Source organism: Anomaloglossus baeobatrachus, chromosome 6 (genome assembly GCF_048569485.1).
Source record: "Anomaloglossus baeobatrachus isolate aAnoBae1 chromosome 6, aAnoBae1.hap1, whole genome shotgun sequence".
NCBI classification, from domain to species: domain Eukaryota; kingdom Metazoa; phylum Chordata; class Amphibia; order Anura; family Aromobatidae; genus Anomaloglossus; species Anomaloglossus baeobatrachus.
In genome coordinates, this window is record NC_134358.1 from 236812685 (window position 1) to 236956863 (window position 144179).

At 47.3% G+C, this 144179-nt stretch overlaps 1 protein-coding gene across 1 annotated transcript; it reads right to left on the reverse strand.

Annotated features, from left to right (window-relative positions):
- Positions 1–3632: 3632 nt before the first annotated feature.
- Positions 3633–69798, reverse strand: TMEM170B (transmembrane protein 170B). The gene is made up of 3 exons (XM_075314754.1): positions 69295–69798; positions 49858–50028; positions 3633–18739 (listed from the first exon to the last, which is right to left on the reverse strand). The coding sequence occupies exons 1-3, from the start codon at positions 69389–69391 to the stop codon at positions 18609–18611; spliced, it is 399 nt and encodes a 132-aa protein (XP_075170869.1). The 5' UTR covers positions 69392–69798; the 3' UTR covers positions 3633–18608.
- Positions 69799–144179: the final 74381 nt, after the last annotated feature.

Below are 144179 nucleotides of genomic sequence, written 5' to 3' on the forward strand. Positions count from 1 at the left end.
GAGACCGTCACAGGTGGTAAAGATGATCCGGCCAGCCTGGAAGTGCCTGGGGGTGATATCCTTGGCCAGTTGAGTATGAGGCCTACTCCCTGATCTTTCTTTTCTTCTACAGGACCCTGCACTCTGAATTTAGCAATGGCCCTCTTGCTGCTGGGACCGGTGGTTCGTCCCTTTTTCTCTGTGGTAGGCTGCGCAGGCCCTCTCTGGTGCTTCTCTGCTGGAGTCCACACCGGGCCCTTGGAATGCGGCTGTACCTTCAGATTGCTGATGGGCCAGGGGGCTTGCAGCACTCCTGCCCTTCGGATCCGGCCACCAGGGAAGGATTTTATACCCTGGCAACCACAGACTCCGATGTCTGAGTCTCTTCTGTGCCTCTCTGCAAATCTTGCTTCACTGGGCCAAGCTATTCCAGCTCCAGTTCCACAAGACAGCACACTCTGCGTCTGCTTTCTCTGCTTTCTCTCTACAGACTGAACACTAACTCCTCCCTCAGGTCAGACTTAAGGAATGCTCCCTGGAACTCCAGGTTCAGAGCTCCCCCTGCTGGCCTGAGGGAGAAACTGCGTTGGATGTTGAACTTACTGGCCAATGATTTCCCCAATTACCTCCAGGCTCAGCATTAACCCTTTGGAGGGGCAATGCTGTTGTGGCGACCAGGTCCTGGGGCGCCATACATGCGGTTTTTGCCACTGCGCATGCTCAGTAGCATGCCGCAAGCGGCAAAAACCGGACGGGCCGCATGTAAAAAACTTATGCAAAGGATGCGGTGTTTTCACCGCATCCGTTGCATAGGTTTCACAGCCGGATTGAGCCGCACGGCTCAAACCGAATGTGTGAAAGCAGCCTAGGTCACAAAGATGCACCAAAATGCATGCATTTCCTTCTCCCAGCAAAGTCTATGAGATTTTGATGTCCACACTGGGCATCTTTAGTTGGCTGCACCTTGGTTTTTTTTTGGGATGCACCCAAGATGCAGCATGTCAATTCTTTTTGCATTTTTCCAGTGTTTTTGAGCCATTCCAGTCAATAGATTTGACTTTAAAAATGCATTGAGCAAAACGCGGTAAAACGCGTCAAAAACACATTGAGTTTTTTGTGATTTTGCCGCGGTGCTAAGATGCTGCATGTGAACATACCCTTGATGGAGAATTTATGGTCTGCCTGATCATGTCATCTGTCATGAGATTTTCTTGTATAATTACTGTGGAGGAAAAGGAGTTTAGCAGATTTTTCTTTCACTCATTCTCTTCCACCATTGCACCCAGACTATTTTTGAGAGGATCAACACTATCATTTTTAACTTTCTTACTGAAAAATATTTTTGGATTATTTTTATTTTCTCTGGCAATGAGTCTCTCAAACATTGCTACTTTGATTTGCTTTTTGCAGGATTTATTATTTATTTTTTGATAATTATTTAACATCTCATAACTGCCCTCTCAATTAATTCTCAAAACTCTTTCTTTTTGTCATGTATTGTGTCCCTTAAGGCCCTCTTTATCCGATGCTATAATGGTTGATTTACTATAAAAGTTCAAGGAGGATCTGGATGAAATAAAATATTACAGGTCATGAGTACTAGATTCTGTAGAGAAACTTTCAATCAGAGAACTAGTCTGATTGTGTGTGGAGTTGGGAAGGAATTTTTCCCTTAATATGGAGCTATGTCATGGGAATTTTGCCTTCATCTCGAACAACGTATTACGTAATAGGTTGAACTTGATGGAGTTGTGTCTACCTTCCACCTTTTAAAACTATGTGTATTTTTTCCAGACATGTTTTTTACAAACCTCTTGACTATTTACAACCAGACTTTTTTTTTACCCATTTTGCCTGAGGAAAACAAGCTGCCTAATCATTTTGCACACATTGATAAAGGGTGTTGACATCGTTAGGCCACACTCTCCCTAATTACACAAATCCACATCACCTGATATGCATCCAATAAGTGTTGAAAAATCTGCAAAAAAATTATATGGTCAAAATATTCACTAACCTAAAAGTAAGCCTTAATCCAAAAATAAGCCCTAGTTACAGTTCATAAAAGTTAATTTAAATAGTGTCCAAGCAGCTATACATGTAAAAAGTAAAAACAATTGGCAATACAAAGTTGCAAGACAGACACATCCTTCATCAAGGAAAGTAGACACCCCAAAAGAATAGCACTCAAAAGACCCCATGAGACCCAAAATAAGGGTTGGCAAGTACCAGGCTCTTACACATAGATCGGGTAGATCAACTAGTGTCCCTCCATTCCCAAGCCCATTGTATTAGAGCATTGTGACAGCTTTTTGTTCACCAAGGGGAGCCAAAAAAATTACATTTGGCTTCAGTAGAACTCAGAAGAAAGCTGCTGGAACACCAAGGAACCTGACAGCACGTAATGCACCTGTGACATGCGTGATGCTAGCAGGACAACCTGATCTATGTGTGAGAGCTCAGCACTTGCCAACCCGTATTGCGTTGGGTCTTGTGGGGGATTTTTTTGGTGAATTGTCAATCCACCATATACTATGATACAATACCATATGTAAACAGATGAACAGGAAATATACCATACTAGTATTTTGACCCTCAGACAACAGAGGTAGACAAATAAAGAGCTATTCCGTTGAGTACAAGAAAGGAATCATGGAGGATGCTAAAGGCAAAAATCTTACTACTTTCTGCAAAGAGAAGATGTTGGATATCCGAGTGGTCCGAAAATAGTTACCAGAGCACGATAACCTCAGTCAACAGGTTAAAAGGGAAATGCTAGGAAGCACAAATGTGAATCAGGTCAGCAACTCTAATTTCCTGAGATAGGAGACATGATCTGTGAATGGGTTGCTAACAAGAGCAAAGGTCTTGGTCATGGCTATGTGATGGTGGAACGTGGGGGGTTGTGTAAAATTTTGCATAGGTTCGTATTTTATGCGTGGTGCTCTTTCCATTCTGTGTATACCTTATGTGTACATTGTCCTGTTTGCAGGGTAATCACCCCCTGCTGGGCTTTTGTTCCTACGTCTGGGGGAGGGGGGCATGAGATCCACCCAAACGCTCTGCTTACCTGGGAGATTATTCAGTCTGCCTGAGAACTTCAAGAGAGAAGCAGGAAGATTCATCCTTTGGGGGAGAAGCTGAGGCTCCCCAGAGAGACCTGGACATTTATCGCTTACTGGGCTATATCTGTGTTTCTGGACTATTTTACGCGCTGTATGGTGGATGTTCTTTGGATTTTTCACTCATCTCTTGTTCTGTGGATTGTGTGATACTGGAGAAGTACCCGTTACAGGCTATATTTAAATAAATGTTGATTTTTGTTTTTGTTCAATAATAAATCTAGACTGTTTGTGTTAAAATAGGACATCCCCTGAAAATAAGCCCTAACACTTTTTGTATAAGACCTTGTCTCATTTTTAGGGAAACATAGTTTTTACTGATTGGCGATTGTATTATTATAAACACTGTTTTTTAGGCCATCTTTCTTCATCAAATCTTTATCTGCCAACAGGCCAGTGAATGTCATATTACCAGATTATCTATAAATATACAGATGTAAGTATGTATCTAATTATGAGGAACTGCACCTACACAATTGACAAACTATTATTTGAAACAAAACATTTTATTTTTTATTTCCATTTCGATCATGATTTTTGTACACTAATGCGAAAAATAAAAAATCTTATAAAATTAAAAATTAATAATGTACAATATTTACAAATTTATATTTAATTCTCAATAATTTTGATTATATACAGTGATTAGCCATCAAATTCTGTAAATTGCATGCAATACTAATCAAAGTGAACTGATTAATTGACAAAATAACCAGAGAAATATTTTACGTTACAACATTTTCACCAGGATAGTTAACTCAAAACAACAATCAGAAATTAGCTGTTTTAGAATTATTTTGAAGACTATGTCCACCTTTGCAACCAAGTTTTTTGTTGTTACTTCAATGCATCTAAAAATGGTAAATGACACTAACCAGTTAAACATTTGCTATTTTTTAGTGTTTAACACTCCACAAATTTCATTTGTAGTCTGCTAATGTGTAGATACATAGGTCTGCTTCAGAACTGTAGACACATAATGGAAAGACAATTTTATTCACGCAAAAATGCTTTGCTGTCATGTTGGCGTGACGGGTTGGGAGAGTGAATGGATGCCGTTTACCCTCAAGATAGGGAGGTACCCTGGGCTGACCCTCAACCCAGAATGACGCTTGAAGGTAGTGACGTCTGAGCCCCCAACCTCTCCCTGTGTCCTCTCCTGACCCTGCTGTTAATGTCCCTCCACCCCACCACTCAAGGGAACAGACAGGGACGGAGATCCCAAAAACCCCACCAACGTATAACAATGAACAGGCGATATAACCTGAAACACAAGCACACCCAAAAACCCACAGAAGGAAACTACAAAAAGGAGGGGCAATCAAAACTGAGGAAAGATAACAACAAAGGGTAGTTGCACACAACGCAGCACAAGGTAACACCAGCAACAAAAATAGACTTTTGACCACTCCATGCCTAGCATCAGAATGAACTGAACAACCAGCACCCTCTACAGGAAAGTAGAGGGCTCTTATCCAGGCCGGAAGTGGTAAACAGCAAACAGCTGAGAGGAACAGAGAAGTCTGTTACTGGAACAGAGAAGGGAGTTAACCCCTATTGTGCCTAAGGGAAAAAAACATGTTTAATGGCAGAGAGGACTGTGACATTTGTTTTTTTTTTGCCAAATATATTGTTACAATTAAGTACATCAGTTGTGACAGCGGACATGGCCTTCAAAGAGAATCTGTCAACAGGTTTTTTCTATGTAATCTGAGAGCAGAAACACTTATGTGTCAATTACCGTGCTGTTATTGAATAAAAACAGGTGTCTCATGCCTCCTAGTTAACAGCACTGTAACCCGCACCCAACACTGATTAGCAGCTTTCTGACAATGTACACAAAAAGTTGTCAATCAGTGGTTTGGGCAGAGTTGTACAGAGCTCTGCATTTTGAAGTCTGCTAGATCTAGATCAGAGAATACATTGATTGTATCACAAATGCTGCACCCAGTAAAATAAGAGATAAATGACTGGGAATCAAGGTCTTTGCCTCTACATTATACAGGTCTCAGATGGGGTAGAAAAAAAACTGCTGACAGATTCCCTTTAAATAATGAATAAAAAAATAAGATATAAATTTGTCACATAATCATTTTCCATTCAAAGCAATGTAGATATAGCTCACTAAATTTACTTGAGATTTTATCGAACAATACAGATATTGCATTGTCATATTACCATGAGTGGTACTAAATGACAAATTCAGCTTTATCTTGCTAAACTCAACAAGTCTTTATGTATAAAAGTAGACTACTTAAAGCTTCTAGTAATATTTACATTGCTATTAAGCCTTTCCAACAAAAAGTGAAAATCATAAGTAATTTTAGTAGTATTATTATTGTTTTCCATCGATGAAATAAGAATGTACCCATGGAAAAAATTTAAAAGGGGAACCCATCATGTTAAAAAATGTACCTGGTCAGCAGGCAGGAACTTATAGATCAGAAGGAGCTGATCAGTGTGATTATATATTTTTGTGGGAAAAGTTTCAATAAGGGCAGGGGTGGATTTTCGGTGTGAGTGTGATCCGACAAAACATCAGATTGCACTCGGAACAATGTTAATCTATGGCACATGACAAATTTTTTACTCACACAGTGTTTCTCCGAGCAAAACAAATTGCTGCATGTCCGAATTTGATCCAATATTCGGATCACACTTAACTATGCAAGTCAATAAGTGCGTGTAAATCATCGGGCTGCACTCGGGCTACACATCTGAGTGCAGTCCGATTTCTGTGGACACATGGAGAAGATGGAGAAATCTTGTTCTCCATCTTCTCCTCACTATATGAGCACAGTATGCTGACACTCAGATCAAGCTAGGATCTTTGATCAGAGTGTCATTCGGATAATCATCCCGATTCTTTCATGAGAGAATCTACGGCTGAACTACTACAGAGATAGCTGTCAGAGTAGGGCAAGCCCCCAGACTCAGAAGCATACAAACACCAGAGAGACAGGTTATACTGAAATGTTTCCAACAAACCTATATATCATTCTGCTCAGCTTCTCTGTCTGCAGAGCGAACTGCATGTACAACGTTTCTTCTGTTTAATATATAGACTCCATTATGACATTGTTACTAGCCCTGGAGTTTTGGCACCTGTATCAATGTAATCACTCTTCTTTACTCCAGTTTTCTCATGCCACAGCTTAACATTGCCTGGTAATGCACTGAAAAAGATTTTTTTTTTTAAATAAATAAGAAACCCGTGCCGTGCAGTCATATAGGTTGCATATTGGGTACAAGTCCTCTAGTAAATGATGCCCCCCCCCCGAACATAATCGGTAGTATATCATATGGTAGCCATTAACACTTGTGGTGGACGTATACCAGCTTGTTTGCTTGTGCTACTTTTAATCAATTCAATATACAGTTATCGCTTGGCAATGGATTCCAGGACAATAATGCAGTACTACTTGGCAACTGGTCAAAAAAAACCCGTCCATGAGTCTGCCATTATGAGAGCCTCTCCGCTTGACTTCCTGAGCGGGCATCTTGCCTCTACAATATCAATAAATGGCACAAAGAATATAGACAAGAAGTATATAGTGTATACAGAGCTGCAAACAATTCCCTTGTAGAAAGACAAAAGCCATCAAGTGAAAATCCAATACTAAGATAAATAAAAAAAGGTGACAGTGTTACTCAACTATTCATAAGACAATCACTACAACACAAACAAGCCACAGTCATCACTTAGTAATATCAACACTACACAGTAGCCAGTGCCACCGATAATAGCCTCATTTAATCATAGCAACTCACTAAACACCGTGAATTTGGTTTTGTACAATACTGGAACCTCTGCATTCTCAGTCACATACACATTCAAGAAATTCACAGAACATATTTGTAAAAAATAAAAGCCCTGTCCGTGGCCATTCTCTTTAGATAGTTTGCTCTTTTATGATGTTAATAAAATCATAGAGAATCAAGCAAGATCATGCTTATGAAATAGCTAGCTGAATGCATGCAAGCAAACCAAAGTATCTGACTTTTTCTGGCCGTTGGAGCATATTGTTTAAGCACGCCATGCAGATAGCCAAAACAGGCATAACCTATGTCTTCTATCTCCATTACACTTATGCAGTAAACTTTCAAGTTGCTGTGCTGTATATGTACAAGGAATAACACTATGACCATTTTACCCGGGATTTTCACCAGGTTTTCCCTTTGCAGGCTCTATCTTTAATTTGCAGTCAACTCTAAACTGATGAAAGAAAAGTACCTAGTGTGATTTCTCCCATACATAGAGAAGGATTCCTGCTCTTCTTTCATTTTTAACAACCAGGGACAAGCAACAGCAGCATGCAGATTATTATACAGCAGTTCTGAATAGTATAGATGTGAACCAAGCTTTTGGGGTGAGGTAAAAGGCTTGTTAGATAGCTCAGCACAATCTTTCTGTGCCTCCCTCTGCCGGTTTCACTTTTTCACTTCCCTCTATAGAGCACAATGGACTATGTGAAAATGACATCACAGGGTGCTGTCTGAAAAATCAGGCCAAATCTGTCTTGCTCAGAGTGGACAAGTTCAGGAGACGGGGAGAGACAAAGAAATGTTTTATAAGTGGGGAAGAAAACAGATACATTACAAAGTTCCTTATATTTGCTGGTACTATTGATTTATGTAAAGTGTGATGGGAGTACAGTTACCATTTATCTTTTAGTACCACAACCTACTATGGTAATGTATCAAAATAAATTGATCATGCTGTATCATGTAAAAATCCTTCTAAAATAGCTGAAGTTGAACTACATACAATAGTCTATAGCTTTAAATATGATGTAAAAATTCTAGAAGCTTTACAGCTTATCTCAAATGTTATGGTATTTGAAAAGATAAAAGATACAGCTTGTAATTAGACGAAGCAATAAACAGAACCTGAAGCAATATTTACCATTCTAAGCATTTTATCAGCTTCCCAATACCGTTTTTAGGTATCCCTATATTAAATGCTGCCGCTCACAGTACTGCTAAAGATGACGTTTAATGCACAAGTGTGTGTACATAGACTGGTCTGAGACAGCTGTCAATCATTTCAACAGCACACTGGTGTCATGTCTTCAATGGTATGACTGACATCCAGTTTTCCAAATTTCCAATATAGACATTTATTTAAATAACATGTTAGTACCTGCTGCAGCCAGAGGAGTAACATGGGAGCTTTGTGCACAATGCCTTATCATTCATATCAATATTTAACAGTTTGCAGTTATATCCTAATCTACTTGTTTTTGTCCCATAACACAAAATGGTACATCTATATATATGAGCCATTGTGATTACTCGCTAATCCCGCCCCCCGCACATTACCATACGCTGCTCCGCCCTCCACGCTCATTACCACACGTGGCTCTGCCCCCCACGCCCATTACCACATGCAGCCACGCCTATTACCACACACGGCTCCACCCCCCACCCTTTATCACACGCGGATCCGCACATTACACACACAGCTCTGCAACATCCACACTCTAAACCCCTCCTGACCCCACACATAAACTTCATCTCATCCAGCATCATGACAACCAGCACAGCAGTCCTGCATACGCTGAGGAACTGATCATGTGACCTCCTGACTCCTCCCCTTCATGTGCAGTGTAGTGTCACAGTGATTAACCTGTCACAATGATTAACCCTTACACCGCCAGCCCACCGAGACCAATATTCATGGCTGCAGTGTAGTGCCACGGTGATTAACTCTTACACCCCCAGCTGTATACAGCTAGCTGTATACAGATAGGTTGCTGTATACCCTTGGGGGGAGCTGTATACCCTTTAGGGGGAAGGACAGCTGTATACCATTGGGGGGAGGGGAGCTGTATACCCTTGGGGGGAGAGCTGTATACCAGGGAGGTGAGCGTATACCCTTAGGCGGGAAGAGAGCTGTATATCCTTGGTGAGAGAGCTCTGTACCCTTGGGGAGGAGAGCTGTATACCCTTGGAGAGGAGAGCTGTATACCCTTGGGGAGGAGAGCTGTATACCTTTGGGAGGGAGGGGGCGAGCTGTATACCCTTGGGGGGAAAGCTGTATACCTTTAGAGGGAGGGGAGCTGTATACCCTTGGGGAGGAGAGCTGTATACCTTTGGGGAGAAGAGCAGTATACACTTGGGGTGAAGAGCTGTATACCCTTGTGGGGCAGGACAGCTGTATACCTTTGGGGGAACTATATACCAGGGAGGTGAGATGTATACTTTTGCAGGGAGGAGAGCTGTATACCCTTGAGGGGGACAGCTGTATACCCACAGCAGAGTCCTGCATACACTGAGGAGCTGATCATAATGGGCGTGCCGAGCGTAAGACGGCTGGAAACAGCTAGTGTATGTCATATGGATGCTGTAGATATATGTAGATCATTAAGTTCACTGTAACACTGGGGAATAAATGTTTTAAAGGGAACTTTTATATTGATGGCCTATCCTTAGGGTAGATAATCAATAAGAGATCGCTGGGGGGTGCTACATTTGGTACCCCACCAATCAGATATTCACGATGCCACTCAGATGTTATAAGTTGTAGTGGAACAGCACAGCTCTGTAAACTGTATAGTGGGAGTAGAAGGGTACTGTAGATCCATTCAAATAGAGGCGGATGTGCGGTACCTGTTGGCGGCCACTACACAGTTGACAAAGATGTGCTGTTCTACTCTGCAACTGATCACATCTGACCGCTGCTGTCACCGGTAACAGCTGATTGGCAGGGGGAGCTAGGTGCTGCACCCCCAAGGATCTGATAATTATAAGCTATCCCAAGGACAGGCAATCAATATAAGAGCACTGGACAATCACTTTAGATACAACTCCAGTCCTCACTAACTTCTTAGATGATGCCGTCAATGACACATGCTATTGACATAAAACAAACGATTTTGTTTAAAATAAAAAGTCGTAAAACTATACATATTTGATTTCACTGTTTACTGATTCAAACAATTAAAGGGAATCTATCAACAGGTTTTTGCTACCTCATCTGAAAGCAGCATGATGAAGACACAGAGATCCTGAATCCAGTGATGTATCACTTAGATTACTGACTGCAGCCGTTCTGACATGATCAGAATTTTTAGATTTAGTCATGTAGCAGAGCTGAGAGAGTTGTCTCGCCCACACCAGGCTCTCAATAGAGATTGATACCTCACCGTCAAGGCTCAATCAGAGGATGGGGCATGCCGTAATGCTGTGCGCGTAACACTTTAGTCCCAGCAATAATAAGTCCTGCTGCTTAAAAAATACCTAGCAAATAAACAACAGATCGGACTTTGACAAGTAAAGCATCTCTGAATTCTCGGTGTTAACCCTTGCAGCATGTTGTCTTCAGCTTACGTAGCAAAAACCTGCTGACACGTTCCCTTTAAGTTAATGCTTGTTATTTATGTTTTATGCTCCCCAAAATGGTGCCACTAAAACTATAACTTAACTCACACAAAAAATACAATCCATAGTATAGCTACCCTGGAAAATAAAAAAAGGTTACGGCTCTTAAAACTGATAATAAACAAAGCTTAATAAGTCTCTGTCCTTAACGGGAAGCTATCATCATATAATGACCATTGTTTAAATCAAGTTTTTGATTAACATTTATATATTTTTTTAAATATTGGTAATTTTTTTTGTAACAAGATATTTAGTAATAAAAATTAAAATTGTAGGAAATATGCCAATGAATTGCACTTCCAAGAGATCGAGGAACAATAAAAAAATGTTTTATTTAAAATGGTTAAAATCGTATTTATATTATTGTTCCTGGACCCCTTGGATCCGCAATTCATTGGCATATTTCTTACAATTTTGTATCTCCTGTGCACACATTTCAGCACCAAATTTGTACCTCTGGCAGAAAACCGCACCACAACGGCTTCAAATCTTCTTTTGTGCATTTTTTGGCCGGGATATCCAGATTTGGTGCTGAAATTATTATACCATATTCCTCCACCCAATCTACACCTCCTGGCAAAAAAATATCACATCACTATCACATGAAAACCATATCGTGTTTTGATGCATTTTTTTTTTTTGCCAGGAGGTGTAGCTAGGGTGCAGAAATATGGTGTAGAAATTTCAGCAGCAAATCTGCATCTATTGGCAAACAACCCCCCACGGATTTCTGCCAGGAGATGCAGGTCTGTGAACTCAGTGACCTCACCTGAAGTCACTCAGTTCAATGAGGTCATCTGATGTCAGATTACCTGCGGTCACAGGTAGAGGACCGTGGGAACCTCCAGCTGTGACCGCAAATAACCTGAGTGACGTCACCACTCATCATTGAGGCTCAGTCTCTGCATGAAGCCCACAGCGAGTGGTCATGTTCTATACCTGTTCGCTGTGCCTTCAGTAATGTAGCAGAGCTGGAATCGTTGTGTGGCCTAGTGTGGATTACATTGGACCTGGGTGTTTTGGGGGTTAATAAAGAGGGTGATTTTTGTATTTTATTTCAAATAAAGGATTGCAACCACATCAGGGCAATCGGGATGAGCCGGGTAAAGGGCCAGGATTGTCGCATCTAATGGATGCAACAATCATGGATGCCTGCAGGCTAGTATTTTTAGGATGGGGGGGCCCAATAAGCATGGGTCTCCCCAGCCTGAGAATACTAGCTCCCAGCTGTTGGCTTTATAATGGCTGGGTATCAAAATTGGAGGGGACCGCACGCCATTTTTTAAATTATTTAGAAAAAAAAAGAAAAGCTTGCGGTCTCTTTTATTTTGATACACAGCCATGATAAGTACATAGCTGGGGGCTGCAGTCTCTAGCTGTCTGCTTTATCTGTGCTGGGTATCATAATATGGAGGGACACTACGCCAATTTTTTTATTAATGTATTTATTCTTACACTATAGACATTGACACAGCGTCACTGGTTAAAAGCAGACAGAAACGCTGTCACACAGGTTGGGGGCCACACAGACAACGGCCGTTTCACGCTTATAAAACTGCGCTTCCATAGGTCCCGAACTGTTCAGGACCTGTTGAAGCGTGGTTTTACACATGCGAAACGGCCATCGTCCGGTCGTTCCTCGCCCCTTCCCCCCTCCTGCATTGTCTGTCATGGTTTTATGGACTGTAAAAATAAAAAACTACTTTTTAATTGCAGTGAGTACCGTACATTTCATATCTTTTCTATTTGAGATTATCTATGTTAGCCTTTACCTTCTCACCGTTTCCATATAATGTTAAAAGACTGTTATGTATCTCAGAAATCGAAATTTAATTACTGAATACAGATTTTTACCTGTGAATTGAGAGTGAGAGATCAATGCAGCAGGAGAAAGAAGAAAATGAAATTGTTACTTTTTAAGCTTTGTGAATTGCCATCCCCTTAAGGGTACATGCCCACGATGAGGCTTTCTCGCATTCTGAATGCATCGGGTTCTCTTTTGGAGGAGTTAGTATCCTGTGCGGGAAAATGCACTGTATATGCCCACGATCAGGGTTACTGACACAGCATATTTTCACTGTGTTCTCCCACTCAGAACACTAGCATCTCTGCAAGAATAAATTGATATGCTGCGTCTCGGACACCCTCGCCGCAGGTCAGTTTCCGGAGCATCTATAGGAAGCACAGTGGGCATGGGATTTCTATAAATCCATCCACTGTGCTTGTACTGTACAAAGCAGCATTTTGGATGCAGGAAAAACACGCTGCATCCAATACGCTGATATTGCTATTTGACCACGTTGCTTTTGTATGTGCTTCTTCTCTGCACACAAAAAAGAATGTTTTGGCAGGAAAAATGCAGCAGAAAAAAATGCGCATTTTTATTGCCTTTGGGAATTTTTTCATATGCATCTTTTCCTGCTTCTTTTTGTGCTTTTTTTTTAGTTATGGCGATCTTTGGGACTTCAGGCGCTGTACCCTCGTGATCACCGCTGGCTCTCTGACTGATATTACACCTGGGACCTGGCTCTCATTATCCGGAACAGTGCCTGCACCGCTCCCGGCAGATTAACCCCCTAAATGCTGCGATGAATGCGATCGCCGCATTCAGGAGACAGGGAGAGGAATCACTTACATCTCTCTGGCGATCTGGTTCCTGTAGTGCGATCACAGGGACTCAATCGCTGCCAAGGTAACCCTAGGTCTTCACCATGATGACCCCAGGTTACTGAACTACGGAGAGCCTCGCACACCATGCTGTATGCACGGTGTGTGAGGCAAAGTGTTGCGATATAATCCCCTGTAGTGATAAATCATTGCAGTGGATTATAGAAATGCAGAAAAAAAAACACTGAAACAATTGACATGCTCCTTCTATTTTCAGCAACAAAATCTGCAAGGAAAAAAGAAGCAGCGTGTGCACAGCAAGTCACGGTTCTCATAGACTTTGCTGGGATGCTTTTTTTTTTTTTTTAGCCTTTATAGTAGATTAAAATGAGAAAGGAAAAACGTATGAAAATTCGCAAAAACAACCCCAGACACGTGTGCCTATAGCCTAACACTGATCGTGGGCACGTATCCTTGGACTTTTTTCTTCATGATCAATTTACATTTTTGGTATTCATTATGTGAATTTGCATGGGCACAAATGACATGGCACAAAAACATCTGACACTGACCTTACATGTAACAAATGAGTGCTAATAGCTTTCTCTCCGGACTCCCTCCATAAACATGCACACACAGGCACACTACATAAAGTTGAACGGTTTACATTAGATTTTACTTGTGTATCCTTGTATCATTCTACTAAAAAACTATATTTACAACGCTACTTAATTGTCTGTCAACAAAGAGTTTAGATGATCCCATACACTGCAGTGGGACAGTGATGTCCTACATTAGAGTACTACATGGGGACTGAATTAGTGACTACATCAGATGGCCTTATCAAGCATGGAGAGGTGAGATCTTTCTGTCCCATAGCCTCCGGTCTATAATAATAAGAGTGTTATAGATCAGGATCACTACGAGATGTCATGCAATGCAGAAAACTTGATACTCTACGTATTAAACTGCATTATACATTATATCAACACTAAGTGCACAATTATACATGAACATACACTTTACTTCAGTATGTAATGTGCGCCTTTATATTAAGGTCATCTTTTTTGGAATAAATACTGAGAGTATTGGCATAGAAAATAGGCATTTTTTACCATGCATTAGATAACCTCAGAGAGGATAGTCAGAATGGCAAATATCATTGTGATATATTAATAGTGCACAATGCAGCAATTTTTCCTCACGTTCCTCTAATTCACGAGCTGGATTTTTATTATTGCTCCAGGAGAGGCATAGCTGGAGATATCATCTCACCAAACAAGAAGAATGTCAGCGCAATGTTTGTTGTGTTCAGCCTTTTATAACAATGAAATAAAGTCTAAAACATAGTCATACTTTTATGGACTGAACACTTGAGACTACTATTCTCTATAATTATCATATAACGCTGTTTGCTATGAGGAGAGCAAACTGAATTTTTTATGTCAATACACAGATTTCGAAGAGCCATGTTTCATGTAAAGTTTGGGGCCCTCAGGAGAAAAAAGTTGTTCTAGATGCAAAAGAAGCTCTGCTACATCTGTATAATATATAAAGCAACATTTATAGGTTCATAACTGTGCTATTATGGCTCTGCACATGTTCCCTCCCTGTAATGACTATGGACACGGACATTCAGAATTCATACATCCATTGTGGCACTGCACTTCATACAGTTTGGTCAGAATCCTTGTGTTCGGTTTTGTACATTTTTGCTTAGCTGCAGTAGATCAAGTTATGAGTTTTGGATATGACGCCCATGTTTTTTTTCTATAGTTGTAGCACACTGCATATAACATGGCCCCTCAGAAATCTATGAGCTAATACTGTACCGCTATATGCCTTCAATTTCTCTGTAGAACATACAGAATCCAATAGAAATATAATTGTGCAATGCATCAACAGATGTGTTATGGAGAGATTCTCCCCTTAAAAACATCTTTTTTTAGGGAAGGATAGCTTTGTGTTATGAAGCACCAAACAGGGGACATGACGTGCATCTCCACACTGCAGAAACATAGGGACTCTGTGCCTTTGTGCAGGCTCCATGTGCACAGATCTACCATGTATATTAAGCCACGTGCATACGTTCAGTATTTGGAGAGTTTTTTACCTCAGTATATGTAAGACGCACATGTTCAGAATTAGGAGAGTTTTTACCTCAGTATTTGTAAGGCAAAACCAGGAGTGGGCAAGAAATACAGAAGTGGTGACGTGTTTCTATTAGGCAAAGTTCACACATTGAGCATTTGGTGACTTTTTTACCTCAGTATTTGTAAGCCAAAACTAGGAGTGGGTAAAATATATACAGAAGTCATGACATGTTTCTATTAGGCCATGTTCACATATTGAGTATGTAAGCCAGAACCAGGAGTGGGTAAAAAATGCAGAAGTGGTGCCGTGTTTCTATTAAGCCATGTGCACACTTTTAGTATGTGGTGAGTTTTTTACCTCAGTATTTGTCAGAGAAACCCAGGAGTGGTACAATCAGAGGGAAAATATAAGGCTGGAGTCACACTTGCGAGAGACTTGCGCAAGTCTCGCATTGCATCACCCGGCACGGCCAGACACGAGCGTCTCAGCTGCATAGAAATACATGCAGCTGACCCACTCCTGTCAGGAGAGGGTGAGACACGTGCACCACTTCTGCAATTTTTGTCCACTCTGGATTTTGGCTTACAAATGCTGAGGTTAAAAGTCACCAAATAATCAACATGTGCATGTGGCCTTACATTTTTCCTCTGATTGCACCACTTCTGGTTTTGGTATACAAATACTGAGGTAAAAAACTCACCACATAATGTGTGCATGTGGCCTGGCACCTACAAATGTTTGAAAAACCATCAGTAATTGCTCCTATGATATCTGTACTTAACCGTCTTTAGAATTCTCATCTTACAATATACAATATATATTACAGCATGTGTATCAGGCTAAGGCTCAGTTCTCATACTCTTTGCAAACTATACGCTGTATATGGCAAGGTAAGTGCCAGATCATAGGGCTCCATGTTAGGGTTTTCATTTTTTTTTTTTTTACGCAGTAGACTATACTGTTATTTACAGTGGATCACGATAAACATGTATCCTGCAAGGTATACATTTTATTAAAAACTATACAGTGGCATACACTAACGAGCAAAAGTTTTGAACTTTAGAATTTCAGGTTCCATATCTCACCATTCAGTACAGGTTTGAGTGTGAGACTACCTTCATTTTACAGACAATCATCTTGGCTATCTCATACATAAATTTAACTTTCAACTATTTAGCATATGATTAGTTATACAGATTTTTGGCATGTCACTCCATTGTTACTGTTTTGCTCCTGGTGGTGGAAAAAATTTTTTTTCACGTATACTACAAATTATAAACTGTTCTCACAATTCCTAAAAGCCTTGTGTGTCATTGGGTCGATTCCGTAAATCGAGGAGCATGAAATTAAGATTTCTCAAGCAAAAAGAAACAGCATCATCCAGCTCATCGATACGAGTCTTCCGGCCACTAATATTGCCAAACTGCATCATGTGAGTGCCACAATAGATGGAAGAATACAAAATCAAATCCATTCAAAAGCCAAGAGGTGTACGTTCAGGAAAAATATCGGACTCAACAAGTTGGCTTACCACAATGTCTATCAGTTCTGGCGTGACAAACACGGCAGTGGAGGTGGCTCGTATGCTTCATAATAGTGAGCCCCAGACGTCCATGCAAACACCATGTGAGGCACGTTACACAAGCTGGAATGGTGGGCAGAAAAAAGGTGACAAAGCCTTGACTTCAATATCATCGAAAGAAGTGTTGGATCAAGTTTGCAAAAAAAGTGGACAATAGAAGATTGGAAATGGGTGATTTGGAGCGATGAGACAAAAGTCAATAGACTAGGCTCTGATAGGTGCAAATGGGTCTGGAAGAAACAAGGGAAAAGGGGGCTAACGGATGAAGAAATTGAAGGAATTATCACATTTGGTGGAGGAAGACTGATGATATCGGGTTGTTTCACAGCCAAGGCATTGGATACTTGACCAGAATCAAAGGTGATCTCAATGCTGACCTATACGTGAGTATCCTATAAGACGAGTTAGTTCGTACATTCAAGTATTCTAGGTATGAAAAGGACGACTGTGTCCCAGCAGAACAATGACCCAAAGCATTGGCGAAGAAGTGGTTCAATGACAATGAAGTAGAGCTTCTGGATTGGCCCCCACAGTCCACTGACCTCAACCCAATCAAACACTTCTGGGAAACGTTGAAGAAAAAGCTGTAGATACCCAAGTGAGCCGACCAATATGAACCAACATTGGGAACGTGTAGAAGAGACCTGAGATCAGATTTTGGTCGAGACATGCTTGAATCTAATCGAGAGAATGCCTTGAAGGATTCAGGCAGTGTTGACTGACAAAAAGTAGATTTAAAAAATACTAACAAAATAATAAAAAAAAATTAAAACTTAGATTTTGCAGAGAAAAACCATGACAATGCAGTGACATAACAATAATCTGCTTAATTAATCATATGCTAAATAACTACAAGTCCAATTTATGTATTAGATAGCCAAGATGATTGAGATTACCTTCATTTTATAAACAAATTCAAAGCTGTAGTGGGTGGTGAGATATGGAGCCTGAAAGTCAAAAGTTCAAAACATTGTAACCCTTTTGCTCATCAGTGTATGTGCAACATTGCATCAAGATATACATTGGGAAATATTCCTGACACACACATATCTTGGGCAGACAGTTAACAGAGCCTCAGTTAGTCGTACAGTTCAAAATAAATATCCTATTAGACTATTACAGCTAAAGCTATGAAACATTTGGACTTACTGGCCAGTAGACAAGTTTCAACATTCGAAACGAAATTTGAAACACTTCTAAATATATGTCATCAATATTCAGCATGTCATCATCTAGGACTAAAATCATAAAAAAATGACATACAAAAACAATTTGGCACATATAAACTTTCCACCATTGCCTTTTATCCACAGCAGTGGTACAGTGTTCTTGGGTCAGCAGTATCAGTACCTGCCACCTTGGAAGATCCTCCTGTACTCAGTATCTGATTATCAGATTAACCCCCCAAAAATCCTGTTACTTTTTAGTATCCTGATCCAAAATCGCATCTGTAGTGATGTAATGAAATCATTAGAACAACACTGTACACCACTGCCATGCTCACATCACTAGAGGACTAGATGGCCAGACTAGGTGCTCCTTTCCTACCGCACTGTAGGAAATGTACTGCTCCTTGCCTGTGACTGAGGCACGTGAGGTGCTGGACAATTTATTAGTGCAACAGTTTAGCAATCGGAAGCCACTTTTTCTGAAGAGATCATCTTCCCTTTAAATGTAAAGTTCTGCTGAGGTTCACTCTTCAAGATAACGTTCTTCATTACTACACAATGTGTAGTTTTCCGAACTACAACATTATGTATGTAATAAAATATGTGCATTTACTTTCCTTCTGAACACACCCATATGGAGCTATTTCTTCACGTATTTCCACTTGCAATGTCTCATAGTGTGGCAAGAACACGGGAAAAAGAAATGATTATAGTCAACACTGTCTGCCCAACTCCAAACACCAAAGCTTCTAGAGGTGCCATGTTCTTCCCTGCAACTTGATAAATGCCCGCAACTGCTGCACCTGTAAAAGGATACAGATTACATGTTATCAACAACGGATCAAATATTGAAACTTTATCATTCTCATTTGTCAGAAGGGCCAACTGAAAATAGTATGTAGACCACTTTACATAAGGGACTCAATCCACTAGCCCTAATACAGGGTCTTACCATTGCTCTAGTTTAACCTATTAGCACAAAATTAAAGAGGTTGTCCATTACAAGGACAACCCCTTCTGATTCCACGTTTCCCAGAGGTAAAATAATGAAGCCTATACTCACCTACCGTACCGTCAGTGTTCCAATGGTCCCACCAATTGCATTCCTGGGGCTCACATGACACTGTGACATCACACGAGCCCCACATCCAGTCAGCGCCGGCTTCTGTCCAACAGCCTTCAAACCAAAATAGTTAATTAACAAGAAGGGAGCGCTGCTGCTGGTTGGACGCAGGACTCGAGTGACGACACAATGTCATTTCATGTCAATAAAATGTGATAAAAAAAATAAACTAAACACAATACAATTAAAAACTACAGCTCATCACACAAAAAACAAGCCATCATACAGTTTTGTACACAGAAAAATTTAAAAGTTAAAACATGAAGACCAAAAACAAAAAGCAATAAAAAAAAAATAAAATTAAAAGATTTTTCTTGTAATTTTTCTTGTAATAAAGTAGTAGAACATTAAAAAGGTTTTTTGAGTATCAACTCCACATAGTAATTATTATTATATCTGCAGACTAAAATTAACACACGGGTGTACAGCAATGATGTTACTGACATATACCCGTCATATACCTTTCATTGGGGGACACAGACAGTGGGTTATATGTTGTCTCCAGGGGAGGCTTGACACTAGGTTTAAAAAAGAGTTAGCTCCTCCTCCCACAGCATATAACCCCAGCTAGGCGGGAACTAGCTCAGTTTGGTGTAAAAGCAGTAGGAAAAGGATAACCAAAACCACAAGGGCGGGAGCTGTGTCCCCCAATGAAAGGCTCCAAGAAAGACATTTTACGGTGAGTACACAAAAATGTCCTTTCCTTTCTCGCCTTTTCATTGGGGGACACAGACAGTGGGACGTCCCAAAGCAGTCCCTGGGTGGGAACTGAACTATTAACAGTGTATAACATCAGACTAAGAGCTGACTAACAACTGCAACTGCAGTGAACTCATATCAAAACACTGTCAAGAACCAAGCAGTGGCCACTTATAAATGGGCCACTGCCGCCTGAAGGACTTGTCTTCCAAGAGCAGCATCCGAGGAGGCATGCATATGCACTCTGTAGAATTTTGTGAACGTGTGCACACTGGACCAGGTAGCGGCCTTGCAAAGTTGGGCCGCCGAAGCCTGATGGCGGATAGCCCAGGAGGCACCCACTGCTCGTGTAGAGTGGGCCCGCACAGATTGAGGGGGAATGGCACCTTGTGCTTTGTATGCCTCACAGATGGCGGTCCTGATCCATCGAGAAATCGTGAATTTAGACGCCGGGTTGCCCTTTTTGTGTCCTACTGGGAGGACGAAGAGGGCATCGGACTTGCGCAACGGCGCTGTTCTGGAAATGTAGGTCCGCAGAGCCCTGACAAGATCGAGAGTGTGAAGGGCTTTCTCAAAGGAGTGGACCGGGCAGAATGACGGCAACACAATGTCCTTGTTCAGGTGGAAAGAGGATACGACCTTCGGAAGGAAGGCGGGGGAAGGCCGAAGGACCACCTTATCATGATGGAATATCAGATAAGGTGAGCGACAGGAAAGAGCTGCCAGTTCGGACACTCGCCTGATAGGGGTAATAGCGACTAAAAAGGCCACTTTCCAAGACAGTCGTTGAAGAGAGATTTCTCTCAGAGGTTCGAAAGGAGGAAGCTGAAGAGCTCCCAGAACCAGATTCAGATCCCAGGGATCTAAGGGGTGGCGATAAGGAGGGACCAAATGTGCTACCCCTTGAAGAAAGGTATGGACCTGAGGGCGAGAAGCCAGCTGCTTCTGGAAAAAAATCGACAAGGCAGAAACTTGTCCTTTAAGGGTACTGAGAGCAAGACCCGAGTCCAGACCGTCTTGCAGAAAAGCAAGAACAGTAGGGATTGAAAAGGTCAGGGGCGACCGATTATGACGGTCACACCAGGAAAGATAGGTCTTCCAGGTCCTGTGATAAATGCTGGTGGAGGAAGGCATCCGAGCATTAAGCATGGTATGAACTACCCTGGAAGAAAGACCCGATTTGGCTAGAATCAGAGACTCAAGCGCCACGCCGTCAAATGCAGCTGTGCTGTATTCTGGTGGAATATTGGACCTTGCGACAGAAGATCCAGGCGGTCGGGAAGACGCCAAGGAGTGTCGCTGAGAAGTTGGAGGAGCTCTGGGTACCAGGCTCTCCTGGGCCAGTCCGGGGCCACGAGGATCACCGGGATTCCCTCCGCTTTGACTTTCTTGATTACTCTCGGAATGAGAGGAAACGGAGGGAAGATGTAGGGCAGGCGAAACTGCGACCATGGAAAGACTAGGGCGTCGGAGCCGAGCGCTAGCAGGTCTCTCGACCTAGATATGATGGGACGTATTTTGGCATTCATTCGAGACGCCATGAGGTCCACATCCGGGAGTCCCTAGCGAAGAGTGATCTGATGGAACACTTCGTCGTGGAGGGACCATTCCCCTGCCACTAGCCCTTGCCTGCTGAGAAAGTCTGCGGCCCAGTTGTCTACCCCTGGGATATGGATGGCTGAAATAATGGGGATGTGCTTCTCTGCCCAAAGAAGAATCCTGGATACCTCCTTCATCGCTGCCTTGCTGCGAGTTCCTCCCTGACGGTTGATTTAAGCCACGGCTGTGGCATTGTGTGACTGGATCCGAACGGGGAGGCCCAATAGTAAGGGTTGAAAATTCTGAACGGCCAAAAATATGGCTCTGATCTCCAGAACATTGATGTGCAGGGAGCGCTCGGAAGGAAACCAGCGTTCGTGAACAGTGTGGTGGAGAAACACCGCCCCCCAGCCTATCAGGCTGGCATCCGTCGTGACTACTTGCCAGTGGATCGGGCAGAAGGACTTCCCTTGAGATAGGGATGATGCTTGAGTCCACCAGACGAGGGAGCTGAGCGCAGACCGAGATAGGCGGACTGACCGGTCCAGGGAAGCTTGATTCTTGTCCCAGGAGGATAGAAGATCCAGTTGTAGAGGGCGCAGATGGAATTGGGCAAAGGACACGGCTTCTTTGACCGCCACCATCTTGCCTAACACTCTCATTCCATTCCGAAGGGATGTGTGACGGCGAGAGCAGAGGGATTGGGCGGCCCGGATCAGGGAAGACCTCTTGTCTTCTGGAAGAAAAACCCGGGACTGAGCCGTGTCTATCAGCATACCTAGAAAGGTGATGCACTGATGAGGAATTAGGGATGACTTGTTGAAGTTGATAAGCCACCCTAGCCTTGACAGCGTGTCTAGGCAAATCTGCACGCTTTCTGAGCAAACGTGAGGAGAGCTCCCTTTGACAAGAAGGTCGTCCAAATAGGGAACGACAAGGATGCCTCTGGGGTGTAAAATGGACATGACGGCCACCATGACCTTTGTGAAGACCCGAGGCGCAGTGGCCAGCCCAAAGGGGAGGGCCCTGAATTGGAAATGACGGTGTCCTACGGCAAAGCGAAGGAACCGTTGATGAGAAACGCATATGGGAATGTGTAAATAAGCATCTTGAACGTCTATGGAAGCTAGGAATTCTCCAGGTTCCATGGCGGCTAGTACTGCTCTCAATGATTCCATTCGGAAAGTTCGAATCCATACGAATTTGTTTAGCCATTTGAGGTCCAAGATAGGGCGGACAGAGCCATCTTTTTTGGGAACGACAAAAAGGTTTGAATAGACACCTTTGCCGCGCTGTTCCAGGGGCACTGGAATGATAACGTTTGCTTTCTGTAAAGAGGCTATGGCCTGAAATAAGGCCTGGCTTTGCGTTTTGGACTTTGGAAGACGAGAACGCAGAAACCTGTTGGCCGGCAGGGAATGGAAATTGATCTTGTAACCTGAGGAAATAATTAGAGGCGAAAGAGAACAAATCAAGAATCTCAAGAGCCTCCAGAGGAATATTGCAAGGGCGAAGCAACTTGCGCAGGTTCCTACTCCACATGCTCATAGCTCTTGCCACCCATGTCATGGCAAACAGGGGGCGCAGAGAGGAGCCCGAAGCCTGGAAAATAGATTTGACCGCAGCCTCAACTGCGCGGTCGGACGAGTCCTTGAGAGACGCGTTGTCTGAAACAGACATAACCGTGTGTTTAGCCAGTCTGGATACTGGCGGATCCGCAACGGAGGTACCAAACAGGGCTTAACTATTTCTGGAGGAAAGGGATAAGCGAATGAAGAGGAGGATTTTTTGTTAAACCTCCTAGCAGGGTGATCCCACCGTTTAGATATGATTTGATGAAAAATCGGATCCTGGGCAAAGGACTTAGGAGGCTTCTTGGCTCGCTTGATTGCCGACTGAGAAGTCGGGTCTGAGGGCTGATCAGAAATCCACAGAGAGTGATTGACAGCCGCTATTAAAGTGTCTTCCATATGCCTAGACTCAGAAGGGACATCTGAATCAGAGTCAGAGTCTCGGAATCGTGACTACTAAAGGTCACGGAGCCTGAGTCAGACATCGTGTGAGTCAGACGAGGCGGAGCGGTCACAATGGCGCCTTTTGGAGACAGCCTTTTTACGTACTGGGGATGATACCCCAGACGAAGGCGGGCTCCTGTGAGGGAGCTGAGCCAGGGGGAGGCTGTGGGAGCCTGTGGAAGGCTGGGATATCTGAGCGGCCAGGTCATCTAACCTTTTAGACATCAGAAGAGCCCATGCAGGGATAACCTCATCAGAAGGGGGTGCTACCTGAATGGCGGCCGGGGCCGAACCCACAGATTGCACGACCTCCTGGTCCGGCAACGCCTGTTGTGACATTGTAGTAGGGGCATCGCAGCCCCGGCATAGTGGATAGTTTCGACCATTGGGAAACGAGCTTCCACAGGTGGTACAAGCATAGTACAGGTCCATAGAGGATGCATGGGAAGCTTTATCACCCTTGCGGTTTTTACGCATGTCAGCAACAAACGTACAATTATACTGTGAGCCTCTAGCAGTATTACACTACTGTGGGTGAGGAGGTAGTAGCAGTATTAGAAAGGGACTGCTATACAGAGCTGGTATATACCAATAGTAAAGCGGCATACACTGCCAAACAGTCAGTATATACCTGCAGGCACAGTCAGTATATACCGCTAAAAGCTGATATACACCGCCAGCCAGCAGGCACACACCGCTAGAAAGACAGCGATATACCGCTGAACAGAGCGGTATATAGTGCTGCAGAGTTGCAGAGCCAGGAGGCGATCTCACCCGTGTCTGCTCCCCACGTGTAATGGCGTCCAGTATTCTCTGGCAGCATGGAGGGGAGAGACGGCCCACTAGAGGGAGCGGCTTCTAGAGCAGTGGAGGGGGCGTTGCTAAGAATGCATCACGGCCTGCATCGCCCCACCGGCGCCTCCTCCGGCGGCGGTTGGATGCAGGGGACGGGTACACGTCGTCTCCCTACCTGCTCTTCCTCCGTCTGAAGACGCGTCGGTCCTGGGATGCGGAGGTCTCGGGGACGCATCTTTGGCTCAAGGCTAGCAGGTGCTCGGTTCTGCCTAGCCCTCTGGAGCTACCTCTGTGAGGTGCTTCCAGGGAGCCTGGAGGGGTACGCAGACCCGACCACTTGGGCGCGAGGGAAGACTGACGGCTTTTGCACGCCAGGTTTCCTCTGCCCGTAAGCGGGGGGAACGAGGGTGAGCACACCGTGGTATTGCCCCATAGTCAAAAATAGAATAAAATCACAAAGAAAAGAAATAAACAAAAAAACATGAGCTGGCCTGGGGCTCAGGCCAGACGTGTCAGCCTCCCTGCTGACACTAAAAGAAACTGAGCTAGTTCCCGCCTAGCTGGGGTTATATGCTGTGGGAGGTGTCACGTCTCCCCTGGAGACAACATATAACCCACTGTCTGTGTCCCCCAATGAAAAGGCGAGAAAGGAATAATCTGTAATACAGTTACATCTACATGTTATCCTATATCTATAAACATATTATACATTAATTTATTATATAAGCTTATTCATTTTATGAAAAGTTTTAGTGTAGAATTGTGATATTTCAAACTTTTAAAAGGTCAGAAGACAATCAGGAAATCATTACTGCTGAAATCATATTTTTAGAATAGCGTTGGGGAAAGGAGATTTTTTTTAGCTGTGAGTCACTGAGCTAAAGTTGAAGATTTCAGTGGTAAAAAGACCATTATGCGTACAATTCTCCAACTGTAAGTGGAATATTATTGTATGTACACAAAAGAAAATAGAGGATTATATAAACATGATTTTATTTGCCTGGAAATTTACCCCTGAAAAAAGAATAAAGAACCCAACAATTTCAGTGACCAATGTATAAAATCTTTCTAATCCCTAAAAATTGTTTTCAGGAGATTAATCTACCAAAAACTACCATCCCTTAATATTATGAGCTAAAAAAACCCATACATGCAAAAATAAACACTTAATTAGTACAAAAATTAGAGGAAAACAACACGAAAAACACATGGACAAAAATAATTTAAAAAACATGCCCAGAGTTTGAGGACAGTAGAAAGAAGAGCCTAAATTACATTTTGATTATAAATAAATAGTGCATTTGAATGTCACATATTTAACAGTACTTATAACAAAAAATATAAGGTAGGTAACATAGGCTGAAGGGTAAGAAAATATACAACTAATCCGGGGGCTGTAAATGGGAAATTCCAACTATAACAATATAAAAAATGACAGAACACTACTGTTAATTTTTGTGGTGTTACACGGTTCTTCTGAGTCCAATTAACTTCATTCTGTTCTGTCATATATGGGAATGGGAGGTTCAGATTATGGAGGATATCTTCTATCAGTAACAGAGTGTAAAGAATGGGCATGGTGGAGGACAAAAGTGAGGAAAATAGGTCCATGCAGCAATGTGGAGAAATTTATGACTGATTCTGATTAGTTTTGTCTTGCATTCTGCAGCAGATGGGGAACCACTGCAATGGCTGGCACAGGGTGGAGGCATCAGTGTAGTAGATGGACAGAAATATGAGTCTGGCTGCTGTGCTCAGTATGAATTAAAGAAGGAACAGTTTAGTGAAAGACAGAGTGTCTAGTAGAGAACTACAGTAGATAAGATGAGAAATGAGAATGAATCAGAGCGACAGTAAGTTTTTGCAATTTCAAAGGTAAGAAAAGTTCAGACTTTGGAGATATTTTGGGATGAAAGTGACAAGAGCAAGTGAGTGATTGGCTGTATGGAGTAAAGGAAAGGTCTGACTCAAATATAATACCAAAACATCAGGCATTCTGCCTGGGAGTTATGATAGGGAATGGCTTGGGAATGGCAATATCAGGTTTAGTTGGGTTACTAGAGGGAGAAAATGCAAGAAGTTCAGTTTTGGAAACATTCAGTTTCAGGACGAGAGACGGCATAATGTTAGACAAAGCGAACAGACAATCCCAGGTAATTGGCAGTAGGGTGGGGATGATGTCTGGAAAATGAATGTATTATTGAGTGTCATTAGCATAGAGATGGTACTGAAGACCCAAAAACAGCTGCTGTGTAGAGATAAAATAGAACCCATGAATGAACCCTAAGAAACCTAACAAAAAGAGGAAAAGAAGAGTAAAACTATGTTCACACATAGCATTATTGCTGCATTTTTTATGCAACCCAAAAATGCTCTCTAGGCAGCTAAAATGCTGCCTTCAAAATGCTCATTATGCAGCATTACGGTTTCATTTTTTGCTGCGGTCCTGGGTGCGGAATACATGTGTGCTTTGTCTTCAGTATATGTGTAATAAAATTAAAGTTAAATTCACGAAAAACATTTTAAAAATTCAGCGAAAAATGCTGTCACTTTTTTACAGCGTTTATTCACTTTCTCGTTGCTTTCTATGATAGAAAAATGCTGCAAAAATGCTGAAAGATTTGAAATGCTGCAGAATTAAGAAAAGAGCTGCAATTCTCAAACTAAAGGGAACCTGTCATGTGCAATATCCACCCAAAACCAAGAGAAGTTCTGTGTGCATATTACTAATCCCGGCCTAACAATCTCTGTATACACTAGCATAGATAAAGAGATCTTTAGAAAAAGTATTTGTGATATGCTTATGAGGCCAGGGACTAGTCGCAAGGGTGTGCTTTCCCCCGACTGGTCCGCTCTCTTAGCATGTTAGCCTGCCCACAGGGGCATGCTAACATGCTATTCAATGCCCATTGCCCTGCGTCATCAGCGGTGACTCACGTAACTGTGTCCGTTGTCACTGCATCAGACAACGGGTAGTGCACATGATCAGAATGCCCCACACTTCGGTTATGTGCACTATAAAGCTGGGTGTACACGTCCCAGGCTTCAGAGAGGTCTAGTGCACATGACAGGAATGATCATGCGCACTGTCCGGCGTCTGATGCAGTGATAACGGACACAGGTACACGTGTCACCGCTGAGGTCGGCGCTGTGCATGACGTCACCAGTGCCATGCTTGTACCCGCCCATAATCTCGCGCGTGCACATTTAGCACATCGGCGCGAGCGAGGGTAGCTGTTTTCTGCTTTGCCCACGATATAGCAGAGCAAACTGCGCCTGCGCGAGCCGAAATAACTGCACAGGCGCGAGATTTGAAAATGTGACGAGGAGGATGACGGAGGGCGTCATCCTGTCAATCAAGGAAGGAGGACGGCGATCAGTGGCAGGAGGGGGGATAAAGGAGCAGAAAATCAGCCCGCCCATCTGGCCAACCAAGGTAATTAGCATACCTAAGGGCTAAGTTTTCTAAAGTTATTTTTGGAGTCTGGAAGGGGAGTCAGGGCCAAGGTGCACCTTCATAGAATGCAGCCCAGGTGCTGCAGAAGGTGATTCTTTTAATTTAATAGGGAAAATATGGTGACAGGTTCCCTTTAACCCCTTCAGCCCCCGGGCACTTTCCGTTTTTGCGTTTTTTGCTCTCCTTCTACCGAGAGCCGTAACTTTTTTATTTTTCCGGCAATCTTGCCATATGAGGGCTTTATTTTTTTTGTGGGACAAGTTGTACTTTTAAATGAAACCATAAGTTTTACCATATCGTGTACTGGAAAACAGCAAAAAAATTCCAAGTGTGGAAAAACTGCAAAAAAAGTGTGATTGCACAATAGTTTTTGGGATGTTTTATTCACCGTGTTCACTATATGGTAAAACTGACGTGTGGGTGTGATGCCTGAGGTCGGTGCGAGTTTGTAGACACCAAACATGTATAGGTTTACTTGTATCTAAGGGGTTAAAAAAAATTCAGCTTGAACCACAAATAAATATAGAACCGAGGTATGGTATCAGCATAAGACCACAGAAAAAAACAATACCTCTAAAAATATTTAAGTTTTATTTAGAAAATTATAAAAAATGACAAACAGTGTCTCTCTAAAATTACATAAAGGACAACACAGTGCCAGTGAGATGTTCGGAGGAGATAGTTTCAGCGTGAAAAGGATAGCGATAGATAGATATTCACAGAGTCGTCAGATTACTGATCTCATAGCCTTTATTGACCCTTCCTGACGACGGAGGGTGTCCTAAGTTACTGGACACTCCCCGTTCCGGGTGGCTGTCCCTCCCTGTCCCTATCTCTAGCCAAGGGGTGTCCACCACCAACCCAGGTGATTAGTGCAAAACCATAAATATACACATAAACACAAATGCGTTAAATTTGGTTCCTGACTCAATAAGATACTTCAGTCAGATGAATTTAAATTTTGTTAGGTGGAGCTGTAGGGGACCCGCTGCAGTAGCTGTCACCCCACGCTCTCCCGACGCGTTTCTCCCCCACCTAACGCAATGCTGGGGGATCATCAGGGGTAAAAAAAGTCATACATAACGGTAATAGTTATAGAGCTGGATATGAACGGTCCAACCCAAAAGCCTCTTGATAATATACCAGAAAAACTTGGTTTTAATCACATGATATGCTGGCAGATATTCTTATTCAGAAGAACTTATAATGAACACTTCTTTCACCGATACTTGGTCCGAAGAAAAGCTCAACCTGCAAGGACAAAGTGTCCCGAGCGCCGAAGCACATCTAACCGCAGGGAGCCAGCGCTGTGTCCTGTCCTGTGCCCAGATGATATGTCGTATCATCTGGGCACAGGACAGGACACAGCGCTGGCTCCCTGCGGTTAGATGTGCTTCGGCGCTCGGGACACTTTGTGAAAGAAGTGTTCATTATAACACTTGGTCACTATACTGGAACACTGTGTAAAGGAGCTTTTCTTTGCAGGATTATATAGATTCCGATGCTGCGTATTGATACAGCACCCCCTACCTAAGTGACCAAGAAATTACAGGACTGGACACACTAACAGTGTAGATATTGGTGTAACACCATCAACTAAAGAAATTGGACTCTTTGTATGTATAGATGTCCCTGCTGCCCTAATGTGACCTAGACATGGTTAGGATGTGATCCATAAGCCTTTTAAACACAAGGATAGGAAGACTCATGTGATACCTTAGGAGTTTTTTTGATTTACTAAACTCCTAGCATCCCATTGGCTATTCATCCATTTTTGGAGTTATAACGAGAGACAAGTTCTTCTGAATAAGAATATCTGCCAGCATATCATGTGATTAAAACCAAGTTTTTCTGGTATATTATCAAGAGGCTTTTGGGTTGGACCGTTCATATCCAGCTCTATAACTATTACCGTTATGTATGACTTTTTTTACCCCTGATGATCCCCCAGCATTGCGTTAGGTGGGGGAGAAACGCGTCGGGAGAGCGTGGGGTGACAGCTACTGCAGCGGGTCCCCTACAGCTCCACCTAACAAAATTTAAATTCATCTGACTGAAGTATCTTATTGAGTCAGGAACCAAATTTAACGCATTTGTGTTTATGTGTATATTTATGGTTTTGCACTAATCACCTGGGTTGGTGGTGGACACCCCTTGGCTAGAGATAGGGACAGGGAGGGACAGCCACCCGGAACGGGGAGTGTCCAGTAACTTAGGACACCCTCCGTCGTCAGGAAGGGTCAATAAAGGCTATGAGATCAGTAATCTGACGACTCTGTGAATATCTATCTATCGCTATCCTTTTCACGCTGAAACTATCTCCTCCCAACATCTCACTGGCACTGTGTTGTCCTTTATGTAATTTTAGAGAGACACTGTTTGTCATTTTTTATAATTTTCTAAATAAAACTTAAATATTTTTAGAGGTATTGTTTTTTTCTGTGGTCTTATGTTAAAAAAAATTCACAAGCTTGTCCAATAAAAGTGGCGTACGTTTTGCGCCATTTCCGAAACCCGTAGTGTTCTCATTTTTTTGGGATCTATGGCTCAACGATGGCTTATTTTTTGCGTCTCGAGCTGACATTTTTAATGGTACCATTTTTGCGCAGAGGCTACGTTTTGATCGCCTGTTATTGCATTTTGCATTGCATTGCGCGGATCGCCGCATCCTGCCCGCGGCAGGGGGCTGGGCTTAACGTCACACGCTCCATGACAGATATATCCATCAAAGGTCGTGAAGGGGTTAAGTCAGGCAAAGAAAATACCCTTGTGTTTGAGATCTTTGAAATCTCAACGCTTTTGCTGGTACTGTAAAAAGCAGCCTTTAATTTGCATGAAAAAAAACAGCAAAATTCTGCATTTGAACGGAGCCTAAGAAGAGTCAGTAAAAGAGACATTGAAAGAGTAGGTAAAGGGGTGGTTCACACATTTTTTTCTTTTCTCTATCAGTGTAGCTTACTATTTCAGTTGTCTTCTTAATTGCCTTCTTTTTCCAGTTCTAGCACTGAGCGGCGCTATCTTGCTCTCTCAGTGCTAGTCACATGACCCCGGGTACTGTGGCCTTTGGCATCCGCTGATGTCACGTCAACTTCTGGGCAGAAGATAGCCGCTTTGGGGCTGATATGAGCGCTCTCTTTTTCTCTCTCTGTGATTCAATAATATGCAGCATTGCAGACACAGGAAAGATAACAGGGAGGAGTTGGATGGAGTTCTGAGTGGGTGTGAGATACAAGCCATTGCAAAGGATCATGGGAGTTGTAGGAACTGAACCCAGTGAGTAAGGAGAGAGATTAACCCCATCAGAGCTGGAGCCAGCAATGAGGAGATGTTATTTCAGCAATATTACCTTTTATCGTGATAAAAGGTAATATTGCTGAAATAACATAATAGATGTGTAGAGAGGCACATATTAGCAAGATTTAGAAGAAAAAAAAAATCAGTTTTGGTAACTGGACAACTTCTGGGGGAAGGTAAGAGGAAAACCAAGAGGGAGCAGGGTCCTACAGGCCAATAGCATGGAGCAGAGTGAGAAGATGTTGGTGTTCTATGGTATCAAATGCTGCAGAGAGATCCAGAAGACTCAGTAGAGAGTAGTGGCTATTAGATTTAGCTGTTAGCAGATCATTTGAGATTTTAGTAAGAGCAGTTTCTGTAGACTATAAAGAGCAGAAACCAGACTGTAGAAGATGAAAAAGTCTGAAAGACAGTGGATTAGACAAGAATAGACCAAGTGCTCCAGGAGTTTAGAGATGAAGGGGAGATTAGATACAGGTCTGTAGTTGGTAGAGCCGTTCTGGTCAAGGGATGTTTGTAATGAGGTAATGACAGCTTGTATGAAAGAGGAACAGTGACATATCATTGAAAGAGAAAGGAAATATATCAAAAGAAAGAGAGAGGTTAAATATTTTAAAAGTAGGTGAGAAGTGGGAGTTGGGGAGAGGGACTGGAGCTGTGAGACAAAAGGGTCACTGGTGCAGACAGTACGGTGAGAAGAAGATAGGGTGAGAAGAAGAGAGGAGTTTGGTAACTTCTATGGCTGGTTAAAATTCTGAAAGTGAACAAGGTGAAGTAAGGGATGAAAAGGAATCCTTGCTATTATGGGTTTGAGAGTCAATTTCCTGTTGGATATTGTGTTGTTTTTTTTTTATTTGAAATAAGTGGACAGCTGGACAATGCTGAAATTGCACTTTCGAACTGAGGAAAGAGTAAAAATTGTTTGAGTAATTTCGGATTATAGCATAGTGAGGGGATGAAGGTGGTGAAGTAAGTTTTAAGAATAAACTTAAAGTGGATGAAGTCTTTAGATAAGTGTAAATTGCTTTAATTTTATTAAAGAGGTGGTTCACTACTTAGTTTTCCAAGCCACATTGATAAAACCTTGAGAAACAATCCTTCTCTCAAATACCTTGTGTTGGCAATAGTGCCTGTGAGGGGTGCTATTGCGGTCCCCTCATCCCAATCGCGTGACCTCTGATGTCTGGTGATGTCACATTAACTTCCAGTTGACCTGACATCACCGAGGCGGGACCCAGTCTCCGTGAGTGACTGGACTGTGGGCGGCATTTCACCTCTCGTCACAGCCCAGTATCGCCCCTGGTTGTGGCGCTCTGCATTGAAGGAGAGAGCAGGGAGATGCTGGGCTGTGATGCTGGGCAGTCATGAGTGGTGAAATACCGCCCACAGCCCAGTCACTCATGGAGACTGAGGCCGGGCTCGGTGGTGTCAGGTCAACTAGAAGTTGACGTAACATCACCGGACATCAGAGATCACGGAGCCCAGGGGGGTCACGCGATCGGGATGAGCAGACCGCAATAGCGCCGCTCACAGACCAGCAATGCTACCTACTCAACAACCCCTTTAATTACTTGGATAAATTTATGTACCAATAAAGTATTTATTTTTGCATATTTTTTACTTCTATTACATTAAAGGGTGTGAACATAGTTTGATAGAATTAAGACATGGGAGCTTTCAGCCGTAAGACCCATTACTTGAGATGAGGCTGCCCAAAGTTGCTCAAAACACTGGACATTGAATGCTATGATATGCTACCAAGTGGTTCTGTGGCATGAGAATGTAAACTATGAACCATTAAGTAGAAGTTTCCATGTTTTCATCATGTTTACATGAATTTATTTTTTACCTCTATTTCCTCCAACATTTCCATCACATTTTATTGGCTTCCTAGTAACCCTGGCCATACACATTGAGAGCACTTGATATGCTTTACAAATGTAAGATTCAAATAAATATACCCCAACTAAGCTTTTTTATATCTTTTCTGTTCTGTACACCAAATATAGATACAGAAAGCGGTAATCACAGAAGTATGCTTAGTGCGTCACCACCTAGCAAGCCTACAATTACATCTGGCCTACATTCTTAATCATTCACTGTAGCGACAAAACCAGCAATAAGCTCCTCTTATATTAGTCCTTTCTCAAAGAGGTTTAATTCATTCTGAAAATACACTATTTCAAAGGATGGAGAGGTTTTACTGCCAGGAAAAATATTTTGAAAACAGCTTGCAATGTTCTAAAATAACAAAAGAAACCATACTCTCCTTGGCTGATCCCCTACAACTCTGCCTCCAACGCATCCCAGCTGCCCATCCAGCCTTACTGCTCCAATCTTGGTGTTCCAACACTGACATGAAACTACTGCAGCCAGTGATTGGCCACAGCAGTTGCATGGCTGCTGCTGATGGATGGAGAGACACTAGAATTTGAGCAGTGGGGATCGTTACGGTATATAGCTTCTTTTGGGATAACGTTAAACAGAATTAATATGATAACAGTTAAGCGGGCTTTATACGCTACAATTTATCTAACGATGTGTCAGCGGGGTCACGTCGTAAGTGACGCACATCCGGCATCGTTAGTAATATTGTAGCGTGTAAAACCTACGTGCGATTGCGATTGAACAAATAAACATTGATCGCACTCACGTCGTTCAAAACCTAAAACTTGGACGTCAGGTTGTTCAATGTTCCCGAGGTAGCACACATCGCAGTGTGTGACACCCTGGGAACAATGAACTGCAGCTTACCTGCGTCCCGCGGCTCCCGCCGGCAATGCGGAAGGAAGGAGGTGGGCGGGATGTTTACGTCCCGCTCATCTCCGCCCCTCCGCTTCTATTGGCCGGCTGCCGTGTGACGTCGCTGTGACGCCGAACGTCCCTCCCACTCCAGGAAGTGGATGTTCGCCGCCCACATCGAGGTCGTATGGAAGGGTAAGTACGTGTGACGGGAAATAATCGTTTGTGCGACACGGTCAACAAATTGAACGTGCCGCACATACGATGGGGGCGGGTCACATCGCATACGATATCGTATGTGATATCGTAAGGTGTAAAGCAGGCTTTATGTATGTAAATTGGATACAAAAATCAGAGCAGTCTATTGAGAGGCGTTTTATTATCAGTGGGTAGTACAGAATTAGTTAATGTCTGGGCGTTCTGATTTTGATAAATTACTGCATAAAGAAGGGAATTTTGTTTACTTACCGTAAATTCCTTTTCTTCTAGCTCCTATTGGGAGACCCAGACAATTGGGGTGTATAGCTTCTGCCTCCGGAGGCCACACAAAGTATTACACTGAAAAGTGTAACCCCTCCCCTCTGCCTATACACCCTCCCGTGGATCACGGGCTCCTCAGTTTTGGTGCAAAAGCAGGAAGGAGGAAACTTATAAATTGGTCTGGGGTAAATTCAATCCGAAGGATGTTCGGAGAACTGAAAACCATGAACCAAAAGAACAATTCAACATGAACAACATGTGTACACAAAAGAACAACCAGCCCGAAGGGTACAGGGGCGGGTGCTGGGTCTCCCAATAGGAGCTAGAAGAAAAGGAATTTACGGTAAGTAAACAAAATTCCCTTCTTCTTTGTCGCTCCATTGGGAGACCCAGACAATTGGGACGTCCAAAAGCAGTCCCTGGGTGGGTAAAAGAATACCTCAATAATATAGAGCCGAAAACGGCCTCTTCCTACAGGTGGGCAATCGCCGCCTGAAGGACTCGCCTACCTAGACTGGCATCTGCCGAAGCATAGGTATGCACTTGATAGTGTTTTGTGAAGGTGTGCAGACTAGACCAGGTAGCTGCCTGACACACCTGCTGAGCCGTAGCCCGGTGTCGCAATGCTCAGGACGCACCCACGGCTCTGGTAGAATGGGCTTTCAGCCCCGAAGGAAGAGGAAGCCCCGAAGAACGGTAGGCTTCAAGAATCGGTTCCTTGATCCACCGAGCCAAAGTTGACTTGGAAGCCTGCGAACCCTTACACTGGCCAGCGACCAGGACAAAGAGCGCATCTGATCGGCGCAGGGGCGCCGTGCGAGACACGTAGAGCCGGAGTGCTCTCACTAGATCTAATGAATGCAAATCCTTTTCACATTGGTGAACTGGATGAGGGCAAAATGACGGTAAGGAGATATCCTGATTGAGATGAAAACGAGATACCACCTTAGGGAGAAATTCCGGGACAGGACGCAGAACCACCTTATCCTGGTGAAAAACCAGGAAGGGGGCTTTGCATGACAGCGCTGCAAGCTCCGACACTCTTCGGAGTGAGGTAATTGCCACAAGAAATGCCACCTTCTGCGAAAGACGTGATAAAGAGACATCCCTCAGCGGCTCGAAAGGTGGTTCTTGAAGAGCCATTAGCACCCTGTTAAGGTCCCAGGGTTCCAGCTGACGCTTGTAAGGTGGGACTATGTGGCAAACTCCCTGCAGGAACGTGCGGACCTGCGGAAGCCTTGCCAGGCGCTTTTGAAAAAATACTGAGAGCGCCGATACTTGTCCCTTGAGAGAGCCCAGTGACAAACCCTTGTCCATTCCGGATTGAAGGAATGAAAGAAAAATGGGTAAGGCAAAAGGCCAGGGAGTAAAACCCTTATCAGAGCACCAGGACAAGAAGATCCGCCACGACCTGTAATAGATCTTGGCGGACGTTGGTTTCCTGGCCTGTCTCATAGTGGCAATGACATCCTGAGATAACCCCGCCGACGCTAGGAGCCAGGACTCAATGGCCACACAGTCAGGTTGAGGGCCGCAGAATTCAGATGGAAAAACGGCCCTTGTGACAGCAGGTCTGTATGGTCTGGAAGCGCCCACGGCTGACCCACCGTGAGATGCCACAGATCCGGGTACCACGACCGCCTCGGCCAATCTGGAGCGACGAGAATGGCGCGACGGCAGTCGGATCTGATCTTGCGTAACACTCTGGGCAACATCGCCAGAGGAGGAAACACATAAGGGAGTCGAAACTGCGACCAATCCTGAACTAACGCGTCCACCGCCAGAGCTCTGTGATCTTGAGACCGTGCCATGAAGGCCGGGACCTTGTTGTTGTGCCGTGACGCCATGAGATCGACGTCCGGCGTTCCCCAGCGGCGACTCGTGACCACCGCCCAGGATGGGGGCAGGAAGGATTTTCCCTGCGATAGAGAAGTGGGAAGAAGCCACCACTGAAGAGAGGTTTTGGCTGCAAGGGAAAGAGAGACGTTCCTGTCGAGGGACGTCGACCTCCTGTCCCATTTGCGGAGAATGTCCCATTGGAGTGGGCGCAGATGGAACTGCGCGAAGGGCACTGCCTCCATTGCTGCCACCATCTTCCCCAGGAAGTGCATGAGGCGCCTCAAGGGGTGTGACTGACCCCGAAGAAGAGATTGCACCCCTGTCTGCAGCGAAAGCTGTTTGTCCAGCGGTAGCTTGACTACCGCTGACTGTGTATGAAACTCCATCCCGAGGTAAGTCAGTGATTGGGTCGGTGTCAACTTGGACTTTGGGAAGTTGATGAGCCACCCGAACTGCTGGAGAGTCGCCAGAGCGACGGTCAGGCTGTGTTGACACGCCACCCGAGAAGGTGCCCTGACTAGGAGATCGTCTAAGTAGGGAATCACCGAGTGGCCCTGAGAGTGCAGGACCGCCACAACGGATGCCATGACTTTGGTGAAGACCCGTGGGGCTGTCGCCAGGCCGAAAGGCAGTGCCACGAACTGAAGGTGTTCGTCCCCGATGGCGAAACGCAGGAAGCGTTGATGTTCGGGTGCGATCGGCACATGGAGATAAGCATCCTTGATGTCGATTGATGCTAGGAAGTCTCCTTGTGACATCGAAGCGATGACCGAGCGGAGAGATTCCATCCGAAACCTTCTGGTGCTCACATGCCTGTTGAGCAGTTTGAGGTCCAGAACGGGACGGAATGATCCGTCCTTCTTTGGCACCACGAACAAGTTGGAGTAGAAGCCGTGACCATGTTCCTGAGGGGGAACGGGAATCACCACTCCTTCTGTCTTCAGAACGCCCACAGCCTGAAAAAGTGCGCCGGCCCGAGAGGGGGGCGGAGATGTTCTGAAGAAACGAGTCGGAGGACGAGAGCTGAACTCTATCCTGTAACCGTGAGACAGAATGTCTCTCACCCATCGGTCTTGGACATGTGGCCACCAGGCGTCGCAAAAGCGGGAGAGCCTGCCACCGACCGAGGATGCGGTTCGGGGAGGCCGAAAGTCATGAGGAGGCCGCCTTGGAGGCAGTGCCTCCGGCGGTTTTTTGGGGGCGTGACTTAGACCGCCACGCATAGGAGTTCCTCTGGCCTTTCTCTGGCCTGTTGGACGAAGAGGATTGGGACTTGGCTGAGGGCCGAAAGGACCGAAACCTCGGTTGTATTTTCCGTTGCTGAGGTCTCTTCGGTTTGGATTGGGGTAAGGACGAGTCCTTTCCCTTGGATTCCTTAATAATTTCATCCAATCGTTCGCCAAACAATCGGTCGCCAGAAAACGGCAAACCGGTTAAGAACTTCTTGGAAGCAGAGTCTGCCTTCCATTCGCGTAGCCACATGGCTCTGCGGACTGCCACAGAATTAGCGGATGCCACCGCTGTACGGCTAGCAGAGTCCAGGACGGCGTTCATGGCGTAGGACGAAAAGGCCGACGCCTGAGAAGTCAAAGACGCAACCTGCGGAGCAGAGGTACGTGTGACCGCATTAATCTCAGACAGACAAGCTGAGATAGCTTGGAGTGCCCACACGGCTGCAAAGGCCGGGGCAAAAGACGCGCCTGTGGCTTCATAGATGGATTTCACCAGGAGCTCTATCTGCCTGTCAGTGGCATCCTTGAGCGATGAGCCATCTGCAACTGATACTACAGATCTAGCCGCCAGTCTAGAGACTGGAGGATCCACCTTGGGACATTGAGCCCAACCCTTAACTACGTCAGAGGGGAAGGGGTAACGTGTGTCATTAAGGCGCTTAGTAAAGCGCTTGTCCGGAAATGCTCTGTGCTTCTGGACAGCATCTCTGAAGTTAGAGTGATCAAAAAACGCACTCCGTGTACGTTTGGGAAACCTAAACTGGTGTTTCTCCTGCTGTGAAGCCGACTCCTCTATAGTGGAGGTGGGGGAGAAAGATCTAGCACCTGGTTGATGGACGATATAAGATCATTTACTAAGGCGTCCCCCTCAGGTGTATCAAGATTGAGGGCAACGTCAGGGTCAGAGCCCTGAGCTGCGACGTCCGCCTCGTCCTCCAAAGAGTTCTCAAGCTGAGACCCCGAGCAGCGTGAGGAAGTCGGGGAAGATTCCCAGCGAGCCCGCTTAGCCGGTCTGGGACTGTGGTCCGTGCAGGAGTCCTCCACGTGAGACCTAGGGGCCACCCCGGTAGCACGCTGCGGCGCAGACCGAAAGGGGCCTGTGTAAGGACCGGTCTGGACTGCAAGGCTTCTAGTAGCTTGGCAGACCATTTGTCCATAGACTGAGCCATGGACTGTGAAAGTGACTCAGAGAGTTTCTCAGCAAAAGCTGCAAACTCTGTCCCTGCCGCCTGTACAGTGGAAGCAGGAGGGTCTGCCTGAGCCGAGGGGCCCACTAGTGACCGAGGCTCCGGCTGAGCAAGTGAAACAGGGGTCGAGCATTGCTCACAGTGAGGGTAGGTGGAACCCGCAGGTAACATAGCCCCACAAGAGGTACAGGTTGCAAAAAAACCCTTTGCCTTAGTGCCCTTGCTCCTTGTGGACGACATGCTGTTGTCTCCTAGGAGAGTGATCACTGAGGGTATATAGCCAAAGGTAAACAACCTGGCCGAACAGAAAAAATATATACACATATATATATATACTCCGGCACCCTAGGGGGACCAGCACCGGGTGACCGGTGTGGCTTACCGACCGCCCAAAGCGGAGTGTGTGTCCACCAGATTCCCTGCCTTAGGTCTCCCAGAGCTGCAGAGCTCGTTCTGAAAATCCTCCACCGGCAGAATGTTCTCAGGGGAGGAGGGAGCCGTGGGCGGCGACTAGAAAAGTGCGGGAATCTGGGGCCCCACAGTGATCAGTGAGGGGGGGGGGAGTAAACATATAGTATGCTCCAGCCCTCACTGCCGACGTCAGGTCGGCCGTCCCGCCCTTACCCCTGACTGGCAGGCCCGGGGGAGGGAGTTATGGTACTAGGCCGCAATGAAGCCGGGGACTAAATTTAATACCGCGGCCGACAAACAGGCTCGGTCGGCGCGGAAGTCCCGGTCTTCACAAACCAGCAGCTGCTGCAGCGTCCGTGTAAACAAGCGCTCCATGCACAGTCCCCATGGGGACACAGAGTACCTTATAGATGCAGGGCCCTGTCCCTGAGGATACATAGACTCCTGTCCGGCAGATTCCCACAGGGGCTGCGGAGGGAGCCCGGTCCCAGTAAATGGATGACCGGTCAGGATCCCACTTCTCCCAGAGCCTCTAAGGGATGGTGAAGGAAAACGGCATGTGGCTCCAGCCTCTGTACCCGCAATGGGTACCTCAACCTTAACAGCACCGCCGACGTAGTGGGGTGAGAAGGGAGCATGCCGGGGGCCCTGTGGGGGCCCTCTTTTCTTCCAACCGATAAAATCAGCAGCTGCTGCTGACTAAAATGGGAATGCATGAGTGGATGTGTGCCTCCTTCCACACAAAGCATAAAACTGAGAAGCCCGTGATCCACGGGAGGGTGTATAGGCAGAGGGGAGGGGTTACACTTTTCAGTGTAATACTTTGTGTGGCCTCCGGAGGCAGAAGCTATACACCCCAATTGTCTGGGTCTCCCAATGGAGCGACAAAGAAAAAGCAGCTGCACGACATTGTGTGACTGTGGGAGTGGGCAGTCGGCTGTCAGGCACAGCCAGACTCCTCAAAGAGGGGGTTTCCAACTATCTCAAAGTTAGATTTTATATGGTTCCTGTCCAAAAAAATTCTGTTTAGTCTATTGTAGATTTGAGGAAAAGGTGCAGACACAGAAAGGTGTGAATTAACCGTAGGGGCAGGCAGAGACAACGGCTCTTATTTGGTCAGGGCAGATTATTTATTTACTATATATTACTACTTATCCATGTAGTTTTTGAAATAAATATCAAATATTCATAGTCAAGTTTCCTAAATGTGGGCTAAATTCACTTGATATATAAACAGACGAAAAGAGTTCTTGCGCACAATAATGAATGTAAAAACAATCCAAGTTTTCTTGAACAAAAATGTAAAAAATATATATATTTTTTACATTCAAAGCACAGATCAAAAAGCAAAATGGTGTGATTATATACAAACAGTGGTATCTATTATATTATATCATTATTATCAGGTCTTAACCATTTTAAGTAGCAATATCAACAAATCATAATGTTCTCCTGACTATTACAAGTGTTCATGTGCATAGAATTTGTGTTGAGGCAAATATTTAATAACTACTGAGTTTTTATATACTCACCAGTCCAGTGTTGGCTTAACATCATTTATTTGCCCTCCACAACTATACATACGCACAACTGAATTGCTTGTACATGGAAGACATTTAGATTTGTCCATCTATCATCCATGCTTGTGTATTTGATTTTTATGCACCACTTTGTTACATCCTATTATTTTTGCACTGTCATATCTTTGATCTGCTGTTGATAATACTTTATGCACATCCACACTTGTAATTGTAAGAACATTGTGATATTTGGATACTGGAACTACCCATGGTTGATATCTGAAATCATATAACTAGATACCACTGTTGGCGTATAGTCGCACCATTTTGCCTTTTGACCTGTACGCTGAATGTCAAAAAATATTGTGTGAAAGGACTATTTCCCTGTATGTTTATCCATGTATTTTGCAGCAAATAAAATGATTAATTTACATTTACTATTGCATTGTGTGCAATATTTGTACATCTTCATTCTGAATAAAGCGGTTAAGGGGGAAATAATCAGCTTTGCTAACATGCCTGTTTAAGTAATTCTCCATTAAGAAACAATTCAGAAGCTTGTTTGTTAGAGTTGAAAACGGTGCAGTTCCACTAGGGAATCTGTCAGTAGGTTATTGCTATGTAAGCTGAGGACAGCATGCTGTAAGAGTTAAAAAACAAAAAGCAACTGTGCTTCTCTTATCTGTGTGTGTGCAATTGTTTACGGATTCTATAGGGGTTATTACCCTGTGATTCACATTACAGGACTAGAAACTTGCATGGCAGTCTGAAAAAAACCCTACTGTGATTGACACTACACAGTCAATGTACAATCTCTATTGAGAGCCTGGTGTGCACAGGACAGGTCCCTGGGCTCTGCTACATGCTTAAAACTCAATTCTTTGATTGTGACAGAACGGCTGAAGCCAGTAATCTATGTGATACACTCTTGGATTCAGGATCTCTTTGCCTACATTATGTTGTTGTCAAATGACAATAACCTGCTGACAGATTCCCTTTAATCTCTATGAAAGTAAAGGACAAATTGCAACTTGTCAAGGGGTTTCTCTAAACAGTTTGACTTTGTCAGCACTGACTGAAAGGAGACAGGGCTCATAGGCTCGTGCCTCATTGACAACTGCCAAGTCAAACGTTCCAGGAAAAATAAGATCAATATTACAATAAAGAGTTCAAAGAAAATTTATATTGATATTTTATGGGGAAGGCAAAACAAAGTACAAAAACAGACATGTCAGGAGAGTTTATAAATTCTCTTTAATGCCAATATATTCAGTGGTTCTGCACACTCGGCCCAACGTTATACAATAGGACAGGTGGAGATCTGCAATTTTTTTTTCTCATGCTGATATAGTATATGAAAACAATGGCAGCATGCTGCAAGTGCCTCTGCAATCAGAACACTGGCACCCATACAAGTCCGGGTGAAGTCCGATATACGCAGAGATATGCAATGTAGAAGATGGAGAGATGAATCTCTCCATCTTCTCTGCACTTGTGATCAGTTTCTTGCATGCGAGAGAATCAGATCACAGGGTATGACACTCGACTCACAGTTGAGATTGAGCTGAGTGTCATTAGCATCTTGCATCAGATGCTATACCCCGGCCTAATACTTAAAATCCTTTTATCTAAAGGCTAATTCCATATAGACAGACAAAATAAATTGTGTCTTTTCTCAAACGTTCACAAATGTAACAATTAGTTACATGGTAACCAAACCAATTGAACATATAATCACCTATTTTATCTTTATTTTTTAGCACTAATGACATTGAATGTTCTTAGTATTTATGATAATGAGTCATTTTACAAAGAAGTGAAGATTGTTTACAGACTGTTGCAGCAGCTGAAATTCCCCCAATTTTGGAAAACAGTAGGTTTCATTGCTGAAGTGACACAAGTGCTCTCAGCAGATGACTTGCATAATTCTTTCTGATATCGATAGAGGTAAGCAAATGTGCAAGACTACCTCCCTATTTATGGGGTTATCTGGTCATAGACTACAAATCTGCAGTCACTCTATGGGGTACTTTGCACGCTGCGACATCGCAAGCCGATGCTGCGATGCCGAGCGCGATAGTCCCCGCCCCCGTCGCAGCTGCGATATCCTTGTGATAGCTGCCATAGCGAACATTATCGCTACGGCAGCTTCACATGGACTCACCTGTCCTGGGACGTCGCTCTGGCCGGCGACCCGCCTCCTTATTAAGGGGGCGGGTCGTGCGGCATCACAGCGATGTCACACGGCAGGCGGCCAATAGGAGCGGAGGGGCGGAGATGAGCGGGATGTAAACATCCCACCCACCTCTTTCCTTCCGCATATCCTACGGAAGCCGCGGTGACGCCGGTAGGAGATGTTCCTCGCTCCTGCGACTTCACACACAGCGATGTGTGCTGCCGCAGGAGCGAGGAACAACATCGGACCGTCGCATCAGCGTAATTATGGATTACGCCGACGCTGCACCGATGATACGATTACGACGCTTTTGCGCTCGTTAATCGTATCATCGAGCCTTTACACACTACGATGTCGCATGCGATGCCGGAAGTACGTCATTTTCAATTTGACCCCACCGACATCGCACCTGCGATGTCGTAGTGTGCAAAGCCCGCCTATGTGTCACTCTATGTGACTGCAGACGTGTGAATCCTAACATCGTACACTCTGAGGATTCTCCGGTGAAGGTGCCAAAAGCGGCGGGAGTGTGACCACAAGTATGTGATTTATGTGATTTGCTTACATGAGGTCATGTGCCGTCTAGACCAGGGGTCTCAAACTCGGCTGGGTGTATGGGCCGCAAAGAGGAAAAAAATAATTTGGGGGGCCACATTCTTTGAAGGACAAAGTGACATTTTTATTGGTACCATATATAATATATATATATTTTATTTTAGTTTTTTTACACACCTTGGGATCACTGATTTTGAACATTTTCACTTGTTTATTATAGCAAACGTGCACATTCTTTGTTTAAAAATAACATTTTTTTTTACATTTTATTCCTTTCTTGTAACTAATAGTGTTACAATTAGCACTATATAGAAATTTTGACCAACATCTTTTAGTAATGCTCCCCATATTGTTGTAACGTGCCCATCCTTGTCCCTTTGTAGTATTGTACCCCATCCTAGTCCCCATCTCACAGTAATGTGCTCATCCTTGTCCCCATTTTGTAGTAATGTGTTAATCCTTGTCCCCATCCTATAGTAATGTCCCCAATCTATAGTAATGTGTCCATCCTTGTCCCCCATCTTATAGTAATGTTCCCCATCCTTGTCCCCTTGTAGCAATGTCCCCATCCTATAGTACTGTCCCCATCCTATAGTAATGTGCCCATCCTTTAGTAATGTGCCAACCTTGTCCCCACCCTATAGTAATGTCCCCAGCATTATCCCTATTCTATAGTAATATTTCCCATCCTTGTCCCCTTGTAGTAATGTCCCTATCCTACAGTAATGTGCCCACCTTGTCCCCATCCTATAGTAATGTCCCCATCCTATAGTACTGTGCCCACCTTGTTCCCATCCTATAGTACTGTGCCCACCTTGTCCCCATCCTATAGTACTGTGCCCACCTTGTCCCCATCCTATAGTAATGTCCCCATCCTATAGTACTGTGCCCACCTTGTCCACATCCTATAGTACTGTGCCCACCTTGTCCCCATTCTATAGTAATGTCCCCATCCTATAGTACTGTGCCTACCTTGTCCCCATCCTATAGTAATGTCCCCATCCTACAGTACTGTGCCCACCTTGTCCCCATCCTATAGTAATGTCCCCATCCTATAGTACTGTGCCCACCTTGTCCCCATCCTATAGTAATGTCCCCAGCCTTGTCCCCATTCTATAGTCATGTGCCCATCCTAGTCCCTATCCTATAGTAATGTGCCCATCCTAGTCCCTATCCTATAGTAATGTTTCCCATCCTTGTCCCCTTGTAGTAATGTCCCTATCCTACAGTAATGTGCCCACCTTGTCCCCATCCTGTAGTAATGTGCCCATCCTATAGTAATGTCCCCAGCCTTGTCCCCATTCTATAGTAATGTGCCCATCCTAGTCCCTATCCTATAGTAATGTCCCCATACTATAGTAATAATGTCCCCATCCAATAGTATTGTGCCCATCCTTGTAACGTCCCAATCCTATAGTAATGTCCCCAGCCTTATCCCCATCTCATAGTAATGTGCGCACTTTGTCCCCATCCTGTACTAATGGGTCAGCAGCTCCCATCACCTTCCACAGACGCCGGAGTGAAGCTGAGGGGAGTGGTCAGCGGCCCTAGATCCAAAGTGATTGGAGAGATTGGTCACAAGGCCGGTCTCTCCAATCAGAGCTGGAGGCGGGTAAAACACAGGTCCCCCAGCTCCAGCCAATGATCAGTGCTACAGCTGCCCTGATCTTGGCTGGATTTCAATGTTTCAGCGATTTTCAATGGCTGAAACATTAGTGGCTGTGATTGGCTGACGAACGCCGCTCAGCCAATCACAGCCTCCGTAGTTCCGGGGAGGAGACACCACTCCTCCTGAGGTCCCCTCCTCCCCGAATCTAAAGTATTTGCAGCGATCGTAGCCACCGGGGCTGCGATTTCGCCATGACGTACCCAGTACGTCATAGGTCGCTAAGGGGTTAACATCCAAAACACACACACACACACACACACACAAACCATTCTTCTCACCTGTCCCGCGCTCCCTCCGCTGCCTCATCTCTGCTTCGTGCGGCCCCCTGGCCCGTGCCCTTGTTCACTATCGCGGCAGCTGCAGTGTCACTGTCAGTGATTTATGTCAGATGATTGTATTGCCGGCGCTAGAGCGGAGCGCCAGCAACATATTCATCTGACATTAAGTGCAGACAGTGGCTGCAGCCCCTGCACCTGCCGCGATAGTGGACAGGGGCACGGATCTGGGGGCCGCACAAACTACCCTGAGGGGCCGCATGCGGCCCGCGGGCCGCGTGTTTGAGACCCCTGGTCTAGACGGTATCCAGCTTCATTCAGCGCAAGTGAACTGATGATAGGTCGGACACAATCTAGTCGGAATATGGTCGGATATATGCAAATCACATACTTGCGGTCAAGTGCCCACCGCGCAGTGCGTACCATGTGAGAATTTACAAGTGTGCAATCAAACAGAGTGACTGCAGACTTGTAGTTTAGGGTATGTACACATGTTGAATATTTGGTTGCAGAAATTTCTGCACCATTTAGGCATTCCTTGGCAGGAAAAAGGCAGTGGCAAAAACACACATTTTTGCCGCCATTTAAAGGTTTTTCAAATTGAAGTCAATGAGTGAAAAAAACGCTGCAAAAACGTTGAAAGAATTGACACGCTGCAGATTACTTTCTGCACCAAATCTGCAAGGAGAAAATACTCTATGTACGCACTACACTTCAGGATTCTCCCTGACTTTGCAGGCATCAGGATTTGCTTGCAGTTTTGTGACAAATCTGCACTCAAAAATGCATCAAAAAATGCAATAAAAACCAACGCATGAACACAACCTAAGGCTCACTTCACACATCTGTGTCTCCGGTACGTGTGACATCCGTTTTTACACGCACCGCAGACACGGACACACGCAGGCCCATTACAATCAATGGGTCTGCGCACATCTGCGTGTTTTCACATGGACCATATGTCTATGGGGAGCATACGTGTGTCTGTGTGCTCCACAAGTAGACATGTCCATTTTTCTGCAGCAGCACGGGTGTCATGTGGACAGCACACTGATGTGATCTGTGTGACCTCAGTGTGACATGTACCAGAGAAAACCATGTGTCTGTGAAATAAAATTATTTTCTATACTCACCTGTACCTGTGACACCCCTGGACTAGTCAGGTCGTCACAGGGTACTGCATGCTCTTTACTCTTAGTGCAGGACTCAACTCCTCATGGTTCTGTGTTTTCATGTGCAGTACTGCCTCCATCAGCATCTACAAATCCTACTAACACCTCGCACCACACCCTGTCAGGCACACCAGTGGGCTGCTAAGCTGGAATAAGGCCGCCCACCTAGGGGTCAGGCAGCGAGGTGGGAGGTGACAAGTGAGTCGGCTCCAGGGGAGCAAAGTGAGAGGAAGTCGAGTGGTAGCCCTCAAGCTGTGAGGAGCTCGAGGAAGCTAGGAGTTGGAGCTCCCAGCGGAGAAACAGCCTAGGTCACAGACGGTGGTCTGGACTCGGAGGAGTCGGAGACCCGGTCGCGCGAGATTGGGATTGGGTGCTTGGCTAGTCTTGGAGGATAGCCAGCAGCCGCAGTTCAATAGCCGGGCTGGGACCGAAGACACGTCGGGGTACATGGATCCTAGGTCGGGGAGAAGCTTCAAGCAACCCGGCAATTAACCTGCGGAGGACAGGGCCTATATGGACTGTTCCCACGAACCTCAGAGATTGGGGGCACTAGCGCAATGAGGGGGATAGGGCTTTCCCAAACAAGCGGCCCACTGAAATCCCAAGCGTGAGCTCCTGAGAGCAAGCTCCTCTGCTACTCCTAGTAGGGAGCGGGGCCCGGAAAGCTCCAAGCTGATGGGCCACCTGAACACTCTAAAACTTTGTGCCAGAAGGCAGGTCACAGACCACCAGGCAGTGCCGCAGGGGACGGGATCCGGAAGAGCTCCACCAAGAGGGCAGCGGCATCCAGAGACTTGGTTTACCACGTTGTCAGTGTCTGTTTCTGTGCTGAGCACTCGATTAACCCCTGCAACCAGCTAGCCTGCGCTCCACTGCACCCCTCCATCCAGAGTCCCGGGGCCTTCCCTACCCGTGGAGGGTTACGTCATCTGGCTGCCCCCGTTCCATCACCCCGGGTACTTCCAACGGCAGCGGCGGTACTCCCTATTACCGCACACCACGGGTGGCGTCACAAACTATATCTCCCCTGTAAATAACCCACCTTTTACATTTAAGAGTGGCCCCAAGCCCCCGGGTCCGGAGACTCTCAAGCCACGAGTAATCAACCCCGGATCCGAGCGGTTCGATCGCTGAAGGGGCGGCACATACCCACTTCTGGCCCCCGCTCATTATGCTCATTGCATATGCACTCTGCACCTCGGACCGGAAGCAGCAGCAGCGCTGGACACAACAGCACCATTGACAGGTGTAAGTATAGAAATTCATGCTGTCCGTGTGCTATGCAAAGGTCACACGGATAGCACACTGACAGTACACGCTGAGCAGACACACGGACGCATTTACACACATACACACCTATACACGGACCGTGCAAAACGTGTGTGTTTTGCATGGACGTGTGAAAGAGGCCTAAAACTGGAGAATGTCTTTAATGACAAGGACCTAGTCCATAAGCTGCATGAATATCACGCTGTCTCAGGCTATGTGCGCACGTTGTGTTTTTTCCCGCGTTAACGCTGCGTTTAGAACTGCAGCATTTTAGTGCCAAATTGCATGCGTTCAGCTTCCCCAGCAAAGAGAAGTCCAAAAATTCAATGCACACGCTGCGTTTTTAAACGCAGCGTTTTGGATGCCAAAAATCGCTGCGGAAAAAAAGCAGCATGTCACTTCTTTTGTGCGTTGTAGCTGCGTTCTCCGCCCATTGAAATCAATGATGTGGGTCAAAACGCAACCAAAATGCACTTGGACTGTATTTTTGTTGCGTTCTGCATGCTTTTTTGACAAACAAAACGCAGGTCTTTTCAGTCTCTCTCATACTGATGGACTTAATTTTGATTTGAACACCTCTTTAAGTCTTTCCTACAGATTGTGGCTGATTACACATGGTTCCAGCAATAGGACATTTCGTGATTAGTTTATCTCAAAGGAGGTAAGGGGTGCTTCACACACAGCGAGCTCGCTGCCGAGATCACTGCTGAGTCACGGTTTTTGTGACGCAGCAGTGACCTCATTAGCGATCTCGCTGTGTGTGACACTGAGCAGCGATCTGGCCCCTGCTGCGAGATCGCTGCTCGTTACACACAGCCCTGGTTCGTTTTCTTCAAAGCCGCTCTCCTGCTGTGACACACAGATCGCTGTGTGTGACAGCAAGAGAGCGACAAATGAAGCGAGCAGGGGAGCAGGAGCCGGCATCTGACAGCTGAGGTAAGCTGTATCCAAGATAAACATCGGGTAACCAAGGTGGTTACCCGATATTTACCTTAGTTACCAGCATCTGCAGCTCTCACGCTGCCTGTGCTGCCGGCTCCGGCTCTCTGCACATGTAGCTGCTGTACACATCGGGTTAATTAACCCGATGTGTACAGCAGCTAGGAGAGCAAGGAGCCAGCGCTAAGCAGTGTGCGCGGCTCCCTGCTCTCTGCACATGTAGCTGCATTACACATCGGGTTAATTAACCCGATGTGTACTGTAGCTATGGTAGGAGAGCAAGGAGCCAGCGCTCAGTGTGCGCGGCTCCCTGCTCCCTGCACACACAGCTGTGCGCTGGTAACTAATGTAAACATCGGGTAACCATACCCGATGTTTACCTTAGTTACCAGTCTCCGCAGCTTCCAGACGGCAGCTCCGTGCAAGCGCAGCGTCGCTTGCACGTCGCTGCTGGCTGGGGGCTGTTCACTGGTCGCTGGTGAGATCTGCCTGTTTGACAGCTCACCAGCGACCATGTAGCGATGCAGCAGCGATCCTGACCAGGTCAGATCGCTGGTCGGATCGCTGCTGCATCGCTAAGTGTGAAGGTACCCTAAGTGAAATGGACAGTGTAAAGATATTAATCCCTGCAAGAACAATAAGGGGTACTTCTCACATAGCGAGATCGCTGCTGAGTCACGGTTTTTGTGACGCAGCAGTGACCTCATTAGCGATCTCGCTGTGTGTGACACTGAGCAGCGATCTGACCCCTGGTGTGAAATCGCTGCTCGTTATACACAGTGCTGGTTCATTTTTTTGGACGTTGCTCTCCCGCTGTGAAGCACACATCGCTGTGTTTGACAGCGAGAGAGCAACGATCTGAATGTGCAAGGAGAAGAGAGCCGGCGTCTGGCAGTCTGCGGTAAGCTGTAACCAAGGTATAAATCAGGTAAATAAGCAAAGCGCTTTGCTTGGTTACCCGATATTTACCTTGGTTACTACCGTCCGCCGCTTTCAGGCTGCAAGTGCCTGCTCCCTGCACACGTAGCCAGAGTACACATCGGGTAAATAAGCAAAGCAGTTTGCTTATTAACCCGATGTGTGCTCTGGCTAGGAGTGCAGGCAGCCAGCGCTAAGCGGTGTGCGCTGGTAACCAAGGTAAATATCGGGTAACCAAGCGAAGTGCTTTGCTTGGTTACCTGATATTTACCTTAGTTACCAAGCGCAGCATCGCTTCCACATGTCGCTGCTGGCTGGGGGCTGGTCACTGGACACTGGTCAGATCTGCCTGATTGACAGCTCACCAGCGACCATGTAGCGATGCACCAGCGATCCTGACCAGGTCAGATCTCTGGTGGGATCGCTGGAGCGTCGCTAAAGTGTGACGGTACCCTAAGCTAGACAATCTTGTTATGCCCTTACCTAGGTGAGAGAGCCTGATCTTGGGCATGATTCTTTTTAAACCTACAAGACTATAAGCAAATACACTACAGAAGAATTCACCCATTCCCAATAGTATCCTATACTGGGAAGTGTCTACAATAAATCACTTACTAGTTATCATTGCTCCGGTGACAGAAGCCAGGAACCCAATGCTGACCATGACCACACATATCAGCCTCCCCTGTTTGTGCCTCTGTAGCATGACAAACATCAGCACTCCCGCTGCTCCATGGACAAAGAGAGAAGAGAAGAGGGCCCACAGGAAAACCCAATACCACATCTCTGAAAGAAAAGCAAGAAGTAAGTCAGCAACAGAGTGAAGACTTTTTATAAGACATTCTCTGGTTTCAACAGGAGTACAAAAGTGAGGACAGATTTTATATACATATATATTACAATCTACCACCAAAAACTAGCTGTCACTCCAATTACATAGAGAATATACAGTAACAGAGAAGTATTATTTCATGCAAGTGACTCATCTTCATGAGTCAGGAAATTCTTCCTACTCTACACATATTTGCCTTGGTTTCTACGTAGGTGAAGAAAATCGAACAAAAAAAAATGCATGAAAAAAACTGTAGAATCCATGAAGCCGTGCTTCCTTCAGCATCCCATAGAAGCTAGAAAAATGCTCCTCAGCCAAATCTGGACATCTGTTGAATATAAACAAGAAAAAAACATTGTTGTTCAGGTTTTAGAACGAAAGAAAAAAAAGGAAGTAAAAAAAACATGGAAAGTCTGTGAGAAAGGTCAAAAACTCTTCTACTTGAGTTAGCAGAATTCAGACAGAAGAGAAAACCTAGCACATTCTCCTTGTCCTTCTTGAGGGACTAAGCATTTGAGCTACATCAGTTGAGTGCCTAGCATATTAAGGCTACGTTCCCACAATGAGCTATTAGTGAGTTTTTTATGTTGCAGGTTTTCTGCTGTATTTCTGCACCCATTAAATAAATCAGGTTCCATCTTGTTTTTGAGTGCATTTTTCACATGGGTTTCTATTGCATTTTTGATGCTGTGGATTTTGTCTCTTTTTGGTACGTCATGCTTTAAATTAAGCTGCTTTGTTTTTTATACTTCTGGGTATTTGGCTTACAGAAAACTTTTTTAATTGTCATGTGCAGATTACATGCATTTTTTACCTACAGATTTTTCCCCTATGGGTAAAGTCCATACATAAAACTCAGCGTACTCACTAGATAAATGAACATGTGGATGTCAAAACTCACAAAGAATGTCAGCTTACGCTGTATAGAAAAAAGCATAGTGGGCATAAGATTTCTATAAATCTGATCCACTGTGCTAGAACGGTAAGATGCTGCATATTTTGCTTAGCGAAAATTTGCAGCATCAAAAACTCATTAATAACATCGTGAGAACCTAACCTAAAGTGTTTAAAGGGATCAGTTCTGGGTGCATATTGCTAATCTCTGCCTAAGGGGCACTTTGCATACTACGACATAGCAAGCCGATGCTTGCGATGCCGAGCGCGATAGTCCCCGCCCCCGTCGCAGCTGCGATATCATGGTGATAGCTGGCGTAGCGAACATTATCGCTACGCCAGCTTCACATGCACTCACCTGCCCTGCGACGTCGCTCTGGCCGGTGACCCGCCTCCTTATTAAGGGGGCGGGTCGTGCGGCGTCACAGCGACGTTAAACGGCAGGCGGCCAATAGAAGCGGAGGGGCGGAGATGAGCGGGATGTAAACATCCCGCCCACCTCCGTCCCTCCGCACAGCCGGCGTGAGCCGCAGGACGCAGATGTTCCTCTCTCCTGCGGCTTCACACACAGCGATGTGTGATGCCGCTGGAACGAGGAACAATTCATAACATCGGTCATTTCCAAATTATGGAAATGACCGACGCTACACCGATGATACGATTACGACGGTTTTGCGCTCGTTAATCGTATCAAAAAGGATTTACACACTACGATATCGCCTGCGACGCCGGATGTGCGTCACTTTCAATTTGACCCCACCGACATCGCAGCTGCGATGTCGTAGTGTGCAAAGTACCCCTAACAGTCCCTGTATCTAGTAGCATAGATAAAGAGATCTTTAGAAAAAGTATTTCTAAAGATCCAATATTATATGCTAATGAGGTGATAATTCTAAGCTGTATGTGTGGAGAAAACAAGGCACTGCTCATCACCTGCCCAATACAATCCCAACAGTGAAACATGGTGGTGGCAGCATCATGCTAGGGGGGTGTTTTTCAGCTACAGAGACAGGACGACTGGTTGCAATTGAAGGAAAGATGAATGCTGCCAAGTACAGAGATATCCTGGAAGAAAACCTCTTCCAGAGTGTTCTGAACCTCAGACTTGGCCGAAGGTTCACCTTCCAACAAGACAATGACCCTAAGCACACAGCTAAAATAACAAAGAAGTGGCCTCAGAACAACTCTGTGACCATTCTTGACTGACCCAACCAGAGCCCTGACCTAAATCCAATTGATCATCTCTGGAGAGACCTGAAAATGGTTGTCCACCAACGTTCTCCATCCAACCTGACGGAACTGGAGAGAATCTGCAAGGTAGAATGGCAGAGGATCCCCAAATCCAGGTGTGAAAAACTTGTTGCATCATTCCCAAGAAGACTCATGGCTGTATTAGCTTGAAAGGGTGCTTATACTCAATACTGAGCAAAGGGTCTGAATACTTATGACCATGTGATATTTCAGTTTTTCTTTTTTTTATAAATTTGCAAACATTTCGACATTTCTGGGTTTTTTCTGTCAAGATGGGGTGCAGAATGTACATTAATGAGAAAAAAATGAACTTTTTTGAATTTATCAAATGGTTGCAATGAAACAAAGAGTGAGAAATTTAAAGGGGTCTGAATACTTTCCGTACCTACTGTAACTTTATTTAAAATTGTGGCATTAGTAAGATGTGGGCCAATGGACTTATCATTCGGATACTGGTCCTGAGTCAAAGTGCCTAGAGACGCCATTGCATAACTCTCTCCGCTGCTAATCCTAAACATAGCAGAGAGCCGAATATAAACATAGGTGGGAAATTTGCGCAGCGCAAATTTTGCACTGTTGAGGTGTTTAAAGAAGTACCCATAATAACACTATGTAACATAATGTTTGTTCCCAGGGAATAAATGTCATTTCTTAATTGGTTATATTATAAAAACATGAAAAAAATCTACTAGCCTGCAAAAACTTTGATCTTACGGTCAGGACACTGAAAAGTTGAAATTAGAATACCGTCTTAAGGAAAATTACAAATGTTTGGGTTTAAGTTCATAATGAAAACAAAATACAATATATTTCAAACCATTAGCATATTTTAATCAAAATGCTACAAATTGATGAAAAGGAACCTAGAAATGTTTACTTTTGTGAGGGTACGTATGTCAGATCACCTTTACATATTAATCCCCAAATGTTGTCCCCCATCAGGTTCTCCTTGTAGTTTCCTTGGAACCCTACATATTGAACTTTGCTATCTTGATGAAAGTGCTCTCCTTGCTCTTCTCAGTAGGCTCAAATATTCTCTTTGAGCATATCAAGATGATCATCAAGGATTTGGACTTTAAGACTTTATGCAGCCCATTTTGCTATAGCTTTTCCTCAGTCTCAACCAATGCAACATAGTTTTCAGCTTTATGGTTTCCAAAGGAAACCTGTAACTACGTTAACAAAACTGATCCATGCTTCTTTCTCTTTTCTTTTGAGGAGTTTGGGAAACTCTTGACACTCCATAACTTTCTTGATTGGAGGGCCACCGAAAACGTCAGCTTTAACTTTTGTTTCTGAAAGCTTTGGGAAGAGATCTTGTAGATACTTGAATGGCACTGATTCCTTATCCAAAGTGGTGACAAATTGTTTCATGAGGCCTAGTTTGATGTGGAAAGGTGGCATTAGTACCTTTTGAGGGTCTACAAGTGGCTCCCATTTAATGTTGTTGTTGCTCACGGAAACTCAGTACATTCAGGCCAATATTGTCTATGGTAGCGTCCCTACTATCCCAAATGGAAACAAAGCATGGAAGCTTAGTATGGTCTCCTTGAAGACCCATCAAGAATGCAACCATTTTGAAATCTAAAATTACTTCCCAACCATATTCCTCATATTTCATCGCATTTAACAATCTCTTCACATTTTCATAGTCTTCTTTAAGCTTTGCCGAATGGCCCAAGGGAAACAGAAGGATACTGGTTACCATTATGGAGCAATAATTATGTGTATCAATAGCTTTGAATGATGTAAAGTCTGGAATCCTGAAGTCCTGAACACTTTTCATACTTTGGTTACATAAATCTTATCAGACTAATGAAACAACAGTAATATGTAGTTAACATGAACAATGACATTCGAATATAGTGAGTTTACTATTAGACTATATAGGTATCGTGGAAGCCACAAAAGCGAAGTTTCGGGGTTACATCAACTTTTTCCAAAATAAGTAATGCACAATTAAACAGGAAATAACACTTTTCAACCAGGAACAGAATTTTTTTTTTTGTTACCTAGTGTAATCAAATAAGAATGTTTACCTATGTTCTAAATAACATTAAATGCCTAATGTTACAATGGTAATTTGAAATGTTATTGATTGCTGCCTCACCAAGTCACCATGTTCACATGTAATCTCTGATGGTGTCAACTTTACTGTCTGCGCTTGGAAGAAAACATAGTGGTAGACGCAAATCAACACAGGTTGGACACCCATGTTGTAGCGTTTTGTGTAATGTGCACTGTATGTTATAGAATAAGGCTACTTTCACACTGCGTTTTGCCTTACGTTCACAGGTCCCGTTGGGGCATCCGTCCGAACCACCCCTCCCCCACCCAGCAAAATGTGTTTTGGACGCATGCGCCGACAGGACCATTGACTATAATGGAGCCGACAACGTTAGCGTGTGCTCTGTCTTGCACTATTTTCGGGCACATACGTTTTCTGCAGACGGACACCCAAACGTAGTACACTACATTTGTAGTCGGCTCCATTACAGTCAATGGCCCTGTCGGCGCATGCGTCCAAAACACGTTTTGCAGGGTGGGGGAAGGGCAGTTCGGACGGATGCTCCGACGGGACCACTAAACGTAAGGCAAAACACAGTGTGAAAGGGGCCTAACACTAACATTATCTGACTGTTCACTAACAACTCTGTATTCTACACTAGAACACAAAAAATATTTATACTGACCTCTTTTCTGTGCGGCTAATAGTAGGTTGCATCATACAGTCCGAAAAAAATAGTAATTATTAATTACCTGTAATGAAAGTAGTTTACTTTGATGAAATTTCTGTCCATCAATATCTAAAGTTGTAAGTATTTTACACACTATAGCTTAACAATAACAAGAGCTATAACAATATGTATTTCCTAGAATTAATGCCTAACTTCAAAGTGTTCTTCCACAACCTGAATGTGCTCAATGCAATCTCTATTTCTTCATTTGGTTATAATTTTTTTAATTGTAAAAAAAACAAGCAAGGCCAAGCAAATAAAAAAGACTATACTCACCTGCCGAACCTTCCTGTACCATTGCTGTGTCCCCACAACTAGCCTCCGAGCCATGCCTTCCGGTGGTGACATCACACAACCGCGGCAGCCAGTCAGTGGCCACAAATTGTTTCAGGGCATTATATTATACGGAGAGATATCGTATTTTTAGGATTTTAAGAAGCACGTTTCCTCCCAAAAATTTAGGAGAAAAATGAGGGGTGCGTCTTAAAATCCGAATGTAGCTTAATGGTGGGTGGGGAAGAGGGGTCACAGGAGGCAGGGCAATGCTGTGCACTGTGCTGTGAGCACTGCTGTGCTGTGGCTGTGCGGTGATGCTCTGTGAGGCTCGGTGCGGCACTGCTCTGTGCGGCGGGTAGTGAGGCTCTATGCGGCAGGCAGTGAGACACGGGCTATTTTGAACATGTCGGCGGTGAGGGCTTCAAATAATGGCGCCCAGAGTCGGCATCTGCACTCTACCTCCAGTAGATTCCAGTCCATTGAAGTCCCAGTAGCGGACTTAAGGAAAATGGTGCCCGGAGATGGCGCATGTGCAGATGAGATCTCGGCTTGTCATTGAGACGATAACTTAATCTGTGCACACGCCGACTCCGGCCACCATTTCTATGAAACCCACATCTCTGACATCTTCACAAAGGCCCATGCCTCACTGCCCACATTGAGCCCCAGCACAGAGCAGGGCGCGCTGCCCCAGCACAGTAACGCAGCCCACAGTGAGAATTTGGGCCCCCCTCTGCACCGCTCGCAGCATCACTGTACTCCAGCACCACACCTGCTTTCTGTAACCCCAAATTTTTTTTACCTTTTTTTCTCTAAATTTCGGGTGTGTCTTATAATCTGATGCGTCTTATAAAACGAAAAATACGGTACCTAGTTCATTTACTCCACAAACAACTAAATATTAAGTTGTTTGACTAAAGGCCGCTTTACACGCTACGACATCGCTAAAGCGATCTCGTTGGGGTCGCGGAATTTGTGACGCACATCCGGCCGCTTTAGCGATGTCGCTAGGCAGGTAAGTAGTGTGACGGGTCTGGGCGATGTTGTGCGCCACATGCAGCGTTTTGCCCGTGTCGCACAACCGATGGGGGCGGGTACCCACGCTAGCGATATCGGTACCGATATCGCAACGTGTAAAGCGGCCTTAATAGCAACCAACATAGAGAACATTGGACAACACAGAGTATGTGCAACATGGGAGGAGTATGCAGACAACATGGAGGATGCAGATGACATGGGAGTACAGCATACAACATGGAGTCCAGCGAACAAGATGAAGTACAGTGGACAATTTGGAGTACAGTGCATTTGTAGCTTATGGTTCCACTGTATTATCCAGGGCTGCTATGTATACATGCTAAAATCCAAACAAATAAACTGAATATCATTATATGCACGGACGTTGCGAGTACAGACAATGGGGCCTAGTTGGTCCCAAATACCAAGAGCAAAGTGCCAGTGCTTGGGGCATCAAAATGCCAAGGGGTATTTAGTATTTGCATGTAGACAGTAGTGTCAGTAACATGGCAATAGGGGGTATAGCAGTGTCAACATCTCAGATTATACTCCTGTCAATATCCTCTTGAGATGAATAAATCATCCTAATATTTACAGGTGGACAGATCCCAGGAGCCAAGTAGGTCGGGACCATAGTTCAAGTATAATGAAAAGAACCTTGGGCACAATATGTTAGAGGTAGGGGCCTATATAGAGTTCTAGGGCCGCAGGGTAAATTTTGGCCCTGAGCCCCTCACTGGCTTGTTGCTAGGATGTGCGGGCCCTGTGGTGTTGCTAGGGTCCATGAAGATATACAGTGCTGGCCAAAAGTATTGTCACCCCTGTCATTCTGTCAGATAATACTGAGTTTCTTCCTGAAAATGATTGCAATCACAAATTCTTTGGTATTATTATCTTCATTTATTTTGCTTGCAATGAAAAAAACTAAAGAGAATGAAACAAAAATCAAATCATTGATCATTTCACAAAAAACTCCAAAAATGGGCCAGACAAAAGTATTGGCACCCTTAGCCTAATACTTGGTTGCACAACCTTTAGCCAAAATAACTGCGAACAACCGCTTCCGGTAACCATCAATGAGTTTCTTACAATGCTCTCCTGGAATTTTACACCATTCTTCTTTGGCAAACTGCTCCAGGTCCCTGAGATTTGAAGGGTGCCTTCTCCAAACTGCCATTTTGAGATCTCTCCACAGGTGTTCTATGGGATTCAGGTCTGGACTTATTGCTGGCCACTTTAGTAGTCTCCAGTGCTTTCGCTCAAACCATTTTCTAGTGCTTTTTGAAGTGTGTTTTGGGTCATTGTCCTGCTGGAAGACCCATGACCTCTGAGGGAGACCCAGCTTTCTCACACTGGGCCCTACATTATGCTGCAAAATTTGTTGGTAGTCTTCAGACTTCATAATGCCATGCACACGGTCAAGCAGTCCAGTGCCAGAGGCAGCAAAGCAACCCCAAAACATCAGGGAACCTCCACCATGTTTGACTTTAGGGACCGTGTTCTTTTCCTTGAATGCCTCTTTTTTTTTCCTGTAAACTCTATGTTGATGGCTTTTCCCAAAAAGCTATACTTTTGTCTCATCTGACCAGAGAACATTCTTCCAAAACGTTTTAGGCTTTCTCAGGTAAGTTTTGGCAAACTCAAGCCTGGCTTTTTTATGTCTCGGGGTAAGAAGTGGGGTCTTCCTGGGTATCCTACCATACAGTCCCTTTTCATTCAGACGCTGACGGATAGTACGGGTTGACACTGTTGTACCCTCGGACTGCAGGGCAGCTTGAACTTGTTTGGATGTTAGTCGAGGTTCTTTATCCACCATCAGCACAATCTTGCGTTGAAATCTCTTGTCAATTTTTCTTTTCCTTCCACATCTAGGGAGGTTAGCCACAGTGCCATGGGCTTTAAACTTCTTAATGACACTGTGCACCGTAGACACAGGAACTTTCAGGTCTTTGGAGATAGACTTGTAGCCTTGAGATTGCCCATGCTTCCTCACAATTTGGAGGCTCAAGTCCTCAGACAGTTCTTTGGTCTTCTTTCTTTTCTCCATGCTCAATTTGGTACACACAAGGACACAGGACAGAGGTTGAGTCAACTTTAATCCATGTCAACTGGTTGCAAGTGTGATTTAGTTATTGCCAACACTTGTTAGGTGCCACAGGTAAGTTACAGGTACTGTTAATTACACAAATTAGAGAAGCATCACATGATTTTTCAAACAGTGCCAATACTTTTGTCCACCCCCTTTTTTATGTTTGAGTTATATCCAATTTGGCTTTATGACAATTTTTTTTATTTTTTTCATTGAAGACAAATTAAAAAAGATAATAATACCAAAGAATTTGTGATTGCAATCATTTTCAAGAAGAAACTGAGTATTATCTGACAGAATTGCAGGGGTGCCTATACTTTTGGCCAGCACTCTATGGTATGTTTTCCCTAGTATGTTTTCCCTAGCAGTGCTGCGCATTTATGACCAATTTTTGCTCAGATTTCACTGTCTATGGGACTGACGGATATAGAAAGCAATGAAAACTAATATCTCTGTCAGCCCCATAAACATTGGATGGAACGGGGTCACAGGGACTCTGGGACTACCATTCTCATTATCAGTGGCAATCCCAGTGATCACACACAATGGATACGTAACAGGTGATAGTTGAAAAAACACAGAAAATCAATCATTTTTATTTTCATAAAAAAATGTGTTAGGCTAGGTTCACACTTCCGTTAAATTGTATCAGTCACAATCCGCGGCTCTGGTAAACAACGGAATCCATTTAGTGGGTTCCATTGTTCCCATAGACTTGTATAAGCGGCGGATTGTGACTGATGATGCTGCGTTGCATCCTCCGACCGACTGATCAGCCGTGGAACGACTGACCGCGGGGCGGAAGGAACGCAGCCTGTAACGTTTTTTGAGCAGTGCAATCCGTAGGATTTCTCTGCGCATGCTCTCTCTGGCTCCCTGCACACGTAACCAGGATACACATCGGGTTACTAAGCAATGCGCTTTGGTTAGTTACACTTACACTACAGTTAGTTTGGATATTTACACTGGGGAGCCGACACTTCCCCGCTGGCTTCGCCGCCTCCCGCACTCAGCATGTATATATACACACACACACACATCTGTCCCCAGCCCTGCAGTCCCGGTGGCACTGACGTCCTCAGCGCCACGGCCCCACTCGGCTCCACCCACCCCGAACTCCGCCCCCCTTGCGCTCCGCCCCCCCGCACACAACGGCGTCCAACAATGAAGTCTGCTCTTTGTCATCCGTTGTACAACGCATCAGTCACATGCGTCAAGCAATGCATGTGACTGATGCAAAACAACGGAAATGTGAACCTAGCCTTAGAGGTTGTTTATTAAGAAATAACAAACAAATCATTATTTACGTACTGATGCCCCTGCTGCTTCAGTGCTGCCTCTCCGCAGCTCCTAGGTGGGCCCAGACTTTATTGATATGTCTGTAGCCGTGATGTCATGTACACAACATATGCCCGCTACAGCCACTGGACTCAGCAGTAAGGCTATGTGCCCACGTAGCGTATTTTCATGCAGTTACGCTGCGATCTTCACCGCAGCGGAACTGCATGCGTCCTGCGTCCCCAGCACAATCTATGCCTAATCCATGCCCACGTGGCGTATTAGAACGCAGCGCTTTGGCTACTGCCGAAGCGCTGCGTTCTAAGAAGTGACATGTCACTTCTTTCGTGCGCTTTGCATGCAGCCCCCGCTCTGTCTATGGGAGAGGCTGCATCCAGAGCGCATGAAATCGGCAGTCACCAAAGCTTCAGAAGGGAGCTTTTCAGCTGCGCTCTGAAGCGCACATGCAGTGACGTTACGGTGCTGTGCAGAGCGCGCACACGTGGGCACATAGCCAAATACTGATGTAGACATCACAAGACTGTACCAGTGCCAGCTCTGTACTCGCAGCCTTGCCATTACTGACCGCGACAAGCAGGGAGCACTGGACAAGCAGGGACATCTGTAGGGTTACTCTAAAACAGGGGTGGGGAACCTTTTTTCTGCCGGGGGCCATTTGGAAAATTCTACCAACCTTCGGGGGCCGCACAAAATTATCAACTTGAAAATTACCCTAATATATTTGGTCAAACAATTAACTCACTGGGACGGCTGGAGCTTCTACTCTTTGGTGGAGCTGTAATATTAGGCGATGTTGATCTTGTTGCTTTTCACAACTGCTTTTCTAGGTTTGAGTTGTCTGGGACTGCTGTATATACACATCACAGGAGGGGATGGGGGCATATACATCACAGGGGAGGGTTGGGAGGAATATAGAACACTGGGGAGGCTGGGGGCATAGACATCACTGGGGGTACATACATCATTGATGGGGAGCACAGACATTGCTGGGGGGCATAAACATTGCTGGGGAGGGCTGGGAGGAATATACATCACTAGGGAAGCAGCAGGGCATAGACGTCACTGGGGGTACATACATCACTGGGGGTATATACACATCACTGGGTTGCACAGACAAGACTGGGAGGGCATAAACATTGCTGGTGTTATATACATAGCCGGGGGCAGACAGCCCTTGGGAATGCCGGAGGGACACAGACAGCCCTGGGGGCACAGAGAATGATGGGAGAGGCTGGAGGCACAGACAAACCTGGGGGCACAGATGGCACAGAGAAGGATGTGAGAGGCTGGAGGCACAGACAAATCTGGGGGACGCTGGGGGCACAGATGGCACAGAGAAGGATGGGAGAGGCTGAAGGCACAGACAGACCTGGGAGAGGCTCAGGGCACAGAGATCACTGGGGAGACTGGGGGGGCACAGATCACTGGGGAGACTAGGGGGGCACATATCACTGGGGGGGCACAAAGATCACTGGGGAGACTGGGGGGGCACAAAGATCACTGGGGAGACTAAGGGGGGGACGGAGATCACTGGGGAGATGGCACAAATCACTGGGGAGACTGGGGAGACGGCACAGATCACTGGGGAGACTAAGGGGGGCACAGAGATCACTGGGGAGACTAAGGGGGGCACAGATCACTGGGAAGACTAAGGGGGGCACAGAGATCACTGGGAGACTAAGGGGGGCACAGAGATTACTGGGGAGACTAACGGGGCACAGAGATCACTGGGGAGACTAAGGGGGGCACAGAGATCACCGGCGAGACTAAGGGGGGCACAGAGATCACCGGCGAGACTAAGGGGGGCACAGAGATCACCGGGGAGACTAAGGGGGGCACAGAGATCACCGGGGAGACTGGGGGGACACAGAGATCACTGGGAAGACTGGGGGGGCACAGAGATCACTGGGGAGACTGGGGGTGCACAGAGATGACTGGGGAGACGGCACAGATCACTGGGGAGACGGCACAGATCACTGGGGAGACTGGGGGGGGGGAGCACAGATCACTGGGGAGACTGGGGAGACAGCACAGATCACTGGGGAGACTGGGGAGACAGCACAGATCACTGGGGAGACTGGGGAGACAGCAAGGATCACTGGGGAGACTGGGGAGACAGCACAGATCACTGGGGAGAAAGGAGGGGCATAGAGCGCTGGGGGCACAGGCAGACCCGGGGGAGCTGGGAGGCAGTTAGAGAACTGGGGGAGGCCTGGATCACTGAGTGCTGGAGGTGGCTGCGGGCACGGAGAGCGCTGCCGGCGCGCACAGAGAGGAGCCACCGCCGGGTACAGGGAGCCGCCACCGCCGCCGGGTACAGTGAGCCGCCACCGCCGCCGGGTACAGGGAGCCGCCACCGCCGCCGGGTGCAGGGAGCCGCCACCGCCGCCGGGTACAGGGAGCCGCCACCGCCGCCGGGTACAGTGAGCCGCCGCCGGGTACAGAGAGCCGCCACCGCCGCCGGGTACAGGGAGCCGCCACCGCCGCCGGGTACAGGGAGCCGCCGGGCACAGGGAGCCGCCGCCGCCAAGTACAGGGAGCCGCCACGTACAGGGAGCCGCCACCGCCGCCGGGTACAGGGAGCCGCCACCGCCGCCGGGCACAGAGACCCACCACCGCCGCCGGGAACAGAGAGCCGCCGCCGCCGGGCACAGGGAGCTGCCGCCGGGCACAGGGAGCCGCCACCGGGAACAGACCTGGGGGATGATTGGCAGTCAATCCTCTCCTGTTTGATTTTAGCGCTCCTCACGCCGACCCCACCTACAAAGTACGTCCATTTCCTATACCTGAAAGACTACGTCCCCACGTAGGCAGTGCCAGCGTGGGGACGTAGTCTTTCAGGTATAGGAAATGTAGCATTCAGCATTGAACGCGCTGTGTGGGGTTTTAAAGGGCCAGCAGCCAGCAAGATGCGGCTGCCGCTCCAGCACTGCAGTCCCCGGGAATCAGCTCGGGGGCCGCAGGAAAAGTGATGCGGCCCGCGGGCCGGAGGTTCCCCACCCCTGCTCTAAAACATACCCAGCCTTTAGGTAAGGTGGGAACCCCTAAATGTCTGTATATGTCACGCTCCCCGGGTCCCCTGCTCTGCTCCCCGGCTCACCTGCCACGCTCCCCGGCTTCCCTGCGTCGCTCCCCGGTTCCTCTGTCCAGCGTCCGCCGCTCCCCGGTCTCCAGCCTCCATTGCCTGCGGTTCCCAGGCGTCCTTGTCCCCGCTCCCGGCGCCCGTCGGCTACTCAGCCCCAGCCCGGCTCTCCTGCTTCCTCCTCACCGCTCCCTGCCCTGGCTTCTGGCACCCGGGCCTCGCGCATGCGCATTAGGGCGCGCGCGCGGTCATTGACCCTTTCTTAAAGGGCCAGCGTCCACTGACAGGAAATTGAGCACACAGGTACAGGGTATAAAGGGGTTAGTGTCCAAGTGGGCGGGGCCTGTTCTTCGTGTTTCCCAAGCTAGAAGTTAGGTCTCCTTGTGTTTCTGTGAGATACTCACCTCTCTCTCTTCTAGAGCCGGTCCTGCCTCGCCATCCGGTCCTGCCGAATCCTGATCCCCGAACGCTGACTATCTGCCATCCTGACAGTCCGTTCCATCTCTGATCCCTGTGGTGACCCGTCCTCTCGCTCCATCGGTTCCGGACTCCGCCTGACAACATCTCGGCTTCCGAACCTGAGCTCCGTCACCCGGACTACCATCAGTGACTCCGTGGTCCCAGGGACTTCTCCATTCTACTCTTGTGCACGGACTGTCCTGCTACCCGTAGTGCTCCAGCTACCGGACCCCTTACCTTCATCAAGGAGTTCGGCCCAGTGGATCCACCTCCTGGGTCTGCCCGTCCACCTGGCCCTAACAGTATACTGCCTAGAAGGGATCATGGCACAAGATTGTATTGGTCCTTCGCGGACGTCTTTGACAAAAAGGAATCAGAGGTACTTCCGCCACATCGTCCTTACGATTGTGCCATCGACCTGCTCCCGGGAACTACACCACCTCGAGGACGGATATATCCGCTGTCTCCTGCCGAAACAAGGGCCATGTCTACTTACATCTCAGAGAGCCTGGCAAGGGGATTCATTCGGAGATCCTCCTCTCCTGCTGGAGCAGGCTTCTTCTTCGTTAAGAAGAAAGAAGGTGACCTACGCCCATGCATAGACTACCGGGGATTGAACCAAATCACCGTGAAAAACAAGTACCCCCTGCCGCTCATCCCCGAATTGTTTGATCGGCTCAGAGGAGCTCGTGTGTTCACCAAGTTGGATCTTCGGGGTGCCTACAACCTGGTCCGCATCCGCTCTGGGGACGAATGGAAGACCGCGTTCAATACTCGCGATGGGCACTATGAATACTGTGTGATGCCCTTCGGCCTGTGTAACGCACCAGCAGTCTTTCAGGAATTGGTGAACGACGTGTTCCGAGACCTTCTCTACGTCTGTGTGGTGGTGTATCTTGATGACATCCTGGTCTTTTCTCCGGACCTCCAGACCCACAGAGAGAACGTGCAGCTGGTACTACAACGACTGAGGGAGAATCGTCTGTACGCCAAGTACGAGAAGTGTGTCTTCGAGCAGTCTTCTCTTCCCTTCCTGGGTTACGTCATCTCCGATACCGGACTGCAGATGGATCCGAAGAAGGTCTCTTCCATTCTCAACTGGCCTCCTCCTTCTGGACTAAAGGCAATCCAACGCTTCCTGGGATTCGCCAACTATTACCGCCAGTTCATCCCTCACTTCTCGGCTCTGACTGCTCCTCTCTTCGCCTTGACCAAGAAGGGGGCTAATCCAAAGGACTGGTCACCTGCGGCCGACGCCGCGTTTGGCTCTCTGAAGCGGGCATTTGCCTCCTCTCCTGTGCTCCACCGTCCGGAGTTAAACCGACAGTTCACCTTGGAGGTGGATGCCTCCTCCTCGGGAGCCGGAGCAGTGCTCATGCAGAAGTCCTCCTCCGGGAAGATGGTGACTTGCGGTTTCTTCTCCAAGAGTTTCTCAGCGCCTGAACGCAACTACACCATCGGTGACCGAGAGCTATTGGCAGTCAAACTGGCTCTGGAGGAATGGCGCTACCTTCTGGAAGGAGCAGTGTACCCCGTTATTATTTACACGGACCACAAGAACCTGGAATACCTGCGGTCTGCTCAACGACTGAACCCACGGCAAGCCAGGTGGTCCTTGTTCTTTGCCAGATTCGATTTCCAGCTCCATTTCCGACCCGTGGACAAGAATGTACACGCAGATGCCTTGTCCAGGTCATTCATGCCCATGGAGCAGGAGGAGGAGACATCCCAGCCCATCATCTGTCCTAGTAAAATCATTCCGGTGACTCCTGTCACCCTGGCCCAGATACCGCCCGGGAAGACCTATGTCTCTGAGACTGACAGGCAAAAAGTGTTACACTGGGGCCATGCCTCGAAAATAGCCGGTCATGCTGGTCAGAAGAGAACATGGAGTACGATTGTACGTCATTACTGGTGGCCATCCCTTCGGACGGATGTCGCTTCTTTTGTCTCAGCCTGTTCCTCTTGTGCCAGGAACAAGACGCCCAAACACCTGCCATATGGCCGTCTTCTGCCTCTGCCTATACCCTCAGTTCCGTGGCAACACATTACGATGGACTTTATTACGGACTTGCCACTGTCCTCCGGACACACAGTCATATGGGTCGTGGTGGATCGGTTCTCTAAAATGGCTCATTTCGTCCCTATGGCTGGACTGCCCTCTGCCCAGGAACTCGCTGACGCCTATATACAACACATCTTCCGCTTGCATGGCTTTCCATCACACATTGTGTCCGACAGAGGAACTCAGTTCACCTACCGCTTCTGGAGGGCTCTCTGCAAACATCTGGGAGTGACTCTGGACTTTTCTTCAGCCTACCATCCTCAGTCGAACGGCCAAGTGGAACGGGTCAATCAGATCTTGACCTCCTTCTTACGTCACTACGTCAACGCCCATCATGACGACTGGTCCACGCTTCTTCCTTGGGCTGAATTCTCCCATAACCACCACGTCAGTGAGTCCTCCTCCAGCTCTCCCTTCCATGTCATTTACGGACTTCAGCCTTCCGTCCCATTGCCTGTATCCTCTTCCTCGGATGTCCCTGCTGCTGATTCTGTAGCCCGTGACTTTGCAACGATTTGGGACTCAGTCAAGGCGTCCCTGGGACGTGCTTCCCTGCGGATGAAGAGACACGCAGACAAGAGGCGTCTGGACCCTCCGTGTTTCTCTCCAGGAGATCTCGTCTGGCTTGCTTCCAAGTACGTCCGATTGAAGCTACCATCCTACAAGCTGGGACCTCGCTACATCGGGCCGTTTAAAGTCCTCAGCAAGATCAATGAGGTCTCCTACAAGCTGCAGCTCCCGGCCACGATGAGGATACCCAACTCCTTCCACGTCTCCCTGCTCAAGCCGGTTGTCCTTGGTCCCTTCTCCGCTGCTGCCAGTTCGGCTCCTCCTCCTATTGCCGATGACGACATCTATGCGGTAAGGGATATCGTGGCCATGAAAACCGTACGGGGCCGACAGTTCTTCTTGGTGGACTGGGCAGGGTATGGTCCTGAGGATAGGTCCTGGGAACCCCGGGAGAACGTGCCTTCCTGTCCCGGTTGCGGGGAGGGGGGCGTGGGGGGGGGTACTGTCACGCTCCCCGGGTCCCCTGCTCTGCTCCCCGGCTCACCTGCCACGCTCCCCGCCTTCCCTGCGTCGCTCCCCGGTTCCTCTGTCCAGCGTCCGCCGCTCCCCGGTCTCCAGCCTCCATTGCCTGCGGTTCCCAGGCGTCCTGGTCCCCGCTCCCGGCGCCCGTCGGCTACTCAGCCCCAGCCCGGCTCTCCTGCTTCCTCCTCACCGCTCCCTGCCCTGGCTTCTGGCACCCGGGCCTCGCGCATGCGCATTAGGGCGCGCGCGTGGTCATTGACCCTTTCTTAAAGGGCCAGCGTCCACTGACAGGAAATTGAGCACACAGGTACAGGGTATAAAGGGGTTAGTGTCCAAGTGGGCGGGGCCTGTTCTTCGTGTTTCCCAAGCTAGGAGTCAGGTCTCCTTGTGTTCCTGTGAGATACTCACCTCTCTCTCTTCTAGAGCCGGTCCTGCCTCGCCATCCGGTCCTGCCGAATCCCGATCCCCGAACGCTGACTATCTGCCATCCTGACAGTCCGTTCCATCTCTGATCCCTGTGGTGACCCGTCCTCTCGCTCCATCGGTTCCGGACTCCGCCTGACAACATCTCGGCTTCCGAACCTGAGCTCCGTCACCCGGACTACCATCAGTGACTCCGTGGTCCCAGGGACTTCTCCATTCTACTCTTGTGCACGGACTGTCCTGCTACCCGTAGTGCTCCAGCTACCGGACCCCTTACCTTCATCAAGGAGTTCGGCCCAGTGGATCCACCTCCTGGGTCTGCCCGTCCACCTGGCCCTAACAGTATACTGCCTAGAAGGGATCATGGCACAAGATTGTACCAGTTCTAGCCCAGTACTCGCAGCCTTGCTAATACTGGGCGCAACCATAATGGAGCACTGGACAGGCAGGGACACCTGTAGTATTACTCTAAAACATAGTCAGCCTTTAGGTAAGGTGGGAACCTCTACTTGTCAGTATGCTGCCAAGGGAGGACGGCTAGAGACGGTACCAGTACCAGCCCAGTACTGTCAACCTAGCCAATACTGACCGTGGCTAACACGGGGCACTGGACAAGCAGGGGCACCTGTAGGGTTACTCTAAAACAAAGCCAGCCTTTAGGTGAGGTGGGAACCCCTACATGTCAGTATTCTGCCTACAAGGGAGGATGCCACAAGGTCTCTGTGAATTCTGTGGGGACGCCTTGGCAGCCATGATATCGATAATGGGTGTCAGTAATGTGGGGGGCAAAGGATGTCACTCTTTGATGGTGCTCTTGATCTGGCTTGCAATCATCTCTCAAAGCTTACTGCTAAAGGGGTATTCTCAAGTTTGAAAGTTATCCTTATCCACAAAGTAGCGAACAACTTCCCAATCACTAGGGGTCCGAGCGTTGGGGATCCTGAGAGCTACGGCTCTGAAGACCTCCATCTGAATTTGAGCAGAGTTTGATTGTATGCCTTGCTGCTACATTCATTCTAAATAAGATCAATGGACGTTAATCGAGCGCTAATCTTCAGCACTCCCATAAAAATGATTGGAGCTGAAGTTAGCATAATCAGCCACCGCTCCATTCACACGGGTCTCAGGATCAGTGGCTGGACCTCATAATAAGCCACCACTCCATTCACATGGTTCTCAGGATCAGTGGCCGGACCCCATGATCAGCCACCGCTCCATTCACATGGTTCTCAGGATCAGTGGCTGGACCCCATTATAAGCCACAGCTCCACTCACATGGTTCTCAGGATCAGTGACTGGACCTCATAATAAGCCACCACTCCATTCACACGGTTCTCAGGATTAGTGGTTGGACCCCATAATCAGCCACCGCTCCATTCACACGGTTCTCAGGATCAGTGACTGGACCTCATAATAAGCCACCACTCCATTCACATGGTTCTCAGGATTAGTGGTTGGACCCCATAATAAGCCACCCCTACATTCACACGGTTCTCAGGATCAGTGGCTGGACCTCATAATAAGCCACCACTCCATTCACATGGTTCTCAGGATTAGTGGTTGGACCCCATAATCAGCCACCGCTCCATTCACACGGTTCTCAGGATCAGTGGCTGGACCTCATAATAAGCCACCACTCCATTCACACGGTTCTCAGGATTAGTGGTTGGACCCCATAATAAGCCACCCCTACATTCACACGGTTCTCAGGATTAGTGGTTGGACCCCATAATAAGCCACCGCTCCATTCACATGGTTCTCAGGATCAGTGGCCGGACCCCATAATAAGCCACCGCTCCATTCACATGGTTCTCAGGATCAGTGGCTGGACCCCATAATAAGCCACCACTCCATTCACACGGTTCTCAGGATCAGTGGCTAGACCCCATAATAAGCCGCCACTTCATTCACACGTTGCTCAGGATCAGTGGCCGGACCCCATAATAAGCCGCCACTTCATTCACACGATGCTCAGGATCAGTGGTTGGACCCCATAATAAGCCGCCACTTCATTCACACGGGTCTCAGGATCAGTGGCTGGACCCCATAATCAGCCACCGCTCCATTCACACGGTTCTCAGGATCAGTGGCTGGACCCCATAATAAGCCACCACTTCATTCACATGGTTCTCAGGATTAGTGGCCGGACCACCAGCGATCGGTACTTATAAATTATGCTCTAGCACACAAATTCAACAGAACTTCCAACCTTGAGAATACCCCTTTAAGGTAATAAAGGTTACGGACCACCACTTAAAGGATGAGCGCAGACCATGGTGGTAGGCTGCCTGTTCTCCATCCACATGTCCAGGGCGCAGCCTGGGTGCCAGGCTCTGATAGAGAAGCACAGGAGCACTATATATGGCTACTAAAATAGCCTGACTGGCTACTGAAGTGCTCCAGAGAGTACAGTAATAAGCCCACTCCTGACAGTCGATGACATGGTGATTCTCGTGGGATGGTTATGGCTACCTGCCCTCATTGTGGACTAGTAGCTGAATGTGGCCTTAGCACAGGCAGACGTGACGCTGGATGACGTGACCCGATACGTGGGGTCCCTGGTGGCTCTGTATAAGTCCCTGCTGTGCCACTCACCGGTCAGGGTCCTCAGCACCGTCCCGTGTGCCCACAGGCTCAGCACTTGCTGCACAGACAGGTTGATCATTGACAGGTCCTCCTTCTCCGCCTTCATTGTGCTCCTCCGCCGGCACGGTGCTGGGGGAAGAAGGGGATGAGTGAGTCCCGGGGCTCCCGGACAGCTGCTCCTCCTCCTCCAGGAGCAGCACAAGGAGCTCAAGCAGCAAGAGGCCAAGCAACGACGGCCGGGGGATGAGCGGAGGGCGCAGCTGGAGCGGGGAGGAGAAGCAGCCTCGCAGGGGAGACATTGAGGAAGAGGGCTGCTGCTGCCTGGCCGGCCGGGCTAGCTCTGCCTGGCAGTGGTGCTACCGCTGCGGGCAATAGGCTGCCACCAGACTGCTGTGTGTGCGCTGCACGGAGCCGAGCAGCCAACCTGCATCCTCCGGCACCATCATGTCTCCTCCTTCCCGTCATCATCACCCCAGCCACCATCATCATCCCGGAGGAGGAGACTGGGAGGGGGCACTACACTGGGGGAGGCAGCTGTGTGCCCTGCAGTGTGCCCTGCCTGCGTGTATGATGGATGGCCAATGGTTTCTAGCCGGGGTAAGCTCCTGCCCCCACACAGTGCCCCCCATGACAGCAGCTCTACAGACCCGGCAGGGTGGGACATAGGGCAATGGAGGGTGGGCAAAGTGCTGCACTGACGTCTGCAAGCACCATGCAGCTGGACCGATGGATACCACAGTTATGTTCCCACGATCAGTGTTACTCGTGTTCTGGATGCTGTGTATTTTCAGTACAAGCAAAATGGCTGGGATTAATAGAAACCTCATGTCCACTCTGCGGAATTGTCACATGAAGTTTTGCACAAACTTCACCGACTGTCATGGCGGCGTCGGGCTCTGTTCACATGGCAGATGATCTGACACTGATAGTTTCTCTGGTGTCTGGGATTAACACAGGCAGATTCAGGCATTGACCAGCTGTGTGCTGATTTATAGGCAGGCAAGCAAGAGTTAATTTCTGCTGGTCTGTTTGCTCCTTTGTTCACATGTGGGGAGACCTATCACATCTGCTCCCCTCTTAGTTATATTGGTTGAAACCTTCCACCCATGCCAGCTATAGTTTATTCTATGTCGGTCTGTGAGGTGTGCTATCCCAGACTTATTGGTGAAAGTTGTGCTCTTTGCTTTGTGTGGTTGTGGAGTTTACCCCTGTTGCTTTGTAGCTTCCTTCCTGCTCTTGTTTTCCTCCTAAACCTCTTATTGTCTTTATCTTTGTGTGTGTTTGCAGTGTTTCAAAGTTTTTGTTTTCGGTTGTCTGTCATTATTTATGGATTTTATCACACTCCTGTTGCATCCCTCCCTGAGGGAAGGTAGAGGAGGAATGAGATCAGGATTGGTCAGGAGAAGGAGATTCAGGCATCTCCACCATCAGGAGTATCCCTGAGATTGGGGATAGCATAGGGCCCCTTAGCTTGTGGGACAGCTTAGGAGCCCCTGTTTCCTGCTATCCCCTAGTTATCTTGACAGTAATCTCACCTCTGGAGCATTTTTCCAAACTACTGCATGTCAATTTCTGTTGCAGGAATACTTAGTTTTCTGTGCAGATATTCCTCATAGATTTGCATTAGATGCGGATAATCTGCAGGTAAAAGACACGCATACGTTTTTAGCGCATTTACGAAAACGCAACAGAAATGCATGTAATCCACACCAAATGATGTAAATATCAGAAAGTTTCAAAAAGCAAAACAGCTTTATTTAACCCCTTCAGCCCCAAGCCTATTTTGACCCTAAAGACCAGGCCATTTTTTGCAATTCTGACCAGTGTCACTTTATGAGGTTATAACTCTGGAACGCTTCAGCGGATCCCGGTGATTCTGAGACTGTTTTCTCGTGTCATATTGGGCTTCATGTTAGTGGTAAATTTAGGCCGATATTTTTTGCATTTCTTTGTGAAAAAAAACGGAAATTTCGCGAAAATTTTGAAAATTTTGTAATTTTCAAACTTTGAATTTTTATGCTCTAAAACCAACGAGACATATGACACAAAATAATTAATAAATAACATTTCCCACATGTCTATTTTACATCAGAACAATTTTGGGGAAAAAAAAAAAAAAATTTAAGGAAGTTATAGGGGTTCAAAGTTTATGAGCAATTTCTCATTTTTACAACAAAATTTACAAAGCCACTTTTTTTAGGGACCACATCACATTTGAAGCAATTTTGAAAGGTCTACATGACACAGAACACCCAAAAGTGACACCATTCCAAAAACGGCACCCCTCAGGCTACTCAAAACCACATTCAAGAAGGTTATTAACCCTTCAGGTGCTTCACAGTAACTAAAGCAATGTGGAAGGAAAAAATGAACATTTTACTTTTTGCAACAAAAATGTTAATTTAGCCTCAAATATTGCATATTCACAAGGGTAGCAGGATTAAATGAACCCCCAAAATTTGTTGGGAAATTTCTACTGAACACGCAGATACCTCATATGTGGCGAAAAACCACTGTTTGGGCGCACGGCAGGAGTCGGAAGGGAAGGAGCGCCATTTGACTTTTTTGAACAGAAAATTAGCTGGAATCGTTAGCCGCACCATGTTGCGTTTGGAGAGCCCCTGAGGTGCCGAAACAGTGGAGCTCCCCCACATGTGACCCCATTTTGGAAACTAGACCCCTCATGGAATTTATCTAGATGTTTATTGAGCACTTTGAGCCTCTGGGGGCTTCACAAAAGTTAATAGAGTTGAGCTGTGAAAATAAAAAAATTTTTTTTTACCACAAAATTGTTACTTCAACCAGGTAGCTTTTTTTTTCACAAGGGTATCAGGAAAAATTGCACCATAAAATGTATTGTGCAATTTCTCCTGAGTACACAGACACCTCATATGTGGTGGAAATAAAATGTTTGGGCGCACAGCAGGGCTCGGAAGGCAAGGAGCGTCATTTGACGTTTCAAACGCAAAATTGTCTGGGATAATTAGCGTATTCCATGTTGCGTTTGGAGACCCCCTGAGGTGGCGAAACAGTGGAGCTCCCCCACATGTGACCCCATTTTGGAAACTAGACCCCTCATGGAATTTATCTAGATGTTTATTGAGCACTTTGAGCCTCTGGGGGCTTCACAAAAGTTAATAGAGTTGAGCCGTGAAAATAAAAAAAAATTTTTTTACCACAAAATTGTTACTTCAACCAGGTAGCTTTTTTTTTCACAAGGGTATCAGGAAAAATTGCACCATAAAATGTATTGTGCAATTTCTCCTGAGTACGCAGATACCTCATATGTGGTGGAACTCAAATGTTTGGGCGCACAGCAGGGCTCGGAAGGCAAGGAGCGTCATTTGACGTTTCAAACGCAAAATTGTCTGGGATAATTAGCGTATTCCATGCTGTTTGGAGACCCCCTGATGTGCCGAAACAGTGGAGCTCCCCCACATGTGACCCCATTTTGGAAACTAGACCCCCATGGCATAGAAAAAAAAAAACAGCGGAAGATGGGGGGGGGGGTGGCAGATGGGGCGGCAGCAGATGGGGGGGCAGCGGCATATAAAGGGAGCATCTGTGATTGTGAGACGGCGGCTGGGATAGGGTAGGGGCGGATGGGAGAGGGCGCAGTGGATGCAGGAGCGGCAGAGGATGGGGGGAGGGGGCGGGTGGGGGGGATGGGTGGGAAGGGGAGTGGGAGGTGAGATTGGGGATAGTTACCCTACAGGATCTAGGCAGCTGGATCACAGGAGATGAAGGAGGCAGCAGATCGGGGAGGGTGAGAAGTGGGGGAGGGAGCGCAGCGCAGATCACGGAGGAGACAGGTGAGCAGAGCACAGATCACGGAGGAGACAGGTGAGCAGAGCACAGATCACGGGGGTGAGAGGTGAGGGAGAGCGGACAGCAGATCACAGGGGTGACAGGTGAGGGAGCACAGATCACGGGGTGACAGGTGAGCAGAGCGCAGATCACGGGGGTGAGAGGTGGAGGGAGAGTGGACAGCAGATCACGGCGGTGACAGGGGAGGGAGCACAGATCACGGGGGTGACAGGGGAGGGAGCACAGATCACGGCGGTGACAGGGGAGGGAGCGCACATCACGGCGGTGACAGGGGAGGGAGCGCACATCACGGCGGTGACAGGGGAGGGAGCGCACATCACGGCGGTGACAGGGGAGGGAGCGCACATCACGGCGGTGACAGGGGAGGGAGCGCACATCACGGCGGTGACAGGGGAGGGAGCGCACATCACGGCGGTGACAGGGGAGGGAGCGCACATCACGGCGGTGACAAGGGAGGGAGCGCACATCACGGCGGTGACAGGGGAGGGAGCGCACATCACGGCGGTGATAGGGGAGGGAGCGCACATCACGGCAGTGACAGGGGAGGGAGCGCACATCACGGTGGTGACAGGGGAGGGAGCGCACATCACGGCGGTGACAGGGGAGGGAGCGCACATCACGGCGGTGACAGGGGAGGGAGCGTACATCACGGCGGTGACAGGGGAGGGAGCGCACATCACGGCGGTGACAGGGGAGGGAGCGCACATCACGGCGGTGACAGGGGAGGGAGCGCACATCACGGCGGTGACAGGGGAGGGGGCGGGTAGCTGACCACGGGGGTGAGAGGTGGAGGGGGCGAGCAGCACATCACGGAGGGGAGGGGGCGAGCAGCACATCACGGAGGGGAGGGGGCGAGCAGCACATCACGGAGGGGAGGGGGCGAGCAGCACATCACGGAGGGGATGGGGCGAGCAGCACATCACGGAGGGGAGGGGGCGGGCACCGATCACGAGGGGGAGGGGCCGGTCAGCAGATCGGAGGGAGCGGTGGCACTATGACAGATGGAGGAGGACAGGGATCATGCACCCTGTCCTCCTCCATCTGTCATAGTGCCACCGCTCCCTCCGATCTGCTGCACGGAGGTGAGGGGCCGGGCAACGATCACGAGGGGTGAGGGGCCGGGCAGCAGATTGGGGGGAGTGGTGGCACTGTGGCAGATGGAGGGCTGCGGCGGCAGCGGATCGGGAGGTGTGGGGGTGAGGGTGCGGGCAGGAGATCGGGGAGACAGGTGGCAGATCGCGGAGGGCAGCGGCGGCGGATCGGGACGCTTTTCGTACAGTGCAATGGCAGCGCGGCAACTTCCGGGTCCCAAGCTCCGGTCTCAAAACAGCATGGGACCGGAGCTTGTCGCCCTGCCATTGCACTGTGTACACTCACTGTGCTCAGTGTGCTGGCGTGCTGCAGGGACAAGTGAAGCTGATGGGGGCGGTCACCGGCAACAGGTCCACTGTGATTGGAGAAATCGGTCACAAGGCCGATTTCTCCAATCAGAGCATTGGAGCTGGGGGAGGGTGATCCAGTGAGGTCACCCAGCTCCAGCCAATGGCCAGTGCTACAGCTGCACTGGCCAGGGCTGGATTTCAATGTTTCAGTCATTTTAAATGGCTGGAACATTACAGTGGCTGTGATTGGTTGAGCGGCGTTCGTCAGCCAATCACAGCCTCTGTAGGTCCGGGGAGGAGGCACCACCCCTCCTGAGGTCAGGAACAGGTCCCCTCCTCCCCGAATCTGCGGTTTTTGTTAACATATTGCAGTCACCGGAGGCTCCGGTGCCGCGATTCCGCCATGACGGAAAGATCCGTCCTTGGTCGTTAAGGCCCAGGGCACAAGGACGGATCTTTCCGTCCATGGTCGTGAAGGGGTTAAAGGATAGCACAGCAAACAGAAAAAAAGGGCATTAAAAACACAATAAAAACGCAGCTTCAAAAGCACACAAAACGCAATGAAAAAACGCAAGTGATCTAAGGTGTAGAGATGGTGCAGAAGTGCAGCGTCAAAACCTCAACTGATAACGATTTTCACCTTAATGACCACACTGGCAAACGTGTTGAGACTCCTTTGTGTCCCCAAAGCTCTCCGTTGAGAGGGGTTTCCACGTCAATGTTCTCAGTAGAGAGCACAGGATAAATGTGAATCTAGCCTAAGAATATGTGCACACAACATCTTTTCGACATCAGTGCTCTTCCTGAAGCATCTTTTTTGGCTTCTCTTCAGTCATTTTTCTGGTGGCTTTGCCACTATCTTCTTTTTGTAACTTGTAGAATGGATTGGTCATGTCTTTTAACAGCTTTGCGTCTTTGGAAAACTGAATTGATTATGAAAAGTTGAAATAACACTATATAAACAATGAGTGTTTTTTTTACATTGTATTGCATATATTCTTTTTGAGGAGTCAAAACCTAAGATACAAATTAAATGAGCATATGCCCTAAAGTATCAAGTAAATAGTACATACAGTCATGGCCAAAAGTTTTGGGAATGATACAAATATTAATTTTTACAAAGTCTACTTCTTCAGTTTTTCTAATGGCAATTTGCATATACTCCAGAATGTCATAAAGAGTGATCAGCTTAACAGCAATTACTTGCAAAGTCAATATTGGCTAAGAATATGAACTTTAACCCCCAAAACACATTTCAACATCATTGCATTCCTGCCTTAAAAGGAGCAGCTAACATTGTTTTAGTGATTGTTCCATTAACACAGGTGTGGGTGTTGATGAGGACAGGGCTGGCGATCAATCAGTCATAATTAAGTAAGAATGACACCACTGGACACTTTAAAAGGAGGCTGGTGCTTGGTATCATTGTTTCTCTTCCGTTAACCATGATTATCTCTAAAGAAACACGTGCAGCCATCATTGCTCTGCACAAAAATGGACTAACAGGGAAGAGTATTGCAGCTACAAAGATTTTACCTCAGTCAACAATCTATTGCATCATCAAGAACTTCAAGGAGAAAGCTTCCATTGTTGCCAAAAAGGCTCCAGGGCGCCCAAGAAGGACCAGCAAACGCCAGGACCGTATCTTAAAACTGTTTCAGCTGCGTGATCGGACTACCAGCAGTGCCGAGCTAGCTCAGCAATGGCAGCAGGCTGGTGTGAGTGCTTCTGCACGCACTGTGAGGCGGAGACTCTGAGCAAGGCCTGGTTTCAAGGAGGGCAGCAAAGAAGCCACTTCTCTACAGAAAAAACATCAGGGACCGACTGATATTCTGTAAAAGGTACAGGGAGTGGACTGCTGAGGACTGGGGTAAAGTCATTTTCTCAGATGAATCCCCTTTTCGATTGTTTGGGACATTTGGAAAGCAGCTTATTAGGAGAAGAAGAGGTGAGCGCTACCACCAGTCTTGTCTCATGCCAACTGTTAAGCATCCTGAAACGATTCATGTGTGGGGTTGCTTCTCAGCCAAGGGAATCGGCTCACTCACAGTCTTGCCTAAAAACACAGCCATGAATAAAGAATGGTACCATAATGTCCTCCAAGAGCAACTTCTCCCAACTGTCCAAGAGCAGTTTGGCGCCCAACAATGCCTTTTCCAGCATGATGGAGCACCTTGCCATAAAGCAAAGGTGATCACTAAATGACTCATGGAACAAAACATAGAGATTTTGGGTCCTTGGCCTGGAAACTCCCCAGATCTTAATTCCATTGAGAACTTGTGGGCAATCATCAAGAGACGGGTGGACAAACAAAAACCAACAAATTCTGACAAAATGCAAGCATTGCTTATGCAAGAATGGACAGCTATCAGTCAGGATTTGGTCCAGAAGTTGATTGAGAGCGTGCCAGGGAGAATTGCAGAGGTCCTGAAGAAGAAGGGTCAACACTGCAAATATTGACTTGCTGCATTAACTCATTCTAACTGTCAATATAACCTTTTGGTACTCATAATATGATTGCAATTATATTTCTGTATGTGATGTAAAGATCAGACAAACACAAATAAAAACCAGAGCGCAACAGATCATGTGAAAATATAATTTTTGTGTCATTCCCAAAACGTTTGGCCATGACTGTATAAATAACATAGGGTACTTAGTCAATAATGTTTTTCATAAAAAAAAAGCATAAAAGTCATCCTAGCGCAACAAGGTATACACCAATCGAGACAGTCCTATTCTCTAGTATTAAAACCACACCATATGTCAACCAACCTCAATGTTGATAGGGGCAGAGCAGGACCAGGGCCCGACTGTTCAATACCCTGCCCATTGGAATCTACAGCGTGTCCACCCATATCCTGTCCACCGCCATTAACTTGAGAACGGCAGCAGCTATAGGAATAGAAGTGGTGTCTAGGTATAGTAAAGTAGCCATGCGCTATGCAATTAAACTACCTATAGTGCCACCTGGTGGAAAACAACGGAGTTAGCATTTTTATCTCGAAAACGGAACGAGATAGAGAAAAAAAATTAATTAAAAAATTGTAGGGCATCATCAAACAATACGAATTGACATCTTGCATACATAAATGGTTTGAATAGAACGTGTAACACTCACCAGGCTGTGGACGTGAAGCGATACCTCATGGAGACCTTACTACAAGTCACTGGGTATGGTGGCTGTGTGGAGTGGCCTCCACGCTCACCTGACCTGGCCCCATTGGACTTCTTTCTGTGAGGTCACATCAAACAGCAGGTGTATGCAACCCCTCCACCAACATTGCAGGACCAGCGACAACATATCACAGATACTTGTGCAAACGTGTCACCTACCATATTGCACAACGTGCAGCAAGATACAGTATGCTGTCCAGAGTCCAGATGTGCATTGCAGCTGATGGTGGCCACTTTGAGCATCAAAGTTAAATGAGCGCCATATGCGTGACCAGCATTCAATGTTTTGGGGGGTCATGGGTTTTATATCATAGCATTTCTGTATGCAAGGTGTCGATTCGTATTGAATTGATGATGCCCTACAATTTTTTAGTTCACTTTTTTTCTCTATCTCGTTCTGTTTTCGAGATAAAAATGCTAACTCCGTTGTTTTCCACCAGGTGGCGCTATAGGTGGTTTCAATGCGTAATGCATGGATACTTTACTATACCTAGATACCACTTCTATTCCTATAGTTGCCGCCGTTCTCAAGTTAATGGCGTGTGGACACACTGTATATAAATGAAATGCCTAGCTCAAAGAGGGGTGCCCTGTTTGTCCAAAGTACAAGAAACTACAGCAAATCCAAAGAAATGAGAAGTTTTTCGGTGTAACATGGAAAACTGTGGAAAAGTAAGCAGGATATGAACATTTTTCAAGACACTGTATAGCAAACTTATGTTTTTAGGCACTAATGGCATCCCTTGATTGTGTGACAGGAAGGTTAATGGCTTAAGAAAGGGAGCATCTTCCTTCACACGGCCTTCTATATTCCACTGCTGCTATTGTATGCAGTATTTGGAGGGTTAAGCAGCTAGGGATGGTGCTTTAAAAGGAAGGTGCCATAAAAAAAAAAATAATGACTGAAAACTTATAAATTATTAATGTTTTAATGTGTTGTTTAAATATTATCATTTGTTTGTAATAAAGCAAAATATGAAAAAATAATTTAAAAATGTTTGATATTGTGCACTCTTAAACACTAGGGGGAGCAGCTGCTGAAAACCTAGTGTATAACTAGCCTGGATTACAACTGCAGTAAAAGTGGGTGGAATCTGCTTTCATGCGTGTTATGTCACCTCCCCCTCACCTTCTGGGTGTTTCCAAAAGGATAAGGGAAGAGAAGTTTAGGATCACAGTGCGGAACCATTTTGTTGGTGACCGCAAAGTGATCCTAATATGTCTAAAGTGTTACCAACTACAGCTGCATAGTGCTCCACTGTATAATGTGCCCCATAATATACAGTGCTCCATAATATACAGTGCCCCATAACATACAATGCTTCATAATATAGTGCCCCATAATGCTGCATCCAGTACACAGCTCTGCTATATCAGTGTGAATTTATGTGCAGCCACAGCTGGATATTCCCACGGTTCCCCACCTGTGACTGCAGGAAAATTCACCTCAGGTGAACTGATTGAACCCAGTGACCTCACCTCAGGTGAACTGAGTTCAATCAGACCTGCATCTTCTGGCAGAAAACCACGTGTTTTTTTGCCAGGAGATGCAGATTTTGTGTTGAAATTTATACACTATATTCCTGCACCAAATCTACATCTACTGGCAAAATAATGCATACTGTTTAGATGCGCTTTTTTGCCAAAAGATGCAGATTTGTTGCCAGAAGATGCAGATTTTCTGCCAGGAGATGCAGGTCTCATTGAACTGAATGAGTTCACCTGAGGTGAGGTCACTGAGTTCAATGAGGTCATCTGAGGTCAATTTCCCTGCATTCACAGTTGGGACCCTCCAGCTGTGACCGCAGATAAAGTGAGTGACATCACTGCTCACTACGGTGGCTCAGTCAGTCTGTGACACAGTGTGCGGTCATGTTCTGTGCCCGTGGGCTTTCACTCAAGTATATAGCAGAGCCGGGATCATCTTGGAACCTCGTGTGGATTGTGTCGGAACTGGGTATTTGGGGTTAATAAATTAGAGAACCAATGTTTGTTTTTTCAAATAAATAGATTATTTCGGTGTGTTTATTTCTTTTCACTTACAGTATTAGTAAAAGGGAGGTCTCATAGACACCTCCCATTACAAACCTAGGGCTTACTTGCAGCTCTGTGATCTGTCATTAACCCCCTATATAAACATGATTGCCACCGCACCAGGGCAATCAGGATGAGTCAAGTAAAGTGGATGCTACAATTCTAGGCACTGCAGGCTTATATTCTTAGGTTGGGGGTGGCCCAATAACCATGTAACTCCCAAGCCTGAGAATACCAGCCCCCAGTTGTCAGCTTTATCATGGCTGGGTATGAAAATTGTGGGGGACCGCATGCCGTTTTTTAAAATTATGTATTTAAAGAATTTTTAAAACACGCCATATAGAGTTCCTCTTATTTTGATACACAGCCAAGATAAACATATGGCTGGGGGCAAACAGTTACCGAACAAAGCCAAACTTTGCCGATTTTTGAGAAAAGTGTTTGTGAATTAGATGCCAATCTGAACGAGCCAAGGCTCATGGCGAATATGAGATTGGTGAACAATTTTCGAACAAGTTCGCTCATCTCTACTCTCGGTAACCAATATAATTAAACTCTGCTTGAGAGAACTACTGGGAGTAAAAAACACTAGGATGTAAATACCCATTCTTTTTTTGTGAAAGAATGGCTCCCATCCCAATAGCAGAAGTGTCTACCTCAACACAGGAAGGCAGATCAACTTCGGTTTGCCTGAGGAGAGGAGCCTTAGAGAAAGCTGTTTTGAAAGCAGAAAAAGTATTTACTGCCTCGACTGACAAAAAGAAAACTATGTTCCCTTCTTTGTCACGTCAGTCAATGGTTTGGCTATGATGGAAACATTTCCAATAATAATTTGCAAATCCCAAGAATCTCTGCAATACTTACAGGTTACTTGGTTGAAGCCAGTCAAGGACAGCCTGCACCTTACTGAACTGAACTTGCTGTACTTCAAATTGACATCTTTCTAGTTTAGCAAAAAAATTATTATCACATTGACTCTGAAGAACCTGTCTGACACACACACAATGCTCCTCCTCAGAATGAGTCAAAATATTATAGGTAAATTACCACAAATCTACCAACTAGAGGGCAAAAACTGTCATTTATGAAGGTTATAGAAGACTGCATTGTTTAATCCGAAAGGCTTTACCAAATTTTAAAAATTACCTTTAGGCATATTCAATGCAGTTTTCCATTTGTCCTCCTGACGAATGCGAATAAACTTACATGACCCTCTTAAGTCCAGTTTGGAAATCTTTTTAGCACCAGATAATTGATTAAAAAGGTGCAAAGGGTAAGGATTACGTGATTTTATTGATCTCTCTAAAATCCAAACATCAACGCAACCCTACACCATTTTTCTTAAAGGGGTTGTCACACAAACAAACTTAATTTTAATCAATAGATCATGGAATAATAATAATTTCCACAATTTGATGTGTTTATTTTCTTTTTCTCTGTGCTGAGATAATCTTATATATGTGCCCCTGCTATGTACTGTGTAAAGGCCGTGTCTGACCATACAAGGATATTGTCTGATCATATATTTTTTCTTTGAGATATTTTTTTTTTTATAAACAGGCAGAGAAATGCTTTACCTCACAAAAAGAATCAGCTTTGATCCCGTGCTGCAATGTCTGTATACGCTCTTTTACGTCCTCCCCTGCCTCAGGAGCTGTGGTATGATCAGACCATGTTCCTGTACGGTCAGACACGGCCATTACACAATACATAGCAGGGGGGACATATGTAAGATTATCTCAGCACAAAAACATTTTTTTTAAATTTTGGAAACTATTATTATTATAAGATTTATTGATTAAAATCAAGTTTAAAATTAACTATGTTCTTGGGAAAACCCCTTTTCAAAATGAAACCTTCGGCGACTGGAGAGGTGGATGGCTGTATGTGACCCTAAACCAGTCCGTTTTGAATATGATCTTTCAAAACCTCCCAGAGAAAGGTTAAACAAATGAGTTTTAGGCATCTTAGCTTCTGGTATAAACTCAATAGCACAATCATATATCCTATGCAGCGGAAAAACATCACACTCCTTTTCAGAAAAACATAATACAAATGCTGTATACATTCTGGAAGTTGGGTCCAGTCCTCACAGATGCCAGTGAACTTGACAGACTTTCACAGAAGCAAGAGTCACCCCACAACCTAATCTGCTGAGTCCCAAAAATTGATCACATGATTGTACTTAATTCTAAGGCGGGCTTTGCACACTACGACATCGCAGGTGCGATGTCGGTGGAGTCATGTCGAAAGTAACGCATTTCCTGCGTCGCTGTCGACATCATAGTGTGTAAATCCTAGATGATACGATTAACAAGCGCAAAAGCGTCGTTATCGTATCATCGGTGTAGCGTCGGCGAATTCCATAATTACGCTGACGGGACGGTCCGATGTTGTTCCTCGTTCCTGCGGCAGCACACATCGCTGTGTGTGAAGTCGCAGGAGCGAGGAAGAATCTCCTACCTGCGTCACCACGGCTCCCGTCGGCTATGCGGAAGGAAGGAGGTGGGCGGGATGTTTACATCCCGCTCATCTCTGCCCCTCCGCTCCTATTGGTCGCCTGCCGTGTGACGTCGCAGAGACGCCGCACGACCCGCCCCCTTAATAAGGAGGCGGTTCGCCGGCCAGAGCGATGTCGCAGGGCAGGTGAGTGCACGTGAAGCAGCTGTAGCGATAATATTCCCTACGGCAGCTATCACAATGATATCGCAGCTGCGACGGGGGCGGGGACTATCACGCTCGGCATCGCAGCATCGGCTTGCGATGTCGCAGCAGGCAAAGTACCCCTAAGGCCGGCGTCACACTTACGATAGGAAAATCGGCCCGATTCTCATTCTAGAAAGTAGCATGAGCTCTGTCCGAGTGTTTATCCGCGTGCAATGCTACTGCAATGCGATTCCGTGATTTATCTCTAGATTGTAGTCTGTGTGCAATCCGTGTGTGATCCGTTTTTATTCTCAGCAGCTATGTCATCTGCCATTCAGCTCTGCTACATGGCCGCTGACAGCAGACACAGACAGAGCCGCCGATCAGAATGAACTCGGATGAACTTCACCCGACTTCATTGTCATAGTTACATAGTTACATAGTTACTTAGGTTAAAAAAAGACCTAGGTCCATCTAGTTCAACCTTCCTCCACCAGTTCTACATTTAGTCACTAAGTCATTTATAACCAACAATGTTTTGTGTACTGAGGAAATCATCCAGCCCTTTTTTAAAAGCTGTTATAGTATCTGCCATTACTACCTCTTGTGGTAGGGCATTCCACAGTCTGACTGCTCTAACTGTAAAGAACCCTTTCCTATTTAGCTGTTGGAATCGCTCGCTCTGTCTGTGTGTCGTGGCCTGATTTTCGGTCGCCGGTAAAGGTTTCACCGGTGACCGCAAATCCCCTGAGTGACTGAAGTGATCTGCGCTATCAGCAGTGCCGTCACTGAGGTTACCCGCGGCCACAGCTGGAGTCCTCCACCTGAGATCTGTGGTCACGGGTAACTTGAGTGACATCATCGCTGATAACGCGACTCACTTCAGTTGCTGCGGGGAGCTCACAGAGAGAGGTCGTGGTCTGTGGCCGCTCTCTGTCAGCTTCATGTAGCAGAGCTGAAAGCGTCGTGGGACCTCTGTGGATTACGTCGGACCTGGAGGGGTATTTGGGGACTTGAATAAAGTGGTGAAAGAGGGTGGGGTTTTTTTGTAATTTATTTCAAATAAAGGATTTTTGGGTGTATGTGTTTTTTTTCTTTAACTTACAGGTTACTCATGGAAGGTATCTCGGGGAGATGCCTGCCATGATTAATCTAAGACTTAATGGCAGCTATGGGCTGCTGCCATTAACTCCTTATTACCTTGATTGCCACCGCACCAGGGCAATTTTGGATGAGCCGGGTACAGTCCCGGGACTGTCGCATCTAATGGATGCGGCAATTCAGGGCGGCTGCTGGCTGATATTTTTAGGGTGGGGGGTTACCCATAACGTGGGGCTCCCCATCCTGACAATACCAGCCTCCAGCCATATGGCTTTACCCTGGCTGGTATGAAAATTGGGGGGGACCGCACGCCATTTTTTTTTAATTATTTATTTATTTTACTGCACGATATAGACCCGCCCACTGGCAGATGTGATTGGTTGCAGTGACACAGCTGTCACTCAACGTGGGGGCGTGTCTGACTGCAACCATTCATAAGCGCCGGTGGGCGGGGAAAGCAGTGAATACGTGATGGAATAATGAGCGGCCGGCTTTTTCAAAAGAGAAAAAGCCGCTGGACCTTTGTGACAGCCATGCAGCGCCGCGCCGGTGATCGGGGATCTGTGAGTATGAGAGAGGGGGTGGGAGAGTCCGACAGAAAGAGAATAGAGACCGAGAGGGAGAGACCGACTGACAGAGATAGAGATTGACTGACATCGACAGACCTCACTCATTTCCAGTGTTCTCTGCAACATGCGATAAATGTATTTAGAAAAACGCATGTCACTAGGATGGTGTGTGTGCTGTCCGAGTGACATCTGTTTTTTTCACGCACCCATAGACTTGCATTGGAGTGACTTGCGTGAGAAGCTCTACAAATCGCAGCATGCTGCAATTTTTTTCTCAGTCCGATTTCAGCTGAGAAAAAAATAGCAGATCGGATCTGCCTCATTGATTAACATTGGTCCGAGTGCAATGCGAGATTTTCTCACATTGCACTCGTGCGAGTTAATCGCAAGTGTGGTGCCAGCCTAACACTACCTTTGGACGTAGAGAAGGAAAAGCCATGAACGAAATTGATTCAATATGTAACACTCCTACTTTTATGCATACATTCTCAGCCTTCATGGTAATATGACTTTGAGAAAGAGAAGAGTTATCAAGTGCCGATACCTGAATGGGAACATCAAGCGTGAAGACATCATAACCACAGTTTACTAGAGATGGGCGAATAATGAAATATTTGGGTTCGATTTAATAATAATAATAATAATAATAATAATAATCTTTATTTCTATAGCGCCAACATATTCTGCAGCGCTTTACAATTCAGGAGGAACATATACATATCATATACATAAACATATACAGACAAGTAACAAATATAGAGGATACAATATTTAAAAGGAAAAATGGCAACCCTGCTCGTGAGAGCTTACAATCTACAATGAGATGGGGGGAGGGGCAAGGTACAAGTGTTTATTTAAAATGACAATCCAGCCAGCTCATGGGGGATAGATGATGGCTTCCTGGACCAGTTGGCCAGAGCCTTGAGATGCATTTGGGTGCCATGGAGTTTGACATGGGGTTTGACGTGGGGTTATTTTCTGAGAAGTTGTAGAGGGATTAGGTGAAATTAGTTTGGCTAGGGAGTGTGATAGGCCACCCTAAAAAGATGCGTTTTTAGGGAGCGTCTGAAGCTGAGTAAGTTGTGATTTGTCCTAACTTCTTGGGGTAGAGCGTTCCAGAGGTTTGGTGCAGCTCGGAAGAAGTCTTGGATTCGGGAGTGGGAGGTTCGAATTAGTGTGGATGTTAGTCGAAAGAGATTTGCAGAGCGTAGAGAACGGGTGGGATGATAGACAGAGAGGAGGGTGGAGATGTAGGAGGGTGCTGCACTGTGGAGAGCTTTGTGGGTGAGAACAAGCAGTTTGAATTGGATCCTGTGATATATGGGCAGCCAGTGCAATGACTGGCACAGAGCAGAGGCATCCGAGTAGCGGTTGGCCAGATAGGTGACCCTGGCTGCTGCATTAAGGATGGACTGTAGAGGGGAGAGTCTAGTTAGGGGGAGACCAATTAATAGAGAGTTACAGTAGTCAAGGCGAGAGTGGATCAGGGCCACGGTGAGGGTTTTTGTCGTTTCCATTGTGAGAAAGGGGAGGATTCTAGCGATGTTCTTGAGGTGCAAGCGGCAGGTGCGGGCAAGAGATTGTATGTGGGAGGTGAAGGAGAGATCAGTGTCAAGTATAACCCCCAGGCAGCGGGCTTGCGGCCTAGGACTTATCGTTGTGCCACGCACAGAGAGGGAGATGTCAGGGTTAGGAAGGTTGGGAGATGGAGGGAAAAGCAGAAGTTCAGTTTTGGAAAGGTTAAGTTTCAGATAGAGAGCAGACATGGTGTTGCAAACTGCAGTCAGGCAGTCACTTGTGTTCTGTAGTACAGCGGGGGTGAGCTCAGGGGAGGAGGTGTATAGTTGTGTGTCATCAGCATAGAGATGGTACTGGAAGCCAAATCTGCTGATGGTCTGTCCAATTGGGGCAGTGTAGAGGGAGAACAGAAGAGGGCCAAGGACTGAACCTTGAGGGACCCCAACAGTGAGAGGGAGAGGAGAAGATGTGGAGCCAGCAAATGATACACTGAACGAACGGCCAGAAAGATAGGAAGAGAACCAGGAAAGAACAGTGTCCTTTAGGCCAATAGAATGGAGCAAAGAGAGAAGGAGATGGTGGTCAACAGTGTCGAAGGCTGCAGAAAGGTCAAGAAGAATAAGCAGAGAGTGGTCACCGTTACGTTTTGCTGTCAATAGGTCATTGGTCACTTTGACAAGGGCAGTTTCTGTTGAGTGTAAAGGGCGGAAGCCAGACTGTAAAGGATCTAGAAGAGAGTGAGAGGAGAGGTAACGGGTGAGGCGAGAGTACACCAGGCGCTCCAAGAGTTTAGAGATGAAGGAGAGATTGGAGACTGGTCTGTAGTTGCTTGTGCAGGACGGATCAAGGGAAGGTTTTTTTAATAGTGGAGTAATAATAGAGTGTTTGAGGGAGGAAGGGAAGATACCAGAAGAGAGAGAGAGATTGAAGATTTTAGTTAGGTGAGTGGTGACTACTGGAGAGAGTGTCTGGAGTAGGCGTGAGGGGAAGGGATCAGTAGGGCAAGTGGTAGGACGAGAAGAAGAGAGGAGCCTGGAGACTTCCTCCTCTGTGACTGGGTCAAATGTGGAAAGTGAGCTGGATGGGATGTGGCGAGGGATGGGATTCACAAAGCTTGGTGACTGGGAGCTGATCTCTTGGCGGATGTTTTCTATTTTCTCTGTGAAATACGAGGCCAGGTCATCAGCATGAAGGTCTGTGATAGGGGTCTGTGCTTTGGGACTGAGGAGGGAGTGAAAGGTGTCAAAGAGCTTTTTTGGATTGTTGGCTAGTGAGGAGATAAGGGTGGTGAAGTAGGTCTGTTTGGCGAGGTGAAGGGAAGAGTTGTAGGTCCTTAACATGAACTTGTAGTGGATGAAGTTTTCTGGTGTGCGGGATTTCCTCCATAGGCGCTCGGCACTCCTAGAGCATCGCTGGAGAAATCGAGTTTGTGATGTGAGCCAAGGTTGTTTTACTCGGTGTTTGGAGGTTCTGAGGGTGAGGGGTGCTACTTGGTCCAGGGTGCTTCTGAGTGTGTCATTGTAGTGCTTTCCAGCCAGATTAGGGCATGAAAGTGAGGAGATAGGGGATAGTGATAAGTGTAGAGAGTCTGTAAGTGTTTGAGAGTCAATGGCCTGTAGGTTTCTGAATGTGTGATAGGTGGGAGTGTGCTGGGGCGGACGAGGGTTTGTGAGCTTGAAGGAGAGGATGTTGTGGTCAGAGAGGGGAAGAGGTGAGTTGTCAAAGTGAGAGATTGAGCAGAGGCGGAAAAAGACCAGGTCAAGGGTGTTACCATCTTCATGTGTCTCTGAGGATGAGAGTTGTGAGAGGCCAAGGGAGGTGGTGAGAGATAGAAGCTGGGATGCAGAAGGGGAGGAGGGGCTGTTAATGGGGATATTAAAGTCTCCTAGGATCAGGGTTGGCAATTCAGAGGACATGAAGTGTGGCAGCCAGGCTGAAAAGTGGTCAAGGAACTGGGTGGGTGAGCCTGGGGGACGGTATATGACAGCTACTCTGAGGGGAAGGGGATGGAAGAGCCTAATGGTGTGAACCTCAAAGGATGGGAATGAGAGTGATGGAGCTGGGGGGATGACCTGGAAAGTGCACTGTGGGGACAGTAGTAAGCCTACTCTGCCACCATGTCTGTTTCCAGGTCTTGGTGAATGGGTAAAGTGTAAACCACCATGAGAGATGGCAGCAGAGGAAGTAGTATCAGAATCCTGAATCCAGGTTTCAGTTAGGCCTAGTAAGTTAAAGGGAACCTGTCAGCAGAAATGTCCCCTAAAACCTAACAGATTCCCCCTCTGCAGCTCCTGGGCTGCATTCTAGAAAGGTCCCTGTTATGATTGTGCCCACTTTCTGACCAAAAAAAAGTGTTTATAAAGTTGTACCTTTTTGGCTTCGGATTCGGTAAATCTGACACGGGGGCGGGCTGCCTGATGGCCGTTATTCTGCCCCCCTGGTCCTGTATGCCGCCCCCATCGCTGATTTCCATACTTCTGGACGCCGCCCACTGCTCCAGCCATCCCCGCGCATGCCCAGTGCCAGTCTCACGGGACTGAGTAGTGTGACCGCTGGTGACGTGTGCGCAGACAAGTGATTATGGACGGGACTGTGACTGTTATCAGCAAGTACCCGCCCATAATCTCGTGAGCGCGCAAACCTCTCCAGCGGTCACACTGTGCTCAGTGTAGATGCTAGACTGTATGGGCTGCTTCCAGGGATGACGTCCCTTTGTCACGTGATAGTATTTTGAACACGCCCCTATCACGTGACAAAGGGACGTCATCCCTGGAAGCAGCCCATACAGTCTAGCATCTACACTGAGCACAGTGTGACCGCTGGAGAGGTTTGCGCGCTCACGAGATTATGGGCGGGTACTTGCTGATAACAATCACAGCCCCGCCCATAATCACTTGACTGCGCACACGTCACCAGCGGTCACACTGCTCAGTCCCGTGAGACTGGCACTGGGCATGCGCGGGGATGGCTGGAGCAGTGGGCGGCGTCCAGAAGTATGGAAATCAGCGATGGGGGCGGCATACAGGACCAGGGGGCAGAATAACGGCCATCAGGCAGCCCGCCCCCGTGTCAGATTTACCGAATCCGAAGCCAAAAAGGTACAACTTTATAAACACTTTTTTTTGGTCAGAAAGTGGGCACAATCATAACAGGGACCTTTCTAGAATGCAGCCCAGGAGCTGCAGAGGGGGAATCTGTTAGGTTTTAGGGGACATTTCTGCTGACAGGTTCCCTTTAAGAGAGTAATTGAGAAAGAGGTTGTGGATGTACGGAAGCTTGTTACATACAGACCGTGGATTCCATAGAGCACAATTAAAAGAGGGAAGTGAGGGTGTACAGGGAATGTTAATAATATTATCAGGGTTTCTATGGGAGGTGGGGGAGGGGGTAAAGTTAGCATGGGGTGGACCGGGATTAGGAGAGATATCACCTGATAGAAGTAGGAGTAGAAGGAGAAGGGTCAGATGGTTTTTGGACGTGTTTTTGTGTGATACCCTGGAGCATGAAGGATTGAGGTTAATCAGATAGGTGAAAAGGGCCTGTGAACTGTACATAGGAGAGGAGAGGAGAGAGGGACTAATGTGGATGAGTGGTGATGGAGGGGGGACAGGGCGGTGAAAGTGGACAGTAAAGGCACATAGGATGATAGAGATAGAAATAATAGTCATGATGGAAACAGAGTGTCAAGGATTAGTTTACCTGCCTCCTGCCCTGACTAACTGCCATTGAAGTAACTGCCCACCACTTGGCAACGTTGGCACTTAGCAAAAGATGGCACGCATGCAGGCACCCCGCACGCGTGCACCCCTTAGAACAGCCCCAGATATATAGGGCAGACTAGAGGGTTAGGTGAGGGGGATTATGGGAGCTCAGCTTGTTAAGGAAAATTAACAAATGCTGATCACACCAGGGAATGATTAAGGAATCAAAGGAAACAGAACATTTCACACCCACCCGGACTCTAGTCTACACAGATTCACACCTTCCACCATCAGATAAGATGTACAAAGAGGAAGATACAGTCATACATCAGTGAGTATTAAACATAATGTAAAAATGACATAGCATAACTCACAGCAAGCAGAGATATATACCAGGAGAGTGAATTCAGCAGCAGAGGGGAGCAGACATTACACTTCAGCAAGCAGAGATATATACCTGTGTGAAGAGAGAGAAGATGCATGTTAGTCCAATGCCATTGAAGTAACTGCCCACCACTTGGCAACGTTGGCACTTAGCAAAAGATGGCACGCATGCAGGCACCCCGCACGCGTGCACCCCTTAGAACAGCCCCAGATATATAGGGCAGACTAGAGGGTTAGGTGAGGGGGATTATGGGAGCTCAGCTTGTTAAGGAAAATTAACAAATGCTGATCACACCAGGGAATGATTAAGGAATCAAAGGAAACAGAACATTTCACACCCACCCGGACTCTAGTCTACACAGATTCACACCTTCCACCATCAGATAAGATGTACAAAGAGGAAGATACAGTCATACATCAGTGAGTATTAAACATAATGTAAAAATGACATAGCATAACTCACAGCAAGCAGAGATATATACCAGGAGAGTGAATTCAGCAGCAGAGGGGAGCAGACATTACACTTCAGCAAGCAGAGATATATACCTGTGTGAAGAGAGAGAAGATGCATGTTAGTCCAATGCCATTGAAGTAACTGCCCACCACTTGGCAACGTTGGCACTTAGCAAAAGATGGCACGCATGCAGGCACCCCGCACGCGTGCACCCCTTAGAACAGCCCCAGATATATAGGGCAGACTAGAGGGTTAGGTGAGGGGGATTATGGGAGCTCAGCTTGTTAAGGAAAATTAACAAATGCTGATCACACCAGGGAATGATTAAGGAATCAAAGGAAACAGAACATTTCACACCCACCCGGACTCTAGTCTACACAGATTCACACCTTCCACCATCAGATAAGATGTACAAAGAGGAAGATACAGTCATACATCAGTGAGTATTAAACATAATGTAAAAATGACATAGCATAACTCACAGCAAGCAGAGATATATACCAGGAGAGTGAATTCAGCAGCAGAGGGGAGCAGACATTACACTTCAGCAAGCAGAGATATATACCTGTGTGAAGAGAGAGAAGATGCATGTTAGTCCAATGCCATTGAAGTAACTGCCCACCACTTGGCAACGTTGGCACTTAGCAAAAGATGGCACGCATGCAGGCACCCCGCACGCGTGCACCCCTTAGAACAGCCCCAGATATATAGGGCAGACTAGAGGGTTAGGTGAGGGGGATTATGGGAGCTCAGCTTGTTAAGGAAAATTAACAAATGCTGATCACACCAGGGAATGATTAAGGAATCAAAGGAAACAGAACATTTCACACCCACCCGGACTCTAGTCTACACAGATTCACACCTTCCACCATCAGATAAGATGTACAAAGAGGAAGATACAGTCATACATCAGTGAGTATTAAACATAATGTAAAAATGACATAGCATAACTCACAGCAAGCAGAGATATATACCAGGAGAGTGAATTCAGCAGCAGAGGGGAGCAGACATTACACTTCAGCAAGCAGAGATATATACCTGTGTGAAGAGAGAGAAGATGCATGTTAGTCCAATGCCATTGAAGTAACTGCCCACCACTTGGCAACGTTGGCACTTAGCAAAAGATGGCACGCATGCAGGCACCCCGCACGCGTGCACCCCTTAGAACAGCCCCAGATATATAGGGCAGACTAGAGGGTTAGGTGAGGGGGATTATGGGAGCTCAGCTTGTTAAGGAAAATTAACAAATGCTGATCACACCAGGGAATGATTAAGGAATCAAAGGAAACAGAACATTTCACACCCACCCGGACTCTAGTCTACACAGATTCACACCTTCCACCATCAGATAAGATGTACAAAGAGGAAGATACAGTCATACATCAGTGAGTATTAAACATAATGTAAAAATGACATAGCATAACTCACAGCAAGCAGAGATATATACCAGGAGAGTGAATTCAGCAGCAGAGGGGAGCAGACATTACACTTCAGCAAGCAGAGATATATACCTGTGTGAAGAGAGAGAAGATGCATGTTAGTCCAATGCCATTGAAGTAACTGCCCACCACTTGGCAACGTTGGCACTTAGCAAAAGATGGCACGCATGCAGGCACCCCGCACGCGTGCACCCCTTAGAACAGCCCCAGATATATAGGGCAGACTAGAGGGTTAGGTGAGGGGGATTATGGGAGCTCAGCTTGTTAAGGAAAATTAACAAATGCTGATCACACCAGGGAATGATTAAGGAATCAAAGGAAACAGAACATTTCACACCCACCCGGACTCTAGTCTACACAGATTCACACCTTCCACCATCAGATAAGATGTACAAAGAGGAAGATACAGTCATACATCAGTGAGTATTAAACATAATGTAAAAATGACATAGCATAACTCACAGCAAGCAGAGATATATACCAGGAGAGTGAATTCAGCAGCAGAGGGGAGCAGACATTACACTTCAGCAAGCAGAGATATATACCAGGAGAGTGAATTCAGCAGCAGAGGGGAGCAGACATTACACTTCAGCAAGCAGAGATATATACCAGGAGAGTGAATTCAGCAGCAGAGGGGAGCAGACATTACACTTCAGCAAGCAGAGATATATACCAGGAGAGTGAATTCAGCAGCAGAGGGGAGCAGACATTACACTTCAGCAAGCAGAGATATATACCAGGAGAGTGAATTCAGCAGCAGAGGGGAGCAGACATTACACTTCAGCAAGCAGAGATATATACCTGTGTGAAGAGAGAGAAGATGCATGTTAGTCCAATGCCATTGAAGTAACTGCCCACCACTTGGCAACGTTGGCACTTAGCAAAAGATGGCACGCATGCAGGCACCCCGCACGCGTGCACCCCTTAGAACAGCCCCAGATATATAGGGCAGACTAGAGGGTTAGGTGAGGGGGATTATGGGAGCTCAGCTTGTTAAGGAAAATTAACAAATGCTGATCACACCAGGGAATGATTAAGGAATCAAAGGAAACAGAACATTTCACACCCACCCGGACTCTAGTCTACACAGATTCACACCTTCCACCATCAGATAAGATGTACAAAGAGGAAGATACAGTCATACATCAGTGAGTATTAAACATAATGTAAAAATGACATAGCATAACTCACAGCAAGCAGAGATATATACCAGGAGAGTGAATTCAGCAGCAGAGGGGAGCAGACATTACACTTCAGCAAGCAGAGATATATACCTGTGTGAAGAGAGAGAAGATGCATGTTAGTCCAATGCCATTGAAGTAACTGCCCACCACTTGGCAACGTTGGCACTTAGCAAAAGATGGCACGCATGCAGGCACCCCGCACGCGTGCACCCCTTAGAACAGCCCCAGATATATAGGGCAGACTAGAGGGTTAGGTGAGGGGGATTATGGGAGCTCAGCTTGTTAAGGAAAATTAACAAATGCTGATCACACCAGGGAATGATTAAGGAATCAAAGGAAACAGAACATTTCACACCCACCCGGACTCTAGTCTACACAGATTCACACCTTCCACCATCAGATAAGATGTACAAAGAGGAAGATACAGTCATACATCAGTGAGTATTAAACATAATGTAAAAATGACATAGCATAACTCACAGCAAGCAGAGATATATACCAGGAGAGTGAATTCAGCAGCAGAGGGGAGCAGACATTACACTTCAGCAAGCAGAGATATATACCAGGAGAGTGAATTCAGCAGCAGAGGGGAGCAGACATTACACTTCAGCAAGCAGAGATATATACCAGGAGAGTGAATTCAGCAGCAGAGGGGAGCAGACATTACACTTCAGCAAGCAGAGATATATACCAGGAGAGTGAATTCAGCAGCAGAGGGGAGCAGACATTACACTTCAGCAAGCAGAGATATATACCAGGAGAGTGAATTCAGCAGCAGAGGGGAGCAGACATTACACTTCAGCAAGCAGAGATATATACCAGGAGAGTGAATTCAGCAGCAGAGGGGAGCAGACATTACACTTCAGCAAGCAGAGATATATACCTGTGTGAAGAGAGAGAAGATGCATGTTAGTCCAATGCCATTGAAGTAACTGCCCAGCACTTGGCAACGTTGGCACTTAGCAAAAGATGGCACGCATGCAGGCACCCCGCACGATTTATTTGAGCCGATTAATTTCTATTATTCGTGTATTCATCACGAATAACAAACCCAACGCAAGTCAATGGGAAACTTGAATCATTTTCAGGAGGGCCTTGGAAGTCGGTCTTGGATGCATTTTTGAATCACATTTGGTTTCTGGGAATAATGTTGTCAGAGTATTACAGGGATTAAAGCAGGAGAGTTAGACTTACTAAGATTCCCCGCAGCTGTCACACTACTTCTGGGTCCGCTCATTAGATTTCATGCATATGCACTGTTTTGCCCTCTCACGCTGTCTGCCGGTGTCTGTGATTGGCTGCACTCAGACTGCCAGCGTCTCTGATTGGCTGCCCTTACAGTAGCTGTTTGGGTCCCCTAATGGAGTGTAAAAACAAATCTAATATATAAAGCTCAGTGTGTGTATGTGTGTGTATGTGTTTGTGTATGTCCGCTCAAGGAATTTGCACGGTCGCATTTACAATCATGAAATTTTGCACAGACGCCTCATGTGACTCAGGGAACGTCATAGACTATGTTTTGACGGGAAAATTTAACCCGTTACAGTTACTCTCAAAAATCCTGCCTCCATTAAACTAAATGGAGCTTGGAGCAACAGGCTATTAATAGCAACTGTCAGTGGTTGCTATAGGAACAAAATAAACTTAATGTAAGAAGCTTATGTGTGAGGTAATATGATGTCGGTGGGGAGACGGATATAGAGAGACAGAAAGAGACAGACAGACAGAGACACAGACAGAGACAGACGGGCAAAGAGACAGACCTGGAAAGAGACAAACCTGGAAAAAGACAGACCTGGAAAGAGACAGACCTGGGAAACATACTGACCTGGGAAACAGACAGACCTGGAAAGAGACAGACCTGGAAAGAGACAGACCTGGAAAGAGACAGACCTGGAAAGAGGCAGACCTGGAAAGAGACAGATAGGCAAAGAGACAGATGGGCAATGAGACAGACAGGCAAAGAGACAGACGAGCAATGAGACAGACCTAGAAAGAGACAGACGGGCAAAGAGACAGACCTAGAAAAAGACAGATGGCCAAAGAGACAGCCGGGCAAAGAGACAGCCCTGGAAAGAGACAGCCCTGGAAAGAGACAACCCTGGAAAGAGACAGATAAAGACAGACGGGAAAGAGACAGACAGTGAAAGAGACAGACAAAGTCAGACAGGAAAGAGATAGACTGGGAAAGTGAGAGACAGACAGACACACACATAGAGACAGACACAGAGATAGAGAGAGACAGACAGACACAGAGATGGAGACAGATAGACTGATACAAATACAGACAGAGAGATAGAAACAGACAGACAGAGACATAGACACAGACAGACAAGGAAAGAGACAGATAGAGAAACAGACAGACAGTGACACACAGACAGAGACTGGGAGAGAGACAGTTACTATCCCGGGCAACGCCCGGGTACTACAGCTAGTAAATAAATAAACGTATAAAAAAATAGCACAGGATCCTCAGTATATAGATACTCAGCACAGATAAAGCACACAGCTGCAGCTTCCAGCCATGTGTGTTATCTTGACTGTGTATCAAAATAAGAAGGACCCCATGTGGCTTTTTTAAAATTATTTAAATAAATAATTTTTTTGAAAAAACGTGGGGTCAGCCCCAATTTTGATACCCAGATAAGATAAAGCAAACAGGTGGGGGGTGGTTTTCTCAGGTTCGGGAGGCCCATGGTTAATGACAGCTCACAGCTGCCTCTAAGCCCTAGATTATTAATGGGTAGGGGTCTACTATGAGACCCCCCCCATTAGTAATCCTGTAAGGAAAAAGAAAAAAAGACAACACAGAGAAATATTTATTTAAAAAAAACAAACACCCTCTTTCTCTAATTTATTAACCCTAAAACACCCAGGTCCAACATAATCCACACCACGACATCCCAAGATGATCCTGGCTCTGCTACATACTGAAGTCGCGGTGCGCTGGCACATTAGAAAGCATGACTAGCCGCTGTGGCTTTAGGCAGATACTGACTGAGCCACAGGTCTGAGCGATGATGTCACTGAGTTACTGCAGTCAAAGCTGGAGGTTCCCATGGTACCCCACCTGTGACCACAGATAAACTCACCTCAGGTTAACACATTTAACTTAGTAACTTCACCTCAGGTGAACTCATTGAGTTCAATGTGTGACCTGCATCTCCAGGCAGAAAACCACATTTTTTTCCAAGAGATGCAGATTTGGTGCTGGAATTCATATACCAAATTCCTGCACCAAATACTGCATCTCCTGGCAAAAAATGCATCAAAACGTAATGCGGTTTTGATGGGATTTTTTACCAGGTGATGCAGGTTTGGTGCTGAAATTTTTACATCAAGTCCCTTCACAAAATCTGCATCTTCTGCAATAAAAACCAACAGCATTTTGGTGCATTTTTTTCCAGAAGATGTAGAGGTGGTGCAAAAATATCTGTACCCAAATACTCAATGTGCACACATTGCTTAATCCAGCAATCCTGCATTGAGTTCATTGACTTCACCTGAGCTCACAGCTGGGGTTCCCATGGTATCCCAGGTGTGACCTGAGGTGAATTGACCTGAGGTAAACTCAGTGAACTCACTTCACGTGAAACCATTCACGACTAAAAACTGCTGGATCCCATTCCATGCAAGTCACAGCTTACGGCTATAGCCACACTTGCATATGACTTGTGTGAGGATATCATCTCCTGGACTGGCAGAGGCTCTCCTGACAGGAGCATGTCAGCTTCATGTATTTGCATGCAGCTGATACGCTGCTGTCAGAAAAGCTGTCGGCCAGTCTAGATAATGCGATCCTCGCACAAGACACACACAAGTGTGACTCTAGCCTTACTGCTATAGTATGACCAGCAATATGTTTTTTTTTTCCAAAAAGACATACTGATAGGGATCATATGTTGTTGTGTACTTACGTTGTTGTGAGCCGCTCCGAGTCTTCGGAGATGGGGCGGCATATAAGATCGACAAATAAATAAAGGTGGAGCCTACCTCAGTGTTAGCTTTTATAGGCTATTCTGAGCAAACAAACACAATTCTTCATAAACTCTCAATGTAGCATATGTAAGGTGGCAACTACACATGTCCTGGACGAGTTTATGTGTAACCGAGGTAACTAGTCTCAGTGATATGAAACCCAGAAAGGCAGGCTCCAGCATGTATAGTCCTGAGAGGTGTTTTTAGCGGTCCCAGATTTCTGTCTGTGTTTTAGGAATGACCAAAAAGCTGGTAGGACTGGCCATTCCCATCTCTCGTTTTGGTGGGACTATTTAAGGCAGGTCAGCTGCCTCACTTATGGTCTATAAGGAAGAGGTGGAAATACCTCTTCGTTCTGATCTTTCTGAAATCACCTGAGAGACTGAGTGTGGATTTTAACCTGTTATAGTGAGCTCGAACTGATATACATGTGCCTAATGCATTAACAATTTTGGCTTTTATGCAGAGGAAAGGTTATTTTGCTTTGTGAACTGTTCATGAACATTTAATAAACTGCTCTCTCATAGTGGGACTGTCCTGATTTGAGGGCTCCCTCCCGCAGTCCCACTGGTCACTCTGCAGTGAATAAATTAGTCCAAGAAGAGCAGTGCATAAATTAAACTCATCTCCCCTGATTTACCAGACAGGGCTACAACTTGTGAGCTCTTTTGTCCATATGCATCAGCTCTACCATTGAGCCACTGCCTGTATTGAAAGACATAGGATTTGGTAATCTTGACCTGTATGGCAGGCAGAGAAACCAGAAGTAAATTATTCAACTACATAGAGATGTAGGTAGATATATACTGTATTTGTATGTAGCTGAAAAAGTCAGATTCTTTTGTTCCTATAAAACTACTATAAAGAAATGAGAAAAATGTTACAAAAATATAAAAAAAGCATTTAAAACATCTTCCTGTAGCCCTTAGCTGTTGATCCACAAGCTCTTATGAGTGCAGTAGAAGGATTTTATGTAGATGAACCTGCATTACAGACTCTTACACAGCAGATTACACTGGACATGGAGATGCATTGTACAGCACAGCATCTGTGTCCTGTATTCTAGATATAGAAGGAGGCTGTGGACAAAAAAGCGCAAATAGGGTCTTACCCCGATATATGTGGGGTGGGGAAGGGGGAGTAAACTCACTCACCTGATGTAGTTGTGACAGTCACAACTACTATAAGTGCATGTAAAACAAGATCCACGGCTGCAGCCACCCAGTGGCAGACATCAGAGAGCAATAGAGAAGGGTGTTCAATTGCCGTGCCAACAGATCACTCATTCAGATGATGAAGACCAATGTCACTTTATTTTCATACAGGTCTACGCGTTTCTGGAGCACCTGCTCCCTTCCTCAGGACCATCAGGTTAAAAATAACATCAAATCTGACATTGGTCTTCATCATCTGAATGAGTGATCTGTTGGCGCGGCAATTGAACACCCTTCTCTATTGCTCTCTCCTGTATTCTAGAGGAAGAGGTAAAGACATTTTTGAATTCTAATAAAATTCCTAAAAATAATAAAATAAAAAAAATTGAATATTGTAATTTAGCTTTTTTTTTTTTTAAAGAAATAAAAAACATCACAAATCAGCATATACCATGGGAATATTTGGTGTCCCTGTAATGGTAACGATCCACGCAACACAGCGATCAGAATATTTATGGGAATTGGCACAATTGATTATTTTTCTTTATTAAACCCATAAAAAATGTAATAAAATCGCTGAGGTCGTGTTCACTTATAGTGGAAATGCTGCGTTTTTTCTGCAGGTGTCCGCACCACACAACGCAATAACAATTCTCTCATTATTGCGTGTTTGCTGTGTATTTTATACGTTTTCCCCAATATTTCATACTTGTTTGGAGCAGATGTGAATCCAAGTTTTTCATGCATTTTAAATATACTACAGAAAAGCTTTGATTTTGCGTTTAAAAATGAAACGGCTCCATAAAGAAGCCTATAGAGAAAAAACCCACCATAAGTGCACAGTTCAGTTGTGTCTTCAGGGGCACCAAGGGCGGAGAATTCATGACGTCTTATCCACTTTGCTTGGACATTTAGGCCCTGTGCGCACTTGCCGGTTTTTGCCGCGGATTTCCTGCGGTTTTGCTGCATGTTTCACTGCATGTTATCTTCATAACATCTCTGCAGTGACTCACCAGCAAAACCTATGGGAAAAAAAATGCTGTGCGCACTATGCGGATTTTGACAGCTGCATGTTTTGCTGCGGCATTCCCGCAGCAAAAACAATTGCATGTCACTTCTTTTCCGCATGTCGCTGCGCATTTCACTCCATTAACTGCCATGTAATCGTGAAATCCCGCAGGGAATAACACAGGCAGCAAATTCTGTGCGGTTCATTGCGTTTTCCTGCGTTATTCCCTCTGGACATAATGTTCATCACTGCCTGCGTTTTGCAGGGAAGTGATGTCATTATGACAGGAAGAGGAAACGGAGCAGAGAGTAAACACACACAGATCAAACTCACACACAGACACAGACATATAGAATGCACACATATCACACTCACACACAGACATATAGAATACACATGCAAATCAAACGGACATATAGAACAAAAAAACACGTGGTCTCCGCTGTATTTTTACCTTCCAGCCGAGGTAAGCACACACCGGCGGCCCTGTATTCTCAGGTTGGGGAGGGCGAGGGGCAGGGTTAATGTCCCCCCCGCAGCCAAGAATATCAGCCCCAGGACTGTCGCATCCATTATGCGGCAGTCCCGGAGTGTCCCCGGCTCTTCCAGATGCCGTGACGCGGTGGCAATCCAGGTAATAACGAGTTAAATGGCAGCGGATCGCTGCCATTTAAGTCCAGGCTTGATCATGGCAGCGTCTATGAGAGAGCTGACATGATCAACCCGTAAGCAAAGTGAAAAAAACACACACACCACGAAAAATCCTTTATTTTAAATAAAACACAAAAAAGCCCCTGTTTCACCCCTTTATTAACCCGCCCGAAACACACAGCTCCGGCGTAATCCACGTCCTGCGACGCTTGCATCCAGCTGCGACTGACACTGCACTGAATGCAGCGTCGCAACGAGACAGACTGCAGAGAGGTAATTACAGGGCATTTCCCACGGCCGGTAATGTGAACAACACATTACCGCTCGGGAGAAATGCAGTGATCTGTCATCTATCTATCTATCTATCTATCTATCTATCTATCTACAGTATCTATCTATCTATCTCAGAAGGAACTTTTTTTTTTCAATGTGCTTTATTGCATTGAATGCATTAAAACACATCTACCAACCCGCACGCGGAAAAACCGCGGCAATAACGCGAACAATACCGCAGTAAAACTGCAGCAAACCGCGGCAAACCGCATGCGGTTTTCGGGTACGGTTTGCCGCAGTTTTTTACTGCGGGTGCGGTAATCTTTCAGACCCAGTGCGCACAGGGCCTTAGTCCTTGTTGATATGTAGCGTAAATGCTGCATTTTTTTTCTGCTGGTTGTGGATGGGATTTGATGAACTCTGTGGTTTTCATGATTTTTTTCCCCTAGAGGCTTCTATATGGAACTTAAAAAAATGCATGGAGAAAACTGCAGTTACTTTTTTATGTGCAGAATCCAAGCTTTTCTGTAATATAAAAACACTAAAAAACGCGGCTTCACATCTGCACCAATAACGCACGAAATGGGCAAGAGGTATAAAAAATGCAGCAAAAATGGAATCATTAGAGAAGATTTTTATTGTGTAGTTTGGTGCAGACACCTGCAGAAAACAAAAACCACAGAATTTCTCCAATGTGTGAACACGGCCTTACATGCACAAAAAAAAAATGTCACATAGTGAAGCTTATATAAATATGAGAAAGTTCTGGCTGCTATGAATGAATGAATGAACAGTTCTGGGCATCTGCTATATGCCCCTTCCAGCCAAATTGGTGTGGCTTGGGGTGTGGCTAGGGGCGTGGTCAAAATTTGCCACGGCGTGCACTCACCGTATACTTTGTCCCTCTTTCTCTTCTTGAAAAGTTATGAAAAGTATGCTATCTGATACAAAAACCTTGTGCCTGTGTGAATGCTATTCGGCTGTCTGAAGCAAGTGAAATGCTTAACTGTGTCAATTAGGGTACACTGGCAACAAATATTGGTTGAATTATCTACTCAAATCTCTACCAAAAGATCGAAAAGTTGTATTATATCCTAGCCAATAATTTGTGTATTATGGCTCGCTCACAGTACCATATAAATCGGATGAGTGCTATCCAATTTTTTTTATCAGATAGCACACTGACCCATGTTATTCAATGGGACAGCGCTGATGACCAATTTATTTTTTACTGACAGAATCTGTAAAAAAAAAGCTTCAATTTTACTCTGAAATCGGATGAGATTCATCCTTTCAAGTCTGTGGGTGTGAGAAAAAAACATTGTATGGCATCTGATTTTTACGGATACATTACAGTTTTGTTGTATAGGTAACTGTAAATGGTCTTCTAAATGATTAATTAGGGATGAGTGAGTGTACTCAGTACTACTCGGTACTCGCTGAGTAGTACGTTATTCGGGCTACTCGTTACTCTGTGAGTATCCTTGTAATTACTCGTTAGCAGTAGCGAGTCCAATGTAAGTGTGACGCCCTGGACTAGCCAGGTAGTCACAGATAGCGCCCCGCACAACACCAGTCCCTCACTAGGTAACACCAGCCAAACCATAAACCCTAGTCACCTCCCGTAGAGCTTTATGGACACACCAGGGGGCGGAGCCAGGCAATTGGTCACACCCACCGAGGAGTTCAGAGGGCCTGAGGCAGGAAACACAAGACAGTTCAGTCAGTCAAGTCAGTGAGTGAGGAGTGAAGGAGACTGACAGGTGCTGGGGTTGGAGCCCTGGTACCTTGGCTAGGAGGCATAGGGTGGCCTTAGCCTGTAGGAGCCGGGAAGACGGCTTGGTGGAACCGTGGTGAACCAGGACAGGGTAGTGGCCCACCGGTATCGACCTGGTGAACTGACTCGGAAACTGGAGCACACAGGGGGGTACTCAGACCCTGAAACAAGGTCCAGAAGCCACTGGACTGAGTTAATTGACTGACTGCGGTCTGGTCTATAGGTCCTTTCCAACCCAAGTCCCGATTGAAGACAGGAGCGGGTAAGCAGTGATCCACGCCCCAATGTTCCGCAGGAATCGGTTGTCTCGGCTGAGGGACCCGGCCTGCTCCCATCCACCACACCGTCTCCCTCGTCGCCCGTGTCCGCAGCCACCACCCCGACTGACCCGCTGCCTGAGTTCGTGGCAGCGGAGCCCGTACCACCTACGGGGGAGGACCCAGCTACTGGGCCCTCAGGCCTTACTGTCACCATCACTCCAGCACCGCCGACGGCATCCCATCCGGCCCCGAGCATGGCCGCAACAGAGATGACGATGGCTCCGGCAGTCCGCCCGGCCGCAACGGAGGCGATCCTCGACCAGAAGTCAGCACCACAAGTGACGTTGACCGCTCCCAGACACCTGGCCTCGGCTGAGGCACAGCGTGGATGTAGCTGCCAAGCGGCAGAGCTGGCCACATCACAGCGGGGTTCCCCAGTGCAGAAGGTGCCGGTCATAGCCGGCACGGGGGAGCTCAGACTGGGCCCGACCCCCGCGCAAAAGGAGCAGGCAGACACTCTGTATTGGGAGCGGCAGCAGCGCCAGCTGAGCCGGGAGATTGTGGCACGTGAGAGGCAGAAGGCAGAGGTGCTGGCCCGGACCATCAGGGAGAAGGAGAATCTCCGCAGCGCCACCTATCGGGTACGGGGCCCGACCTATTAAGGCCAAGTCCGGCAATTTGACCCCAACCGTGGATGGGGGTTTATATATGAGCCCGGCCTGGAGGCGGAAGTGTTTGTGTCCCGCAGGGACGTGTACCCGCACTTGCCCATAGGTCACCTGGACCGTGACCTGGAGCCCGGAGAGCTGGTGAGCTACACCCGGCATGGTGGGAAGAGGGGCTGGTTTGCCCTAAATGTGAAGAGGAGGGTGAGTTGCAATACCCAGTCCCCTCCCCGCCATACAGTCCCGAGGAAGAGGAGTGTTAAGGAGGTAGCGGTTCCCGGCTACCGTACTGCCTGTCCCCGTTGGGACTTAGTTGATGTTCCCGTTGTCTACGCCGTTTATATGAACAAGGCTGAGAACTTGCAGGCCACCCAATAACTTTTGGGCTTGTAAATAATCCCGGGCCACCCTTTCAGGTCCTACTGTCTCCGGAGAGGCTGGTTGGAGGAGGGGCCTGCAGCAGAGGAGGCCGAGGTCTCGTCACCATTGGAACCGGTGACTACCCACCGGGTCAGGGGTCCCCTGGACGTGGGGCCTCCGAGAGACTGCTGGGTATGGAACTTTGTACTCGGTCCGTTTGGGCAACACCCGGACCCGAACCCGATTCCTGGACTGGGGAAAAGGGGTGCTGACCTGTTTTTAGAGGCAGCATCAAAGTTCAGGTTTGTTTGGGTGGGCAACTGAAAGGACCCGGTCCTGTCCCGTTCCCGGTTAATAAAAATGTGTTTTTATATGTTTGCAACATTTAAGCCAAATGCCTCCCGTCAAGGGAAGAAACAAAAGCTTTCATAATTGTAAATATGTTAGTATGCTTGTTCACTGTTCTTATCTTTTTCAGTTCAGAAAAATAAACGGTGGTGGTCGGACAGCCCGTGGACGGTCTGTAGTTAACCAAGGGGGAGTGTGATGCCCTGGACTAGCCAGGTAGTCACAGATACCGCCCCGCACAACACCAGTCCCTCACTAGGTAACACCAGCCAAACCATAAACCCTAGTCACCTCCCGCAGAGCTTTATGGACACACCAGGGGGCGGAGACAGGTGGTTGGCCATGCCCACCGAGGAGTTCAGAGGGCCTGAGGCAGGAAACACAAGACAGTTCAGTCAGTAAAATCATTGAGTGAGGAGTGAAGGAGACTGACACATGCCGGGGTTGGAGCCCTGGTACCTTGGATAGGAGGCATATGGTGGCCTTAGCCTGCAGGAACCGGGAAGACGGCTCGGTGGAACTGTGGTGGACCAGGACAGGGTAGTGGCCCACCGGTACCGACCCGGGGAACCGACTCGGAAACCGGAGCACAAAGGGGGTACTCAGACCCTGAAACGAGGTCCAGAAGCCACTGGACTGAGTTAATTGACTGATTGCGGTCTGGACTATAGGTCCTTTCCCACCCAAGTCCCGACTGAAGACAACAGCCCACCGAGGGGGATAGAAAGCCACCGCACAGGCAGAGAGATCCCACGGGCCAGCGTCTGCGGGCAAACGGGCTCCTCCGACATATACAAAGCTGGGGAGCGGACTCACATCGCTGAAGCGTAGGCAGTCTACACATACACTACATAGTGCAGGAGAAAGGTAAAGACCACCGAACCGGGTGGGGGACCAGACGCAGCCGGCTGCGGGCACCGACCATCATCAACTTTGTTTACCAGAGACTTGTGTGTGTCAATAACAGTGAGTACAACAGTACCATCCAGCCACGCACCGCCCTGCACCACCCAGCTACTCTCCCCATCGGGTCCCGGGGCCATCATCCCTGCCCACGGAGGGGTTAACATCTTGCTGCATCACCATCTCCCCCGGGTGCCCCGTAACTGCAGCGGTGGTGTCCACACCTTCACCACATCCCGTGGGTGGCGCCACGAACTTAAACACGGCTCAGGCCGTACACCTACCTACCACCCCCCTAAGTAGCGCCAGCACCCTTTCAGAGAGAAGTGACCCTGAGTCCGGAGGCGCCAGAGCCACCCACCAACGAGCCCTGATCAAAGCGGCTCGGCTGCAGCCGAGCGCGGGGCGGTACATAAGTCAATAGGAAATGTGAGTAATAGTCTGCTGGACCCTACAAAGCGGTCTGGGGGCTGAGTAATAGGCTGACATGGATGCATGATTGTTTAAAAGCCAGGCGATAAAAAGCCGCTTTTTTAAACAATCAGCTGATGCACGCTCCCGCTGCCCTGTGCTTTGCTCCCTGCTCCCTGGTGCTTCGCTCCCTGCTCCCTGGTGCTTCGCTCCCCGCTACCCTGTGGTTCGCTCCCCATTGCCCTGTGCTTCACTCCCCACTGCCTTGTGCTTTGCTCCCCGTTGCCCTGTGCTTTGCTTTCCCCTGCCCTGGGCTTTGCTCCCCCCTGCCCTGTGCTTTGCTCCCTGTTTCCCTGTGCTTCGCTCCCCATTGCCCTATGCTTCGCTCCCTGCTGCCCTGTGCTTCACTCCCCGCTCTCTGGAGTGAAGCACCGGGCAGCGGGGAGGGAAGCACCAGGCGGGGGAGTGAGGCAGCGGGGAGGGAAGCATCAGTGAAGTCTTACCTGGCTCCCCGCTGCTGTCCACGGTGCTGCTCCTCTACTTCCAGAGCCGCTCATTACACCTAATGTAATATGCACTACATCGCCCCGCCCACTCCATGTGACAGCCAAGTTTGTATATTTAGCAATTGGGATGAGCCAGGATAAACGCCAGATATGGCGTATCAAATGGATGCGCCAAATCTGGGGCGGCTGCCGGTTGCTATTCTTACCCTTGGGGGGGCAATATCTATGTACCACCCCAAGGGGGAGAATACCAACCCCCAGCTGTCTGTTTTATCTTCACTGATTATCAAAATTGGGGGAACCCTACATCTTTTTTTATTTACTTATTTAATAATTTACTCACTCGGCTGTCACATGGAGTGGGCGGAGCGATGCAGTGCATATTACATTAGGAATAATGAGCAGCTCCGGAAGTAGAGGAACAGCACCGCGGACAGCAGAGGGGAGCCAGGTAAGACTTCACCGACGGCTTTCCCATCCGATGCTTCCTTCCCCGTTGCCTCGCTCCCCTGCCTGGTGCTTCTCTCCCCGCTACCCTGTGCTTTAGTTAGGACAGGGCGGGAGTGCAGCACCAGGGAGCAGGGAAATAAAAACTGAAAGAATTGATATGCTTCGGATTTCAACAACGCTGCACTTCTTAAATTCAGTCATGGAAAAAAAAACATCATAAATCAGATTTCTGAAATCTCATGGCTTTTGCTGGTACTGAAAAAACCTTGCAAAACTGATACATGTGAATGAAAGGGTTAACTTTACTTGTCGCCGGTCCGGTGATGTCGGGTCTGGGGATGTCACAGGTGGCCCTGCCCGACTTCATGGCCCCGAGGTGTACATTAAAGAAGAGGGGGTGATGATGGTAGTGGAGATGATTTGTCTCGTGACGACACCTGCGGCACACAGCCAGGCTATAGCCTCCGCTGATGTTGCTGTCCTCTGGGGCAGATGGTTATAGCAGCTAAGATGTTTCTGCTCCCCACAGGTGGAGCGGGCCCTTGGGAGGATGATGAGGGACTAGTAATGGCGGGCACCGAAGCGCGGGGTGCCAGCGGCAGCAAGAACAGGCAGACACAGTCTCTGCGGGTTCAAGGTTTCTTTACTCACAGTCCTGATTTACCCGAGAGATGCTGGTCAACACCGTGATGGGCCCCAGACAATCCCGAGCAATTCAAGGTCACCGCCGGTTTTCCCACTATGAGTCCTTTCTGGTCGGGGTCCCTTCAATCCCGGTGTATGTGGAATATGGAACGGGCTGCGGGGGTGTTTCCTGCACTCTCCGCAGACCCTGGAATCCCGTGTAGCTGTAGAGAACCCGGGCTGAGCTGTCTACTTCAAGCCGCGGGTCCTATGGCGCTCCCAGAAGTGTGAAGGTAGAGAGAATATGCCTGGACCGAAGTCTCGACTGTGCTCCTCACCCCAAGCTGTGTCCGGGGCTAACTGACTATGTGTGAAGATGCTCCTTCCCTTTTCCCTAAGTGGTGCCCATCCCCCAGGTGGTTGTCCTAGTGACCGGGAAAGTCCCATGCTTCATGATGGCCACCCCCCTATCTACCCCAGGCCATCCCCGAAGTGGGAAAGCACCTAACTGTTTGTGGTTTGTGAATGTGAGAAACACTCTCCTTACCCGGGATGAGTACTACATCTTAATGGAGATGCAGTACCCTGTGATGACTGACGCCTCAGGGGCGCCACATGAACACAGACTTAAGGTCCTGCTTTGGTCATAGATATTTGTAAGTGATCATCATCCTAGGAGAGTCATGTAAATTTTTGGTTATTTGCTTTTATTTCCTTTTTTTTATTTATGTAGTGATGTCCCATAAACTGACTCGATCATCCATTGTCTTAGGGTGGGTGCCCACGATCAGTGTTTGCAGCGCTTTGGATGCAGAGTGTTTTTGCTGCATCCAAAACTCTGCATTGTACAGTACAAGCACAGTGGATGGGATTTATAGAAATCCCATGCCCACTGTATGTGTATGGCCCGCAGCAAAAACTGACCTGCGGTGCGACTTTCCGAGCCGCAGCATGTCAATTCTATGCTGCGGAGTTGGGAGAACACAAGCGAGAGACTGCAGCACCTCGAACCCTAATCATGGGCACGGGCAGATGCGGTCTCCTGAATTCTCCTGCGGAGGAGACTCATGGACCCGCAGGTCAGGACCCGCTGCGTGCAGGACACAGAGGGCCTGATCGTAGGCATGTATCCTATTACTTAGATCCTTTTGTAACACACTGGCTGCCATAGCTATCCATCGGCACCTGCTTGTCACATTTCAGATGAGCTAATAGGATTGAAAAGGGAAACAACGACTTCCTCTGTAAAACCTCTTAGCTTTAAACCTTATGTATGATTTTTCTTTTTGCCTGTTAACTAGAAATGCCCATTTTTGTTGTTTTTATTTATGTTTTTAAACAATAGGTTATAATACTGTTATCTTTTATACAAGTCGTTAAAATCCTGGTAAGATACCATTCTCATACATGTAAGTGTCGCGCCCAGGGAAGGGGGTACTTGGTCCCAGGCGGTTTGCAAATGGGAATGTCAATATGGTGACCGTTGCCCGGTCCCGTGCCCTGGGTCTTCTTTTGTAAAAGGGGAATATTTATAGGGGTGAATAGAGTTAATGTCATGTGACGCAACTTGCGGATTGTGGTTAAGGATAGAGAACCGCCGCTGCTAAATGTGGGTACTCCCAGAGCTGGTGGTGATTGCAGCAATGGTGTTAGGCCCTCCACCGCAGGTAGGGCCGTGCCTGGGAGATGATGAGGGATAATAACGGAGACCACACTGGGTTGTCTTTAACAGTCTCTACTCACTTGGACCCAGGGGTTGCTGGTTCAGGTCCTTTGGAGTATCAGTGCCAATGTAGTGACCCCGGTTGTTCTGTCCCCGGCACTCTCTGTTGGTTGGGTCCCCGTAACGTGGAGCGTTTGGGGCCAGACTGTCCCTTTTGGGGTACAGTCTCCTTCTCCGTATATATCCCCATAATCACTTCAAAAGACCATATTATAGTGCAAAATATTCCATCTTTATTAACATGATTAAAAAACATGTACACAAAAGACACAAGGACATGATAAAAAAATATGAACAAAGGTGTAAAATGAAGGGTCTATCAAGAAGGCATGATTTTGACAAATTCCATTCATAGTACCATTTAATATCTTGAATCCATCACATATCATCCCCTATATTCTGGGATGAGCTTGTTCAAACATATGAAGGGTATATGTACAAATCTCCTTGCATATAATTTATGTATAGTAATAATTTAACTTTTTACTGAGAAACGCAAGAGAGATAACCTTCATATGGTGGATAGGAAAACTGCATGAAAATACAAATCAAGGTGCTCTGATTTATAGGCAAAATGTATATGTCCCATTACATATAATGCCAAAAATAGGCCTGGTGTTTATATACTTTGCAAAGGAACTTTATACGGTGGACACAACAATAGAGCATATTGCAGAGGTGTCAGGTCTCACAAAGAAAGAGATCCGATCATTCTTTACAAGCCAGTATTTCAAAGCCCATGTGAGATAAACATGCAGAAAGATGGTATAGTTACCTAGTGGATAGAGCCTCCCTCACACCACTCCAACGATCGTTTCACGTATCTTCGTCAGGGAGTGATGTGAGGGAATGCTGGGCAACCTTATATAGTCCCCAATCAGCTGAATGCTATTAATGATGAACACTTTGTTTACCGGACGCTGCTGGTACGGACGCGGAGACTCCCCCCCGCCACCACGAGGCATGGGTGCGTCACCAGACGCGACTGGTGTCGCATGTGATGACGCATCCACGCCACGAGGCCGCAGGATCGGGAATGCGCATGCGCACCGCAGCGTCAGTGCTCATAGTGCTGTGCACAGGGGAAGGCAGCTCCATTTTGTTGTATACCAAAAGTCAGTCTTCTCCATATGGATAGTAAGGTATATAGAATAATGAACCGTGTAAATAAATAACGAAACCCCATATATTCTATTAATGAATCCAGAAGGGTACAACTCTAGTGTTCAAACTTATAATCATAAAAATTACATTCATTACTATAATGTACCATTCATATATCTATACATTTATAACAAGAAAGGGGTATATATGTCAAACAATTATCAACTATATCCTTTATTAAATATATCCATTATGTACCATTATTGCTGCATATAAGGTGTCCATGTCATTCCCTCAATTAAAATAAAACACATATCTAAAGTGACAATGTTGCAGACGCACTCAGAGGTATATCGCAGTATACAGTTTAGACTTTATGGGCATGAGAGATCATATTAGACCCTACTAAAGCAACATTATGGAGAGGGGTGATGACTCGCCCACCCCAGGGCTATGGGACACCCGGTGCCGGGCCGGACTAGTCCGGTGGTAGTCAGTGGTGGCTGGGCCCGGCTCCGTGGCCCTGGTGGGTGTCAGTTGAATATGTGGCTGATGAGTTAAAGTTAATGTTCGTGACGCCACCTGTGGTATGCGGCTATTAAGCCGCCGCTGTTATGGGAGAACTCCGGGGTGATGTTATGGCAGCTATGATGGTACTGCTCCCCACAGGTGGAGCGATGCCCCGGGATACCGTTGGTGCCCGTGAAAGTCTATGGTGTTGTGTGGCTAACACGGTGCAGGGCCGACAGGCGAGGAAAGAACCAGGCACAAACAACAGTCTCTTTACCTTCTCCTCTTTTACTCTGGGAACAGTCCAGTCCTGGGAGACCGTTACAGGTGGTGATGGGGATCCGGTCGGCCTGGAAGTACTTGGGATGATCTTTCTGGCCAGCTGAGTATGAGGCCTACTCCTGTACTTTGCTTTGTGATGATAGGACCCTGCTTCTCTGAATCCAGCAATGGCCCTCTTTGCTGCTGGGACCGATGGCACGTCCCTTCTTTCTGTAGGTGGCTGCGCAGACCCTCTCTCTGGTGCTTCTCCGCTGGAGTCCACACCGGGCCCTGATGCTGCAGCTGTACCTTGGATGTTTCTGGGCCAGGGGCTTGCAGCTCTCCTGCCCTTCGGACTCGGCTACCAGGGACGGATTTTATACCCTGGCAACCACAGACTCCGATGTCTGAGTCTCTCTGCTGCCTCTCAGCTATTCCTGCTTCTCTGGGCCAAGCTGCTCCAGCTCTAGGCCCCAGATTCACAGGACAGCTCACTCTGCGTCTGTTCACTTCCACTACTCCCCTCAGACTGACTCCACTTCCTCCCTCTGGTCAGGTAGAGGAAGGCTCCCTGGAATTCCAGGTTCAGAGCTCCCCCTGCTGGCCGGAGGGAGAACTGTGTTGGGTGTTAAACCTGCTGGCCAATGGATCTCCCAATTACCTCCAGGCTCAGCATTAACCCTTTGGGAGGGCAATGCTGTTGTGGCGACCAGGTCCTAGGGCGCCACACTCCCCCTTAGTTAAATTCAGTACTCCCGGACTGTGGAAACAAAACATAACATGTCATACATTTCATCCCAATATGGGAGGCACATTCTCTTTAACGTTACAAATTCAAACAGTACTATAAGAGTCCCGTGTGGCTCCCTGCCGGGTGTCCATTACACTGCTCCATGGGGGACCCGCCGCGATAAAACCCCCAACGTAGGCTCTGGGCGTGCGTCAGAGCATTGATGACCCCACTCTATGCACGCCGGACGGGTTTTTCTTCAGGGGTGTCGAGCACACTGGTGCTAACTATGAACAATTTAGGTGTTGGCCACCCATAGTCCAGTGGCCCAATTGTCCATTTTCACAATCAAAGAAAAAGAAAAACATTTTGTACACAACATTACAGACATTTCGCATAACTATTTACATTCCAATAAATACTCTTTCTTTCTCCTTTATACATTTGATTCCCTATACCTTAGAGGGGGTTGTCCCCGAGTGCTGCGTTGGGACCTGCGTAGCTCTGGTGTTTGTCCCTGACTACTTAGTATGTCTCCTATCTCAGCACTACCGGTAGGCCTAACCCCCATAGGTATGCATGATGATCGCCCATGTGGTCTAAGAGTCGCCAAGGGTATGACAGGTTCACCACTGACAGGGGGTTGATCCTCCTGTTCCACTGCTGGCGTGTCACCTCGTGTCGGGGCGGACGGTTCTTTGGGTGGATCCGGAACCTGTTCTGTTTCTGGCTCGACCAACTGTGGGAACGTCAGGACCGGTACCACTACGGCACCATTTATGCGGGTCCAAGTCTTGGGGAATTTGCCGAGGATTGTTTGTATCATCTCTTCCCCCTCTTCTCGAACTTCCTCCACTTCCTTTTGAACTTTGCACCGCTCAGGGCACGTCTTCAGGCGGTCTCGGGAAATTGCTTGGCAGGTCTTGCCTTCATCTTTGCTTATGAGGCATACCTTACTATTGTCAAAGTTGGAGGGGATAATGGTGTAAGGCTCGTTTTCCCACTGATCATCCAACTTATGCGTCTTCCGCTTCTTCTTGAGGACTTGTTCTCCAGGTGCTAAGGGAGTTGCTGGGGCTGTTTGATTGTAATGCTGTTCTTGTCTCGTTCTTGCTTGAGACAGGCTCCTTTCCACGCACTCCTGGACCTTACGGTACCGCTGCTGCCGTTCTGCATCCCAATCCTCTATTTCTTGAACCGCCTCAGGCGACACAGTCCCCATCTCAAAGTCTACAGGCAACTTGCCTGGTCTGGCTCGCATCAGGTAAGCGGGGCTGCAGTTGGTCGAAGTCACTGGGATGTGGTTGTACAGGTCTACCAGATCTGGCAACTTTTCTGGCCATTGGTTCCTCTCTTCCAGCGGTAGGGTCTTCAGCATATCAATAACCACATGGTTCATTTTCTCGCACAGTCCATTGGTCTGGGGGTGGTACGGTGTGGTTCGAATTTTCTTACAACCGTACATGTTACAGAACTCTTGGAACACTTCAGCCTCGAATGCAGGACCCTGATCCGTCAGTACCCTTTCCGGATAGCCGTGCGGTCGACAAAAGGATGCCTGGAACGCTCTAGCTGCCGTCCTGGCTGTCTGGTCCTTCACAGGCACTACTACCAGGAAACGAGAGTAATGGTCCACAATGGTGAGGGCGTACACATAGCCTGACCGACTTGGTGTCAACTTCACGTGGTCCAGGGCCACCAACTCCAGGGGCTGCTTCGTGACAATTGGCTGTAGGGGAGACCTTTGGCTGGCATCATCCTTCCGCCTCAAGTTACACGGGCCACAGTCTCGGCACCATTTCTCGATCATCTTTCTCATGTGCACCCAGTAGAACCGATCACGGAGTAAGGCCTCCAACTTCTTCCACCCGAAGTGTCCTGCGTTATCATGATACGCTGCTAGGACCATTGGAGCATCCCTCTGCGGAACCACTATCTGCCAGACAAGTTCATTTGTTCGATAGTTGACATATCTCTTGCAGAGCTTGCCTTGGTAGGTGAACAGTCGTCCCCTCTCCTTCCACAGCTGCTGGGCTTCCTCTGGAGCGTCTGGGCCAAGATGGGTCTCCGCTTGCGCTAGCTTCTCTTTGACCAATCGCACGGCCGGGTCACCATTCTGTGTTTCTTCCCAATTATGGTGGAGTAATGGGTTAACCGAGACCTCGTGTTGGCTCGAGCGCTTCACTCCCACAGCATGCTCACACTGGGAAACACCCTGATGATGGAAAGCCGGTAACTCTATCTCTTCGAGTTCATCCAGGTCTTCTCCAGATTCGGGTAAGTGAGGCATTCTGGACAGCGCATCAGCATTGTTATTCTTCTTGCCAGCCCGATACTTGATGGTAAAGTCAAAGTTAGACAGCCGGGCCATCCACCGCTGTTCCAACGCACCTAACTTGGCTGTTGCCAGGTGTGTCAACGGATTGTTGTCCGTGAAGATGGTGAACTTGGCCGACGCCAGATAGTGCTTGAAGCGTTCAGTCACTGCCCAAACAATAGCGAGGAACTCCAGCTTGAAGGAACTGTAGTTTTCTGGATTCCTTTCTGTGGGCCGAAGCTTCCTACTGGCGTACGCTATCACCTTCTCTCTGCCTCCCTGCACCTGGGACAACACGGCTCCCAGGCCCACGTTGCTGGCGTCTGTATACAGTACAAACGGCTGGCTGTAGTCAGGGTAGGACAGAATTTCTTCTCCCGTGAGAGCCCCTTTCAGCTGGACAAAGGATGTTTCCAGTTGGCTGCTCCATTCAAAGGGAGGGCTCTGCTTCTTAGCCTGCTTTGGCTGGCCCACCAGGAGATCTTGAAGGGGCGCTGCTATCTTGGTGAAACCATCAATGAACCTTCGGTAGTAGCCCACCAGCCCAAGGAACTGCCGCACCTCCTTTACCGTGGTGGGTCTTGGCCAGTCCTTGATTACGGTGACTTTCTCCGGATCAGGTGCCACACCTTCTGCGCTGACCACATGACCCAGGTACTGTACCTTTGGCTTCAAGAGGTGACATTTGGACGGCTTGATCTTCAGGCCATATTTTGACAAAGACTCAAACACTTCTGCTAAGTGCTTCAGGTGGTCTTCATAAGTCTTGGAGTAGACTATGACGTCATCCAGGTACAACAGCACGGTTTCGAAGTTGTGGTGGCCCAAGCAGCACTCCATCAACCGTTGGAATGTCCCTGGGGCGTTGCAGAGCCCGAATGGCATACAGTTGAACTCGCAGAGGCCCATTGGCGTCGTGAATGCCGTCTTCTCCTTGTCCGCCTCTGCCACGGGAACCTGCCAATACCCACTGGTGAGATCCAAGGTGGAGAAATAGTTAGCTGACTTTAAGGCTGTTAGTGACTCCTCTATTCTGGGTAGTGGATAAGCATCTTTATGTGTAATGCGGTTAATTTGCCTGTAATCTACACACATTCTCATTGTACCATCTTTTTTCTTTACGAGCACTAGTGGAGCTGCCCAGGGGCTACAACTATCTCTGATAACCCCAGCCTCCTTCATTTCCCGTAACATTTCTTTGGCACGCTGATACTGTGCGGGGGGTACAGGGCGGTATCTCTCTTTAACGGGAGGATGATCACCCGTGGGGATTTGATGTTTAACCCCTTTCACCTGCCCAAAATCTAGGGGGTGTTTGCTGAAGACCCGCTCGTACTCCTGTACCACCCGGTAAACCCCATGCTTTTGGTGTGAGGGGGTGGAGTCGGTGCCCACATGTAAGTTTTGGCACCAGTCTTCCAGCTGCCCCTTGGAGCCATTGTCTTCCGCCTGGTCGGACGGGATCAAGGGTTCCACTGCTTTGATGGTGTTGTTGCTGACAGTGTACAGTTTTGCTACAGTGGCGTACCGGGGCAATTTGGCTTCCTCCTCCCCACAATTCAGGACACGGATGGGCACTCTCCCCTTGCGGACGTCTGCTACCCCTCTGGCTATCAGGACTCCAGGCCTGCTGTCTGAATACACCGGTTCTACCAAGGCATGGTAATCCTGACCCTTGAGGCCTATTGCTGCCCGACACCATATCAACATTTCACTCCTTGGGGGTATTGCAATGGGGAGGGGGTCACTTACCCTCACACTGCCAATTTCTCCTCCGGCCAGCTCTACCTGCTGCCTCCTCATCAGGGCTCTGATCTCCCTCTGTAGGGCACGCTGCTGCCCGGAGCTGGCAGTTTCAGACGCCTGTTGCAACAAAATTATCACTTCGGCAACACAATTTTCTATCACATTTGTACCAATGGTTACCAATGGGTCAGATTCTTTGCGATCAATATCTACAATTATCATCCCCTGACACGGCAATTCTACCCGCCCCACTTTAATGGTTACTTCTTTGTACCCAATTTGAGGTAAGGGCTGACCATTACTGGCCACAATTGTTAAATCATCATCTGGGCCATGGTCAATGTCTGAATCAGCCCAATATCTTTTGTACAGTTTGTAGGGGATGGTTGTTACCTGGGACCCCGTATCCAGGAGGGCATTCAAAGGGATCCCATCCAGCACAATAGGAAGGACCGGTCGTCCTCCCACATACTTGCTGCGGCTGGGTGTTGAGCCGGGCTTCCTTACACCTGGGGGTCGGCTCCTGGCCCCAGGCTCGGCCCATTTAAAGGACAGTATCGTGCAATGTGGCCCGCCTGGCTGCAGCGGCGGCAGATCGGTTGTCCCGTTGAATCATACCGGTCTGTGTCTCTGCCTCGGGTCGGCGGAACCCTCCTCTGTCGCATCCATGGGACGTCATCTGGGCTGGAGGCCAACTCGATTCTTGCAGGCGATGGGGTCACTTGTAGAGACTGCACGGTCTTGGCAAGGGCAGCCACAGTCTTGGTCAGCTCCTGGACCTGCTGTCTGAGCTCTGCAGTGGGATCCTTATCCAGGGACTGCGCCTCAGCCCCTGCAGTGGCTCGTGTTGCAGGCACCACCCCGGGGTACGTGATAGCAAGAGGCCGGAGGGGTACTGGGTCATTCGGTGTAGATTCTCTCAGTACCCGGATGGCCTGGTCCTTAAACTTTGTAAAGTCCAGAGCAGGGTTCTGCAGGACCAGGATACGCAGCTGGGTCCTGTGGGCATCTGACAGGAGCCCCTCTATGAACTGCTCAGTTAGGAGTTTGTGTTCCTCACGTACACTCTCTGGGTCCACTTGTTTAACCGCTTTCAGGGCCTCCTGCAGGTTTAAGGCATAGTCCCTTATGCTGTCTGTGGCCCGCTGCTTGCACCCAAAGAATCTCATCTTTATCTCTGCTGCGGTGCGGGTGTCAAAAGTACTCTTTAGCTTGGCCAGTATCTGGGTTACTGTCCCTTTATCTGTATCAGGCCAGGACTTCACTTCACGCTGGGCTGCGCCGGCTAGCTGTCCCATTAATATGCCCACCTTCTGGCTCTCAGTCAGCGGATACACCCGGAACAAGCTGTGCAGGCTTTCTCTGAAGTCGCTCAAGGTATGGGACTCCCCGGAGTACTGCGGCAGCCATTCTGCGCCCGGTATGTACGGCATGGTGATCGGCATTACCGGCGCTACAGCGGGGGATGGGGCGACGGCGACAGGGATCGCTTCGGCTGGTGCTGCGGCGTCTCGGGCTATGGCAGCCACCTGCCCTCCCTCTGCGTCGGACATCTTCCTCCCCCTTAGTGAACCTTACCAGGCTCCGTTCACTTTTCAAATTTCCTTCTGGGTCGCGCGGGGTTAACAGCGCTCTGCTCTGATGGCGCGCTCCCTTCGCGCTCTTTGTCAGGCACGCCCCCCTTCTTCCTGCGCTCAGTGAGGCTAATGGCGGCGGCAGTTTTCAAACAGTGAAACACGCAGTAATACAGTCTTTAAAGCGCAATTCTTCAGGCGCACAGTACCCGGTGTGACCGGGCACGAAATCCTGTTCGTGACGCCAAAAGTTGACTCGCCCACCCCAGGGCTATGGGACACCCGGTGCCGGGCCGGACTAGTCCGGTGGTAGTCAGTGGTGGCTGGGCCCGGCTCCGTGGCCCTGGTGGGTGTCAGTTGAATATGTGGCTGATGAGTTAAAGTTAATGTTCGTGACGCCACCTGTGGTATGCGGCTATTAAGCCGCCGCTGTTATGGGAGAACTCCGGGGTGATGTTATGGCAGCTATGATGGTACTGCTCCCCACAGGTGGAGCGATGCCCCGGGATACCGTTGGTGCCCGTGAAAGTCTATGGTGTTGTGTGGCTAACACGGTGCAGGGCCGACAGGCGAGGAAAGAACCAGGCACAAACAACAGTCTCTTTACCTTCTCCTCTTTTACTCTGGGAACAGTCCAGTCCTGGGAGACCGTTACAGGTGGTGATGGGGATCCGGTCGGCCTGGAAGTACTTGGGATGATCTTTCTGGCCAGCTGAGTATGAGGCCTACTCCTGTACTTTGCTTTGTGATGATAGGACCCTGCTTCTCTGAATCCAGCAATGGCCCTCTTTGCTGCTGGGACCGATGGCACGTCCCTTCTTTCTGTAGGTGGCTGCGCAGACCCTCTCTCTGGTGCTTCTCCGCTGGAGTCCACACCGGGCCCTGATGCTGCAGCTGTACCTTGGATGTTTCTGGGCCAGGGGCTTGCAGCTCTCCTGCCCTTCGGACTCGGCTACCAGGGACGGATTTTATACCCTGGCAACCACAGACTCCGATGTCTGAGTCTCTCTGCTGCCTCTCAGCTATTCCTGCTTCTCTGGGCCAAGCTGCTCCAGCTCTAGGCCCCAGATTCACAGGACAGCTCACTCTGCGTCTGTTCACTTCCACTACTCCCCTCAGACTGACTCCACTTCCTCCCTCTGGTCAGGTAGAGGAAGGCTCCCTGGAATTCCAGGTTCAGAGCTCCCCCTGCTGGCCGGAGGGAGAACTGTGTTGGGTGTTAAACCTGCTGGCCAATGGATCTCCCAATTACCTCCAGGCTCAGCATTAACCCTTTGGGAGGGCAATGCTGTTGTGGCGACCAGGTCCTAGGGCGCCACAGTGACACAAAGGTGTCATCGCTCTCCAAATATGGCATAGTAATTAGAAAGTATATATATATGTATTCAGTGGATATCATATTGGTTTGTCCACTCCAGTGTGGACGTTATACCAAGAAGGAGTGGAATATCAGAGGCGATGTACCAGAGAGGGGTGTCACGTATTGGCGTATTTAATCATGTTAATAAAGATGGAATATTTTGCACTATAATATGGTCTTTTGAAGTGATTATGGGGATATATACTTAGTAACGCTCTAAAGACCACCATAAAAAAGTTTTTTGAGTATTGATAACTTCCTTGTGAGTAAACATTTCCTTCTCCGTATAGCGGGCAGTGCAGACCCTGTGGGGAGGTAAGTGTCCGAACCCCGATCCTAGTTTACTGCTGATGCCCCCGGATTATTTGGTTCGGTGAAGTCCGTGAAGGTGTCCTCACCGGGCAGGTATTTATCAAGCCATATAGAACTGGCACCTGATCTAGGGCCTTGTGCCCCATGTGTGCTCCGGTCCCAGCGGTATCTCCGGTACCCGACCTGGCGACCTCTCTCCTGTGCCCCCGGGTCACCGTTGCACAGACCGAGCTCAGGCACGTACGCACACCTCTCCTGTGTGTCACACTTCTCTAGACTCTCTACTGACTGATGACCCCTCCCACCAGGCTGGCTAATCCCAGGGACTTGTTCCTTTCCATGGCGACCATCCCCTTAAATGGTTAACCCTCTATGCCCGGAGTGGAGTGGAGAACTAGGATTTTAGCTGTGCTTTGGTGGTATGGCACTGGTACTCCAGGTCCCAGGGGGTAGGTCCTGCATCCCCAAGAGGATGCAGTTCCTTGTAGTGCCCTGAGTGTCTCAATGGTGCTACATAAGCACCAATCTAGCCCTCAGATTAATATGCTACCATGCGTCCTATTGCTGACTAGCAACTTTTCCTCATGCTATCAAAGTTCTCTTGCAGGAAGCTGATGAGAAGTGAGTCTGCACATGACCACCATGTGCACGCTCTATTCAACAATCTTGCAGACTCTAGCAGTTACAGTATCACCTAACCACAAGTCATGTGATGTGCATGTGGCACACTGTCAGGATTCAGTATGTGCAGTGAGATATAGGTACTGCCGAATCTTATGCTGAGCGTGGAAAACTCTTTTAAACAACCTCATCCCTGTAATCAGTCCGTCTTGTCTTGAGCAAGATATATATAAGCAGTATTTCTGAGTGAATGATGAGCTCAGCAGGCAGACGGAGGGGAAGTGGCTCATGTACTATTTATTTCTGCATCGATTGCTATAACAGTGACCATTTAACATCTGTATTTAATTTACTAGTATTCTAGAGTCTATTATTACTTGTGTAATGGAGAACATAGAAATGTAGACAAATATTGTATTGATAGACATATATAGGTATTATTGGATGGCACAGTGGTTCAGTGGTTAGCACTGCAGTCTTGCAGCACTGGGGTCCTTTTGTTCAAATCCCACCAACGACAACATTTCCTAGGAGTTTGTGTTTCCTCCAGGTACTCTGATTTCCTCACACATTCCAAAGACGTACTGATAGGGAATTTAGATTGCGAGCCCCAATGGGGACACTGATGTATGTGAAATGTGGCGTAATATGTTATAAAAATTATTATTATTGACAGATAATGATTTGCCAAAAAAAACTATTCTTTTCTAATGTTTTATTCTATTTTTTGTAACTGTGATACCTGGGCTAAGTAGTAAACGAGGTGGTCTAATCTGTGATTGACAGGATTCAGGATGCATAAATACACTGGCAGGGCCATATGTGCCACTGAGCACTGGCGTGTTAGTGCCTAGGGTAGCAGCTTGCAGTGATTGGAACCAGTTGCTTGCAATCATACATAATTACCCATAATAAATTATTAATCTATATATATAATTGCCTTATTCTGTCTGTCTGTCTGTCTGTCTGTCTGTCTATCTGTCTGTCTGTCTGTCATGCTCCAAAATTGTGTCCTTACGGTGACACAAAGCTGATTGGCCGCTGGGCTCGCCATGGCCCCGCCCCCCCACACGGATTGGCCGCTCGCCCAGGCTGCGCCCCCACACGGATTGGCCAGCCGCTCGCCCAGGCTCCGCCCCCCCCACAGATTGGCCTCTCGCCCCGGCACCCTGCAGGCATTGGCAATTCGGCCACGCCACGCCCCGCCCCCCTCACGCAATGCACGTTAGCTCTGGCCCCACCCCCTCCCTCCTCCCGCGCATTTCTCGAACTGACACGGCTGTCACGGAGGTGAGTACGGTACTCCCTAACCACCCCCCCCCCCTCCCCCCCCCGCCCCCGCCCCCGCCCCCGCTCGCACAGGACTGGTGTGGATACGTTGCTAACCATGCTCGCATGGTTACAAGCGCTGTCACGGAGGTGAGTACTGTACTCCCTCCCCCCCCCCCTCCCCCCCCCGGCCCCCGCTCGCACGGCAGTGGTGGGAGTGGTGTGGATACGTTGGTATCAAGCCCATCAAGGTCCTGCTGCGCCAGAAGATCCACACGCACACACACAAACATACACACACATCAGATCACACTCACACTCACTCTTACACACACCTCACACACACCTCACATCGCATCCACATACTCACAACATCCTGGGATATCGCTTGCTTCTCGGCGGCGAAAATGTGCTGTTGTGATCTTCCAGGACCTGACGGAGGATCACATGGCCAGAAGCATGTGATATCCCCGGATGTTGTGAGTATGAGCGCGTAAGTGCGATATCGTCAGTGTCTGTGTGTGTGAGTGGATGCGATCGGGTGTGTGTGAGTGGATGCGATCGGGTGTGTGTGAGTGGATGCGATCGGGTGTGTGTGAGTGGATGCGATCGGGTGTGTGTGAGTGGATGCGATCGGGTGTGTGTGAGTGGATGCGATCGGGTGTGTGTGAGTGTATGCGATCGGGTGTGTGTGAGTGGATGCGATCGGGTGTGTGTGTGAGTTGATGCGATCGGGTGTGTGTGTGAGTGGATGCGATCGGGTGTGTGTGTGAGTGGATGCGATCGGGTGTGTGTGTGAGTGGATGCGATCGGGTGTGTGTGTGAGTGGATGCGATCGGGTGTGTGTGTGAGTGGATGCGATCGGGTGTGTGTGTGAGTGGATGCGATCGGGTGTGTGTGTGAGTGGATGCGATCGGGTGTGTGAGTGTCGGCAGAGGACCAGGCCGTGCTGGAGGAGGCTGGGAGCAGAGAGGCTGATCATGGGGAAGAGGGGAATGCTGATGCTGAAGGAGGCTGGGATGGGAAGGCTGGGAGGAAGGAGGCTGGGACGAGAGAGGCTGATCCTCAGGAAGGCTGAGGAGGGGAGGCTGATGCTGAGGGAGGCTGGAAGGAGAGAGGCTGAGCAAACGTGCTCCATCCGCCATACTGCGCACTCCCCATCGTGCTGCATCCCCCATGCTGCGCACTCCCAAACGTGGTCCATCCGCCATGCTGCGCACTCCCAAACGTGCTCCATCCGCCATGCTGCGCACTCCCAAACGTGCTCCATCCGCCATACTGCGCACTGGAGCACGTTTGGGAGTGCGCAGCATGGCGGATGGAGCACGTTTGAGAATGCGCAGCATGGCGGATGGAGCACGTTTGGGAGTGCGCAGCATGGCGGATGGAGCACGTTTGGGAGTGCGCAGCATGCCGGATGGTGCACGATCGGGAGTGCGCAGTATGGCGGATGGAGCACGTTTGGGAGTGCGCAGCATGGCGGATGGAGCACGTTTAGAAGTGCGCAGCATGGCGGATGGACCACGTTTGGGAGTGCGCAGCATGGCGGATGGAGCACGTTTAGGAGTGCGCAGCATGGCGGATGGAGCACGTTTGCAAGTGCGCAGCATGGCGGGTGGAGCACGATGGGAGGTGCACACCTCCCCCCAACACACACACACACGCGCACTGCACAACACACACACACTAGGAATCACAAACAACGCCCTACACAGACACCCACACAGACAACGCTGCACACACAAATATACGCACATACTGCACAACACACACATTGCTCAAAACATACCTCCCCCCAAAACACACCACACCCACACAAACCGCACAACACACACACACACACAACGCTACAGACACACAGCGCTCCACAAACAACGCAACACACGCAACACACATACAACACCGCTCTCACCCCCCGCGACACTCAGAACATGTACAGCGCCCTACACAAACACTTGGTAACTACACACAACAACATCTATATATATATATATAACAAAAATCATACATGAACTACACAATACGTAAATTCTAGAATACCCGATGCGTAGAATCGGGCCACCTTCTAGTCATATATAATTTTTCATAGCATCATCCTTTGTTCCACTCAGGACCTTGCAACAGAACCAGCATCTTTTCGGTTGGAGGGCATTTCACAAGATGCCCCGGACAGTAGACAGAAATGGGAAGGTGGAAAAGCTCCCCTCTCTCCTTTCAAAGTTCTTATTGATAGAGTATATTTTTTATTCCTCAAGTTCTTGTCAATAGAGGATATTTTCCTGATCTTTGGGGTCCACCTTCTGGGCCCCAAATGAATCCTAAGACAAAGGGTTTTGAAAAGCCACACTTGAATGGAGCGATGGTTGATGATACGCACCTCCTATTCTTTGATTTTCTATGGACCAAAAGAGATGGCTGAGTGCAACGTTTGTCTGGTTTTCTGCACTTTTGATATGGATGAATGGAGTGAAGGTGCGGGTTATCAACCACCATTCCATTCTCAGGTCAGATCCTCTTTAGCTCTTATGGCAGACCATGCAATGACGATAGAGCCTGTTTAACCACCCCTACCTATTGTCTCAATTTCAACAGTGTCTGCAACTCCAGAATGCAGATAAAGTTAAACAGAATGGTGCAACAGGGAACTGTGGGCTCTCTGCTTTACTGTTAATGGGAATCTGTCAGCAGGTTTTTGCTATGGAATCTGAGTGCAGCATAATGTAATAGCAGAGGGTTTGATTCCAGTGATGTATCACTTAGTGCCGTTTCACACATCCGGCTTTTCGCTGGTTTAACGGATGCGGCGCACGCCAGTAGAGTGTATACAGTACACTGGCAGCGCAACAAGCGCCGGTCACATGCTGTCATGTGACCGGAGCCTGTGACCCAGAACTTGCGGCGCTGCCACTGTACTGTATCATACTGTACTGGCGTGCTCCGCATCCGTCAAACCGGTGAAAAGCCGGATGTGTGAAACCGGCCTTACTGAACTTCTTGGTGTAGTTTCTATAAAATACTTGCTTTCTCAAGTGTAAATGTAGAAGTGCTTAAATTGCTGCCCTGTGTATATCATTCAGGAAGGCAGAAATCAAAGTATACCATCTGGTACACAGTGGCATGCAAAAGTGTGGGCACCCCTGGTAAATATTACTGTCATTGTGAACAGTTAAGCAAGTTTAAGATTAAATTATTTCTAAAAATCATAAAGTTAAAGAAAAAAGAGTTCCTTTGTATTTCAGACAAAAAAATATATATTTTAAAATTAAAAAAAAGGAAAATGGGCCAATACAAAAGTTTGAGCACCCTGCATGGTTAGTACCTAGTAGCACCCCGTTTGGCAAGTATCACATCTTGTAAATGTAGCGCCCCTGAGCCCATCAGGGTGCTACAAGGTTCTGCATCCCCACCAGGATGCAGGGCCTACCCTATTAGGGACTCAGAACCCCAGTGCCAGTAACACCAATAACACAGGTAATCCCAGTTTTCCCCAACAATCTCCCATACAATGGTACCTAGCTAGGGTGGGACCATGGATGGCCGCCTAGAGGTGGAGCCACTCCAGTCCACTAGTTGACCAGGTGGGAGGAGAAGACTGTGGAGAGTAGTCGGGAGCCCAGGTAGTGAGAACGGCGGTTACTGTGGAGAGAAGGAGAACAGTACTGACTGTGAGGAGACGTCTTGACTCGGGTTGATGGTGACCTGGTACCCAGGAGAGTTAGTTGTCGGTGGAGTATGGTGGCGTACTCCCGGAACTACGCACCGATGGGGTACCGGACCCTAGGACACGAAAGAGCTTCAAGCCGACCTGTTATCACCTGCACAGCAATGGGGACCATCAAGGACCTTGCTGACCCTAAAGAATCCGAAGAATCAGTAGCAAAGGGAGAACCGGGCACAGGACCAGAGACTCCATCCACACAGGGTTCATGCTTCCGTCAGGCGGACAGAAGTGGACAAACCACAGACCGGGGACCTCCAGTGTTCCATACCACGGGGACCCACTTACCAGAGACAGGTGCAGGGGCAGAAGGTACCAGAACACCAGACTGGCACTGGGACGAAGGGGACCTGGAGGTGAAACTATCCGGCCCCGGACAACCAGTTAACATCCAAGTGAGTAAACTAGTTGCACTGAATACCTGTCTGGACTCCTTCCTCCGACGCCCACCACACAATACACCCGCTGGGGCAATACCTTACTTGTGGAGGGATTCCTATACTAGCTGCTAATACCACCAGCCCCAGTGGAGACATTCTGCAGCGGTGGCTCCCTATACTTAGCCACAACACCGCAAGTGTCGTCACAAATAACTTATTCACAAATCCCCTGTAAATATCCCCATTACAAAAAGGGTCCAGGTCAAGGAACCGGGTAATGGCCACCACTGTAACATTTCCAATAAAGACTCTGCCCGAAACTGAGTACCCCATATTCCTGGGTGCTACATAAGCACTTTTTGTAGCCAGGCAAGAGTCTTTCAATTCTTGTTTGAGAGATTTTCATTCATTCTTCCTTGGAAAAGTCTTCCAGTTCTGTGAGATTCCTGGGTTGTCTTGCATGCACTGCTCTTTTGAGGTCTAGCCACAGATTTTTAGTGATGTTCACATCAGGGGACTGTGAGGGCCATTATACACCCTTTAGCTTGTGCCTTTTGAGGTAGTCTGTTGTGGCTTTTGACGTGTGATTAGGATCATTATCCATTTGTAGAAACCATCCTCTTTTCAACTTAGGCCTTTTACAGATGGTGTTATGTTTTCAACTAGACCTTGTTGAAATTTCATTGAATCCATTCTTCTTTTTAGTTGTGATATATTCCTCGTGTGCTTGGGTGCAACACAAACGGAAGCATGATTGATCCACCCCCATGCTTAATGGTTGGTGAGATAATCTATTCCTGAAATTCCGTGTCCTTTTTTCTCCACACATACCTTTGATCATTGTGACCAAATTGTTCTATTTTTACCGTATTTGTCTACAGGACTTGTTTCCAGAATGCATCAGGCTTGTTTAAATTCGTACGTCTTATGCTGAATTTTATGAGGAAGTTGCAGGAGAGATGTTCTTCTGATGACTCTTCCAAGAAGGCCATGTTTGTGCAATGTAACACAACTCCAGACTCCCCTAAATACTCCTGAAGGTGTTTTGCAATCATGCAGGGGCTCAAATTTTGGTTTATTCATCATTTATCTTACCCGGAGGGGTCATTGGCAGGGGTGTATTATGAGTCATTTGACAGAGCTCTGGATTTGGTTATGGTGGTGGGTCGGAGAGGATGGATGGCAAAGGCGGATGTGGAGGCAGCGTTTAGGTTGTTACCAGTTCACCCAGATAGCCAGCAATTATTGGGTTGTTGGTGGAATTGGAATTATTACGTTGATCGCTGTTTACCGATGGGTTGTTCGATTTCTTGTTCCTATTTCGAAGCATTTAGTTCATTTGTTGAGTCGGTTGTGCGGGATGTGTCCGGGCTCACATCTATCTTTCATTATTTGGATGATTTCTTCTGTGTCATGCCGGCGGGTTCAATAATTTGCTCGGGTTTGTTGTTTTCATTGCAGAAAGTGGCAGACCGTTTTGGTATCCCTTTGGCACAGGAAAAACGGAAGGTCCGGCATCAGTGATGCGGTTTTTAGGGATAGAGATTGATTCTTTGGCTATGGAGCGTAGGCTTCTGGAGGAGAAGGTTTTGGACTTAAGGGCCGCGGTAGAGGCAGTGAGATCGGCGAAGAAGGTGCGGCTTAAAGTGGTGCAGTCTTTGCTGGGGAAGCTGAATTTTGCGTGCAGAATTATGCCGATGGGGCGTTTGTTTACTAGATGGTTGGCAACGGCTACAGCTGGTGTGAAGTCATCGGCTCATTTGGTACTGGTCATGAGGGAGATCAAGGAGGATCTTATGGTGTGGGATGTTTTCCTGCGGCAATTTAATGGCTGCACACTGTAGCTGGATAAGGTTGTGCCTAATGGAGCTTTGCAGATGTACACAGATGCAGCTAGGTCGGTTAGATTTGGAGCGATCTTTCGGGCCATTGGTGTGCGGGGAATGGCCGGAAGAGTGGCGTAAGGACGGCTTGGTCAGAAACTTGGCATTGCTGGAATTGTTTCCAATTGTGGTGGCAGTTGAGCTGTGGGGACCGCAGTTTTCCGGGCAAAAGGTTTGCTTTCATTGTGACAATCAGGCGGTGGTGCACTCGATTAACAGTTTGTCTGCTAAATCTGGGCCCGTAGTGGCGTACTTGCAGTATTTGGTGCTCAAATGTCTACACTTGAACATTCATGTGGTGGCAAAGCCCGTACTGGGGGTCAACAATGGGGTGGCTGACACTTTGTCTCGTTCTCAGTTCCGCAGGTTCCGGAATTTGATGCCAGGGGCAGACGAGCTTGGAGCGGTGTGTCTGGAGGGCTTGTGGAGTCTGGTGAGGCTGTGATTTCAGGATTGATCAGGAACTCGGTGACCGAGGTTACTTGGTGCTGGTATGCAAAAGTATGGGCCGAAGGGGAGACGTTGTTGGGGTCTATGTTCGAGGAGGGTGTCTTGCTAAATTCTACTAAAAAGGGGGCTGAAAGCCCGTACTTACGAAGCGCTCACTGATATCCTAATCAGGCACGAATACTAATATTCTTTATAGCAAGATACTATTTATTTTAATAGCACATGAATAGTTAATGGTACATAGGCATTTAGAACTATAGTCATAGAATCTTATACAATAACAGAAATATGCATCAACATTACCGTTTGTTGTAGCACTCCTTTCACATCGGAGGGAACTCGATTTAATGATAAGGAAACAACAACTCGGCCACTTGCATCACAGGAACAGTGCGTACATACACTTCAATGTCCTGGAAGGTTTCCCCTAACATTAAGCGAGTCCGGTGTATTTTTATAGGAAAACTTTGTAGGTTGTGTTTAAATGGTCACCAGCATGTGACAGCTGAGTCATGTTCATGTAACTTGACCACAAACTGCTGTGGGCACCAGCAGCTTCCTGCACATTTCCTGCACATCCTGCCAGTTGACAACTGACCGACCACAGTTGACCATAGTGTTAGTGAAATATTGCAATGAGCCGTAAATTTCATATGCAAGCTTCCTTAAACCTGTCTTTAAGCCAACCACAAGTTTCCGGTAAGTGGAACTGTAAATGTGACTTCCTCATTATCTTATTCTTTGGTCATCATAGTGAAAATGGTTATCCAAAGGACATCTCTTTGATACTGAATTATTGATAGGTCAAATAATATCTGGGATCACTCCTATCTTTTGATTATGATTCCTATCTAATCACACATTCTTTCAGTCATATCACATTGGTATCACAGAGGGCCAGGTGGATTATTTGGTGGCGTTGTTAGCAGTGGTGAGTAATGATTTTAGGGTCGGTCGGTAGTCGTCGGCAGTGGCTATTAGGGTGGCGGCTGTGGCCTTTTGGTTGAAGATTAGAGGCGAGCGGGATGTTTTACAGGATTTCCGGGTGCGGCAGGCCTTGAGGGGTTTTTCACAGGGGTGCGAAGGAGCGGGATTCAAGGTGGCCGATATCCTTTGTTTTGTTGAAGTGGTTGGTGAGGGGTTTGCGGTTGATATGTTCATCGGATTATGAGCGGGTTCTATTTAAGACAGCTTTTGTGCTAGCCTTTTATGGGTTTTTTCGGATTGGATAGTTGGTTAGTCCATCTAAGGTTAGAGGTGGTGGTTTGCTGTCAGAGGATGTGTCTGCGGTGAGGCAGAGGGTTGAGTGCCGGCTTCGTCACTTGACAACGGACCAGGTGGGACGTGGAAGGTTGGTGGTGTTGTATGCAGTTCCGGGTGAGGTACTGGTGGTGGGGAAGCTTTTAATGCCCCGCCCGGGCCCGTTACTGTGTCATGAGGATGGGTCCTTTTTGTCAAGGTATCAATTTGTGTCAGTGCTGCGGAATTGCTTGCAGGGGGCGGGGGAGCGCCCGGAGGACTACGGGTCGCACTCTTTCAGAATTGGGGGCAGCTATGGAGGCTTCTCGGTGGGGTCTCGGGAACGAGGTGGTGAGACGCATTGGGAGGTGGGAGTTTTCCTGTTTTCATCGTTACGTTCGGCCTCAGTTGTTATTGCAGTGAGGTCATTGTGGTATTTTGAGTTTAAAGGAAGTGGGACAGGTTATAGTTGGTACAACTGGTTAGTGTTTTATCTGTGTGTTTATAACTCGCTTTTGTTTTGTTGTAAGGGTGTGCCTAATTTGGATATTGGGGCACTCATTCGTTTTCTGGGGGGCTCGTCGGGCTGAGGCTCACCCGAATGGTTGCCAGTTGGGACTGGACAGGTCGATGGCGTTGGTTAAGTGGATCAGCGTTCGAGGAATGGAGTGGAGCGGGGTTGTACCGGAGTTTCAATATTATTGCAGAGTGGACAAACCCCTTGATGAGCTAGTTCTGCATGTGGGAGGTAACGATTTGGTAGCTCGGGCGTCTCGGGAGTTAATTAGGGATTTTAAAATTGTTTTATTGCGTTTGTGGAGGATGTACCCGGGCCTAATTGTGGTGTGGTATGATATCGTGGCCAGGTTGGAGTGGAGAGGGGCTCGTTCTGTGGACAGGATCAATCGAGCCAGGGCAAAGGTGAAGCACAAGGAGTTGGCGTCACCGAGCTGGCAGTTTTGGAGAGGTGATGGGGTACATCTCAACGATATTGGTGCTGATTTGTGAGCGCTGGGTTTGCGTGAAGGTGTGGAGCAAGCTTTTGGTGTGTGGCGGGTCCAGGCCACGTAAGGAGTCACGTGCCCTGTCCTGTGGCGGGGGGTAGGTCTTGTTCAGAGGCGGTTTGAAGGGAATGGTAACTGGACCGAGAGACACTGTCTTGGTATGGTGGCTCTGGGTTCTGGGATGTTGCAGGCACGGGGTTCTGCAAAGTTTGGGGGTATTAATCCGTGGGTGATTAATACCTCATCTCTGCATCGGTGTGTTGTGCCCAGGGATATTGGGGTGAGAAGTAGTTCCTGGACTGGGCCTACCCAGGGATATATTTACTGTATTGGTTACTGTTTTACCTATTGTTATTTGTTGAGATCGCCCATTGGACGGCGTACCTTGTGTTTAGAATGTAAATAATAGGTAATAAAGGCTGCTGTGGCTAATTTTTGAACCAAGTCGCATGCAGTCCGTGTATTAATTACATATGGTCTAATGGTGGGCAACACAAACAACACAATTGGAGAATCCTTCCTCAATGGTCGTGTGTGTGAGTGTATATATATATATATATATATATATATATATATATATATAAATACACAACACACACACATATATACAGTATATACATGTGTGTATTTTATTCACTGCTGTTATAGCCTGTTTATATACATTGTATATTCATGACAATAATTGGTGAATGAGTACATTTCTTTTTACGTCTGGGTGTCAGCCTCCAGTGTCACGGATGTGTCACGGCCGGCTGACAATTCAGTGGCAGCAAGTGTTAGAAAATCCCTGAGATTGGCAGTGTGTGTTGTTATCTGACGTTCCTTGTTTCTGCAGCAGCAAACTCTAGGACCCTGGGAAACTGTGGGTTTTTCCTCTCAGTTGCAAGCCTCTGACTTCCTTTACAAACCTCACCCCGGGGGGATTTGGGTGCAGTTTATAGTTTGTTCCTTGATGAGCTCTGGGGAGGTTGTCTTCTGTTGCTCCAGACTTCTGTGGTTGCTGCAGCTCAGATAAGTGTTTTCGCTTTTGTGATCTACCAGGGCTCTGGTGATTGCTGTTATGTTTCCCCTGTATTCTTCCATTGTGTCTTCGTTTAGTGATAGTGGTGTTGACAAATAGCTCATACCTTTCATCCTTACTTAGGACCCAGATCAGGGTTTGCCTAGGGTTGAGGAATTCCTGCTCAGCGACAGATGCGGAACCTGTATGAGCTGGTGATGGCAGTGAGGGTGAGCTGCAGGTTATTGTCAGGGGTCACCAGTTCTCCCTGTTCCCCAGCAAAATGGCATTCTTTTCCCCTTCCCTTTGTGTTGTCCTATACAGCCGGTATAGCTTCTATCCCCGGCCGTCACATCTAGAAGACGTATACCCCGCTTTGCAGGGGGTTCAGACGGAAGCCTCAATGGTACTACTGAATGGAGAGCAAAACACAGTATGAAAGCACCCTACAAACACAATCTTACTACACATTTGTGATTTTAACAGTATATGGAAGTGACATTAAAGCCATCTGTTATGCTTGTTATTTCTTGATTATTTCTATTATGTATAAATCCCCATTTTTTTTTTAAATGTGCAAAATACAAAGGCATGGTATGAAGGGCATTTATGTTACTTTCTAAAAGTTTTGTGACCAAGAAAAAAAAATCAATATAAAGTGACATGTCATTTATATTTCAGTCATAGTCCTACTCTGTATCAAAATGAAGTATATAATTTAGCTTAAATAGGTTATTATATGAATCATTTTCATTGCAAATTTCTTGAAAGCTGTACATAGATGGTTAGAGCTATTTTAAAGTAATTTCCATCATTTTGTACTGCAAGTGTCTTCCTTGTTGCAGCTGCTAATTTTGCTGATTGGTGCGAGCTCTGTACAGAAGCAATTTCCTTTCCTATGAGGCTGCTGAATAAAAAGGCACTTCTTACTTCCGTTGCAGAAGGATAGCTCTCAGGGGACCATCAAGGACCTCGCTGACCCTAAGAATCCAAAGACTCAGTAGTAAATGGAGAACCGGGGACAGGAGCAGAGACTCCAATCCCACAGGGATCACGCTACCGTCAGGCGGACAGAAATGTACAAACTACCGGACGGGGACCCCCAGTTGCCCATTTACCAGAGACAGGTGCAGGGGAAGAAGGTACCAGAGTACTAAACTGGCACTGGGATGAAGGGGACCTAGAGGTGAAACCAGCCGCCTCGGGTAACCAGTTACCACCAACCAGCAGTGAGTAAAAACCAGTTGCACTATACCATATAAGCTGCAATTAACACCAGCCCCAGTGTTCTGCAGCAGCTGCTCCATACCTATAGCCGCAACACCACAAGTGGCATCACGTATGAACCCTAACCTAATCCCCTGTAAATACACACTCATTACAAAAAGGGCCCAGGGCACGGAACCGGACAATGGCCACCCCAGTGACATTCCCAAGACATATACTGCCCGGAACCGAGTACCCAATATCCCTGGGCGCAACAAAAGTAAATGTCAAAGCTCTTTACCAAGAAACACGCCAGACAAGTCAGGGATAAAGTTTAATTTAAAGCAGGAAGGAGTACTTGCACATATAGTGTACAAAAATATTTTATTACAACAATTTTCATGAAAGATACACAAAAAATACATAAAACACATTGAAATTGAAGTGCTGCAGTGTACAATACATACAAAGTAGCGGTGGGTCACCACGCTGTTGTAAATACCAATGATTACATATGCTTTGGCTGTCAATACACAATGTTCAAATTAATTCCAATAAAGTCCCTTTATGGAATATATACTACGTTTAAAGTCAAAATCACAAGACCAATGTTTCAAAAATAACGTTCATGTGCCACATCTTTAGTACCCAAATGGATTATAGGCATAAGCTCAGGTCTCTTGCACAGCACTATGTGTTAGTGCAAAAGTGCACACTTTCTATGTGACCATGCAAATTAAAGGCAAACATCCATTATATTAACAATGTTTCAGCAGAGGCAATGCCTGTAATCCTATATAATGGTGTGCCTGCTCTATATATGAATACAATGGAGATTCACCTCAGCTATTGTTCCTGCGTACACATAATTCTGCTATATGGTTAAGTAACAAAAACATTGTAAATTCTGACACAAAAATGGTGAAATCGTTGGACTAAAGAGCATATTAGCCGAGCATTGTTATATCATTACCCATGTTGGAGTATATCAGAGTGCAGTGTGTCTGCCTACACCCCGATGCACATTTCGCGTGGATGCTTCCTCAAGGGGCTATTGGTGACCAGTTTTCCCACACCTTATGAAGTGTGCCCGGTCTCATAATCAGCAGCTGTAGTCCATCACCGGTGCATGCGTGCTGCCGTCCACTCATCCCCCCAGACCCGCCGCTCATCAGCGGTGGAAGCGCATGTGCACCGGCCCAATGAAGCCAGTGCTCATGAGCCGCCTCATAGACAGCGATCAGGGCTGGAGAGCAGAGTACAGCAGGCATGAGCACAGGACGCCAGTCAGTGATATCAGTTAACCTGTGCTATAATTCATACAGGGCTCTGCAAGGATCAAAGAGCATAACCTGGTACATGTATATCAATTATCTCTGATCAAACCACTATTATACATAAGACCCGATAATAATTATATTTACAATTTCAATAGTCCCTTGTTTATGGTGATACCATGCATCAAGTCCTTAGATAGCAGAGCATGCATCTTACAAGTATTATTCCATCTATAGTGGGTTCTTCAACTTCAAAGATGATCCTTGGGGATAGCGAAAATGTGTTGTAAGTGAATTAAAATTTATAAAACCAATTAAAAATTGTGAATGGAGGACAATGGAGATGATAAATGGTAGTAACATCCTACTAATTATTAGAGATGAGTGAACCAGCCGCGGTTCGGCTCGAGTTCGATTCGTCGAACGGAGGTCTCGTTCGAGTTCAGTTCGGCGAACATTCGACAAACCGAACTCGAACCGCATAGGAAACAATGGCAGGCAATCAGAAACACATAAATACACCTAGAAAACACCCTCAAAGATGTCCAAAAGGTGACAAACAACTCACAACACAACACAAACACATGGGAAAGTGACAAGGACATATACTCATGCGAAAACAAAAGAGCTGGACAAGGAAAAAGAGGAGGAGACACAGATATAGGCATGGCACGCCCTTCTAAAATCATATAAAACACCACAAGGTGACTCCAAGCGGAGTTCTCCCTTTTTTCCAAAAATTGGGCCACACACACACACACCCACCCCTTCAGTGGCAGCACTTGTGCCCCAGTTGTACACTTCACAGCTAGATTTGCATCAAGCACATTCAAAAATGCGGCATACTTAACCGTCCCCAGGAGGACACCGGGGTAGGTAGCAAAGTCTTTGCTGAACCATGACTTGTTCATCTTGGCTCCTTTTAAAAAACACAGCAAGCAAGGGTTACTCCAAGCGGAGTCTCCCTTTTTTTCCAAAAATTGGGCCCCACACACACCCACCCATTCAGTGGCAGCACTTGTGCCCCAGTTGTACACTTCACAGCTAGATTTGCATCAAGCACATTCAAAAATACGCCATACTTAAACGTTCCTAGGATGACCCTGGGGTAGGTAGATAAACTCTTTGCTGAACCATGACTTGTTCATCTTGGCTCCTTTTAAAAAACACAGCAAGCAAGGGTTACTCCAAGCGGAGTCTCCTTTTTTTTCCAAAAATTGGGCCCCACACACACCCACCCATTCAGTGGCAGCACTTATGCCCCAGTTGTACACTTCACAGCTAGATTTGCATCAAGCACATTCAAAAATACGCCATACTTAACCGTCCCCAGGAGGACACCAGGGTAGGTAGCTAAGTCTTTCCTGATCCCAGCTCTGTTCATCTTGGCTCCTTTTAAAAAACACAGCAAGCAAGGGTTACTCCAAGTGGAGTCTCCCTTTTTTTTTTCCAAATATTGGGCCACACAGACACTCACCCCTCCAGTGGCAGCACTTGTGCCCCAGTTGTACACTTCACAGCTAGATTTGCATCAAGCACATTCAAAAATATGCCATCCTTTTCCGTTCCCAGGATGACCCTGGGGTAGGTAGCAAAGTCTTTGCTGAACCATGACTTGTTCATCTTGGCTCCTTTTAAAAAACACAGCAAGCAAGGGTTACTCCATGCGGAGTCTCCCTTTTTTTCCAAAAATTGGACCACACAGACACCCCATCAGTGGCAGCACTTGTGCCCTAGTTGCAAACAGGATGTTTTGATTTGCACCAAGCACATTCCAAATCCACAAGCATTTACTCTCCCCAGGATGACACAGGGGTAGTAAATTCCTTGTGGATCCATGACTTGTTCATTTTGATGAACGTTAGTCTGTCCACATTGTCACTAGACAGACGCGTGCGCTTATCTGTCAGCACACACCCAGCAGCACTGAAGACACGTTCAGAGACAACGCTGGCAGCTGGACACGACAAAATTTCCAAGGTGTAAGTTGAGAGCTCTGGCCATTTTTCAAGATTTGGAGCCCAAAATGAGCAAGGCTCCATTTGCAAAGTCATGGCATCAATGTTCATTTGGAGATACTCCTGTATCATCCTCTCCAGCCGTTGACTATGTGTCAGACTTGTTGTCTCTGGTGGCCTTGCAAAGGAGGGTCTAAAAAAATTATGAAAAGATTCAATAAAATTGCTGCTACCAGCACCAGATACGGTGCTACTGGTACGGGTAGACTGTTGAAGATGACGAGACCGTCCCATGTTTGTCAAGTTACAACTGGGAGATTCACTCCCTGCACCTGCACGGTTGTTTGGTGGAAAAGCCGAGCTAAGATCGAGTAACAGCTTCTGCTGATACTCCTGCATACGTGCGTCCCTTTCTATGGCTGGAATTATGTCACAAAATTTGCACTTGTACCGGGGATCTAATAGTGTGGCAAGCCAGTAGTCATCATCACTTCTAATTTTGACAATACGAGGGTCATGTTGGAGGTAGTGCAGCAAGAAGGCGCTCATGTGTCTTGCGCAGCCATGCGGATCAAGTCCACGCTGTGTTTGTGGCATAGAGGTGCTAACCGTTCTTTCTTCATCTGACATCTCCCCCCAACCTCTTTCAACTGAAATTTGACCAAGGTCTCCCTCATCCGCTGAGTCTTCCATGTCCATGGACAGTTCGTCCTCCATTTCTTCATGTTCTCCTGCACCTTCCTCAACATTTCGCCTGCTACCATGCGCCCTTGTTGATCCCTGTCCCCCATGGTCCCATGCCTGCCGCGTTGGTGATGATGAAAGTCTGTACCTTGGTGATGTTGTTGTGTCTTGCGCATATGAATCCTCCTGTAGTTCCTCCCCTTCCTGTTGTCCCACCCCCTGACTCCGAATAGGGTTTAGCGTGTGCTCCAGCATGTAAATGACTAGAATTGTCATGCTGATAATGGCATTGTCAGCGCTAAACATATTCGTCGCCATGTCGAAACTGTGCAGAAGGGTGCATAGGTCCTTGATCTGAGACCACTCCATCAGGGTGATCTGCCCCACCTCTGCATCTCGTTGGCCCAGGCTATACGTCATGACGTATTGCACCAGGGCTCGGCGGTACTGCCACAGTCGCTGTAACATGTGGAGAGTCGAATTTCAGCGTGTCGGCACATCGCATTTCAGGCGATGAACCGGCAGGCCGAAAGACTTCTGGAGTGATGCAAGTCGCTCAGCTGCGGCGGTTGAACGGCGGAAGTGAGCAGACAGTTTTCGTGCCCTGGTCAGAAGGCCATCTAGGCCGGGATAGTGTGTTAAAAATTGCTGGACAACAAGGTTCAACACGTGAGTCATACAAGGCACATGTGTCACCTTGCCCAGGCAAAGGGCCGCACCCAGGTTTGCAGCATTGTCGCACACGGCCTTACCAGGCTGCAGGTTGAGTGGAGACAACCATTTATTAAACTCAGTCTCCAGAGCTGCCCACAACTCAGCCGCTGTGTGACTCCTATTTCCAAGACATGTCAAGCTAAAGACCGCCTGATGCCGTTGCGCTCTGCTGCCAGTATAGTAATGAGGGGTGCTTGATTCCTTCTGCGCAGTGAGAACGCTGGTGGCCTGACCAGGCAGGCTTGGGGCAGAGGTGAAGGACCCAGATGAGGAGAAGGAGGCAGAAGCAGTGGCGGAACTTGGACAGACAGAGGATTGACACACAAGTCGTGGGGACGGCAAGACTTGTGCAGCAGACCCTTCACCATCTATCACCATAGTTACCCAGTGCCCAGTCAGCGACATGTAACGTCCCTGTCCATGCTTACTGGTCCAAGTATCGGTGGTGAAATGCACCCGTTGACACACAGAGTTTCTCAAGGAAGCGGTGATGTTGTGTGCGACATGCTGGTGTAGCGCGGGCACACCTTTCTTAGAGAAGTAGTGGCGACTGGGCATCTGGTACTGGGGCACAGCGACAGACATAAGGTCTCTAAAATCCTGCGTGTCCACCAGGCGGAAAGGCAGTACTTCGGTAGCCAAGAGCTTACAGAGGGATAAAGTCAACCTCTTAGCTTTGTCATGGGTCGCAGGAAATGACCTTTTATTTGTCCACATCTGAGGGACAGAGATCTGGCTGCTGTGTGTAGACGGTGTTGAGTAGGGTGTCCCTGGAAAAATGCAGCTTTGTGAGGAAAGTGCAGGCGTAGACATGATGTTGCCTTCATCCAACGTTGGTGCTATCGATGTCTGAGAGAGCTGTACACTCGTACTTGTTTCCCCTTCCAAACCAACTGACGACCTACCAAGCAAACTGCCTGTTGCTGTTACAGTGGTGGAAGTTGTGCGTGGAAAACCAGGTGTGACAGCTGTCCCCACAGTCCTAGAAGATAAAGAGCGCGCGGATGCACTGGAAGGGGCAGGCGGTGGATGGTTCGCTCCGCTAGGCCGCATTGCAGCACGGTGAGCTTCCCACTGGGACATATGATATTTATTCATGTGACGATTCATGGAAGAAGTTGTCAAACTGCTGAGGTTTTGCCGTCTACTAACAGAATCACGACAAATTTTACAGATCACCTAATTTGGGCGATCTTTTGCTATGTCAAAAAAGGACCAGGCTAGGCAAGGCTTAGAGGGCATGCGACCTGCTGAGCCCCCCCGACTAGTGCTCAGAGGCAGAGTGGTGGCTGAGGATGCAGTTGTAGACGTGCTACCAGTGCTCCGACTCTGTCCAGGAAGGCGCAAGGTAACTTCGTCGTCGGTTGCATCCTCCTCCACCGCCTCTGTTGACCTTCTCAAGTGCCTGACTGTGGGTTGACAGTAGGTGGGATCTAGAACTTCCTCATCAATTGTTGTGTTTGCACTCCCCTCACCCTCAGACCGAGCCTCTTCTTGCCCTGACTGAATATTTAAGTTATCATCCCAATCTGGTATCTGGGTCTCATCTTCATCAGTATGTTCCTCATTGTCTATAACAACAGGTGTTACAGTTTGTGAAAAAGAGTCAACATTATGCTCAGAAACTTGGTCCTCACGGCCTGAATCAGAGTCACAAAAGTTCTGGGCATCACTGCAGACCATTTCCTGGTCTGTACTCACTGTAGGTTGGGGAAGACTTCTGATTCCCAGGCTATAGTGTGACTGAACAGCTTTGCAGACTCAGCCATCTCAGTTCCACTATACTGTGCAGGGCGGATGGAGACTTCAGAGCTGAAAGAATGCAAGTGTGATTGGGCTGACAACTCAGAGGACTGGTGTTTTTTGGATGCGGTAGTTGAGGTGGCGGAGAGGGCACTTGTTGGACCACTTGAGATCCATTCAAGCATTTTCCTTTTTTGGCCATCATCTACCTTTGTTCCAGTTGTTCGTGTCCGTAAAAAAGGGAGCACAACGGATTGTCCACGGTAAGTAGTAGACATCTTACTTTTGCTGGAAGATGGTCTATCTTCAGCAGATGTTAATGGAGCTTTGCCACCTTCCCCACGGACAAACCCTTTTTTTCCTTTTCCAACACGCCTCTTCCCCTTTCCACCAGCATCTGTCATTTTGCCACTCATTTTGATTGCGACAAGATTGTGCACTTAAAATGTGGTAGTAAAAATTGAGAGGTGGTGTAGATTTCAGCGGTGGTCTAGCTTTATTAACAGCAGAATAAACAACAATAATTATCCCTGACAATGCAACTATGGCCCTTAAACTGGCAGCATAGTTTGCTAGTATAATGGCTTAGTAACAATGAGTTTGAGTGTGCAATGCAGGCAGACGTGCTGCAAATATCTTTGCACTAGTGGGACAATACAGAAGTCCAACAGCCACGTTTAGGATGCCACTAAGTTTCCTCAGTGTTTGCTAGTATAATGACGTAGTAACAATGAGTTTGAGTGTGCAATGCAGGCAGACGTGCTGCAAATATCTTTGCACTAGTGGGACAATACAGAAGTCCAACAGCCACGTTTAGGATGCCACTAAGTTTCCTCAGTGTTTGCTAGTATAATGGCTTAGTAACAATGAGTTTGAGTGTGCAATGCAGGCAGACGTGCTGCAAATATCTTTGCACTAGTGGGACAATACAGAAGTCCAACAGCCACTTTTAGGATGCCACTAAGTTTCCTCAGTGTTTGCTAGTATAATGGCTTAGTAACAATGAGTTTGAGTGTGCAATGCAGGCAGATGTGCTGCAAATATCTTTGCACTAGTGGGACAATACAGAAGTCCAACAGCCACGTTTAGGATGCCACTAAGTTTCCTCAGTGTTTGCTAGTATAATGGCTTAGTAACAATGAGTTTGAGTTTGCAATGCAGGCAGACGTGCTGCAAATATCTTTGCACTAGTGGGACAATACAGAAGTCCAACAGCCACGTTTAGGATGCCACTAAGTTTCCTCAGTGTTTGCTAGTATAATGGCTTAGTAACAATGAGTCTGAGTGTGCAATGCAGGCAGACGTGCTGCAAATATCTTTGCACTAGTGGGACAATACAGAAGTCCAACAGCCACGTTTAGGATGCCACTAAGTTTCCTCAGTACAGGAAAGGAAGCCTCCCTTTCTATCCCTCCTAATGGGGAAATGCAGCGAGGAAATCCCTGACCTTAGCTACACAGACGCTGTCATCTTGTGTAGCTGTTAAAATCTGTTTTCACGGCCCTGACTGTCACCTATGGCTCTGACCCTGCCGGTATTAGCCCTTACAAGGGCTGAAAGAAACTTCTATCCTTATTCTGTATAGCGCTGTGTATAGAGCGTACACAGCAGTATCGGAGACAGGAGCTACGCTAGCGGTGACTGACACCCAGACGCAGAAGAGATAATGGCGTCCGGACGGGCAGATACTCGTTTTTATAATGCAGGGACATGTGACATGGACATCCTATCACACATGCCGTTGCTTCTCTGGCTAAAAGTCCACTTAGCTGTGTGTGTGTCTGGGATTGGCTGACATGCTGGCCCGCCCCACTACACTCGTGCGCTTAGGGAAGGAAGACAAGGAAAAAAAAAAAAATGGCGATCGCCATTATCCAAACAGCAGTGATCTGAATGCGCTGTTCCCGCACACTATACACTGAAATTTCATAATAGTGTGAGTCACATAGTGACTTACCCTATTACAGCGGAAAGCCAGCTAGTAATTAGCTTGTCTTTTTGCTGCTAGAACCGTTCTCGAACGTATCTAGAACTATCGAGCTTTAGCAAAAAGCTCGAGTTCTAGTTCGATCTAGAACAGCCCACAAAATCACTCGAGCCGCGAACTGGAGAACCTCGAACCGCGAACTGCGCTCAACTCTACTGATTATGCTGAGAACTAGGTGTACAGTATGGTATAGATGGAACCAATATTTTACTATATTTTAGCTGGAATCATCTCATAAGAAACAAGAGATAGGGGTACTTTGCACGCTGTGACATCGCTAGCCGATTGTAGCGATGCCGAGCGCGATAGTACCCGCCCCCGTCGCAGATGCAATATCTTGTGATAGCTGCTGTAGTGAACGTTATCGCTACGGCAGCTTCACACGGACTTACCTGCCCTACGACATCGCTCTGGCCGGCGACCCGCCTCCTTCCTAAGGGGGCGAGTCGTGTGGCGTCACAGCGACATCACACGGCAGGCAGCCAATAGAAGCGGAGGGGCGGAGATGAGCGGGACGTAAACATCCCGTCCACCTCCTTCCATATTGCAGGCGGGACACAGGTAAGGAGATGTTCCTCGCTCCTGCGGCTTCATACACAGCGATGTGTGCTGCCGCAGGACGAGGAACAATATCGTACCTATCGCTGCAGCGTAATCACCGATTTTCGACGCTTTTGCAATCGCTTATTGGCGCATCTAGGCTTTACACGTTGCGACGTCGTTACCGGCGCCGGATGTGCGTCACTTTCGATTTGACCCCGACGAGATCGCAGTAGTGATGTCGCAATGTGCAAAGTACCCTTTAGTTTCATTCAATCCATGTGGAGACATTGTCTCCAACATTGTGATCCATTTGCATTCCTGCTGTAATAATTTTCTTTTAATATTGCCGCCTCTGATTCCTACAGATAAATGTTCTATCCCTCTCACAACAAAGGAATGGGGATTACTACCATGTTTCAACTTGTAATATCGAGGAATTGTTTTCAGTTCCTCCAGATTTGTAATATTTTTTGCAGCGATAATGTCGCGGACATGTTCCCTGGTCCTGATTCTCAATTGCCGGGATGTCAGCCCTAGATCAGACCGCAGCCACAATTCGCATAATATATCACCTGCGTAGTGGAGTAGGTGATATATTGGCGGATTTCAAAATCTTTATCACCCCCAGATGACTTAAAGGTTTTTGTTCTACACACGTTGGCACATGCCATACATTCTCCACATGGCAAAAATCCTTTAATAGGAGGGCCTAAGCCAAAAGGTTTGTGGGTAGTCGCCACATAGTGGCTTCTAACCAACAAATCTTTGAGATTTTTTGCCTCTCCTGTAAGTAATCTGTGGGTAATCCAGCAAATGTTTTTTGCAAACCGGGCTTGGTCTGAAGTATGGACCAATGTCGCTGCAAAATCCCCTTCACTTCCTCACATTGTGGATTGTAAGTTGTAATGAATCTGACATTATCATTGTTTTTTTGTTGTTGCGGCCTATAAGAGGGCTGAAGAAATGCTTCACGTGTGGATTTTTTTGCCCTATTGTAGCTCTGTTTGATAGATCTTCTACTGTACCCTCGTGGCTGGAATCGTTCTTTCACTAAGTCAGCTTGATGTTCAAATTTTTGTAGGGTGGAGCAGATGCATCTCATCCTCAGATATTGCCCAACTGGGATGGCTTTAATGGTGTCATAGTGGTGGTTAGACTCTGCATGCAGCAGGGAGTTCACTGCAGTGGACTTCCTGAATAGGTCAGTCTGTATTTGTACTATCAACCTCAATCTTAATATCCAAGAAGTCCACCTCCTCCCTGCTACACACGAGTCAGCCTGATGTTAAAATCATTTGTATTAAGACGTCTCATGAACTGCTGGAGTTCATGCTCACTTCCTTGCCAAACAAACAAAATATCATCTATATATCTTAACCAGAGGGGTACATGGTCTGCAGCCTGTGCGCCCTCACCCGCCCACAAACCTCTCTCCCAAAATCCCAGGAAGAGGTTTGCAAACGAAGGTGCACAGGCCGCCCCCATCGCGGTACCCCTGCTCTGTAGATAATGCTGTTCTTTAAAAGAAAAATAATTGTGTATGAGGATGAACTCGAGCAGCCCAAGGACCAATTCACATGTGGAGCCATCCCAGTTGCTGCCAGTGAGGAAGAACCGCACCGCCTCCAACCCCTGTTCGTGATCAAAAGACGTATAAAGCGATTCAATATCTGCAGTCACAAGGTACATGTCCTCCTCTAGATGTAACCCATCAATTCTTGTTAGTATGTCCGTGATGTCACAGACGTACGATGGGAGGGCCTCCGCCAGAGGTTTTAAATAAAAATCCACAAATGTGCACACCGGAACGCTAAGGCCTTCCATGCCCAACACAATTGGCCTCCCTGATGGCTCGGTGTCATTTTTGTGGATTTTCGGAATAAAATAAATTGTTGGTGTCTTGGGATAGTTAACGGTCAGGCCATCATAAATTTTCTTGGGGATTATGCCTTGTGTTAAAGCATCAAACAATATCAAATCCAATTCTGCACAATAAGATACTGCGGGGTTTGTAAACAGCTTTATGTAGGTGGTTTTGTCCCTTAATTGTTTCAGTGCCTCCTTTTTATACATCACTTTTGGCCACAGCACAACATTCCCCCTTTGTCTGCCGGCTTGATGACGACGTCATCAAGTGATTGCAACTCACACAGAGCCTTGCGTTTGGCTCTTGTGAGATTGTCAACCCATCGTGCCGTGAAGATCTCCCTAAGATCACGTATAACCAGATTAGTAAAGATCTCCACAACAGGACATAATGACAGAAAGGGGAAAGTCGTTGATTTAGGGTACAAGTCAGTAGCGTAGCTAGCGGGGGGGGCAGAGGGGGCGGTTGCCCCGGGCCCCATGCTCAGAGGGGGCCCACTGGGAGTTTATGAGCTGTCAGTGCTGCAGGGGCAGAACAGGAACTGTTGCCGAGATGACGAAAATTCATTCTAGTGGTGCTGCAAGGACCTGCGATGATGTCATGCCCATGTGACCGAGTGGGAAGAGCCACAGTTTGCCGGTGAAAGCAAGGAGAAACTGATTCCTGAAGGAGATGGGAACGTGTGACCAGTAATGAGGGCAGAGGGGTTGCAGGGTGAGTGGCATATAGGGTGCAAACTGTGACAGAATGGTGTGAAGGGGTGCAGGGTGTTTGAGAGAGGGTTAAGTTGGGGTATAGGCTGTGTGACATATAGGGATGCAGGCAGGGCTGGCTCCAGGTTTTTGTGGGCCCCGGGTGAAGGAGTCTCAGTGGGCCCCATCCACACGTAGACACACACATACAGATACCTACACATACAGGCATCTTTGCTCGGCGCGGCTCTGCTCTTTGCGGAGCAGCTCTGCTCTGTGTGGGGCTGTTCTGCTCGGTGTGGCTCTGCTTTGTGTGGAGCGGCTTGACGTGGCTCTGCCCTGTACAGAGCGGCTCTGCTCTGTGCGGGGCTGTTCTGCACGGCATGGCTCTGTTTTGTGTGAAGCGGCTCAGCTCGACTCTGCCCTGCTCTGCAGCTCTGCTCTATGCGGCTCTGTTCTACTCTGTGCGGGGCTGCTCGGCGTGACTCTGCCCTGTGCGGAGCAGCTCTGCTCTGCACGGGGCCGTTCTGCGCGGCTCTGCTTGGCGCTGGTCTGCTCTGTGCGGAGTTGCCCTGCTCTGTGCGGGGCTGCTCTGCTCAGCGCGATTCTGCTCTGTGCAACTCTGTTCTGCTCGCCGTGGTTCTGAACTGTGCAGGGCTGCTTGCTGTGGCTCTGCTCTCTGCGGGGCTGTTCTGAGCGGCTCTGCTCGGCGCGGGGCTGCTCTGTGCGGAGCAGCTTGGCTCTGTGTGGGGCTGTCCTGCGCGGCGCCGCTCTTCTCTGTGCGGGGCTGCTCGGTGCGGCTCTGCTCTGTGTGGAGCGGCTCTGCTCTGTGTGGGGTTGTTCTGCTCTGTGCGGCTCTGTTCGATGCGGCTCTACTTCGTGTGGCGGGCGGTAAGGTACCGGCCATTCTAAAGATGTCGGTGGTGAGGGCTTCTTCAAATAATAGGCTGGACTCACAGGAGTGTATGGCATCCAATGCGAGAGCATCGGATGCAATATGCTAATGACCCCCGGCTCAGGCTCTGCTGCGAGCGTGAGCCGAGTGTCATGCAACTGTGACCCGATCTTTCAATCGGGTCTCAGCTGCGAAGCTGAGGGCGGGCACTGTGGAGGAGAGGAAGGGGTTAATCCCCCCATCTCCTCCATTGTCAGCCTGTGCGTATATCGCACTGCACTGGGATAACATCCGAGTACAGTCCGATGTTTCTCTCGCACCTGTTCACTTGAATGGGTGCGAGGGATATGGCTCTCGCAGAAAATCGCAGAATGTTGCTACTTTTCTCGCTTCCAGAATCTGGATGCGAGCAAAGGTGACTAACTGCTTCCCCTCATTGACTAGCATTGGTCAGAGTGCAATGTGAGATTTTCTCGCATTGCACTGGTCTGATTTCAACGCTCATGTGAGGGCACCCTTATATTGTTTGACACTTGTCTCTTATTCATTTTGGGAGTTTATGCACTTGCCTTTTTTGTCTTTGACAACAATTCCTCCATCTTTCCCCTATTTGGGTGATGCCTTTGACCGACTTGTGATTCCTGCTTTATACCAGTTTGTTCTATAAAACCCATTCTTTTCATTTGAATATACATATTTTTTCTCTCTACCATTTGGGGTGTGTTTTTTGGAATGGTGTTTATATGGATTTACCAATGATTTTTTCTTTAATTAGTAGGGTACTTTATATTTGTTGGTCATCATGATTGATTTTTCATAGATAACAGTATATTTGTACTAGGGGTCAATTGACATTTATTATATTATTACCATTGTCTGCCTTCTGTGTGGTGTTCGTTTTAAATATTTTTATTATGATGTTAACAAAAAAGAATTGAAACATTTTATACAAATTTGATTGTGGTGCATGCTCCTTGGTTTACGTAATACATACAGATATGACACACAGCACATTATACTCACATATGGTACATACAGTAGAAGTCTTCCTCATTCCCTCCAGGAGAGCAGTGGCTCTGCAGTAGCAGCTTCTCTGGCTGGAGCAGAGCAGGCGCCCCTCCCCCCTCTCTCTCTCTGGTGAAGATGGGAGAAGACAAGACACAGAGCACAGAGGAGGGGAAGGCGCCCCCTGCTGAATCCTGGGCACTGCAGTAGCAGCAATTGAAAGTGAGTTGCTGCTCCCTGTGGCACACCCTCTGCTGTCTACCGGCCGTTGTCCTGTGCAACCGTACTACTCGCACATAGGTAAAGCTGGCCATGGTAGGGAGTACCTGTAATAGG

What these genes read in the sequence shown, in the direction of transcription:
- TMEM170B (XM_075314754.1), bottom strand. Translation starts at nt 69,391, where the DNA reads ATGAAGGCGGAGAAGGAGGACCTGTCAATGATCAACCTGTCTGTGCAG. An exon ending in GGTGCTGAGGACCCTGACCG is followed by an intron (nt 50,029 to 69,294) that starts GTGAGTGGCACA and finishes CTTTTCTTTCAG; the next exon opens with AGATGTGGTATTGGGTTTTC. An exon ending in CACCGGAGCAATGATAACTA is followed by an intron (nt 18,740 to 49,857) that starts GTAAGTGATTTA and finishes ATCCTTTTACAG; the next exon opens with GTGCAGCAGTTGCGGGCATT.